Below are 144,179 nucleotides of genomic sequence, written 5' to 3' on the forward strand. Positions count from 1 at the left end.
TTAATCTCTGCAGCTGTAATGGCATTTTGTATGTGTCTTTAGAGTCCCAGTCAGTTAACCTTAAGGTACGGATATTATCTGGGTGGGCTTAGCCCAATCAGGCACCAGGTGAGTCTTTTACAAGCAGAGAGTTTCCATTAGCTGTTAGCAGAAGTCAGAGATATTTAAAGGGTGAGGTGGATTAGGTACAAGGTGGGTTCTCCATTGGTGAGATGAAGGGTTTACATACATGTATGATGTTGACAAAAAGAACATGATAGCAGCCTCTAGAATATAAAACTAGCCCCTGACTGACATCCCACAAGAAATCCAGGACCTCAGCCCTATAATCAGAAGAAACTGGGTTCTGACAACCCATGGAATGAGCAGGTCAGTGGACTTTTATGCCCTAGAGTCTATAAAAAGAGCTCAGCCTGTCCTACACCTTGATTTGACCCTGTGAGACCCTAAGCAGAGAATGTAGGCAAGCCTACACTTCTGAACTATAGACCTGGGAGCTAATAAAAAAAATACAAATTAAATTCTCCCACCACTATTTATTAAATAGGGCTTCTTATCTCCAGTGAATATTATTGTCTGCTTTGTCAAATATCAGTTGGCTGTATGTGGATGATTTTATATCTGGGTTCTCTGTTCTGTTGCATTGGTCTTCGTCTCTATTTTTGTGCCAACACCATGCTATTTTGGTTACACAGCCTTGCAGTATACTTTGACATCTGGTAGTGTGATGCTTCCAGCTATGTTCTTTTTGCTTAAGTTTGCTCTGGCTATTCGGGCTCTTTTCCAGTTCCAAACAAAGTGTATAACTATTTTTTCCAGATCTGTGAAATCTGACATTGACATTTTGATGGGGATTGCATTGAATCTGTAAATCACTTTGGGTAGTATGGACATTTCAACAATGTTGATTCTACTGATCCATGAAGATATAGTTTTCCATTTGTTTGTGTCGTCTACTATTTCTTTCCTCAATGTTTTGTAGTTCTCTCTATAGAGGTCTTTCATCTCCTTGGTTAAGTATATTCCGAGGTATTTTATTTTCTTTGTGGCTAGTATGAATAGCATTGAGTCTTTGATTTGACTCTAAGCTTGTCTGTTATTCATGTATAGGAATGCTACTGATTTGTGTGCATTGATTTTGTAAGCTGAAACTTTGCTGGAGACTTTGCTGAAAGTATTTATCAATTTCAGGAGTCTCCTGGTGGTCTTTGGGGTTTTCTAGGTATAAGATAACATCATCAGCAAAAAAATGATAGTTTGACATCCTCTTTCCCAATTTGGATACCCTTTATTTCTTTCTCTTACCTGATTGCTCTGGCTAGGACTTCCAGCTCTATGTTGAATAAAAGTGGTGACAGTGGGCACTCTTGTCTTGTTCCAGTTCTTAGTGGGAATGCTTTCAACTTTTCTCCATTAAGTATGATGTTGCTGTGGATTTGTTATAGATGACTTTTATGATCTTGAGATAAATTCCTTCTATGCCTAGTTTGTTTAGGGTTTTTATCATGAAAGGGTACTGAATTTTGTTAAATGCTTTTTCTGCATCTATTGAGATGATCATATGGTCTTTGCTTTTGCTTCTGTTTATGCGGTGCATCACATTTATTGATTTCTGTATGTTGAACAATCCTTGCATCCCTGAGATGAAGCCAACTTGGTCATGGTGGGTTAGTTTTTAATGTGCTTTTGCATTCAGTTTGGTAATATTTTATGGAGGACTTTTGCATTTATATTCATAAGGGATATTGGTCTGTAGTTTTCTTTTTTTGTTTTGTCCTTTCCTGGCTTTGGTATCAAGGTGATACTGGCTTCATAGAATGAGTTGGGGAGGATTCCCTCCTTCTCCATGTTATAGAATAATCTCTGCAATTTGGGTACCAGCTCTTCTTTGTGGGTCTGGTAAAATTTGACTATGCATCCATCTTGTATGGGGCTTTTATTCATTAGAAGTATTTTTATTACTGCTTCAATCTCATTGCTCGTTATTGGTCTGTTCAGGAGTTCTGTTTCTTCCTGATTGAGTCTTAGGAGGTTCTGTGTTTCCAGGAATTTATCCATTTCCTCTAAGTTTTTTAGTTTATATGCATAGAGACTTGCATAGTATTCACAGATGACATTTTGTGTTTCTGTGGTATCCATTGTAATATCTCCTTTTTCATTTACCATTGAGGTTATTTGAGTCTTTTCTATTCTATTCTTGGTTAATCTAGCAAGAGATCTGCCAATTTTGTTTATTTTTTCAAGCAACACGCAGAAGATGGAACAAGATCCATATAACTCACCACTCAAAAAATTAATTTAAGATGGATAAAAAACTTAAATGCAAAACATGAAACCATAAGAATTCTAGAAGAAGATGTTGGAAAAATTCTTTTAGATATCAGCCTATGCAAAAAAATTATGAGAAAGACCCCAATGGCAATCACAGCAACAACAAATATAAATAAATTGGACTTGATTAAATTAAAAAGCTTCTGCACAGCTAAGGAAATAATAAACAAAACAAATAGACAATATACACAATGGGAGAAAATATTCACGAGCTATATATGTGATAAAGAGCTACAAAAACCTCAAGCATCAGCAAGAAAAAATGAATAACCCCATTAAAAAGTGGACAAAAGACATGAACAGAACTTTTCAAAAGAAGATAGGCAAATGGCCAATAAACATGAAAAAATGCTCAACATCACTAACCATCAGGGAAATGCAAATTAAAACTGCAGTGAGATATCACCTTACCCCAGTTAGAATAGCTCTTATTAAAAAGTCCAAAAACAATAGATGCTGGCATGGATGCAGAAAGAAAGGAACGTTTATACACTGCTGGTGGGACGCAAATTAGTACAACCTCTATGGAAATTCCTCAAAGAAATAAAGTAGATCTACCATTTGATCCAGCAATCCCACTTCTGAGTATTTACCCAAAGAAAATGAAGTCATTTAATCAAAAAGATACCTGCACTGGAATGTTTATTGCAATACAATTCACAGTTGCAAATATGTGGGAAACAACCCAAGTGCCCATCAAATCATGGGTAGATTAACAAAATGTAGTATATGTATACAGTGGAATATTATGCAGCCATAAAGATGGATTAATTTAGGGCTTTGCAACAATTTTGACAGAACTGGAGACCATTATCCTAAGTGAAGAATCTAAATAATGGAAAGACAAATACCATATGTACTCGCTATTAAATCTATTAAATTGTAACTAACTGATGAACACACATATATGCAGAGGGAAGCAGAACTCATTGGAAATCAAGCAGGAGGTAGGGGAAAGGAGGCAATATGTGAAAACCTACCTAACAGGGAGAGTGAACACTATCTGTGTGATGGGCACACTTATAACCCTGACTCAGGCATAAAAAATGAGATCCATGTAACCAAAAACATTTATACCACCATGATATTTTGAAATAATAATAATAAACAGGAATTAAAAACAGAAAACATTTTTTTCTAAAAAATTTAATCTAAAACCCATCAGTCCAATATATAAGCTGAAAAAAAATTCAGCTAGTCAGTGTAGGGGACAGACTGAAGAATAAATTCTCATACCTGACTAGATGGATCATTTTAATTTGTATCATCTGTATGTATTCATATTTATCTATAGCAAAATAAAATGAAGGTAACATAACCTAAGTACTCGATTTTAGTAAAATTTAAAAACAAACCAAACATCATGTGTAAAATTAGGAGTCAGGTTCAATTTCAAGTAGATGTATCTTCAAAATTATCTAGAAAATGGTTTGTTACTTGCAAAAATTCAAATTTCAGGGGAAAAACAAAAGTATTTATTTAACTTAAAAATGAATCCATCTGCACTAATTCCAAAACTCTGATTTAAAGATTATTTTCTTTGAATTATATGCAGAAAATGTATTTATGCAGCCAATAATTTTTAACCAGAATACATTTAATAGTAGCATGTGCATCAGATTCATAAACTATCCTAAACCCAATTTTTAGGTATGTCTATAATCTTTGTTCCTTTTTCTATTAAAGTATTTTGAGGTGAGTTTATTCATACATTTTAAAGTAATATATTTTAAGATAAATTTTGTAAATGTTTTCTAATTCAATCAAATCAAGCATTTCAAGGCCTTATAAAAAAAGTTTTTAAAACGCATTGTAAAATGTATCACTTTCCACTCACTTGCATACATTTTTTATTTTATTTTCAAGAGTATCTTGATTGACTATTTCCCTAATATGTCTTTATTCTAATTTCATTAGCATGAGAGCTTAAAACACTATTTATTAATGAGAAAATTTTGATGATGCATATCTTTATTCTCTTGTATTATTTTATTATCATGGTTATATTAATTTAGATACTACCCGAAATTATAATAGTTCAACATTAAGAATTGAATGTCTCTTTCTCACTTCCAATTATACATTAGGTGACTTAATTCCACATATAAAAATAAAGAAATTTCATTTTATTCAAAAAACTTCTCTACATGAACCAAATATAGTTTTATTAGATGAAAAAAATACATGAATGCTAATAACAAATTTGCTTTTATCTCTCATATAACCTATGGGAACATAAATTTATACATAGTATCTGTTGTTTGTATAAGTGTAAATGTCTCTTCTATGTGAAAATGTTTCACATAGCATAATGTTAGGAGCATGGACCTGGGATCCAGATTGAATAGATTCGATTCCTGGTATCCCACTGCCTGGCTGTGTGTCCTTCAGAAACTCACTCACCCTCTCCCACATTTAGTTACTGATCTGTAAAATGGGGAAAATACTAGCCCTACCTATTTTGGTGGTTTTGAAGATTACTGGGATTAATATGTGTAAAGTTAGTTAGAATGGTGCCTATCATATAAAAAAGTGTGATACATTGGATATCAAGATACTTATTTGACAAGTATATATTGATAGATGTCTATGTGCTAGACATCTGCACTCTCCATTGTGCAGAAAGATTTTCTTAGTTCCTACGGTTGACTTGGAATGCCATTATGAGTGGAGAACCAGTTACTTTGCTAGGAACTGAGTTTATCAAGATATTTGCTCTCTAATCTCAAGAGACTTATAGTCAAGGAAGTCACATGGATGACTGTAACACATTGTGATAAATATTACGATAGAAACATTCACAGGACCCCATTAGAAGTATAAAAGACAAATACAATGCAGATCAGTCTAGTTCTGGTAGGTCAAAACATAACCATCTCTGGAAGAGATAATATGTGTCCTGATTAACGTAGGCTAAAGGGATATTCCTTGAAAAGTGAGCAACCTTGAAGCACATACGTCAAAAGCAATTTTCCCATAAGAAATAATGAGAAAAGATTACATTGCCTCATTTCTAGGACACAAGCTACAGTTATAGGTTAATTGCTGATTCTGCTGCTGATTAAAGGAGCAGCAGAGGTCTCCTCTGCCATCCCCATAGGGCAAAAATTGCAAACGCTACAGGAGGTGCCATTTTAGGAGAGGCTAGTCAATAAAACAACATCTACTCTGCCCTGTATAATGGGACATAGCAAAGGCTTTATATAACTTATAAGGGCAAGAGAGTCCTATTGACCTGGATTATTAAACAACTCCCTTCTGATACAATTTAAGGCCAATTTGAACAGTTAACAAAAAGAAAAAAAAAAAAAGAAAAGAAATTTCCAGTGATGAAAGGTATAATATACTTTCAAAGCAAAACTACATAAGTAAAAAAAGCGAAGCAGCAATGAGTAGTTGTTTACCAATGAGTACTAGCTTAAGACGGAGCCAACACTGATGAACAGTGTTGTGCATATGTTGCAGAGTCTAGAAGATAGAATGTATGCATAGATTTCAACTAACAAATGCCATTCAGTTTCCAACACACAATTTCAATGTAGCTGATTGCCTTCTTTCTACTTGGTTTGGAATTCTGGCAGCATGAAAGTAATGAGTTCCTTAAAGAAGCCAAGAAATAAAGAAAGAGAGAGAGACAGTAGAAAGGAGGAAGGTAGGGAGGGAGGGAGGAAGGGAGAGAGAAAAGAAAGAAGGGAGGGAGGGCAGGCCTAAGAAAGGGTGCCTAAAATAAAGAAATAAAGCTAAGTTAAAAAATATTGGACATCAGAGATTTAAAACATATTTGAAGAAAAAATTAATAGAATATATTTGTCACATGACTATCTTTAATGAAACTTTGAAATTCACTTGATTTGCTTTTAAAAATATTATTTTATTTTAGAGAAAAAAACCCTGCATCTTAATACTTGAAATTAGTGAATATGAATGAGCACACAAAAATTCTCAACTGAAACATTTTAGATAATGACAGTGGGAGCAAGTGCATATTTAATTGTATGATGGTCCTTTTGTGGGATCTCTAAATGGAACAAGTTTTATTCTTTCCATAAGGCAAGAAATGTGGTTCTCAGAGTAAGGAGGTGTGAGAAACCATATATATGTCCAAAGACTGACTATAGCCTCAATTCAGCTTGTGTTAAATTAGTAACTTAAATTGATTTGTCATAATGAAATTGGTGTCAGTCTTTCTCAGAAATATCCTCAAGAAAACTCACTTATCAATAAGAAGAGTGTCTGATATCCTTTTGACAAGTAATTCCTGTATTTACTCCTCTCAAATGTCATTATCAAAGTATAGAAGGGGGAAATGAAAACCAGGAAAGAACATCTACTTTTCAAAAATTCCCAACCGGCACCATCTTAGTCCTTCTCTTACCAAACCTTGTCAAAGATAACTGTCTGTTCTTAACCATGTTGTAGATGTATGACCCTAACCACTGTTACCATAGCTAGCATCATATTTGTTATTGATAAGGCCGTTAGCAATGTCTAAAGCATTAGTGATTTCTGGCCCACCGATGCTGAGTACATTTTTCAGCTTATCAATTTCTACTATGTGGCTTCAGCAGCATTGATCTCATTGATTTCAAAGATGCTTCTATGAAGAAAGTAGAGGAAACAGAGGAAAAAGAGGAAACAGATATTGCAGGTACTAGACAAGTCTCTTATGTCCTGAGGTTATAAAGTAAAAACATATTTATTCTGACAGTGTGTTGTTTATTCAGCAAACTATTTGCTGAGCAATTTAATGAACAAACAGTCTTCTGGAGTAGAGTTTCTGCCCTCATGGAACTTATACTCAAAGAGTCTCCAATAGGAAAGCTAAAATAATATTTGTGGCAACACCAAGGCTGGCATATCTTGGCCACAACTTATATTTTATTAATTTATATTTTTATAGGAGAATTTTAAGATTCAAGCTTGGGCATGCCTAACCCCCCAAGTAGATATGAGATACCTAATGACAGACAATATGTATTTGGCTCTATCACAAAACCTGTTCTGTTGATTGGCTCTTCATAAATACGTTGTGGAGAGAATAATTTATTTGTACAAGGCATGAATTTAAAGGTTTGATGATATTTAATGTTATTGTTTCCATTATAAATTTGTTAATTATTTTATACAAAGCATATTTTTAAAATTCATTCAACAAATATATATTGAGTGCTTAGAATTTATCAGACTAGAAAACTATGAATACCATGGTGAAAATATAAACAACAAAAAAACAAGAGGCATGATCTTTTCCTTCATAGAGCTTATGTTTTAGTGGGATTTTAGAGATTGAGGAAATAATTGCACAGTAAGTGCTAAAAAAGAATGAAAAATTTCTCAGGTCATCTTTATTAAACCAGGCCCTGACTCAATCTGGGAACACTTTCCTATGGAAGTTATGATTGATTACAAAAGTGCAAAAATATGTGAGTTATAAAAGGTTAAAGTGAGGGAAAATGTCCAGGTGCAAGGAATCGTATATGAAAATATCTGTGGCTATAATGAGTAGCTGTACGCCAACAATGAAAATTTCCTCCTTCATAGCATATGATCTTCCCTGGAGGTAGCCTTGGCAGGCAGGGATTATGTCTTATAATACTATTGCATCCACAGCTGCTATGTCACTAGTTCTCACGCAAGGATTTCAAATGAGAGTGATGTGTATTGTTTCTACACTAAGGTGCTTTCTTTTCTCTCATTGAACCCCAGGATAGAAAGAGCCTGGGTACCTGAAATACCACATGAAGGAAAGTCACTAGGCTGTAAGCAGCACGCAGATCAGATTGTTAGACAGTAAATGACAAACATTTATTCTCTTGAAGCCACTGAAATTTGGGTGTTTATTTTTTCAGCAGTACTATGGTTAATGTTAACAAAAACAGCATGAGTTGGAAAATGACTAAAGGTTTTGAAGTTCCTGAAAGCTGTAAAGTGTGACTAGAGCATGGAAAGAAAAGAGAAAGTGAATTGTACTGCACGCTTATACTTCTGGCACTATTGCAAGGCAAATATTCTGAGAAATGTCCCACTACAATACAGCTAGAAATTATGAAAAAAAATTATAATAAATATTATTTTGAATGTATAGTTAAGCCCAATCTCACCTCAAATAACAAAAACACCTAAGGATCCAAAGCAAAGATAAAGGTGAAAACTTGAATAGTAAACTAAAAGCTACATCTATGCCAAAGTCAGAAATCAAATGTTTATGAAACATACCAATGTGGGCTTGGGCCCCGCAATCAGAATATAAGGTGGTGGAGAGCGATGGGATTCAGACTTCTCTACAAGTACATTTCCCAGACTAGGAGGGAGCAATACATTCTAGAAAGACTGTAAAAGAAAATAAGCTAATAAATAAACATAACAACTCTACTTAGCTGTCCTAGCCTCGGCTTGGTGGAAATAAGCTTGCAAGAATTCATAAACATAGCCTGCTCTTACATCATGGTTCAGATGTTCAGATTTAAACTATTACATTATTGAAAGGCATACAGGTAACTTAATATAAAATAATCATAAGACAGAAACACTTCTAGGGCATCTATATTTTAAAATATTATCTTTCAAAATAAAGCCCAGATATGGTCCCACATGACTCTCACAGAAATGACCATTAAACCTGAACGTATAGTCCAAGATGATAAACTGTTTAATAAAAATAACATGATAAGTGCTTTTCAGCTGAACCACTGAAGAAGAATTAAACCCCTAAGTTCTTTAGGCAGTTGAATTAATAGATATAGAATTTTAAAAATCTTCAAGATGTTTATAAAAATAAAAAATAGAAATCAATACTGCAAAATTAAAGATAATATATGACAAAGATTTGAAAAATAATCAGATAGATCATCCATAAATGTAAAAAGTATGTAATCATTGAAATATAACACTAAATAGATGGGTGAATAAAAAAATAAGCAGAACTGTGAAGAGAATTGGTAAATTAGAAAAAAAAATTTGAAAAATATTGTTCAGAATGCATCATATAAATTAAAAAGATGGAAAACTCAGGAGACTAACAGACATGGAGGATAGAGTTGAAATGTTTAATTTTCATATAATCTGACTTGTAGAAGATAATATGAGAAGCAAATAAGAGGATATATATTGCCAAATATAATGGATGCAAATTTTTCAGAATGGATGATAAACAAGAATACTTTAGTTTAGAAACTGCAAGCAGAATGAACAAAAAAATATCCACACCAAGAAATGTTATAATGATATTGAAGAATATCTGGAACAGAGAGAAAAACCTAAAAGTAGCCAAAGAGAAAAGAAAGATGACTTATAGAGTTTACAACACCATAATGCATATAAATAGCCAATAGAATAACATTTCTCACAATTCTCAGAAAAGGGGAAAAATACCTGCCAATTTAGAATTAAATTCCAAACCAAACTGTCCACTAAAGATTTTGGAAGAAATAAAGATAGAAAAACTATGACACAAAAGGAAAATCTTATATGAGATGAAAAAAAAAAGACATGTAACGAAACTGAGAAATACGTGACTAAGTCCAAACAGATGTCAACTATATGAAATAATTCAAATAATAATTTGAGGCTAAAAGCAAGGTAGACAAAAATACATAACAATTACATATGTCATGTATGTACAATATACACGACAGCAATTATATATTATATATGAGAATGGAGTGATTCTATTAAAGTATTCTAAGCCAGTGCTATTCAAACTACATTCCATGATCATTACCAGTCCACAAGCTTTTAGTGATCTGTAACAAGAAATATATACAGATGCAGAGTAAAAGTTAGAAACTTTAAAAGCATTTTGACAGAGTAATTTTATGCCTGTTAAATTTACTAATCAAAAAGATTTGCTTGTATATAATGTGTTTTTATTTCACTTTTTTAGTAATATATGCCCATTTTATTTTACAGAATTATTAGTTCATGAAAAACTAGAAAATTTCAAAAAAAAAAAAAAGTTCTTTGGGGCAGGGGCAAGAGGGCAGACTAGAGCAGCCCACTCAAGGACAGGGTGGAAAGTTGCTCATGGATGTCCACCTGCGGATAGGGCTTCTTGGAAAGAGCATGGTAAAACCCAGAGAAACTATGGGGGACATTCAGAGTGAGGGAGAGGCTGACATGCGATTCATTCTGCAAAATCTGCAGGTACCTGTGGGAGGTATCCACATGTGGGGAAAGACAGGAGGAGAGAGCCCTGGGGCTCCACACTCCCCCTGCAGGCACTAGGCCAAAACTGTGAGGAGACCCCCAACACCGCCACAGACCTCTGGTCTGATCAGGGGGCTGAGTGAAGTCTGTGCAGCAACACTACACCGGAGACCAGCGACCTGGTGGCTGCTGTTTCCAGGTTACTGAAGATCTGCAAGGGGCTCAGCTTGGCTCAGCCGCCTCCGTATCACCCACACTGGGCCCGGAAGCCCTATTCAATAAATGGTTCTGGTAAAACTGGGTAGCCACATGCAGAAGAATGAAACAGGACCCCTATCTTTCTACATATGCAAAAATTAATTCAAGATGGATTAAAGACTTAAATGTAAGGCATGTAACCATGAAAATTCTAGAAGAAAATATAGGAAAAACTCCTCTTAGACAATGACCTCAGTAAAGAATTTATGACTAAGACCCCAAAGGCCTTGGATGCTGGCAGTGGTCTGAGAATGCAGATGATGGAATGGGATTTGGGAACTGCATAGGGTAAGAAAAACCCTATCACCGGTGGTGAAGCTAACAGAGATAGCACCAGGCTATCCCAGGCCCAAGGTACCGGTGCAATTGTTAAAACACATGTGGTGACCTGGGATAGAATACTAATGGAGGGAATGGACTAGCTTTTGTAATAGTATGTCCTGGGTTTGAGAGACATGTGGCAAATGCTGACTGTAAGAACAGTTGAATTGGTTAGGTGTTGCTAAGCCTGAGTGAGGCTTTAGAAAAAGATAACTAAAAGCTGAGAGTGATTACTCAGCAACTAAAAGCTAAGTTTGAAAGCCAGAGGGCCTCTTTGTTAGCATATGAAGAGCCTCTCTCCTATCTAACAGCCAAAAGGCAGAGAAAATGAGGACCAAGCACATAATTTAATTGAAAGAGGTGAAAAGCTTCGGATAAAGTTATACATTCTCAAAATAAGCAGGTCTGCTGTATTGAAGTTACGGCTCTATTTGAGAAAGAATGGGACCCGAAGGCATAGATTGGGGGTATAAGCATAGATAGCCCAAAAATATTTAATCACCATATTATTCTGAATTTTCTGAACTGGTAGAAGTTCAGAAAACTCCTCTTTTCTAATGGTTAGAACTCGCTTCATGAAAGAAGATGCAGAAGCCACTCCCTCTACAAGACCATACGTACCCCCACTCATAATTTGCCACCACCTCCTCTACTCTGTAGTAAGATACAACAACATAACCAATGCAGGGACTTACTAAGTACAGGACCCAGCCAACAGTCAGGAAAACACTCGTAGAACTGAATTCTATGGATGTATTATGAAGGGGACAGACCATGGGCAAATATCAGCCATATTTAAGAAGTCACATTTACAAGAAAATTTAACAAATTTTTTAAAAGTTTTGGTCTTCATGAGGGGTACCTCATTATGTTACATAAATAATTACATTTTTATAAACAAATCATCACCATCTGATTACATGGTGAAGTTCAGTGAAGATTTCTTAAAAATTGAGAATAATATATTCTGAATATGCAAAACTTCTGATGAATTAACATGATTTGGGGACAAATATTATGACATAAAAGAGTGGAAAAATTGCATATGAATTGAGAAAAAACTCCATGAAGTTTGTTTCTCACAACAAAAGTTTTGGACAAAAAAAAAAGAAACAGGCTGAACAACAGAGAAGCCAAGATTGTGTTATCTCTCAGGTACCTAGAGTCAACAATTTCTGCATTATCAGATGAGGACTGATGTGTAGGCTTTGACAATTAGGTGGACTGTTATCATAGGGTTGGTAGGAACTCGAGGTAGAATAGCTACCCGAATGGAAAGCCATCCAACAGCTGCACAAGCTGGTATAGAGAATGCATGTGAGTAAGTAAAGACTTGCCTCAGACAACTGCTCTGGATCCAATTCAACACAAATGCAAATGGAAAATTAAGAACCTAAGATCTACTATCTTAGAAATGTCTAATAATTTTAGTCTAGAAATATTTAAAGCAGAAATAATGAGTTACCTATCATAACTTTAAAAAGACACTAATATAACATCTTTTATGACCAAACTGTATGGTGAACCCCATAAAAGGAAGTGAATGAATAAACTGTACTCATAAGTAATTATAATTTTTGAGCTGATATCTAAGATTATTGGGTATAAATAATTAAATATTGAATATCATTTTTCAATGAAAAATCTTAGCTTTGGACTAATTAATATAAGTCTTTTAAAGAAATTATATAGCAGAACAAGTGCCATTAAGGTGATTTCCTACATATAAGAGGCAAATTAGTCATTGGCATCCATAAGAAACCATATTATTTCAGAAAGACATACACTGAAATTAATAATGTTGTTCAACCATAAAAAGCACAGATTTTTTAAAAGATAGATCAAAATAGTTGGATTTTGCTTAATTGTTGCCTGTTGTTTTTTTTAAAAAAGCTTCAATTTTCTACCTAACTTTCATGGTAGTATATAAATATCAGCATGAAGGGAAGCCAAAAACAACACTCCATTTGAAAGGAAATTTAAGCTATCTCAAACCTTTTATTTAGAGATGACATAACTAGTATACTCGATTTACCTCTCTCTATATATATTTATATTTTTTTATTTTCATCCTGAGTATGTAGAAGCTATATTTTCAGTTTCTCTACCTTTCAAGTAACTGTAATTTGAAATACTGAAGGAGCTCAAATTTTAATGAGCATGAGAACAGAGTTAGGGTTAGAAATTGTATACACTTGATAGTTACTGTTTTATTTATATCTTGATTAAATACTAGTAATCAGTGATATTGCTGTGGAGCCATAACTGGGAAATGGTAGAAAAAAGAGAATAGTCATCCTAAGATTCCATTTGATTTTTGTCCAAGAGAAAATCCTGTGTAGCAGGCATTTTTTACTAAAACAAAACTCTAATTTGCTTTGCCATGATGAGAAGATTGAAAGGAGGGATTTTGATTAAAAAAAAAAAAAAAAGAAAAGAAAAAATATGAAATACATGGTTAGAACTGGATTATTATTGGAAATAGATTCTTATACTCAGGTCTCTATGTTACTCTGGCAATTGAATATAATGGAAAGAAAACAGACTTTGAAGTGAGAGGAACTGTGTGATCTATGCCCTTCTCCCATCATTTAGGACTGACTTAGTCTCTCATATCACAACTGTGCCCTAGTATATCCAATTATAAAATATACTCTATGATTGACAATCTAATTAGTTCCTAGATAGTGATTTCAAATTACAAAATAAGCTGAAATCATATATCCTATGTGCATGTTATTAATTGGGATTCTGTACCAGAAAATAAAATTTATATTAGAAAACTACTAAAACTGGTGTTTTAATCACCTCCTTTTCACTCTGTTGGTGAGACGGTATTCCTGCCCTAGGGCTGGGAGGATGGCCAACCAGATGACATCTGATACTGAACAGATGAGATGAGATTGACAGCAGTTTATTAGTCACATATACTCACAGCTAGGGGGAGGAGGGCACAGAAAGCCAGGAAGGGCCACATGGAGGTTGTACTAGGGAACAGAGTGAAAAAGCAGGGACAGTTGTAGGCAGGCTTTATGGGGTCAAGGGGGTTGTGTGACATCCCGCAGGAAGATGAGATGGGCCTAATTGAATAATTCAGTGGGCTGGCAGGGAACTGAAACTGGCTGTTCAGGAATAGACAGGAATTCCATCTGCTCCCCTTGGTGAGGAAGGTTATTTGGTTATGGAACTTCATCTGTGGGAGGAAACTGGGAAGGAGAACTTGAAGTTAGGCCAGCAAGGCCCTCCCAAGGTTGCTCTACGTCAAGGCAGCCCAGGATATTCAGCCTCAATTTCAAACTTTTCACCACAACTGCTCCCAAAAATAAAATTTGTAAAATGAACACAATGTAGCCTTGTAAAAGCATTTTGAAATCTGTGAAACTAAACACTTAATATGAAAGTTACATTGTAAATGGTCTTTTTAAGAAAAATTTCTACTTGGAAATAAATCACTCTTCTTTTCATAGTAAATCTTTTGTAGCAGTTAGCAGTATATTTAATATTCTAAGTGCTTTTGAGATGCATTCAGAACTGGGGTCAGCTGTTTTGAAAACTTTGAATATTGACTCAATTTATTCAAGAACTCCTTCTACAAACTTTTAATGTTAAATTCTTGACAGTTTTCATGGGAATTTCTTCTCCTTCAATGATTCTTTACTCACTATTTCATAGACATTAAAAACCTATTATGAAAAGCATCCTCCCTCATTAATGGATTTAGCTTTCCTTTTTTAAATCAAAAATCCTTAAAACTTTTTCATGAGGGAGCATTAATAATTCTTTAAATTCTGCTATGCTTCAGTCATACTCTTCAGTAAATTATACCTTACTTTTCTCTCACTAAAATATTTTCCATAGGTATTCCATCACCTGTTCAAAAAATTGCTTGGTAAAATCATATTTATGCATTATTTTCAATTATATATAGATGCTCTCTGAAGTTTTCTGCCTTATGGATCAGCTCATGTTTTCTTATTGGTGATGATTATTACATTGGCCTAAAACTAGTCAATTTGGCACAGCATTGCATTCATTATTAGATAGAAACTTTATAGCTCCTTTTGGTCATATGCATAGAGTGTTCGTCTATTATTAATATAAGGATGTTTATGATAAGACTATCTTTAAAACTTGGATTCACAAGTCAAATTCCCTCTAGTTAGAGTTCACTTCTAATCCATATGCTATTATATGCTGTTTAGAAGTTTTTTGTCTACTATAAAGCATTATACAAATAGTATTTCTCACAATAATACCCCCTAAATTTTTAGGACTCTCTTCTTTATCAAATTCACTAGCAAGTGCTCTTTCTTATAAATTCAACTTTATTACTTTTCTGTATTAACTCTATATGCTATGTCAAGGTGAACTCAACCTTCCACTTTATCCATTTCTAAACCATCTCTGAATTTAATGAATTAGTCACTAGAAGTTTAGAACTTTCTCAATGTGTAAATTCATTTTCTTTTTTGTTAACATTAGGATGATTTGATATCTCAAAAAGAATAGCATGTGTGTTTGCAATATTTATCAATATTTTTTCTGTTAAAATTATAGAAAAATAGACTTGCACAAAAGAAAGCTGTCAAATGCACTAAAATTATTGAAAACATTATTTTGGCCTTTCATGTCTATATGCAAAAGATGTAAATGCTTGTGTGATTATACTTAAGCATCACAACAACCAAAGTTTTAGTCACCACTGTTTTTACAGTTGTCTAAAATATTTAATTAAACCAGATATTTAATTGAATTGTGATACTCATAATTACAGTCATGTGCTACATAACAAAACATTGTTTCATTCAATGTCAGACTGCATATACAATGGTGGTCCTATAAGGCTATCATGAAGCTGAAACATTCCTATTGACTAATAATGTGGTAGCTATCATCATGTCATAGTGCAATGCAGTACTCACATGCTTGTTGTGATGCTGGTGTAAACAAACCTATTGTGCCACCAGTCACATAACAATATAGCACATGCATTGTGTATAGTACATGGTATTTGATAATAATAGTAAACATCTACATTACTAGTTTATGTATTTATTATACTATATTTTATTGTTATTTTAGAACATACTCCTTCTGCTTATAAAAAATAAATTAACTGTAAAACAGCCCCAGGCAGGTCCTTCAGGAGGTATCCCAGAAGAAGGCTTGTTATCATAGGAGATGACAGCTCCATGCTTGTTATGGCCCCTGAAGACCTTCCAGTGTAACAAGATGTGGATGTGGAGCAGTGATATTGATGATCCTGACCCTGTAGAGGCCTAGGCTAATGTTTGTATCTTCATTTTTAACCAAAAAGTTTAAATAGTACAAAAAATTTAAAAATTTAAAAATAGAAGAGTTTATAAAGTAAGCATATACAGAAAGAAAATATTTTGACCTGCTGTAAAATGTTTGTATTTTAAGCTAAAAGGTATTTAAAAAGAGTCCAATGTTAAAAAAAAGTGAGAAGTTTATAAAGTAAAAGAATTACAGTAAGGTAAGTTTAATATAGCATTGAAGAAAGAAATTTTTAAACATAAATTTAATGTAGCTCACTTGTACAGTGTTTATAAAGTCTACAATAGTACACAGTAATGTCCCAGGGCCTTCACATTCACTCTCTGCTCACTCACTCACCCACCCAGAGCAACGTCCATTTATAAATGCTCTATACAGGTGTATTTTTTATCTATTTTTTTAACCATATTTTTACTGTACCTTTTCCGTGTTTAGATATTTTTAGATAGACAAATACTTTCCATTGTGTTACAGTGCCTACAGTTTTCACACAGTAACATGTTGTATAGGTTTGCAGCCTAGGAGCAATAAGTTCTGCCATATAGCCTGGGTGTATAGTAGGCTATCCCATCTAGATTTGTGTAAGTATACTCTATGATATTTGTACAACAACAAAATCACCTAATTTCTTAGAATGTATCCCCTTCATTAAGGGGATACATTCTATCCCCCATGCATGACTGTATTCCTGTATACTCAGAAAGACATCATTTGATGGGGGCGGTGGGAGAATTTGTCAAATTTTACTTTTTTTTTTTTTTTTTTTTTGCCTTTCTCTAATACTCTCTGTCAGTGTTCGTGTCCTACAAGTTATGGGAAGCAAATTACATATAGTGCTAATTCTCACAAATCCATATATAACAGAGGGTATCCTAATCAATATATTAATAAACTATTGAAAATAAAACAATTCAATGAAAAATCATTAGTAGCATGATTTTACAATCTTAGATTCTGACACTTGGAAAGTACGATATAGATTATAAAGGTCTCACTGCCATCCAAGTAGAGGAAGAACCAAGATTTTATTGAGCCTGAAACTATAATTCAGAGAGCCCATGTTAAGAAAATGAATATAAAACTAGAAGTACAAAATTAACTTCAGGTCTTTTAAATAGGCTGGTGAAGTTAACATGAGTGAAGTGTAAGCTTCATTAGCTTCATGATAAATCTACCTCAGTATGTAAGAATAGAAGTCACACCCAGGACTAGATAAACTTATTTAATTAAATACTAGGTCTTATATTGACCCTAAATCTGCCTTCTTTAAAATGTTACCCATTGGCTTTTGGAAGTACTCAGAATATTTACTTCTTCCTCATATTAGTTTTTTAAATGTTTGATTTAAACCATCATCTCTAACAATGTTTTTTTTTTTTTCTTTCACAGCCCAATAATCTGATTCCCTCAGGAATTCTTTATGTCACATGCTTTCATGATCTCTATGAATTCTTCTAGCTTGACATTATTCTTCTCAATGTGAAGGGTAAAAACTATTAATATATCCAATTCAACAAATATTAATGTGGAACATTCCTACTTTCCATCTCAGTGTTATGGTGGTTCAAAGCACCTGACACCCCATCCTCAATGACAATGCAGTGAACAATAATTATCTCTCCTCAAGGTAATTCAGGTTAATGCTAAAGATAATTAACTGGAGTAGCATCACACCAGAAAGTCTGTCCTAGTGTTACATTATTTTATATTGCTTCAGTGTTAAGTTTTTTATTGTTCACATTTATTAAGTGATCATTTAAGAAAGAACCTATCTCTAGATCCCTTCCTTTAGTTGAATATAGCTACCTTTTTGAAACATTCTTCAATGCTTCTGTATAGGCACTTAAATGTCCCCTTGAAAGCAAATGACATGCTAGCCTATTTCTCTTGTTTAAAAGGATGTTTTCTCATTTTGCAATGAGCATAGCTGAAGAATACAATATGAAATTTATTAAATTCACAAGTTTAATTTAAAATTAAATATTTTTTTTGTTGTATTCGGTTTAGCCCAGGACATATTTTAGCTACCAAAGATGCTATCATCACGATTGTTCAGTTATCTGGGGAAATGAATAATGCAATTTACAATCACATCTATTCCTGTGGTAACTAAATAGAATGATAGGATATGACATTCAAGTTTCAAATGGAAGTTTATTTCAAAAATACATTTGTTCTATCTTGTCAGTTAAATTTAGAAAGATAGCTGACCATGAGTGAGAGACACAAAAAACAATTTTTTTTTTGCAGGATTTGTGATAAAACAAACTGTCTTACATTCATTTTTTTAAGCAGAAAAAAGTTTGCAGATATGCTTTAATTACACCAATCTGTTAGTTAATACCTTGAGGAAATTAGACCTTGTAAAAATTAGAAGCAAGTAGTTGTAACCTCAATAGATTCAAACTTTTTTGGAATTTATTTTTATTGAGGCAAAATATACACACATACAGGCGGTTCCCGGGTTATGGACGACCTGACTTAATGGCGTTCTGTACTTAGGAACAGGCTCCCAAGGCTCCCCATAAGGATAATTTATAAATTAAATAATTAATAATTCGGGAACTAGTCTCTTCTGCACATGTAAACAAACACTCAGGGCGCAAGCAGTTCATTGGCGCTACTCTCATTGCTTATACAGTGACACACATCATCACTTTCGTCTTAACTTTTTTATTTGATTTTGTGACTCTGCTTGCCTTTATGATCATGGCTCCAAAGTGAAAGTCCACTGCAAGTCTTCGTGAGCCGGCAATGAAGAGAAAGGTGATTACAATGGAAATGAAAGTAGAAATAATTAAACATTCGGAGAAAGGCCAGATGCCATTATTCCTTGGGAAAGCATTAGACTTCAGTTGCTCAACTAGCAGAACAATTATAAAGTGAGCATAATGGGACACGTATGTGAAAGGCAGTGAAAGTGAGCATAATGGGACACGTATGTGAAAGGCAGTGAAAGTGAGAATAATGGGACACGTATGTGAAAGGCAGTGAAAGTGAGCATAATGGGACACGTATGTGAAAGGCAGTAAAAGTGAGAATAATGGGACACGTATGTGAAAGGCAGTGAAAGTGAGAATAATGGGACACGTATGTGAAAGGCAGTGCTCCAAAGAAAGCATCAACTATTACTCAGCAGCATAGTGGATTAATTATTGAAATGGAAAGGTTATTACTGATTTGGGTAGAAGACCAAAATAACTATAACATTCCTAGTAGCTGAGCATTTAGACAACATTAGGTGAGTGTTAACCTTTAATAATCTTTTTTGAAATTTCAAATTTCTCCTATCTTCTATCTAAACTTTTTGTATGAGTTTGTTTTCATATTCTGTTTGTTTGAATTAAAAGAAAGAGCACAATAGTTTCTGTAACTTATTATTATAGTACAAGGGTATCATTATTATAGCATTATACTGTATTATTATTACATTTGAGCCACTATAGTATTGTTATTATTATTATTACTATTGTATATGTGCTGTTCATCAGGGATCCAAATTTCATACAAATCCTACCAAAGATGTTCTCAGGCACATATCTCATCTGTAACCTGGGGACCTCCTGTAACTTACCATCTTTACCATTTGTAAGTGTACAGTTCAGTGGTAATAAATACATGTATATTCTTTTGTTCCCCTTCATCCTCACTCTTCCACAACCCCATCCCCAGCCTCTGGGACCTCCAAATTACCCTCTGTCCTCAGGAGATCCACTTTTTAGCTCCCACATATGAGTAGTGAGAACATGCAATATTTGTCCTTCTGTGCTTGGCTTATTTCATAATGGATTCTAGTTCCATCCATTTTGCTGCAAATGACAGGATTTCATTCTCTTTTTTGGCTGTATAATATTCTATTGTGCATATATGCCACATTTTCTTTATCCACTTATCCACCAATGGGCACTTAGGTTGATGCCATATTTTGACTATTGTGAATAGTGTCGCAACAAACATGAGAGTTCAGATATCTCTTTGACATATTGATTTCCTTTCTTTCAGATATATACCCAGTAGTGGAATTGCTGGATCATACGGTACTTCTATTTTTAGCTTTTTGAGGAAACTCCATACTGTTCTCTTATTGTGGCTGTACTGATTTTCACTACCACCAAGTATATGAGTATTCTACTTTTTATACATCCTCACTAGAATTATTGCCTGCTTTTTTGATACAGCCCATTTAACTGGGGTGAGATGATATCACATTGAGGTTCTAATTTGCATTTCTCTTATGATTCATTTATGTTGAGCATTTTTTCACATACCTGCTGCCCATTTGTATGTCTTCTTTTGAGAAATGTCTATTCAATTTTTTTTTCCATTTTTAATTGGATTATTCATTTTTTGCTATGGAGTTATTTGAGCTCCTTATGTATTCTGGTATTAATCCATTGTCAGATGGATAGTTTGCAAGTATTTTCACTCATTCTCTGGGTTGTTTCTGTACTTGTTAATGGTTTCCTTTGTTGTATAGAAACTTTTTAGCATAATGTAATACCAATTATCTATCTTTGCTTTGGTTTCCTGTGCTTTTGAGCTGTTACACAAAAAATCTTTGCCTGAACCAATGTCCTGAAGCATTTCCCCAATGTTTTCTTCTAGTAGTATCATAGTTTTAGTTCTTACATTCAAGTCTTTAATCCACTTTGATATGAATTTTGTGTACAGTGAGAGATAGGGGTCCAATTTCATTTTTCTGCATAAAGCTATTCAGTTTTTCCAACACTATTCATTGAAAAGACTGTACTTTTCACGTTGTATGTTCTTGGCATCTTAGTTAAAAATGAGTTGGTAATGAATGTGTGGATTTGTATCTGGGTTCTCTATTCTGTTCCATTGCTCTATGTGTCTGTTTTTATTCCAGTACCATACTTTTTGGGCTGCTATAGTTTTGTAGTAAATTTTGAAGTCAGGTAGTGTGATGCCTTCAGTTTTGTTCTTTTTGCTTGGGATTGCTTTGGTTATTCTGGGTCTTTTGTGGTTCCATATACATTTTGGGATTTCTTTTTCTATTTCTGGGAAGAATGTCATTAGAATTTTGAAAGAGATTGCATTGAAGCTGTAAATTTTTTGAGTAGCATTGTCATTGTGACAACATTAAATGTTTCAATCCATAAGCATGAAATATATTGCCATTTTTGTGTATTCTTCTATTTCTTTCATAAGAATTTTATAGTTTTCCTTGTATAGATCTTTGATTTTCTTGGTTAAATTGATATCTAGGTATTTTATTAATATATTCTATGTAGCTAAAGTAAAAGAGATTTCTTTCTTGATTTCTTTTTCATATTGTTCACTGTTGCTATATATAAATGCTACTGATATTTGTATGTTGATTTTGTATTCTGTAACTTTACTGAATTTGTTTATGAGTTCTATAGTTTTTTGGTATCCTAGATTTTTCTAAGTACAAGATCATGTCATCTGCAAAAAAAGGCTAATTTGACTTCTTCCTTTCCAATTTAGATGCACTTTATTTCTTTTTCTCGCCTAATTGCTCTGGCCAGGACTTCCAGCCATACCACCCTGAATGTGCCATATCTCATCATTCATTATTTATCAAGTAGTGTAATGTGTAGCACATGATCTTAGCCTAATTAATTTGTTTCTGCTAAGAATATGCTCCAAGTAGTTTGGTTTATCGTATATTTCTGGCAGTATCTTATCTATCAAACTTTGAACTCCTTAAGGAAAGAAACTTCCTTGTCTTAGTTATTATTCTAATTGTTCCACCAGTTTGGTAATTGATGTTCAAATTAATTGAATGTATAGATTGCACAGATATTATAGACTTTGAATTCAACAAAGTTATCGGTTAAATTCTGCTTTATTTATTCTTTTGGAAATTCTGAGACCAGATACAATAATCACAACAACTTTCTAGAACCTTTTAGGTTTCTCTTGGACTTACTTTTGTAATATTCTTAAGCGCAATGTGGAAGGTCTCCTGTGTTTCAAAAGAAATACCTTTCAAAAATGCTAAAAATAAATGAATTAATTAATGAATAGGTGAATACCTTCTTAAAATCAGAATAAACTCTGGTCACATAATTTTGATTGAAGTAGTCATATAACACAAGCAATATATTATGTAGATATATTATGTAGTAAAATAACATCTTTGTTTTGCTTATGGTCCTGATTAAACTCAGTTGGAATTTTTTTGCCATATATTTTTTTAAGTTACTGGGTTTCATCCTTTCCCACTCCTACTAATTCTCAAACTTTAGATCTTTCATCATACTTCTAATGATTTAAAGATTTTAGATAAAATCTTTTAAAATTTTAGCCTTTTAGAATATTCTCATTATATTTCAAAAAAAGTAGCCATAATTTCCCAAATACATCATTCTCCCATAAGGTTAGAGAAACTCTAATGAGCTGCCATGTAAAATAAATATACAATGTATGTTCTTCTAATACTAGGAGGAAAAACTCATATTAGAACAAAAGATACCATGAATATCTTGTGAAGGGGAAAATATCCACTTGAATATTGCCAGTTTCACTGGTCAGCCATCATTTTCCCTGCTTTGTATTTGGTACGAATCCAAGTTACACTGAAGCAGATATCTTAAATAATATATCTTGTGTATGTGCTAAATCCTTGGTAAGCAATACTCTTGTAATTTCCTAAACAAAGTCTTTAATATATTGAAAGCTACTTGGTTATATTATGTGTTCTGATTATTTTTCTTTTAGCACATTCTATAACTTATCACTTATCTTTCATTAGTTGTATCTTCCTGATGAATTGGTTCTTTTCACAAAGGGAAAATGTTCTAATTTAACTGTAATGATACTTTCTGCCAGAAAGCATATTTTCAATATACTTGTGTCAGCTTCTCCCTCCCTCCCTTCTTTCCTTCCTTCCTACCTTCCTTCCTTATAGAGTGTTTATATGGACTTTTTTTCTTTCACTTTGGAACTTTCTCAATTGTTATATCAAAACAGTTTCTCTCATAAGCAGACTATAGCTTTTATTTTGAGTCATGAAAGCAGTCTTTTCAATAGATTATATAATCTGTTACATTTTGTGTCATTACTGATATATATACTCTGTTGCTATATATTTATTATCAGCCAAATATAACTCTATGTTAATATTTTTTGCATCCTTTGAGTTAATTAAGTGTTCCTTTTATCATCCAATTTCCTCACTAGCTTGATAGTTACATATATTTTTTAATGAAGCTTTTGGTAGTTAGCCTGGAGATTATCATCTACCTCATTGACTTATAAGTGTTTTAAATAAATTAGAATTCTTATAGCTTCATTTGTCTAGTGTGATGGTTAATTTTGTGAAAACTTGGCTCCGCTATGGTGCCCAGTTATTTGGTTAGTTGTTTAGCCTAGATGTTGCTGTGAAGGTATTTGTGGAGGAGATTAATAATTTTACTCAGTTGACATTAAATAAAGCAGATTGCCTTCCAAAAAGTGGTGGGCCTCATCCAAGGAGTCAAAGGTATTAAGAAAAAAAGACTGAAGTTTCCTGAGGATATAGCAATTAGGCCTCAAGACTGCAATGTAGAAACCTTGCTTCAGTTCCCCGTCTGCTGGCCTGCCCTTTAGATTACGAATTTAAAACCATGCTCTGTGGCTTATGAATTTAAGCCTACAAAATCAATCCTTAACTGAATTTTGAGCCTGACATCCTGCCTTAGAGATTGCAAACTTATCGGGTTTCTCACAGTCATGTGGCTTCATTCCTTAAAATAATCTCCCTTCCTCTCTATTTCTCCAATATGTGTGTGTGTGTGTGTGTGTGTGTATACATATATATATATATATGTGTGTGTGTGTGTGTACATGAGATATATATTATGGGTTCTGTTTCTTTGGAGAACCATGACTACTACATTTAATAGATTATTTTACCTGGCATGAACTGCAAGGGTTATGATTTCTCACAGCTACAATGGAAGCCAAGAATCAATGCAATGGAATTTTTTTTTTAATAATTTTATTTCAAAACATCAAGGGGTACAAATGTTCTTGTTACACAAATGAATTGTATAATGCTGAAGACAGGGCTTTTAGTGTGCCTGTCATTGGAATAGTGTACATTGTACCTGATAGCTAAGTTTATATCCCTCACTCCTCTCCCACCCTCCTGCCTTCTTAGTTTCCATGTCCTTTACACCACTTTTTGACCACGAGTACCCATCGTTTAGCTCCAACTTATTAGTGAGAACAGGTGGTGTCTGTTTTTCCATTCCTGAGATACTTCACTTAGGATAATGTTCTCTAGTTCTATCCAAGTTGCTACAAATGACATTATTTCATTCCTTTTTATGGCTGAGTGGTACTCTATAGGGAATGTATGTGTGTGTGTGTGTGTGTGTATCTTTATCCACTCATCAATTGATGGGCCCTGAGTCTGGTTCCATATCTTTGCAATTGTGAATTATGCTGCAATAAATATTCAGGTACAGGCATCTTTTTGACATAAAGACTTCATTTCCTTTGGGGAGATACCCAGTAGTGGGATTGCTGGATTGGATGGTAGGTATTTTAGGTAGGTTTTAGTTCTTTGAGGAATCTCCATACTGTTTTCTATACAGGTTGTACTAATTTACAGTCCCATCAACAGTGTATAAATTGTTCCTTTTTCACCATATCCATGACAACATCTATTTTTCTTTGATTTTTTAATAATGGCCATTCTGATGGAGTAAGGCGGTATCTCATTGTGATTTTAATTTGCATTTCTCCAGTGGTTGTGATGTTGACCATCTTTTTATGTCCATTGACCATTGGTATATCTTCTTTTGAAAAAAATTCTGTACATGTATTTTGCCCATATTTTAATGGGGTTATTTGTTTTTATCTTGTCGATTTGAGTTCTTTGTAGATTCTGGATATTAGCCCTTGGTTGGATTTATAGCTTGCGAATACTTTGTCTAATCTATAAATTGTCTATTTACTTTGTTGATTATTTCCCTTCCTGTGCAGAAACCTTTTGGCTTAATTAAGTCCTATGTATTTATTTTTATTGTTGCTCTATTTGCCTTTGGGATCTTAGTCCTAAATTCTTTGCCTAGACCAATGACTAGAAGAGTTTTTCCTATGATTCCTTCCAGAATTTTTATGGTTTCAGGTCTTACATTTAGGTCTTTAATCCATATTGAGTTAATTTTTGTATGTGGCAAGAGATAAGGATCCTGTTTCATTCTTCTGCATGTGGCTATCCAATTGTCTCACCATCATTTATTGAATAGGGCATCCTTTCCACAGTGTAAGTTTTTGTCTGCATTGTCAACAATAGATTTTTATAGCTATAGGTTTTATTTCTGGGTTCTCTATTCTATTCCATTGTTCTATGTCTCTACCTTTATACCAGTACCATGCTGTTTTGGTCACTTTTGCCTTGTAGTATAATATGAAGTCTGGTAATGAGATGCCTCCAGATTTGTTCTTTTTGCTTAAGATTTCTTTGGCTTTTTGGTCTCTTTTTTGGTTCCATATGAAGTTTAGGATTATTTTTTCTAGATCTCTGAAAAATGGTATTGGTATTTTGATGGAAATTGTATTGAATCTGTAAGTCACTTTGGGCAGTATGGACATTTTAACAATGTTGATTCTTCCAATCCATTAGCATAAGATGTTTTTCCATTTGTTATGTCATCTACGATTTATTTCATCAGTGTTTTGTAGTTCTCCTTATAAAGATCTTACAACTTCTCAGTCAAGTATATTCTTAGGTATTTTTTTTTTATTTTCTTTGCAGCTATTGTGAATGGTATTGTGTTCTTGATTTGACTCTCAGTTTGACTGTTATTAGTATATAGAAATGCCACTGATTTGTGTACATTGATTTTGTAACCTGAGACTTTGATGAATTTATTTATCAACTCTAGGGGTCTTTTGGTGGACTTTTTAGGGTATTCTAAATGCAAAATCATATCATCAGCAAACAGGGATAGTTTTACCTCCTCTTTCCTCATAAGGGATGAAACCCACTTGATCATAGTGAATTATCTTCTCATTGTGCTGCTGAATTCAGTTTGGTAGTATTTTGTTGAGCATTTTTGCATGTATGTTCATAAGGGATATTGGTCTGTATTTTTCCTTTTTTTGTTATGTCTTTTCCTAGGTTTGGTATCAAGATGTTACTGACCTGATAGAATGAACTAGAGACGTTTCCCTCCTCTCAATGTTATGGAAAAGTTTCAGTAGAATGGGTGCCTGTTCTTCTTTGTAGGTCTGGTAGAATTTGGCAGTGATTTTGTCTGGGACAGGGTTTTTTTTTTTTTTTTTTTCTTTTTTTACTGCTTCAATATTGTTACTTATTATTGGTCTGTTCAGGATTTCTATTTCTTCCTGATTCAGGCTGGGGAGATTTTATGTTTCTAGGAATTTATCAATTTCCTCTAGGTTTTCTGATTTGTGAGCATAGAGATTTTTGTAGTAGTCACAGATGGTATTTTGTATTTCTGTGATATCAGTTGTAATGTCTCCTTTTTCATTTCCGATTGAGGTTATTTGTGTCCTTTCTCTTCTATTTCTGATTAATCTGGTTAGTGGTCTATCATTTTTGTTTATCTTTTAAAAGAACCAACTTTTTGTTTCATTATTGCTTTGTATTTTTTGTTTGTATGTTTCCATTTTGTTTAGTTCTGCCCTGATTTTTGTTACATCTTTCTTTCTGCTGGCTTTGGTTTTGTTTATTCCTCTTTTTCTAGGTGTGACATTAGGTTGTTAATTTGTGATCTTTCAGTCTTTTTGATGTGAACATTTAAAGCTATGAACTTTCCCATTAGCACTGCTTTAGTTTCTGTATCCCATAGATTTTTGGAAGCTTGTGTCACCTTTGTTGATTATTTCAAAATTTTTTTTTATTTCCATCTTGATTTCATAAATAACCTAAGGTTTGTTCAGCAGTAGGTTGTTTAATTTCCATGTATTTATGTGGATTTGAGAGTTTCTCTTGGAATTGATTCCTAGTTTTTTTCTACTGTGGTCTGAGATGATACATTGTATGATTTTTATTTATCTAAATTTGCTGAGAATTGTCTTGTGGCCTGACATATGACCTATCTTGGAACATATCCCATGTGCTGATGACAAAACATATATTCTGTAATTTTGGGGTAGTGTGTTCTGTACATGTATGTTAGATCCATTTATTCTAGGGTCCCATTTAAGTTCCATGTATCTTCTGCCTTGATGATCTGTCTACTTCTGTCAGTGGAGTATTGAAGTCTCTGGCTAGTATGATGCTGCTGTTTCTTTCTTTCCTTAGATCTAGTAGAATTTGTTTTATGAATCTGGAAGTTCCTATGTTAGGTGCATTTATATTCAGGATTGTTATATCTTCTTGTTGAATTAATTCTTTCATCATTATTTAATGTCCATCTTTGTCTTTTTTCATTGTTGATTTAAAGTCTATTTTATCTGATATGAAAATAGCTATTTCTGCCCATCTTTGTTTTACATGGAATATTTTTTTCCACTCATTTACCTTAAGACTATGAGAACCTTTGTTAACCAGCATATGCTATAGGCACACCCTTAAGGAAGGGGAGAAAGTCTCATCCAAACAAAAGAAAAAAAAAGCCCAATAGGTGCCACCTGCTCCAGATGAGAAGGAATCAGTGTGATTGCCTGAACAGATAAAACAACAAAACCCAAATACATGCTGTCTCCATGCAATGGAACTTTCAAGGGATTCAACAATGTAAATTACAAGCAACCTAATATTAAAAACAAAGTAGATAGGTTTAACAAGATATTGGACAAAGTTGAAGAGAGCATTCATGGACTTGAAGACTGGTTAGCAGAAAACACTCACATAGAAGTACAGACCCCAGAAAATATGAGCATAAGGAAAATTCTAACCTACATATAATTAGACTTCCAGAGAGAAAAGAGAGTAAACCAAGAACCACGAATGTGCTAAACGTTTGATAATTCAATTGAATATGCCTGCATATAATTGTAGGTATAGTAGTTTCTGCAGCACAATATGTGTATAGAATTAAAATGTGTTAAATATAGGATTTAATTCAAAAATGAAGTAAATAGAAAAACAGTGTTCCAAGGTACCATTGTTGCCTGGAAAGAGATTTATAGTACTTTCTGAAGCACAATATATGTATAGAATTAAAACATATGAAATATAGGATTTAATTCAAAAATTAAGTAAATGGAGAAATGGTGTTCCAAGGTGCCATTGTTGCTTAGAAAGATATTAAAAGTATCAATGTACATTTTATTTTTATAATGCAAAGGTACATACTATTAAGATAGTAAAAAAATTATAACTTCTGAGAGGAAAATGGAATAATCAAAAATAATTATTTTCAAAGAAAGATGGAGAAGAAAAGGAACAAAGGCACAGATAAAAATTACAGAATAATTTTGAAGAATTAAACCAACATTCAGCAGTTATTATATTAAATAAAAATGGAATTAATGCTCAAATTAAAAAATATATTTCAAAATGATTAAAGACAGTTTAAATGACAAATATGCATAATGAATAAAAAAAAAGATATTTATGTAAATATCAGCCCAAGATGGTGTAGCTAAAACTTTTTAAGAGTCTAGTAACTCCTTAGATTATAAACCCTCTATGGATAAAGATTGTGTCTTACTCACATGTAAACACTTTGTGAGGCTTTGCACAATGGCATGCATATATAATATACAATGATACAATTCACTTGAATAATGCATAAGAGTTCATAAGGTGCAGTAGGACATTATCTTCTTCAGAACAGTCTGGTATAGTAGGGAAAAAGGTATTATAATTTTTATTTTCATAAATGAAAAAAAAACAAAAGTGACAACATAGCCAGAATTGGAACTCAAATTTAAATTGCTTAACATCCATCTTCTCTACTATTTTCTGAATTAACTATTTGTCAAATTGAATTGAATTGCATCATTCATACCTTTAATCATTCTCCAAATATTTTGAGACCATTCATTCAAGAATGATTGAACACATGTCTAATTGCTTCATTTACTTATATCATCTTAATGAATGTGAATTATAACTCAGTCAATTTAGTCCTAATAATTGACACTGATGATAAAATTAGATCTCCTACCTGTAGTCCCAGCTACTTGGGAGGCTAAGGTGGGAAGATTGCTTGAGGTCAGAAGTGTGAGGCTGTAGTATGCTATGATTACCTGTGAATAGCCACTGCACTTCAGCCTGGGCAATATAGCAAGATTCCGTTTCTAAAAAAAATAATAATAATTAATTAATTAATTAATAGATCTAAAGCAAAACATGTTAGTTCTTTTTCATTTGTTATGAAGAGTCACAGCCTTTGTGTGAAAGAACATATTCACCCATAGAGCAAACCAAGAAATTTGCATCTTTACAGATCCAATCAGAGACAGTAAAAAGGTTTCACATGTATTAACTCTAATCAATTGGAGTCAATCAGTTGGGTATCTGCCATATTCTTACCAGCTGGAAAACAACCATGACAGATATTCTGCTAGGTACTGGGAGATAGTTCTTATAAAACAGTAGACATCTTATAAAACAGAAGACATTGACGCTATTATAAAACACATGGTATATTGTGATAGAAGAGCAATTAAACAAATAAAAACATTTTAAAGAACAGTAAATGAAGATGACACTGTTGGTGCTTAAATAAGATCATAAAAAGTAGAAGCTATTTTCTATCTTCTATGGCTGGACCTGTGATTTATTTATTTTATCTATGATATGTATGTTGATTATATCTATGATATCTCATTTAAACCTCATACCAACCTGGTAGGAGATATATTAAATTGCACATGAAAAAAAAAAGAAAACTGATACTCTGAATTATCAGTGTCAATAATTTCTAGATTAAATATAAGATTAGCAATAATTTCTAGAACTTAATAATTAATTTATCACTTTCTAGAACTGGGATTTGTACTCTAGCATCTGTATATGATTTTGAAGTCAAAGTCTGGGTCCTTTCTGCCATATCAGAAGATTGTTCTGCATTGATTTACTGTGTTATGTTGCACTGTTTGTAGATTTTTCAAATTTCCATTTGCAATCAAAAAGTTTAAATAGCTCTTTTTTTTATTTTTTTATTTTTTATTTTTTTTTTTTTTTGAGACAGAGTCTCGCTCTGTTGCCCGGGCTAGAGTGAGTGCCGTGGCGTCAGTCTAGCTCACAGCAACCTCAAACTCCTGGGCTTAAGCGATCCTACTGCCTCAGCCTCCCGAGTAGCTGGGACTACAGGCATGCGCCACCATGCCCGGCTAATTTTTTGTATATATATATTTTAGTTGTCCATATAATTTCTTTCTATTTTTAGTAGAGACAGGGTCTCACTCTTGCTCAGGCTGGTCTCGAACTCCTGACCTCGAGCGATCCACTCGCCTCGGCCTCCCAGAGTGCTAGGATTACAGGCGTGAGCCACCTCGCCCGGCCAGCTCTTTTTTTTTAAAAGAAAAGTGATAGTAAAGATTTTTTTTAACCTATTTTCTTTTTCCCCAGTAATGTAATTGTCAGTTTTGGTGTATACAAGTAAAGCCATGAAATAAATACAAACTATATAAATAAAATTGTAATGAGAAAAAATTCTAGCATTTGAACTATGCTTTAGAAAGCAAGTAAAGGATAATAAATTGCAATCGTATTTTTCCACTATGGGTATATATTTTTTCACTTAAAATGTAATTATTTTCAAATAAATCTATATAAATAATCTTTGAACACAACAAAATGAATTATTTATGTTTATATACTGTCCATTAGATAATTTCTGATCATGTATGTGGACTGTTGAATTAAAGAGTTACTAAAATAAGACAATGAATGACAAATATTTACAATGTATCTACTCAGCACCGCAATCCTATGTAGAACTCTTGATTTTAAAACTCCTGCTGAGAAAGTCAGAGTTAAATGTTACCTGATAGGAAGTGCCATGTCAAATATCACATATGTTCAATGACATTTGTTTTTCTATAGATTTTCATAGTAACAAGAAAAACAATCAACATGTTTAAAAATAAAGGTAGTAGTATGAATTTTAAAGACAGGTCTAGGACAGTGCCTGAGAGATGGTAGAAATTCAAAAATATTTGTTAAATTAATGAATGATAAGAGTGAGAATGCAAGTACGAGTTCACATTTGCATTCTAGTGAGCCTTTTCATTTCTTACTGTTTGCTCCCAGAACAGAAATTATTTCAGACCAGGGAAGTAAGAAATCTGAAAATGTTTTTACATACAATAACGTGGTCTTTATGCTCTTTTTCCTATTTTGAAAAATATGGGTGAGGGTGGGTGAGTGGGTGGATCCTCTGAGAATCAGTAAAGATTTTTCACCCTCAACCTGTGGCACACAGACAGATTTCTTAGTGGAGCACTTGATCAAAGTGTGTGAGCTGTGAACACCTGGGTTGCCCTGCTGGGAGCAGAGCTCTCTGTCTCTTAAGGATGTACATTGCTGTCTGCAGGTTTTGTCAGCAAGAGCAAAAAAAAAAAAAAAAAAAGCAAAAAAAAAAAAAAAAAATTCAACAAAGGTAATTCACAGGGGGTGAAATGCACACATCAGTAAAGTGGAGGTGGCAGAGTTTTCTAGCATCCACCAGGAGCACTGTCAGAAAAAATGAAAGTGCTGCTTTGCATTGTAAGGAGCAGCATGGGGTAAACTCCACAAAGAGAGAAAATAACACAAATTGTCTACCTGTGATAAACCAGTCAAGTTCCTGGCATGGCAGCTTCAGAACATCCTTGCTTCTTCCTTCTGGTCAATTGAATGCTTTTCAGGTGGGGGTGATTCAGTGCAGGGGTTGTATTTCGAGTAACCAAGTGGTTGAGGGTAAAATATTTGGACATGTATAATGTTTAAGTGGTTATGGCCAGTAAACAATCACTTGTGCAAAGGAAAAGCTGAAAAAGAGAACTACATGTAAATACATATAAAGCACATTTACTTTTCTAGAACTTTAAAACATATGACAAACAATAAAACGACTTTTTCATGGTCTTATGAGATGCAGCATTTTGAAAGGTTGACATTCAACCCAAAGAGATTATAATAGACTGTAATAAAATGCAACCCCTCCCCTACTTTTTACATCCTGATATTAGGCAGTGCTTTCCAAATCAGCAAGAATTTGATATTACTCACATAATTATCCGCTTAAAAGACAAGAATAGGAGCAAAGAAGTCAAAGGTGGGGTTTCTGTCTTGTCTAATGAGTAGAAATTGGGGTTCTTTAGCCTGTGTGGCTTTGGAATAAGCCATAACAAATACAGATATACTGTTCCTTTTTATTTTTAAAAAGCAAGAGCTTCATTATTCATGGATTCATTTAACACATACTATTGTGGATTTTGGTATTCTATGTTTTGCATGCCTTTAATACAAAATCAAGTAAGAATGTCATTAAAATTTAAAAAAAGTATTATGAAACCTATCAACCACCTGACATTTAATTTAAATCAGACCTGCCATTCATTTTTAATAACATTTATGAATCTCTGAGGTGGAAGAAATCAATACACATTTTTAGAAAAACAAAATCAGCAGGAAGTAGAAGACCCTCAGCAATACTTTGATTTTCTTCTGGAAAAGCAGCAAACAATGCTGTTTTGTTGTTCCTATTATCTAAATGCTCCTGAATTCCTTTAGTCATACTGCAGTGTGTTATTAGAGAAATATTTTTACTAAAAAGCTAAAGCCTTCAAAGTGATTGTTTGCTGTGATCCTTTCACATCTCTCTCTTCTACTCTATCTTTCTCTTTGTGCCTTCGATTACCTAAAAAGACAGACAAATGAGCATGAAAAAGACTCTACTTCTTTTGTTTTTCCAAGACTAACAGGAAGCAAGGGAGTGAAATGCCATGGAGTACAGGGAGCATCTGCTAGAGAGAGGGGTAAGGAAGAGAAGCTACTGAAATACAGATGGAAATGAGTGTGACGAAGGGAAATGTTTGATGGAAAAGGTGATTTTAAAATACATTGTAAGGCCTGAGGGGTACACGGATTGGCATTCATGAGGACAGAATTTTTATCTTGATGATAAGGCTGATTTCAATAACGAAGGAAAGCAGGTTTTGAAGGAAATGTATTTTCCTGACTAGAATGGAAACATTCTAAATTAAGTTGATGGTAGATTGTTAATATATCCATCATCAAATGATAAATATCCTGGAACCTCAATGAGTTAATAAATCAGAGTTCTTTATAGTCATCATACTGTAGCATCTTTTCTAATTGCATAGTGAACTTTTTTAAAAGTTCAACCCAAATTTCTATCTGTGTAGTCCACCAGTCTCTCTACTTGCCCTTTTCTCTAGCCCAGCTTTTCTCACCTTCAGCACTACTGAAGTCTTGGATCAGACAATTCTTTGTTGTGAGGGGCTGTCATGTATCTAGGGGTGTTTAGCAACATGCCCAGTTTCTACACACTAAATACCAGTAGCAACCCCCAACGTAAAAACAAAGTCTCCAGACATTGCCAAATGTTCCCCCAGGCGTGAGAATGGGTAGGAAAATTGCTGCCCATTGAGAATCACTGCTTCAACCTCAGTGAACCACTAAATTACTTCCAAGCTAATGAATTACTTTATTTCCTGAACATACATGATGTTTGCTACTCTGTGCTCTGTGCATTCCATTTCCTATGCTTTCAAATGGTTTCCTATCTTTCTGTGCCTAATGCCCTCTTATTCTTTAAGCCCAAACCAAATGTAACTCTCTGTGAAATTTCTGACATCCCATAATAATGTCACTTTCTTTTCTATACTCTTAAAGCAGTTTATTCGTATACCTATATTATATTCTGTAATAATCACTTGTGTAAACATACATCTTCTCCACTGCAATGTCCACTATTTAGGGACTGAAACTTGTCTAGTCTATTTGTTTCTGTCCACACTGTCCACCATAATACATTATACCTAGTGACATCAACAGTAACAACCACAAAAACACCAGTAAGCACTTGTGTCTATTAAGGCACTGTTCTAAGCTGTCTTAGCCCATTTAACATTGCCATAAAGGAATGCTTGTGGGCAGGTAATTTATAAAGAGAAAAGGTTTATTTGGCTCACAGTTCTGATGGTTGGAAAATTCAAGATTGGGCATCTGCTTCTAGTGAGGGGCTCAGGCTGCTTCCACTCATGGCAGAGGGGAATTGGAGGGGAATTGGCATGTGTAGCGATCACATGTTGAAAGAGGAGGAAAGGAGGGAGGTGCCAGGATCTTTTTAACAACCTGCTCTCATGGGACTAGTAGAATGAGAACTCACTCACACTCCAGGGAGGACATTAATCTCTCTATGAGGGATCCACCCACATGACCCAAACACTGCCCATTAGGCTCCAACACTAGGGATCAAATTTCAACGTGAGATTTGATAGGGGCAAACAAACCATATCTAAACCATAGCCCAAACACATAATATTTGCTTGTTGATTTTATCCTCACAATATAACTATGAGATAAGCATTACTGCTATTACTATTTTACAGATAAAGGAACTGAGACTTAAAGAGGCTAACTATCTTGTACAAGGTTACACAGCCAGGACACAGTTGGTTTGAACCTAGGCAATGTGACTTTGGACTTATATTTTTTATCATTGTACAATAACAACTTCCCAAGTGAAGCAATTAATATTTGTAAAATTAAGATTGTTAATTTTATTTGCATAGTGGGAAGATCTTTTGGTATTATCATTTATGATAAAATTGGAGCAATGTGCAGACCACAGAGATCCATCATAATGTAACATTCCTATAGTGGACTTAATAGATGAGAAAGATACAACTCTAGAGATACAAATGAGATCCACTGTTTGGCATTTGATAGTATATAGGGTTTAGGGTTGACAAAGAACAATAAAGAAACAGACTGGTCACTAAACTTGAAGCAAATTGAGAAAGTTCGTAGAAAAGCCTCCTTTTATGTAAAACAAACAAAGCAAAGAAAATAGCTTTATTCTTTTGGTTGACATTCCCATGCAAGCATCGGTGGTCTAAGTATGAGACAAAATTATGGTTTTTCCTATCTCTATTAAACCTTTACAACATTTTATTTCTACAATAAAATATATGGGAGCCCAAATATACTTCCTAAATTACTCATTTTCTTTAGCAGAATGCCTTAAAGCTCAGCAATTATAATGAATAAAACAAATTTCAGAGTAGTTTTTTTTTTCAACAAGGAGAAATCAAATAACATTTTATAGATGCATTTATGAATTCATTAAGATTCCTATATTCTTCAAAAATCACCTCTGCAGATAATTTCAAAAAGAAGCATAAAGCTCTCAAAAGAAGCTTGCATCTGTTGAAGTATAACCTTGAAATTCTCCACAGCTCACACATATTCATAAATGGTTGGGACTATCATATCAAACTGTGTTCATCCCTTAGGTACTTTTATTTGCCAATACCATTATGTATGAGAATCAATGGAATTATGTTCCAAATGTGGAGTATATTCAGCAGTTCTTGCACATATGGGAAAACATCAAATTTAAGTTTTTCTGTGGCTGTTTGAGAGTCAGCACTGTTCCTTTTAGTATACTGAGGTTGAGCAAACTGAAGCAGGAATGTAAACATGGTTTCAATTCCATGTACATTATCAGTGGTCAGACTCTTGCTTGTGAGTAATTCAGCAATTGCTACCTTAATATTATTTTAATGCTTAATTCTTTAACCATAATATATAAATGAGTTATTTGAAAATAACTGAACAGCAGTGTATTATTAAGTGAAAATTGGCTTCTGGAATGTTTCTAAATTGGTAGTTTAACAGTACGTGTATTTTTAGCCCATGTCCTAGTCCAAGCTGCTGATCCTTGTTGGGCAGCATTGCATGTGGTCATGTAGTGACACAGACTCCTTTAATATTGTGGTCTTCCCTTCTCTTCATCATCAAATTCCTCTATACTCAGGTGATGTTTGGGAAAGGGGAGGGGGAGTTACTTGGGGGAGGTTTATAAGTTGCACACATCATGCTGTGCATATTCTATAGATCAGAACTCACTGGCACAACAACTTCAACCTGCAAGGAGGCCTGGGAGGTATAGTTTAGTTCTGAGACTGAAAGAAAAAGGAAACAGAGTTTAGAAAACACCCAGCATTCTCAGTCACAAGCATTATGAGCAACAGGATTATTAAATACTTAACGTAGATATATGTACTATATACACATATTTATTCTTGTATGTATATAAACCAAAGTACTCAAATATATCTGTTCATATCTGTTTCTCTTTTTTTCTCCTTTTTTATTTCAAAATATTACTTGTGAACAAATATTTTTGGTTACATGCCTTAATTTTATTATGCTTGAGTCAGGGTTATAAGTGTGCACACCACCCAGATAGTGTTCATTGTACCTGTTAGGTTGGTTTTTGTCTCTCTCCTTCTTCTCCCTCCCTGCTGCTTGGCTTCCACTCTGTTTTAATTCCCTCTGTGCACATGTGTATTCATCAGATAGCTCTAGATTAATAGCAGGTACACATGACATTTGTTTTTCTTTTAGATACTTCACTTAAGATAATGGTCTCCAGTCCCTTCCAAATTGTTGCAAAAGGCATTAATTCATCCTTCTTCATGACTATGTAGTATTCCATAGTATATATATACCGCATTTTGTTAATCCACTCATGAATTGATGGGTACTTGGGTTGATTCCACATCTTTATAACGGTGAATTTTGCTGCAATAAATATTTTCCATGCAGGTGTCTTTTTGATAAAGTGTCTTCTTTTCCTTTGGGGAAATACCCAGTAGTGGGATTCCTAAATCAAATGGTGGTGTACTTTCAGTTCTTTGATGAATCTCCATATTTTTTTACATAAAGGTTTTGCAATTTTCAGTCCCACCAACAATGTATAAACATTCCTTTCTCTCTGCATCCATGCCAGCATCCATCGTTTTTAGACTTTTTAATAAAAACCATTCTAACAGGTTAAGGCGATATGTCATTGTGATTTTATTTTGCATTTACCTGATAATTAGTGACACTGAGCATTTTTTTCATGTTTATTGGCCATTTCTCTATTTTCTTTTGAAAAGCTTCTGTTCATGTCTTTTGCCCACTTTTTAATGCAGTTGTTTATTTTTCCTTGCTGATTTGCTTGAGTTCTTTGTTGATTCGGTTTGTTAGCCCTTCATCAGAAGTATAGCTTGTAAAAATTTTCTCCCATTCTATAGATTGTCTATTTGCTCTGTTCATTATTTCTTTAGCTGTGCAAAAGCCTTTTAATTTAATCAAGTCCCATTTAATTATTTTTGTTGTTGCTGTGATTGCTAATGGGGTCTTCTTCATAAATTCTTTGCCTCGACTGATATCTATGAGAGTTTTTCCAACATGTTCTTCTAGAATTCTCATGGTTTCATGCTTTACAGTTAAGTCTTTTATCCATCTTGAATTAACTTTTGTGAGTGGTGAGAGATGTGGATCCTGTTTCATTCTTCTGCATGTGGCTATCTAATTTTCCCAGCACCATTTATTGAATAGGAATTCTTTTCCTCAGTGAATATTATTGTCTGCTTTGTCAAAGATCAGTTGGCTGTATGTAGATGGTTTTATATCTGGGTTCTCTGTTTTGTTCCATTGGTCTATGTCTCTATTTTTGTGCCAATATCATGCTGTTTTGGTTACTATAATCTTGTAGTATAGTTTGAATCTTGTAATATGATGCCTCCATCTATGTTCTTTGTGCTTAAGATTGCTTTAACTCTTTTCTGGTTCTGAACAAACCACAGGATTATTTTTTCTAGATCTTTGAAATATGATGTTGGTATAGTTTTTTTGTTTTTTGTTTTTTTGAGACAGAGTCTCACTCTGTTGCTGGGACTAGATTGCCCTGGCATCACCCTAGCTCACAGCAACCTCAAACTCCTGGGCTCAAGAAATTCTACTGCCTTAGCCTCCTGACTAGCTGGGACTACAGGCATGTGCCACCATGCCTGGCTAATTTTATATATATTTTTTAGTTGTCCAGCTAATTTCTATTTTTTTTTTGTTTGTTTGTTTAGTAGAGATGGGGTCTTGCTCTTGCTCAAGCTGGTCTCAGACTCCTGAGCTCAAATAATCTGCCCACCTCAGCCTCCCAGAGTGCTAGGATTACAGGCATGAGCCACTGCACCAGGCCAACGTTGGTATTTTGATGGGGATTGCATTGAATCTGTATATCACTTTAGGTAGCATGGACATTTTAACAACATTAATTCTATTGATTCATGAGTATTATATATGTTTTCATTTGTTTGTCTCATCTGTGGTTTCTTTCTTCAGTGTTTCATAGAAATCTTTGTAGAGATCTTTCACCTTGTTGGTTAAACATATTCCTAGGTATTTTATTTTCTTTGTAGCTATTTTGAATGGTATTGATTTTTGATTTAACTTTCAGCCGACTTGTTATTGGTGTATAGGGATGCTACTGATTTGTGTACATTAATTTTGTAACCTGAGACATTGGGGAATTTATTTATAAATTCTAGGAGTCTCTTCATGGAGTCTTTGGGGTTTTCTAGATATAAGATCATATCATCAGCAAAAAGTGATAGCTTGACCTCTTCTTTCCTTAGTTGGATAACCTTCATTTCTTTCTCTTGCCTGATTGCTCTGGCTAGGACTTCTAGTACCATGTTGAATAGAAGTGGTGACAGTGGGAATCCTTGTCTTGTTCCAGTTCTTAGGGTTAATGCTTTCATCTGTTCCCCATTCAGTATGATGTTGACCGTGTGTTTTTCATATATGGCTTTTATAATCTTGATATATGTTCCTTCTATGCCTAGTTTATTGAAGGTTTTTATAATGAAAGGGTGCTGAATTTTGTCAAATGTTTTTCTGCATCCATTGAGATGATCATATGTATTTCTTATTTTGGCCACCAAACTGTTTCATCCAAATATCAATGACATTAATATTATTCTAGTCATGTTTCTTCTTGCTTTTGTGTATCTTACTCTGTGCTGATCTTTGCTCCTATTTTCTTATGCCTTACATCTTTCCTTTTCCAACTATCCTTGGTAGTGGTACTTCCCATAACAACTGCATTAGTCAAGTAACAGTACCTCATCTCATTTTAGATTTAAAAGGAAATTTGTTGGATTTCATTATCCAAGGAAGGTTAGACACTGAAAACCCTGGAAAGAATAGAGATATGACTGGGGCTCAGAAACAAATGAGCTTAGGACTCCATATACACCAGGGGTCTGTCTCTATCTCTAAATCTTTTCTTCTCTCTGAGTGTCATACTCATTCTGTCTCTACCAAACAGCTGCCCAAATATGTCGACAAACATTGTTTTTACATCTTAGGAAATCTACCACTGGAGAGTAACCCTTTCTCAGTTTCAATTAAAAAATTCCACTTGGCTTAGTCATATATCCATTCTGGATCAATCGTGGGTATCTGGGGGAAGGTCAAATAGGATAATGGCAGCCTCTTTGGGAATGAGATACTTGTACAAGTATGTGGAACAGTTCCCAGAAGTGGTGGGGTGGGAGGAAAAGGTGAAGTTGGGGAGGTGGAAGTAATCTTTTCAGAAAAAAAGAACTGGTGCTAGCAGGCAAAATAATACACCTACTTTTGCAGAAACTCACAGATTTTCTCAGCAAATTCTTCATCCAGTTACTATAATACTGTAAAGATTTGCAAACCTCACTAAATAGAAGTCTTCTCTTTGTTACTATATTACTTTATTTTCTCTTTTCTTCTTTCCTTCCTCTTTTTTAAATCATGATTTATTTCTAATTTTCTTTTCATTTTTATAAGTTATCCTTTTAATCTCTCTGATGCTCCATGCAGTATACAATATTTTACTGCCTTTAAACACCATCTGTCCTCTTATATTATTTGGCATTATTATCAGAAGCCACATTCTCTCTTTGGCCATATATCCCCTAAATATACACTCTTATGGATAGGCCTGCATACTTTTTTTGACTGTGACCAAATAAAAAGTATTTTATACACCATTAGGTAGTACAGACTCACATATATACACACATATATTTATGTAATGCAGACAAAAGGATTTTTAAAAAATTTTTATCTTTATTATATGTGATATACTCTCGTATTTATTATATTTCATTTACAAATGCCAGCCACAAATAACAATTTATTTCACAACCCCCTGCTCACTCTGGCCATCTAACCTCTTAGCATTAAAACTTATAGGATACACTGGCCAATGTCACCTACTGGCCCCACTGGCTACCTGCTAAACATACAGATCTGAGATTATCTAACCCACTCCTCTTGAATGTCAGAGCAACTATGGCATCATCAACTATAGGACAAATCAGAGCATTCCCTCTTCAAGAAGTAGAATGTCATATTCCTGGGTTATGGTCTATCCAGAAGAGACTAGTGCTTATAGCCAAAATTTTCACAGTTCTGGAATGAAGAGTCAGTTTGCTTATTTATAAAATAAAAGCAAAAATGATGCTGAGTCCTTTTCCAACAGAAGACAAACATCTAAAAATCCCCAATAGTATGTTCTAAACAGCATGGCAACAATATGAACAAAGTACCACAAAGTCGCAGGTGTATGTCCCACAATCTCCAAAAAAGTGTGGTTATTATTTCTCTACTGTTTCCACGTAAACCTTCAGTGTAAGTTATTTTAGTCAGGACTTGATGAAATAATAAGATGTTACCAAGGAGAGGAGTCAAAGGGCAGGGAGATCGGTCTGAATGAATATCACAGCACTTGATAGGTCATTTTATCCTGTTTTCCTTTTATACACATATCATTTGAGAAAACATCATGTTAGATAATAATAGTATAATAATAATGATAGCAATCATTTACTATAAAATGACAGGATGTCAGCCACTGTACCTGCTTTATTTAATTCTCAGGACAACCTTATGGGTATGGATATTATTATCCCTATCTCACAATTTAGTTAGGGCATGTTAATTTGCCTAAGGTCCCATTACTAGAAGTTTTGGAATCAGAATTTAAGTCCTGGTCTGTTTCATTTCTTAGTTAGGTCTTTTAATCACAGGCTGTACTGCTCCCTGTTCTCTGCCCTCCCAACTCCCAACAGCCAAGTTATGATCCATCACTTCCAAAGTCGTTACTGCCATAATCACTGATACATGTGCTTCAATTGTGACACAGAAATTTTTGCAGAGAAGCTCTTTTGGTTGTCGATCATATTTTTCTTCTAAAGCTGCACTGTCCAATATGGTAGTGCATGGCTATTTAAATTTGAAGTAATTGAAATGAAATAAAATTAAAAATTCAGTTACATTCCTATACTAGCTACATTTCAAATGTCTGATAGCCATATGTGGCTTATGGCTACCATATTGGACAGCAACTACATATATGTGGGTGTGTGCACACATTTTCACAATTGCACAAAGTTTCTAGGGGGCTGCACTGAAGAGCAGTTTGAGTTACAGGCATTCTGACCATTACCTAAACTCTTTGAATCAATTTAACATGATATGATTCTATTTTATTTCCTCTCAGGTTCCTTACTTAATACTCATGAAAATTAATTTCCTGAATCCTGAGAAAATGTCAACTATTCTTATCAATCTATATTTATATGTCTAGTATGTATTCCATTACAGAAGATATATTTTATTTTTAAAAAAATAAAGAAAAATACTTTCTAAAATTGATTAAATATTTAATTCCCATTGGCGCATAACAGCCCAGTTCTAGTAAGTCACCAGACATGTGGTTAATGCAAATGAAAGTCTTCGTTGTGTCCACACAACCTTGGTATGTTGGAGTCACTCATTCATTCTTTATCTTTCAGCAAGCATTACACTGAATGACAGACAGTGTGACTGGCACAGGGAATACATAGCAACATGGTCAAGTTATCCTGGATCATATAGGTGCTACTACAATGTGCCCTCCCTGAGTCAAGATTGTCATTGGCTTTGTACCTGGCTGTATCCCCAGCACCATTTGGCATGTAATAAGTTCCTCCAAGATATATTTTTGAATAAATGAATGAACAATTTTTTTTCCAATTTGTATCCATTTGTACATATCTAAGCTCACCTAAACCTATTCTGTTTTCCCCATAGAGGTAGTTTTAAAGTAATTTAATTTTAAGTAAAATTTTCTCACATAAAAACTTCAAATAAATCTTAAATGTGTTACTTAGATCCTACTTTTCCTAATAGGTTTAAAATGTAAGCTAAATTATAAATTGAAACAGCAGGCCTCAAATTGGATATGAATTCCTTTGTGGGACTGGCCATCACACTTCATATACCTGATTCCATAGAAGCGAAGTATTATTGGAATTATACCGGGGTGAAGCCCAGATGTTCAAGCAATGCTCACTTTTCTAGGCAAAATTAAAATAGAAACTCTTCATTCTGGCAGCTAAAATGCTTACAGTTGGCATGAGGTCTCTCAGAGACTAATGAGAAAGACGAGAGTGATAACACTACATTGAGATTCTATTTCATTATTCATCCCCTACTCTCTATGGAGGCTTTACAAACATTAACTAATACTCAAAAATATCCCTGGGAGGTAGTTTATCATTGATGTCTTTGTCTTGTACCTTGGAAACCAAAGCATAGGGAAAGATGAAATTATTTGAGGAAGTTCCTCTAAAAAATACTAACTTCAAAAGATTAAAAACCAAATTTTTCAAAATTCTAAACTCTTGACACAATTCTTATTAAAGTATTAGGTATATACAGAACAAAATCTTATAGAAGCCACATCATTTTCAAATTGAAAAAATCACCAGTGTTATTTTAAAGATCCTTATAATTTGATACATTCAACTATGCTGAAGGGAAGAAAAAGACATATTTGTTAATTCCTCTTCCTTTTTAGTACAGTGATACAACCTGGAAATTCTACTTCTGGTGTAATATCCTAGTGAATTGTTGGCATTGTATAAAGAGTCCCAAAATTATTTATAAGACCTTGGTCTGCTCTCCAACTCATTGTGCAGTTCACCAGTTATTGAATCGTATTAAAACATAATTTAACAACATAATATTCCACAACATGGCTATACTATGATCTAGACAGTATTCTTTTGTTGGATATCTAACTTTAATCCTATTTACTAATTTAAATAATGTTTCAATGACTATCCTCACATATAATCTGCAATTGTTTTATATATATAACTATATATATATATATACACACACACACACACACACACACACCTGGAATAGAATTCAAAAGGCATGGTCAAAGGGCAGGGGAATTATTAACACTCTTGCAACATTTCTAATTATCTCTCCTAAAAGGTAGCATCAATTTTCTCTCCCATTAGCAGGATGATAGGGCCTACTTTGAGGCACTTTCCCCAAACCTGAGTATAAATATTTTTCAAATAAATATTTCACAATTTTAAAGATAAACATTTGTATATCATTGAATGTTTGGCTGAGAGTGAATATTTAACAGGTGTTAAATACTACCTTTTATTCTACCTTTAGGAAATCACTTAAAACCAAGCCTAAAGCAAATATTGGAGTGATTATGTATTTTTATCAAATGAAAGGGATTATCATCAAACCACTATGCTGGTTAAGGTTATGTGGATAATTATAATAATGAACTTATAAGATTTTATATTTTCATTTGCTAAACTTTTGTGCTATTTATTGACATCTACGTGGTATCTTCAAACATGGAAATAATATTGCTGGACCTCTTTAGGGATGCGTCATGGTGATAGAAGGAATGCTCAGGAGGTTAATATACCTGTCTGTGAATTCTGGGTTTGTGATTTGATGTGCTATCAGATATTAATTGATAGTTTAAACTATTTTTACCTCCAAGTGGAAGTACTGGATGAGTATTTTAATATCTACCTCCTAAGTCTGCTGTCAAAAACAAATGGGCAACATGTGAAGAAGTATTCAGCATATGTGGCACATAGAGGATTCTCCATAAAATATAAGATTTTTTTTTTTATCTTTTCCTGGATTTACTTAACTTCAATAAGGTTTTAAACTTTTTTCCCAGTGGAAGCAATAAACTTTTCATTGTCCCATCAAGTGTCTCTAATCAGTTTATCTTCTTAACATAATAAACAAAGTATTTCTAAGACAAGCTGCTAAAGCCTAGAATTTTGTCTAGATCCATGGAACCCTACCAAAGGTAGTCCTTTGAATTAAGAATTACATATCTACCTTATCTTCAAGAACATCAAGAGTTTAACCAACTAAAATATCCAATTATAATCATTCCAGTGGATTTAAATTATAATTCTGCCTTTAGTGATTTTCTGACTTAGACTTCTATCTTCATCACTCTAGGACCCTAGCTCTCTTTTGAGAAAGTTATTCAGTGAGAATAAACCAACCAGTTTTATGATTTAATTTATTATTAATATTTTGTGTCATTTACCATATGACATTTAGTGCTATACTAAAACATCTCCATCGGTAATTTCTTTCCTCTTGTAGATATTCTGTGGCTCTTTACATCTTAAGATATGGCTGTATATTTTAACAGTTAGTAAGTGCCTGTTAAAAAAGACTCTACAGAACTGTTATTTGTACTACAATGACTATTCTTCAGAGTAAAAGAATTTTTAGATGGGCACATGGTGTTCAGAATAAAGAGTATATTTTATTTAAGATATTCTAACTTGGGGTTATCTGCAACTCACAACAGAATCTGATCCTAGTCAATCAGTCATCTGATGAATATAATTGTCAAATATACTTGCAATTCATCCTACATATAACAGCTTTTTACAATGAAATAAAATATGTTAATTGGATTTTTTAACCATTTGTTGATTGTTAGAAATTCCATGGCTTGTCTCTGAGGAACATCAGCTCTGATAAACGGGCCATGCAATACCTTTTTTAATTCTGTAATTATATTTTGTTCACCAAAAATTGTCCCAAAGTCTTATTATCATTTACTCTTCACACACTTTTCTAATATGGATAGAATTCTTATCTCTATAACCCAATGGAAGATACTAAATGGAAGAATTTGGCTCATTACTTATAGTATATTCTATAGTTTTCAGAGAGCTTTGTCATCTTTGTCTACTTAATAAATAAAATATAAAGTAGGTAAGTTACTCCACAATTGAGTGAAATGAGAGGTTCAGTGCCTTGCCTGAGACCACGTAGTAAGCAGGTAACAAATTAGAGATCAGGATTTAAAAGTTTCTGACCTTCCATGTTTTGCCATTTTTCTCCTGTTCTCTAAAAAGGAAATATCTTCTATTAAGGACAAAGTTTAATTTCTGTAGATGTTGAAATTATTCCTGAATATGAATTTCTAAATATATTTTAGGCCTTTGGGTTATCAGTGTGGCTCTTCTATTTAGGGAACCCATATTACATTCATATGTAGTTTAAACCTTCTAATATTAACTGACACACATAATCCAAAATGAATAATTTTTCATTTAATAAAAGTATTATAGATAATATCATAAAATAGCTGGTGCTAAGGCTAAAGAGAGTCAATAAGCCAAGGTCTCTATCATCAATAATTTCTTTATCATTAGTACTTTGTTGTTAAGAAGCATAAATACTAATAAAATACATATATCTCATGTATATGTTTAATATCCCAAAAATAATGACTTCATAGATCCATAGAAAATCCATATAATCTTTAAAATCTATCCAACTCAATGTGCTATGTTTATTCTCCTTTATCTATAAAGAAGTTTTCAAGTCTTAGTTCACTGTAGTTAATAAACCAATTTCAATTTGAAAAGATTATTTGGTTTATCCATAGTTACACAAGTTATATTGAGAAAAAAATATTAAAATATTCTTCTACCAAATATAGACTTTAGTTCCAGGCATGCCACTCTGAGGGTTAAGTTTTGATTTAAGCAAGAGATTATTTAAACACAGCAAGTATCTTTAACGCAAAGAGTGTTTTATGTGACTATATATAAACACTAAACTTGTGTTCCTTGAAATTTGATATTTTCTTTATGTGGGAAGAATTAATTCACTTTGGCTCTAAGCTATAAAGGAGTGAATGTCACAGGAGGAAAGGCTTGAATTCTTATAATCCCTAAGAGAAGTTATTGTAGAAGATATTGGATAAGATACATTTCTATTCTAAAGGACCAATACCATTTAATGAGAGAGTGGTATAGCCTAATGAATTTTGAGGCCCCTTATGCAATTAATGGCTCAAAGTGTTGTCTTTCTTATTGTTTATATTGACTTTGTTAGAATTATTTATTTATTTGCATTTAAGTAGATTTTCAACCACCAGAGCTTCCACTCTTCAATACATGCACAAAATCTTCCAAAATTAGAGAATCATTCAAGAACGATAGCAGTAATTTTTCTTGTATGGGATGAAAATCTCACGAATACCAGGGACTGTCTAACAGGATGGGAGTCAAGTTGCATTCTTAAGTCTTTGTGTTGAAAACCAAGAAACTCTGAAAGAAAATGTTTTAGTTCTTTAGCCCACAAATACATGCCTTGTCTTTTATTATAACTACAATAGATCCTTTCTGAAAAAATGATGAATATACCTAATCTATTCCTGTAGTATTCAAAAAAAAGGGTAGGCAAATTTCCCAGACATTTTAAATGTGTATTTCTTACATTAAAATGCTTGTTATTTTACCCCTCTGAGGTCAGTAAGTACTACAGTCTTATTCTGGTATTACTGATAAGAAGATGGAGGCAGCAGGGCTCAGATGACATATTCATTACAGCAGAGGAAATTAATGACAGCTCTGGGATCAAGCTCAGAAGCTCCTGGCTCGCTTACTGATACTTTGCATATTTGTTTAAAATAAAAATATCTCCCAGAGATCTGACTGTAAAACTCTTATCATGGTACCTGAATTCTCTCTTTTAACTTAAAAACTAAAAGAACAATAACATCAGAAAACTTCTATTTCTTATTTTTCACAAAGTTCCTAAAAATGAGAACCAGTCTGGTGTACTTGTGTATAAATCCTAAGTGGAAATGTCTCCAAGCCGTAAGTGCCTCAAAGAGCTAACTCAAATGTTACATGACATATTGCTGTGAAAGCTTCAAGGGAGCTTGGGACTTGGATCGAACTGGGGAATATTCTCCAACAGTCCATCTGGTTATAGACATTTTATGTGGCGTTTTCTTTATGTTTTCTTCCATGGTTATGTGTGTACTTTGTTGAAAAAAGAAATCAGGGATTTTATTTTTAAATAGAAGGGTAACTATGCACTTTTAGGGGGAAAAAAACTAAATGCCTAGCATGAGTTAAACTATCTAAAGGTAATCATTTATTCCTTTTTATGGACATAGTCAATTATATTCACCTTAGTTAAACATACTGTCTCTTTTATAAAGCAGTAAAATGTAGAGGTTACTACCTGAAATGCTCCAATGTTCGAAAATTTCAGTTCCTGAAACTAAATTTGCCTGTAGCTGAACTGAATAAAGAGAGAAATAATTCTAGCCAATCAGAGAAAATTGCAGATGAGGTTACAGGGATAATTTCAACCCAATAATTGGGGGGGAATTTATCCCCATTTCCACATACAAAAAAAGATTTTATATTGGGGGTTCTTCTCTTTCTTTAAATTACAGCCTACTGTAGAAGGAAAGACTTTATTTATAATTTGTCTTCAAAATTGGGACAATTTAAATCAAGTCATATGTACAAAAGAATAGAAATACGAGCAGGACAAGATTGGTATGGTGAAGCATGCGGCAAGCCAGGAAGGGAAGTAACAGAAATGACAATAATATTCTTCAGTCCTGATTATGCCCTCACTCATAATTTTGGCTTTTAAAGATAAAAAGATGAGAGTGGAAAAGAGCATAAAAAAAAAAAAAAGGTTAAAAGAGAAGGTGGGTGAAATGGACATCGAGCGAAATGCTTCAGCTTGATTTGCAAATTTTCAAGGGTAGATTTTCCCATGTCAACTCTCACCGATTGCTGCTCAGCTACATTAAGTACTCTAAGTACACTGGAGAGTTCTTACACGGTATTTACTATAGAGCCGAATTCATCATGTGAACCATAGTCAAAGAATTTTAGTTTGCAAAAGTACATTCAATATTACTCACCCAGTATGAGTCCCTAGAACATAGTTTTAGCAAAGCTTCTGTTATACATGTACTCCTGGTATGTATGATGTACAAGTGTGTATGTGTGTGATATTTTGTTCCCTAAATTGCTAATTTACTCCAGAGTTAGGAAAATATCTAGTATATACAAGTGTGGACTGTGTACTTTAGACTCTATTACCACCATAAATTTCACCCCTCTCTCCATATTGGTATTAAAATATTTATTTCTGCAATTTTCAAAGAATGTTGCTCGCAGCAGCATCCTTACTGTCTATCACTGGGTCAGTATCCCACCCCGACGTAATGGTAGCTTTCTCTAGAGAGTTTTTACAGCAATGAACATGGAAGAAAAACACTAAAGAAGTATTATTTATCAGATATCCATTCTATGCACAGTGCTAGACTCGTTATATAAAATATTCATGTTATTTTATATATTCTGAATAAAAATAAGCAGGTCCAACTTAAAGTGTACATTTTGAGATTATGAACCTCATATAAACCCAATCTCTTCAAGTTGAAAAATTAGAGGAAATCATACTATAATATTTATTCTAGAATATCAAATACCAAGCCAATTGTTATTTATTTTGTGGTCCAAAAACCAAAATATGCATATATCTTTTATTTTAAAACTTGTTTTACATTACCGTTTTTATTGATCTTTTTATTTTTCATATCAGGCAATTAAATGCGTGTTCTGTCTTCTGGCAAGGTGAATAAAAATTAAATATTCATTTAAATAATCTCCATGCTTATGTTCAACAATCCACATCTAAAATATTATTAATGTGTTAAATTATTAAACATAAATCACAGGACAAAACTTTCAGCTTGTAAAAGTCACCAAGGTAAGTCATGAAAATCTCAGTGTCATTTGGTTTTCTCTTATATAAATGGAATTTTTAAAAAGGTATGTAGAGTTCATTCACATAAAAATAGCTACGCATGAGTAGGTAATTATTTCATTATGCAAACACGAAACAACAAACTATTAATTTATCACAATAAAAATCGAGTTTCTAAGAATAACATTAAATCTTTAGCTTCAGTTTTATCTTAATAAGTTATCTTCCTTGGAATTTAAATACTTGAACATGAGACTTTTTTTTGTTGTAAAAATAGCTTGTGCAAACATGTGTACTTATTTACAAAGAGCAATACAAATGTGTCAAACATAATAAGAATAAAGGAAGTTACAATAAGAATCCCAACATGAATATCCATTCAAAATAATTCAAACAATGTGCTGATAGAATTAATTTAGACTTTCTAACCACTGATTTTCACTATATTATAAGCCCTGGAGATATTCATCAAAAGTGTATTTCTAATAATTATAATATTTAAAAAGAATTAAAAGATTCATTGAATAATAAAAATGTGCCCTAAGATCCATTTGTTAATCTGTTCACTCATAGCCAAAGCCTGCACCCTGGCAAACAAGCGTGATCTTTTCTGCAATGTCTAATACAAACTATGGCACTTTAATAAATGATCACATTTGAAAATGTAAATGCACTTCTCTCAAGGAAAGATCAAACAGAACTCTTGTTTAATTCATGTTATGAATATACTTTTCAGTTCAAATACTCTTTCAAGATGTTTTCCTGGTAAAATTCATATATCACATATACATAAACATATAGGGAGTGAGTGTGAAAAACTATGATGGAGAAGTTTTACATTTTGCAAGTCCTTTAATGAGAGTCAGAGAACACCATCAGGAAGACTCATAAGCCTGTGTGAAGTGAGACTCATTTTAATGAAAACCCCTCTCACACACCTCATTTGTAGAATTATACAGAGCAGCTTAAATTCCTCATCTGTCACTTAGGGTTTAGGCTTATTGAAATGCATCCTGCACCACAAAATGCCCTTTTTCCTTCTCTCATATTCACTACTGCTGAGTTTTTGTTCTGAAGGCCATTGATTGGTTCTGACAAGAAAGTTAAGCCTTACAAACAGTCTGTTTTGTGAAGAACCAATTGTCAGTATCGTCAAAAGTCTTGGTGTACTCCTATCTGAATGGATTTGTGAAATGATGGATGTTCTGAGGCAGAATTTCTTCAGGCATATAACATTATTTCAAAGTTTAAAAATTTACCTTTTGACTTAGATGACCAATAGCCCCTCTCTGACTTGAATATTGTTGATTAATTGGTCTGGAAAAACCAGTAGTGAAGAGTAAGTATTTTTTAAAAGTAAATTCACCAGCACAAACTACTCTAAGTCAGTATAAAATACAATAAGCCATAAAGTGTGCTCTGGCTGAGAAAAAGAACAACAAAACTCTTGTAGATCAAAATGTGAAAAATACAATTATTTATTTATAGCTTGTCAGGTGTAGTCCCATAACTCGTTTTGTTTCTGTTTTCCACAACTCCAAGAACATTTTGAAACACTACCACCAAACCAATGGTTTGTTCACATCTCAGTTGTGCTCAAAACTTGAAGCAATTTTTGTTTATAAGTATCAAGAATCTCCACAGAAATTTCAGAAAGATTAAATATTGGTTTTGGATGCTCAGTTAAATCTTTTCTGAAGTATTTGAAGATAATGTAATTCATTATTTTTATAAACTACATTTATTGTGCTATTTTCTCTTAAAGTGGCTGAACTTCTCATTGCCAAATATGGTATCTTGGTTTGTAATGAGTAAATTAATACTAATAATGTCTTGTGATGACCCTTGCTGTAATTATTTATCTATTGATGACTTGGTATAAAGTATACTTTACATTAATTATTTCCACAAATTTGCCAGCTACTAAAGGCTATTCCTTGATTTCTTTCTACTTCATTTTCCCCCTCATTCAATGCCTAATGCAGACCATTCTGGACGTTTGAACTTTCAAACTTTTCTTGGGTATACTAATGCCTTCCTTGATTTTCTTTCTATAACATATCTCTAAATATAATTTCTGAATTATCTAACATTAGCATATCTAATCATTGGCAAATCCCCCCCCCCTTTTTTTAAACAAGGGAAAACTGTGGGAAAATGAGAGGGTCTTAAATAAAAATGTAAAATATCCATCATGTTTGACATTGTAGACATATCTTAGAACTACACCTTAACAAATATGAGAGGTGATTTGATTCTACATAGGACTTCTTGTTATACATGGCAAACGCTTTTCTGAATTAAATAAATTTGTAATTAATAAAAGAAATTTCCTTCAGCTATAGTGGGAATTGTAAGTTGTGGTAAAAACAACTTCTTGACTAAAGCTAAATGCTAAAATAATTAAAAGCTTGCTTTAGTGAATATAAAGCTCTTTTAGACCAGATAAAAAAGACTCTTCTTTCTTTTAATAACTATGATTCTCTTCTATTACCCATAATAATTCATTATTTTGCTATTTTATAGAGCCTAAAACTCAAGGTCCCATCAGAGATAGTCTTTTTAAGGTTATATATCCTTCTTCCAGCTTCTAGCTATTTGACACAAAGTGTGAAGTTCAATAAAAACAATTCAGAAAAAAAATCTGTGCTTTTTCTGTCAAGTTTCAACATTATATCTCAATAACCTACTGTCAGGAAAATGTCAAACAATAAATAGACATCTTTTTCAGAGGTGAAAACTGTCAAGAGTCCTTTTATTCTCCCCCCCCCCCTTTTAATGTAATAGGTCTTGCATAGATTTCTCTCTGCTTGTAACAGAAGAGAATTTGTACTTTCTCCAGGAAGTTTCAGAGAATGATTATTTCCCCATGAAATGAGTCAATAAAGGGCACATAACTACACTTAACTACAAAAGTGTCAGCATTAGATTGAATATGATGAAATATTTTATCAAGTTTTTCTGAAGATTATGTGTAAGCCATAGGGAAAGAACATTAACACTGCTAAGTATGCTGTATAGATGAGAAAAACTTAGCACTTGCAAGTAAAACAGAGTGCCTTGATTTTATTAAATTTACTGCACTTAAATTTCCTGAAAATATCTCATCTTAAATCCTCACTGAAAATTCTGTATGGTCAATATTAAATGTTCACACATTCAAATCAATTCTACCATCATTTTCTCTCATTATGATTATACCCTTTTTCTAAAAGAAATGATATAAACTCATGTTTCTCAATAAAAATTAGTGTAGTGGGAATGTGACTGTGGTAAGTAATATCCTGTATACCCTAAATTGCCTGTGATGCCACATTTTCCAGATTCCCTGGAAATTAAAAATAAGTACATTTTCCTACATATGTAGTGATTTGGGGCCCAAGTAACAATCACTTAGTTCATTTATATTTCTTTCATATCCTGTGCCCTTGATTTCAGCATGGATCTCTCAATTGCAGGCTGTCACCCTATACTTCAAATTGAAAGGATGCATATTTAGATTATAATCAAGAATAGAAGTTAAACAACATTTCCTACTTGGAGAAGGTAAAATAAGAACAAGAGATTCTGGGTTAGAGATATTTTTTTTTCTCCTTCTCTCCCTTCCCTCATCCCTTCCTTCCTTCCTTTTTCTTTCTTTCTTTTTATTTACATGGAAACATCCTAAGGGTAAAGCCCCATGAATCATCATAAAATGACCAAACTACTCAGAAAACTATCAGCAAGGTCAAGAAATACAACATAACCTGTATCCCAGAAGACCCCATTTTGACCCTTCCCAATCACTGCTCTAGTCCCCTTTACAAAAGGTAACTGATGTTCTTAATTGTAATGATATGGGATACTCATCAACTTTACATAAAATTGAATTGTATGGTATATGTTTGCTATGGTTTGAATGTTCCTGCCAATTTTATGTGTTAGAAATGCAAAATCATGTTACTTTGAGGTGGGGCCTTTAGGGAGTAATTAGGATTAGATAAGGGTATCAGAGTGATACCCTCGAAATGAGGGACTGGTGGCTTCATAAGAAGATAAAGAGATATCTGAGCTAACACTCATGCTCTTTTCCTCTCACCATGTGATGCCCTTCACCTCTGCCATGGTATTACATAGCGGGAATGCCCTCACCAGAAGCCAAGCAGATGCTAGCACTATGCCCTTGGACTTCCCAGCCTCCAGAACTGTAAGAAATAACTTTCTTTTTTCTATAAATTACCCAGTTTGTGGTATTCTGTTATAGCCACAGAAAATAAACTAAAACAATGTTCTTTTGAATATGGCTTATTTCACTAAGGATTGTATTTTTGGGATCAATTCATGGTATGGCATAAAGCTGAAGTTGTTAATATTTATTATTGTTTAGTATTCCATTTCATGCATTTGCCTTAATTTATACATTCTATTGTTGATGGTCATTTAGGTAATTTCCAATTAGGGGCTATTTTGAATACTTCCATGATCTGTTTTATGCAAGTCTTTTGATGTACATGTACACAATATTTTTATTGGATAAATACTAAAGAATGAGATTCTTAGACTACATGCTCACCTTCAGTAAATACCATTAAGCAGTATTCCAAAGTGGTTGCACTCATTTATATGATCACCTGCAGTTTGTGAGAATTTCAGTTCCACATCCTTTCTAATCAATAGATTCAGTTTTCATAACATTAGACATTCAGGTGGTATGCAGTGATGTCTTCTGGTTTCAATTTTCATTTCCCTGTTGACTAATACTGATGATCACATTTTTATATGGCTAACAAAGGCTGTATAAAATAAATAATAGCTAATTAGATAAAATTTCTATTTGGTTTCTTTTTGTTGATTTGTAAAAGTTTTTTTTTATGTATTCTAGATATAAATCCTTGCATTGCAAGTATCTTCATTCACCTGCTTATGTTTCCATGCTATGGTGTCCTGTTTTAAACAAATGCTTTTGATTTTAATGTAGTTCAACATATTCTAATTTTCCTTTATGATAAATATTTTATGTTCTGTTTAAGGAATAATTCAGTACTTCAAGATCATGGAGTTTTTCCTCCTATGTTTTCTTTTAAAATATTTATATCATTTTATCTTTCATATTACATCTATAATACACTCATAATTGATTTTTCTGTATAGTATAAGGTAATGGGTCAATTCATGTTTTTCTATAGTGGCTAACCAATTGATCTGGCAAGTTTGTTGAAAATTTTAGATGGTAAATGAATATTTAATTATAATGAAATATTCCTCTTTACATCTACAATGCCCTTTGCATAAAAGTCTGCTTTGATGTATATTAATACAGTTGTTGTTTATTTTTATAGCATATATTTACAATCTTTTTTGCTCATAATACACAATTTTATTGATATATTTATATGATAAATGAATTCAAGTATTTCTAATCATTTGTTCCTTATTCTTTTAAATTTTTCCTTTTTTTCTGTTTATTAAATAACAGTTTCTTAGTCTGTCTTAGAGTCTCTTCTCTTTTTTTTCACTCTGTAGGCTATCCTATTTATGCCCATTATTTATGAAATTATATAGTATATTGAAAATGGTGGAGTTTAGTTTTCCTCCCCTTGAATCTGAGCTGACACTGTGACTATTTCACTAGGCAGAAATGGAGCTGTGCTAGTTCTCGTACTACTTTCAAAGGATTGACAATATTTACATCCTTTCTTTCTTGGAATACTTGGTCTTAGAATGCTTCTTCTTAGAAGCCCATCATCATATTCTGAGAAATCCAAGCCACATATAGACGCCATATATGTGTCTTTTGGTCAAAAGACCTATCCGAGCTCACAAGCAGAAGCCAGCTCCAACTATCACCTGTGTGACACTTCAACCTAGTTGAGCTCCCAGATTAATGAAGTTGGGCAGAAGATGGGAAGCAGAAGAACCACTCATCTGAAAATGGTCAACCCACAGAATCAAATAATAAAATTTTGAGTTTTTAAACTAGTAAACAATATGTAGCCTAAACTCTATATTTCAATGAAATCCAAATTTTTATCTCTACCCTAAACCCCTTTTCTGGCTTTCAAGCCAGTATTTAGCTCCCTTCTTGATGCTTCTTATTTACATTTGTCAAAGATTCCTTAAACTCAGCATGCTCAATGTTTTCCAATGATTTTCACCTTCCTAAATCTTATACTTCTTCTCTGATAGCTATTTCAGCAGATGACACCAGAATACATGCAATTGTGTGAAAGAGAAATCTAGGTGGTATCATAAATTAAAACAGCTAACACTTTATACCACTCTTTTTCTCATCTCCAAAATTCAATCTATCACCAAAACTATCAGTGTTTCTTCTCCTTAATAACTCAATTTGTTCTTCTTCTTAATAACTCAATCTGTCTATTTTTCTCCATCTCATCTGCCAATATCCCTATTCCAGGCTAAAATTATTTATTTTCTGACCTACTAAAATAGCTAACTGGAATACTTAAATCTACACTTAAATATAACAATCCATCCTGCATGTAGTAGCTACAGCCATTTCTGTTACATATGAAATTTTAATCCTGTTATCACCCTCCTTGAAATGTTTCAATGGCTTATCATTGCTCCAAAGATAAAGTCCAAAATCCTTGTGATGGCCTGCAAAGACACATGATCTGACTTTTTCCAAGCACTCCCTGTTTAAGTTCTTTATACAAAATATACTTATTCATATATAACATAAAACTAAACAGGAAGTCTTTATCATCTTGGATTATTCATCCACATAACAACACTGAATGCCCACTGAATATTCTAGGTATTTTCACATACATTTTCTGATTTAATCTCTACAAAAACTATTGAAAATAAATGCTATTTTTTAATTTTTACATATAGGAAAAGTGAAACTCAGAGAAACTAAGTAACTTTCTCAAACAACTTTGAAATGATGGAGGCAGAAATGAAATTTGCAAATTGTCCTGAAAAATCCATTCTTTCTTTCTTCTACAGATCTCTGTAGATGTAGTTTATGTGACAAACGAGGATGTGAACAGATTGAAAAGGATCAAGATTTTTCATTGTGCTGGACTTCCCCATAGGATTATCTTTTCTACACACAAAAAATGATACCTTTCTTAAGTATTTCAAGCAGAGATTGTACAACTAGCAAATCCACACTTTCTATTAAAACTTTGCCATGTTATACCTATACACCTGACAATGATTCTCTCTCTATAGGCACTCAGAATTTGTATATAATATTGTTGTCACTGTGCAATTGTGCACATTTGCTAAAGCACTGGTCCACGTTCTTAGGTAATCAATCAGAGCACACTTTCTCTACTTCTAGTGCGCCTTTTTATGTCACACTATTGCATGATAAAAGAATTTCAGCTAGCTATGTAACCACCCAATTGGAAATATATTTTCCAGCCTCCTTTGTAACTCGTTTGGCCACTTCACTAAATTCTCACTCATGGTCTGTGAGCAGAAGTAATATGTGTAACTTTCATATTACTTGCCCTGGATTTATTTTCCCTTATTCTCATGAATCAGCATATACATACCACAATCTAGACTTAACCACATAGACAAAATCAACAACCTACAAGATAAAAAAAGAAATAGAATTAGCCTAGGCCACAAAATGACAGTGTTTAGCAGCACTTCTTTGAAAGCCTGAATAGACTGAACAATATTTGAAAGAGAGAAACTTCTATCTCATTTACTTTGTTAAAGCAGCTTAGCCTTTATTTTAGGATTTCCAAAAAAACTAATTCTGGTCTATCTCACTATGTCTCAAGGAATCACTATCATATTTAATGCATTAGTTTCCAAATTGTTTTGTTTCAATCTTACTTCCCCAACCATACATTTTTAAAACATATTCTTCATGATGTAGTGGTATTCAATATATATATACATATATATATATATATATAAATTCTGATTTATTTGTTTTCAGACTTATAAAATTAGTCTAGAAGGGAGTTTAACTATCACCTAGTCAAATTCTCTAAGGAGTCAGGGTCTGAATAAATTGTTGAACTTTAAACTACTAGTTAGCAATGTGATACTTTACCTGGCCTTTCTCTCTTTCTCTCTGATTTCTGGTTGTTTCATTTTTAAAAAAATTCTTTGATTTATGGTGATTAATGCATCATTTAAAAGTACATGCCTAAGTAGCAAAATTTAGTGACGGGTTTCAGATTTGCAATTCCAATAAAATTCATAGTATGTAGAACTTCTCTTGTTTTGTAGATTCAATGGTAGTCTCAATTCTCTTATGTTATTTGTGACTAAAAGAATTATGCTGACTTTTCAAAGCAATTCTTAATAAACTGAATACTGGATATACATATCAAAACATAATCATTTATATCAGCACTAGTCCAATAGAAATATAACAAGAGTCACCTATGTGATTTAAGTGTTCCAGCAGCTACATTAAAAAGAAAAAGGCAAAAAAAATTTTAATAATATATTTTAGCTCACCTGATATTACAAAAAAATTGTCATGTAAGCACATACTCAATATAAAAAATTATTAAGTAGACATTTTGGGTCATTTTTTTCTACAAAGTCTTTAAAATACGGTGCATATTTTATACTTACAGTAAATTTCTCGATTTGGAAATTTGGACACTAAATTTTTTTAGTGTCCAGTATTTAATAAATATTTAGATTTCATAAAATTTACACATGAAAAATAAGATTCACAAACTCAAATGGTTGAAATCATACTTAACAACATTTCAGTTAAAAAATTAAAGTTTAAATTAATTAAAATTAAATAAGTTTAAAAATCCACTTCCATAGTTACACTAGCCTTATTACAATTGCTTATAGCAACACATGGCTAGAGAGTATGATGTTAGATAATATAATAACTTTCTCTTGATCATCTCTATAAATTTGATAATGTTCACTACTTACTAATTAAGAAATTACCCGAATTTTTAAAAATGTATTCTGCCCTTCTGTAGATTGTCTATTTGCTTTGTTGATTATTTCCTTTGCTGTTCAGCTTTTCTAATTTAATCAAGTCCCGTTTATTTATTTTTGTTGTTGCTATAATTGTCTTTGGAGTCTTAGTCCTGAATTCTTTGCCTAGGCTATGTCTAGAAGAGTTTTCCTACATTTTCTTCTAGAATTTTCATGGTTTTGTGCCTTACATTTAAGTCTTTTATCCATCTTGAATTAATTTTTGTTAGTGAGAGATAGAGGTCCTGTTTCATTCTTCTGCATATGGCTATCCAGTTTTCCCAGCACCACTTATTGAATAGGGCTTCTTTTCTACAGTGTATGTTGTTGTCTGCTTTGTCAATGATCTGTTGGTTGTAGGTAGACGGTTTTATATCTGGGTTCTCTGTTCTGTTCCATTGGTCTATCTTTCTATTTTTGTACAAATACCATGCTGTTTTGGTTAGTATAGCCTTGTAGTATAGTCTGGTAATGTGGTCTGGTAAAGTGATGCCTCTAGATTAGTTCTTTTTGCTTAAGATTGCTTTGGCTATTCACGCTCTTTCTTGGTTCCAAATAAAGCATAGAATTATTTTTTCTAGACCTATGAAATATGATTTTGGAATTTTGATGGGGATTGCACTGAATCTATAAATCCCTTTGGAAAGTATGGACATTTTAATAATGTTGATTCCATTGATTCATCAGCATGATAAATTTTTCCATTTGTTTGTGTCATCTGTGATTTCTTTCATCAGTGTTTGGAGTTCTCCTTGCAGAGATCTTTCACTTGCTTGACTAAGAATATTCCTAAGTATTTTATTTTCTTTGTAGCTATTGTGAATGGTATTGATTCTTTGATTTGACTCTCACCTTGACTGTTATTGGTAGACATCCCATAAAGGGCTAATATCCGGAATCTACAAAGAATTCAAACAAATCAGCAAGGAAAAAAAACCACTAAAAAGTAGGCAAAAGACATGAAGAGAAGATTTCAAAAGAAGATAGACAAATGGCCAATAAACATATGAGAAAATGATCAACATCACTAATCATCAGGGAAATGCAAATTAAAACCACAATGAGATATCACCTTAACCCTGTCAGAATGGTTATTACTAAGAAGTCAAAAAACAATAGCTGCTGGCATGGATGCAGAGAGAAAAGAACATTTATACACTGTTGGTGGGGCCACAAATTTATACAACCTCTATGGAAAACAGTATAGAGATTCCTCAAAGAAATAAATGTAGACCTACCATTAGATCCAGCAATCCTACTACTGGGTATCTGCCCAAAGAAAAATAAGTCATTTTATCAAAAAGACACCTGCACTTGAATGTTTATCACAGCACAATTCACAATTGCAAAGATATGGAATCAACCTAAGTGCCCATCAATTCATGAGTGGACAAAGAAAATGTGTTTTTATATATATATATATATACACACACACACACACATATATATACATATATATATATATATATACACCCCATGGAGTACTACTCAGCCATAAAACTAAATGAATTAATGTATTTTGCAGCAATTTGGATGGAACTGAAGGTCATTATCCTAACTGAAGCATCTAAAGAATGGAAAAACAAACACTTCATGTACTCTGTAATAATTTGGAACTAATTGATGGGCATGCATGGGTACAGAGAGAAGTAAAAGTCATTGGAAATTAAGAAAGTGGGAGGGAGGGAGGAGTAAAAACCTACCTAACAGATACAATGAATACTATTCAGATGATTGGCACATTAATAGCCCTGACTTAGGCATTATAAAAGCTACCCATGTAACAAAACATTTGCAGCCCCTTAATATTTTGAAATAAAAAAAGTGTATTCTGATATCTGAGTTCATGTATCTTGTTGTGAAAGCATTACAACATAGAAAGAATTTTTAAAAGGAAACAAGAACTATTTTTCATTTCTACTTAAGTTATTATTTAGACTTTACTTAAGACTTTGGTCAGTAAAATCCAACCACTAAGCCAGATATAATACCTTGAAGTTGCTTATGAATTTCTAGAAATTCTAAGCTTTCTCTTTGAATGTCAAAGTCTGATTATTGAAATAGATTGTGTCTTGGTTCAATGTCTATGAATATAATGTTTTCTCTGAATTTTTCTTTTATTTAATGTAATATAGTGGAGTGTCTTAAATACAAGAAGTTCCTAGAAGAATGGTAAGGTGAGATTTTTATTAAATAAAACTTCTGCTTCCAGCCAAGATGGAGTAACAGGGATAAGATTTACCCTACCCTCCTGACTTAACCAACTAAAAAACTAAACAAAATATATTAACAACAATTTCTAAAGATATTTGATATCAGGCAACAAAGGACTGTGATTCATGAGAGAACAAAGCAAATGAGGTGAGCCTTTAAATGCTCCAACTTATTGCCTGGGGAGAGTTTCTTGTCTGTGGGTCAGGGAGAAGTGCCCAGGAAACACAGAATTCTCTCTGACATAAGGAGAACTAGTGCTCAGGAAAGGCAAATCAGCTAGAGTTTGTAGGAAAAAGTAACAGAGAGCAGGGAACTAGTCTAAGAAAGAATTCTAGAGACTACAGAAAGCCACCTTGTGTCTTTAGCTTTGTATACTAACCAGCATTCAAGTGTGAAGAAAATACCCCAAAGCTAGGAGAAAACCAACAGAAAGAATTGGAGGGAACAATCTTCTGAATTCATACAGGACTGGAGATGGCTGCTCATACCAGCCAGAGTAGGAAACCTCCTAATGCACAAAGCATCATGTAGAATACTCAGGATGGTTTTGCTTCAAGAATGGGTCAAATTATACCTAGACTAAATGCTGCTCTTTTTCTCTAACAAAAATTAAAAGCAAGCTTCTTATTTATTTACTTATTTACTTATTTATTTATTAAGATGATGTCTGCTCTTACTCTGTTGCATTAGGCTAGAGTACGGTGTGATCATAGCTCACTACAGCCTTGAGCTGCTAGGCTTAAGTGATCCTCCTGCCTTGGCCACTACAAACTGGTGGGGTTTAAGTTGTGAGTCTTAATAGCAAGCCTCTGAAAGATTAAAATGATTCCAGATAATTTAACTACATCACAAAACAAAGCTAAAGAATATTTGTAGGGACTCAGAAACATTTAGTACTCAACAAGGTGAAATTCAATCTGACAACAAATCAAAAATTACCAGGTATGCAAAGAAGCAGGAAAATACAGCCCATACTAAATAGAAAAATCAATGAAAGGCCGGGCGCGGTGGCTCACACCTGTAATCCTAGCACTCTGGGAGGCTGAGGTGGGCGGATTGTTTGAGCTCAGGAGTTCGAGACCAGCCTGAGCAAGAGCGAGACCCCATCTCTACTAAAAATAGAAAGAAATTATATGGACAGCTAAAAAATATATATAGAAAAAATTAGCCGGGCATGGTGGTGCATGCCTGTAGTCCCAGCTACTCGGGAGGCTGAGACAGGAGGATCCCTTGAGCTCAGGAGTTTGAGGTTGCTGTGAGCTAGGCTGATGCCACGGCACTCACTCTAGCCTGGGCAACAGAGTGAGACTCTGTCTCAAAAAAAAAAAAAAATCAATGAATTAAAACCTAGAATTGACATAAGTGTTAGATTTAGCACAAAATGATACTAAAACAGTTATTACTCCTGTATTCCATATGTTTAAAAAGTTAAGTAGACACACAGAAGATATGAAACAAACCCAAAGTGAACTTTAAGAGGTGAAAACTATAATGTCTGAGATAGAAATAAGAATATTAACTAACAGTTACATGGCATTTTTTCTGTGACAAATACTCTACATAACAGCAGAAAAAAAATGATACCGAACTTGAAGACATAGCAAAAGAAACTGTTTGTAAAGAAACTCAAGAGAAAGGGGAATTTAAAAAATGAAGAAGGTATCAGTGGGTTGTGAGACAACTTGAAGTTGTCTTAATATATGTATAATTATGATTCACAAAAGAGTGGGCATAGGGTCAGAAAATTATTTGAAATAATACTGCCTGAATTTTTCCAAATTTGATGAAAATTATAGGTCACAGAGCCAAGAAGCTCAACAAACCCAAGTACAACAAACATGTACTATATCGCCAATGGCAAAGAGAAAATCATAAAAGCAGCCGGAAGTAAAGGCCTATTTTGTAGGAGAAGGTATAAAAATGCAATTCAGAAGACAATTTTAAGCATCTTTAAAGTACTGAAAAGAAATTACTGTCAGTCCGGAATTCAATAATATCTTTCGAAAACAAAGCAGAATAAAGACCTTTTAGATATACAAAGGCTGAAATAAATCACTTGCACTGTAAGAAATGCTAAATAAAGTCCATTAAGTAGAAGAAAAATGATACCACAGGGAAGTCGGGATTGACAAAGCACTAGAATGGTAACTATGAAGGTAAATATAAAACATTTTTTTCTTAATATTTATAATCCTTTTAAAGAAACTGTTGACTGTTTAAAACAGAAATAATTAAATGTAGTGTGTATTTTTTAAACATATGCAAAATTAAAATTCAAGACAATGATAACATGAAGACTGGGAGGGGAGAAGTGGAAATACAGTCAGCCCTCCATACTGCATCCATGGATTCAACTAACCACACATGGAAATATTCAAAACAAAAATAACTATACAACAATAAAAAATATACAAATAAAAACAATACAGCATAACAACTATTTACATAGAATTTGCATTATATTAGGTATTAGAAGTAATCTAGAGATTATTTAAAGTATACAGGAGGCTGTGCATAAGTCGTAGGCAAATACTACAACATTTTGTATGAGGGACTTGAGCATCTTCAGATTTTGTTATCCACAGAAGATCCTGGAACCGATGCCCCATGAATATTAAGTGACAACTGTACACCATGACAAGGTTCATATTCAGTACATTATATTTAATAATATCATTTGAAAGTGGACTATAATAAAATGTATACCATAAACCCTAAGGAAACAATTAAAATATCACAACAAATTTTACAGCTTATAAGCCAATATAGGAGATAAACTGAAATCGGGAAAATACTCAATTCATCCCAAAGAAGGTAGAATAAGAGGAAAAAAGCAACAAATATTAGTGAGGCAATTAGAAAACAAGGAGAAATATGGTATATTTAAATTCAACCATATCCACAATTATATTAGAAATAAGTGGTTTAAACAGCCCTATTAAAAGGTAGAATTTTTAAGCTGGATTAAAAAGAGCAAGACTTTTCTTTTTAAAAAAAAAAAAAACTCACTTTAAATAAAATAAACTGTACTTCCTAGGAAATCACTTTGGCTTCTCTTTATGATAAAAAATAATATTACTTAACACTTTCATAGCATTTGTCCTATGCTAACAACTGTACATATACTAACTTATTAACGTTTGCAGTCACCTTATAAGATAGACACTATTATTATGCACTTTCCCCCCACATACACACGTCCGTTTATTTTCACCGATGAGGAGACTGAGACACAGAGAGACATAAAGCTGGATTAGAAGCCATAAGATTACTAAATTCTTAGGCTATACAAGATCTACAAGATCGGCCCAGTATGGTCAGCAGGTGGGGCCATTTCAGGGAGAGAGGTAGTGCAGGGTGATGTAACAATCATATACAAAGGAAGTGCAGTGTGGATAGATAGAAGAAGCTATTTTAGCTGTTGCTGTAAGCTGAGATAATTGAAGAGTGGGTCAGAATTCTGAAGAGAAAATTTAGGAAACTTTCTATGTGAAATTCTGAGTGATTCTCCCCCTTCTCCCAGTAACATGCAGGTATCTATAATATATCAAGTTAGAGCTCTAGCATCAAAGCCCTGTTCCTTTGAAGGTGCATCAGACATTGACACAGCCATGCGAGACACCTGTTAATTTGTGTTACACAGATACTCTATGAAAAATACATTAAATTGATCATAGTGTTGTCAAAAACAGTGCTATGTAAAATGTGGTCCATAGACTAGTATCAGCCCTCAAATTCTTTTTTTTTTTCCTAAGGAATTTACAATGATATATTTAAACATTTGAAAGTTATTTATTTTTACAGTGCTTTGCAAAGCATCAATCTTGCATCAGATTGGAAAAACAAAGTAAACTAAAATAAAAACCAAAATCTTAATTCTTCCCAACAAAGAGTTTGAGAAGCCCTGCCCTGAAACCCTACTTTATTAGATTTTCCATTTCAAGCTTTTCTTTTGTGGCAGTGCAGCAGTTTTGCTCTCAAACATTAAAGAGGTATTTCTATATAGACATTGTAGTCAAATATCTAGACGCTTTTCTAGTTACTGGTTAAGAATAAGAATTTTGGAATCAGGCAATCCTGAATTTGAATCCCATTTTCCACTATCTAACAGATATGTGAACTTAAACATGTTATTGGATAATGATGTGCCTTGGTTCAAATAAAATCTACCATAAAACTGTGAAGTTTATTTATATTAATTAAATTAAAATATATGTAAAAGGGTACTGAAAACTCTAAAAATTTAAGATCTGTATTGATGTACAAATGCAGTCTGCATGGTCATGTTGTTCCAGTGTATCTCCAGTGCTTCCTAGGGAAGCCTTGTCATCTTTTCTTCTCTTTAAGATTATTTTCTCTCTCTGTTAACACAATCTCTATATGATACTTTAAAACTTCACATCTTCCTAAGGGTTTAACTTTATTTTAGAGGTTTCTCAAAGTGGAAGACCTGGGACTCATAGTTACAATATTTAGTTTTATCATGTAGCCATCTCTTTCCTATAGCATATAGAATTGAGGGAGGTAAAGGGAAAAGAAAAAGGAAATAAGTAAGACAGGTTCAAGTAAAGATTCACATTATGTCTACAAGGACTTTTCTCTTACTACACAAGAGCATGCTTTTGCTTCTGAATCTTGATCTCACTGCCATACTCCATTTTTATTTATGAGGACCTTTTTGAAGATAGAGGACATGAAGTTAGGGTTTGAGGGACAAGATGAGATTTTGGTGAACTGGATGTATTTGTTTCCTATTGTTGATGTATCAAACTGTCACAAGCCTAATGGCTTAAAACCACATAAATTTATTAAAGCTCTGGAGGTCAGAGTCTGAAATGTATCTTATGGGCCAACATTAAGGTGTTGAGAGAGCTGAGGTCCTTCTAGATGCTTTAGAAGAGAATCTTTTTCCACCTTCTAGATGTCATCTTCATTTTGGACTCATGGCCCCTTCCTCCATCTTGAAAGCATTCCAACTACTGCTTCCATTGCTGTATCTCCTTTCTCTCTCTCTGACTTACCCAATGTCCTTTCACAACTCTGTGCCTTACATTGAGCCTACCATGATAATCCAGGATAATCTTCCACCACAATACCTTTAACTTAGTCACATCTGAAAAATCCCCCTTTTTTGCCATGAAAAGTAATGTATTCACAGTTTCTGGGAGTAGGACGTGATGTCTTTGGTGGGACATTATTCTGTCTACCACACTATGGTTTCCTAACTGCCATCAAGTGATCTATGGACACAATTAGGACTACAGTTTAGCTGGACATCGGAAAATTGGAGTTTTCCAGGTCAGAGTAAGAAGAGGATACTGCATGTTTAAGTGTTCTGAGCCCTAAGGGAGCAAAGAGCTTGGGACATTCCAGAAACTCAACAAAGACCAATATGATGAAAGCATGTGTAAGAAACTGAATTCAAATTACTACTCACTTTAAACCTTGAATAAGATATTTAACTTCTCTAAGTAAGATTCTTCATTCCTGTATCTGTAACATTAATATTTCATAGAGCCTTTGGAAGGATGAAAAATATATCTAAAGTGAAAGGCTAGCAGTCATCACTGGATAAGTACTTGTGATTATAAGGTCAGTAGAGAATAACTTTAGTTGCAACCTCAGGGTCTTTTTGCATTTGTTAGTGACTCTGTGCTAGAACCTAAAATATTCAGTTAGCAAGAGAAATTCCCTGCTACTGATACTCCCAGAACCATGTGATTCATCTTCTCTTCCTCATGTTCAACACTTTTGTCAATCAAGGAATTTAAATCTCTTATTTAAGCCCTTTGAGGTAGTACAATCAAGCACAGACTGTGTGCTCTGAATATATATCATATTTTATGTACCTAGTTATGTTAGTTGCTGTAACTAGGTATATATTATATATTTAAATAATAGAATGAATTATTTTATATGGGCACTTTTTATCTCCATTTATCAAGTACAAGTGGCAAATTAAAGCAACAACTTTTATTAGTTTCTCAAAGGTGTGAGATAAAGGATATTTATATGTGTATGTGTGGTACCAAATTGTATTCATATATCTCTAAAATCTACCTTCATTTATTTTCTGCTGATAAAAAATGCCTTAGCTGATAGCTTTGCCAACACATTAATTAGCTCTCAGTTGCAGAATTTTCAGTAAGATTCCACTGACAACCTCCATGTTTTATTGGCAGGTAGCCTGACGAGGATATATAATTTTTAAATGCTGAACAGATTAACAACAGCAAAGAATTTTTTTTTCTTTTTTTCATTTCACATCATTTGGGATGGCTGAGCATAATCAATTTTATTTGTTTTGTTTTGTTTTGTTTTGTTGTTGTTTGTTTTTTATCAGATGTTTCATTGGAGTTTTCGCCTCTTAGTTTCTACCTGAATGGTATGATGACTGATGTCTCTACTGACTTACAACTTGACGGTGATGAGTTGTCTAGTAAATGCCCAACACATATTAGGAGCTCAAACAATGTTTATAGTTTATATACTAATAGTTAATTAACTAGTTAATTTTTCTCAAACTTATATCAAATAATATAAACATCTTTTATGTAGCACATATTTCATCGTGCACTTTTTGAAAGGTGGAGAGGATTTAACATTGTATCTTTTACATTTAATAATTCATCGGAAAAACTGGAAGAGAGGAGAAGGAATCTAAACAATACCCAAAATTCTGCTCTGCCCTCTTCTTTGTTTTATCAACCTATTATTTCAGTTCTCCTCCCTCAAACCCACCACAAAATCTCAAATACTAATACAAAATTCTCACAGTAAACTCTAAAATAAAATCCCTTAAGAACTTTGGGAAAGAATAGCATAAATACTTGGAATGAGCCCAGGAAAGTTATTTCTATCTAAAACAGAAATTAAAATAAAACTCTACTATTAGAAATAGGACAGCTGGAATGGTTAAACAAACTAATACAAACAAATCATGGAATTTCCTATTTTAGCAAAAAAGAAAAAAAAAAAAAGAACAAAGTATTGAACTATTGATATAGGTAACAACTTGGATGAAGGTATAGGGAATTATGCCAAATGAAAAAAGCCAATTTCAAAAGAAAACATACTATGTGTTCCATTTGTATATCATTTTGAAAATGACAACATTTTGGAAATGGAGGATTGACAGAGGTTAGTGGAGGTGGGAAAGAGAGGGTATGATTTTAAAAGGGCAACAGAGCAGATATTTGTGGTAACTGTTCGGTATCTTGACTGTAATGGTAGATACTCAAATGTATGTGATAAAATTGTATAGAACTAAAGAGAGACACACACATGCAAACTAATACAAATAAAACTGGGAAATCTGAATAAGATTAGTGAATTATATCTATGTCAACATCCTGGTTGTGATATTTTACTATAGTTTCAAGATGATACCATTGGGAGAAACCGCATAAGGTTTATATGAGATCTCTCTGTATTATTTTTAATAATGTAAAATTATTTTAATTTAAAAATTATTTTAAAAAAATATTAACCTAAAATTATCTCAATAAAAATTTCAATAAAAAAGACAGTTCTAATGAACTGTGTTACAAGTGTTATTTGAACTAGATTTGCTATTCAGATACCATATTCAACTTAATTGTCTATGGCCACCATCTCTTTAATAATTATTAGATTGAAAGATTCTTAAAGTATTTTATTTTCTGTGGATTGAATTGTGTTGTGTACTCCAAAAAAATATGTTGATGTCCTAACTCTTGCTTCCTGTGAATGTGACCTTATTTGGAAATGGGGTCTTTGTAGATGTAATGAAGTTAAAATGAGGTTATAGCAGATTAGTGCTGGGCCCTAATTCAGTGATTGGTGTCCTTATAAGAAGAGGAAAATTGGGACACAGTGACACAGACAGACACACACAGGAGGAAATTCGTGTGATGATGGAGCAGAAATGGAATGATATGCATATAAGCCAAGAACACCAAGGATTGCTGGCAACCACCAAAAGTGAGGAAGAGGAGAGGAAAGATCCTCCTCTAGAACCTTCAGAAAGAGCGTGGACCCAATAATACCTTGATTTTTGAACCTCTAATCTCTAGAATTATCAGCAAATAAAATTTTGTTCTTTAAAGGCACCAAGTTTGTGGTGCTTTTGGTATGGCGGCCCTAGGAAATGAATAAAATGGTGTTCTCTTGAATGCAATGTGCACCAGATCTTTTAAGCCAGTGTAGGAAAGCAAATTAAACCACAATAAGTAATTCATCTTTGAATTACTCAGTTGTTTTCTATTTATAATATGAAGATTTTGTTGATTCTCAATTACAATCGAGAAATACGTTCTTAGCAATACCAAACACTGTTTGATAGAGAGGGCAGAAAAAAATACTTTTTCTCTTCTCTTCTTTCTTTAAACAGTGTATGTATTTTTGGTTTTCTTATCCTTATGTGTACATATTGTTGAGCCTTCTAAGTATAAAACACTAATTTGTGTCAACTATTACTTGCAGATCATATTTTCATCCAGATTTATAGAGATAGAGATAGAGAGGTAGATATATTTAATTCAAAGTTTAAAAATGCTTTATTCATATTTTCTTTGAAAGCATGTGTACTGTGAACTGTAAATTCAAGTAAATCATGCTGTGGAAATATTTTATTTTATACTGAATTCAGCCTAGGAAGTTGTTGACATCATTCAATGTTAAAACATTTCTAAAATGCTCCATGACCAAAACCTCCTGACTACTAAAATATTATTAGGAATCAGCTTCAAGTATAAAGGAAAATATCTTTGAAAGGCCATCAACATGAAGGGAAAGACTCACACAAATTAACAAAAGAAATGTAAATGCATTTTCAGTAAAAAGAATTTATCAGAAATTCTCCCTGGTGATATATTTTATCACACTTCCCTTCAGCCATTTCTGCCCACACCACTACCACCACCAACACATCATCATGAGAAGTCTGCTTTACAGAATGTCCTAAATTGTAGTATTCCATCTTTCTAGTCAGTATTACACATATTTTAATAGCTTCAGTATAATTATGGCTTTTATCAAACTATCCTCAAACATTTCACTCTTATAATAACTATGCAATCATTGGAAACTTTGCTGTAAAGTGCTGGATAGATACTTTTTTTTTGTACACTCAATACATCTTAGCATAACAATGTGGGAAAAACTCTTATCCAGGACTAATATAATAATCTGCCTTTTAGACTAGATTTCCCAAATATTTCTCTCTCTCTCTTCCCTCTCTCTCTCTCTCTCTCTTCTCATACGCATGTGCTCACACACACATACACACACCCCTCACAGAGACCTGGGAGTTCTACTGACAAGGATTCTAGTTTTGTCTCTATCATTTATTAACTAAGTTTTGACAGTTTATTTAATACCTCTGTGTCTCAGTTCTCTTGTATATGAAATGGTATAATAATGAAATCTAAATTCCAGGTTTTCTGTTAGAATTAAATAAAGTAACCCACAGGTAAAGAATTTATCATAGTGCCTGAAAAACAAACAAATAGGTATTCCATAAATGATAGCAAGAGGAAATTTGGAGATTTCTGCCCTAGCTTCTGTGGAGCCATTATTCTTAACCCACAATTCACACATAATCCATTGCTTCCCACAAACACTTATGCTAAGGATAATCTTTACATAGAGGCAGCCTTTGAGCTTTTAAACTGAATTTGTAAATCCATAGCAGAGATAATAGCTCAGAAATACAGGGTTTCTATCTTAAAAGCCAGATTTCTTGGTGACAGAAAAAGTGCTTTGTTTTGACGAAAGGGCTGAGAGGCAGAAATGAGGCAGAAATGCTGGAAGCAGGGGTGCACAGAGATAAGATACAAAACTCTGCCTCTGCTGGTGGGAGAGTCTTGAAGAAAGAGGAGGAGCTAAAACATGGCTGTTGACTTAGTTGCTGTTCTCATTTTTGTTTTAGGATGAGTCTCAGGGATAATAAAAACTTCAAAGTTCAGGGAAATCTCAAAATAAAGGGTATTACTGCCCCACTTCCTGGGGCATAAGCACCACAGACAGGCTTCCTGTCCAGAATGCTGTTGAATACTAAGGTATTCATACAGGCAAGAATGGCCTAGAAGAGAGGTTGGCAAACTCTTTCTATAAAGGGGCAGTTAGTAAATACTTTAGGCCTTAGGACATACAGTCTCTGTCACAACTTTTCAATGGGCTCTTGAAGTGAGAAAACAACCACAGGCAATAAATAAAGGAATAAAGAAAAATTTTTCATGGATATTGAAATTTGAATTTTATATAATTTTGACATCATGAAATATTATTGTTCTCTTGATAATTTTCGACCATTTAAAAATATAAAAACAATTTGCAGCTCAGGGACCATACAAAACCATGACAAGAGTCATATGTGGCCCATAGACTGTAGTTTGCTGTGCTCTGGTTTAGGAACAGAGAGGATCCAACACTGTCTCTAGGGGTTTCTAAGAGAAGCATAGAAGAGCATAAAATTCTCTTTCCTTGTGATGAGGCAGAAAGTAGATGAGAATGAACAAGAATAGACCACTAGGTGGATAAGTGAAGATATAGAATATGTGGACTGCCAAAAATAGGGTGAGGTGGGACCACATTTGTCAGCAGCATAAGCACTGTTGAGAGGCCAATGCACAAATTAAGGAAGGTCAAACTAGGTCTCATCTTAAGTCTAAAAGAGACTGAAGATGACTATGGAACAGACATAAATCTCTTTACTACCCTTGCTCCCTGAGGCCATATTGTTATCTACAATTCTCTTGAAACCAGATTCTAATCAAGGGGAAAGATTTGGGAGTTTGGGTATCATTAGACAGCATAGGGTGGGATTAAGAAGCCAAAAGAAAGCTCAAAGAGTTCCAGGAAGGGTCACAGAACCTGACTCAGTACCCAGGTTTTCTATTCCTTTCCATCTAGTAAGAAGCACCAATCTCTAAATGCCAACTTGTAATCCATTGGTGCTCCAATGTGCAATAAAGCTCATCCATGTCTAGAGTTTTCCTCTAGCTGCTTGATTGAACCAGTTCTTCTACCAACTGAACCCCACAAATTGAAGGCAGAGAGTTGGGTACTTGGCTGGAGTATGAAACAAATTCTCATTGTTTCTACAATGAAACCAGACAGGAGGAGTTTGAGTTCTCCTGCTAAACCATAACAGAGATGACTCATGCTCCTCTATTATAATCTCTATTTAACCTTTCACTAGAGACCTCAATGGGGCCAACAAATTTTCCAACATGTCTTTTGGCAAGATATTTTAGCTAAGAACTTTAGGTTAAAAAGTCATCACTAAAAACAATTTAAAAACTTTGCCACTGCTCTCCTTTAGTTCTCTAGACCACTATTCCATCTGATGTTTCCATGATGACTTGGGATTCATCCCAGATTCCTAAATCTCACTCATCTTCTACATTCAAGTTGACCACCTAATCCTACCAATTCTACTCCTGTAATATTTCCCAATTCTATTAACATTCCCTCATTTCAGCCCCATCTCCACAGCAACCTGTTGGATCTTTACTTTTCTCTTCTTTTTGGAGGGGATTTTTAACTGGTCTCTGACTTCAGTTTTATCAGTTTCAACTTTTGCTCCCCCAATTACATTCTGAATACTGTTGCCAGGGACATTTCTAAAGTGTAAATCTGATCATATCAGATGCTTGTTAAAAATCCTTCAACAATTCCTCATAGACTGATGGCTTCATAACCCATTGATAATATATAAATTCCTTAGCAATGATATTCAAGATCCCATATTCTACTAACTCCTCTAGGGTCTTCTCCCACAATGCTTGATATAATCATTCTAATTATAATTCAGACATCTATACTCACGCAGTTTGCCAATAATGACATTTTTCTCTCTTTAGGATTCTTTTTCCCAAAGTGTGCTCTGGACAACACGTATATCCAGATATAGTATTAATTATTTTTATTTCTTAAATAAAAATTTCCATGCTCAAGCAATATGAAATATGACACATAAAGTTAAATATATTTCATTACTGTAAAATTGCTCAGGATCTAAAATACACAGCATATTGTTAGTCTCTAGGAAAACTGCAACAATATTTAACATAGAGACTTTTTGATCAGGGAACCTGAAAAATTATTGACCTTATCTGACTTCATTCATTTTACCTACCTTTTTAAATTCCAAATCCCAATAACCCATTTTCTATTTTTTTTCTCAAAATACTGTGATAAAGTGTTTTTATCTCCAATACTTATGTCATATACTCCTGACTTGGCTGTCTGCATGTGGAAAAATCTACCTGTAAAAGTATAGCAAAATTGTCTTGGGTTAAGGTCAAGATATTCTTTCTGAGTCACCAAGGTTTGTTTATACTGTCACTTTTCATGGTGCATTTTTAATATAACTTTACTAGAATTAAAGTGGTTCAAAGTTCTGATTTTAATATTTCTTATCCAGTAATTTCTGGGGCATTAAATTCTTCTAGGGAGAAAAAGTCATTATGTATGCTTTGAAATAAAATGCTCCCTAAAATCATAAAAATTAAAATTTCTTCATTTTTTTCTTTTCTGAAGAAATCCAGGTTACAAAGAGAAATGTCTAGTTATGGAGAAATACAATCTCTCTCTCTCTCTCTCTCTCTCTCTATATATATACATATATATATATATTTTTTTGGTGTCACTTCACATTGTTATAAAAGATTTAAGTAAGTCAGGGGAATAATTAGCTGAATGGAAAGACTTGAATAATTTTCCCACTTCAATCATTGTGTTAATTTTGAGTAAGTATGGGTTCGGTTTAAAAATATTGAATGTTCATGGGAAAATACCCGGCAGTCTTTGCGAAATATTGAATACAAATAATTCACTTTGAGAGACCAGGTGGGTCATCAGATTACAATTATTTGACCCATACCCATGTGGCTTATTTATTTTAGTTTTCAGCCATCCATATTTTTATATGCCTTGGGCAAGGCTTTATTGAATTGACTAGAAGAATTTAAGGATTTTTCATGTAGTTTGCTGCGTTGTTAATATTAGCTTGTCAATGACTTGTGATTACCTTTTCTTTCTCTTTAAAAATGGTTAGCAAGAAAAATAAAAGGAATGGTTGTTTTGTTTAGGAATATCTAATGCTTTTTATTTTTTAGCAATTTTATTCTTTAAGATACATATCATGTTGCCAAGCTATAGCTCTAGACAAATGAGAAAATTATTGTCCTGACTTTTGTTCATTTAAATACTCAATCGTGACATTCTGTTAATGTTATTTTCAAATAGAATGTCCTTGCTTTCCACATGAAAAATAGGAGAAGGGAATGATGTGATTGTTCAAAACTTTGAATTGATGCATAGTCATTAGAATGGATGATATGGAACTCAAATGCCCTGACTGCACTTATTTAAATATTCTCTCATGATTTCCATGAGTTATCATTAAAGTAAATGCAGAAATATGCTGTTGTGCCAGGACTTCTTTTGCATATATACCCATCTCAAAGTCTTACGTTACCTGTAACCTGTAGCAATTGTTAAGTCAGAATTTAAGTAACAGTTTTGGAAAATGCAAGACATTGTGACATGGAAACTTTAAAAAAGTCTATGAGCTTGACATTGCTTAATATATATGTACAACACATTTCCAAAAAAGTAATTCATGGATGCATAATTACTTTCAGAATTGTTCATCATATACTAATATTTACACGGAAAACAATGATTATAAATTGCAGAGAAAGCAAAAGGACAGAACATTAAATTAGGAACAGGAAGCCTTAAATTCTATTTTTTTTTTAAACAACAGTGCCAATTTACAATTTATGGGGAGAAATTCAGACTCATTTCATTTGAAATATTTGTATTTGGGAAGCTTAAAATCTACTAATTGGAGAGAAGACTAGTCAGAACAACTATAACAAATGCTTACCACTTTAAAAAGAAAGTGGAAAATTATTGATTATTATAATATTCCAATCTAGTATATTTGTGTTCTAAACACAATAATCATGTCATGTATTCATAAATTTGTAAGTTTGAACATCTGCACATTAAACTATCATATTTATGAATCAAGTCCTTAAGTCTCATAGATTTTTCCTGGGCTAAACTAAAATAACAAACATTAGAAGATCCAAAGTTTGATTCAGAGAAGTAGCAAGGATGCAATGAAAGCGATGAGAATGTTTTTGTTTCTTTGTTTTGTTTTGTTCTGTTTGTAAATAAAACTCTGAGTGTAGGACTTCAGAGAAGGTTAATCTTCAATTTTGGCTCCCATAGGGATTTTAGGAAGTATATATGAACCAGAAAAAAACAGAGGCCTCCTGTTTACAAGTTCCAAATTCCAAGTACAGAGACTTATGTGTTATATTTAACCTTCAAGATGTTGAGAGATTCATATTTCATATTAAAATCACATGTTTTCCTTTACAATGAGGCATTTTACCTAACTTTTTAAGTAAGAAAGACATCATGATACTTCTGCTGGTAGTATTTCAAATATCTTTGCATCTCAGGGTAGTTGCTAAACATATTGTTCCTTTTATTACAGGTTAAGCATCCCTAATCCAACAATCTGAAATCTGAAATGCTACAAAATCTGTAACTTCTGAATGTCGAAATGACACCACAGGTGCAAGATGAAGATGATTCTGTTAATACTGCAGTAAAAGTGCCTACAGACGACATCATGAACATGTGCGGTGAACTTACTGAAGGACTACAGCAGCGTGCATTCATAAAAGACCAAGAAATCATGTCAGTTTATAAAATCAAAGAGAGACTTCTAACACACAAAAAAAATGTTGTAAATGAGGCAGATGACTCTGGAGAAAACATTTTTTAAAAAGCCATCCAGTAGAATGCCTTCTCATCCCTAGAGCACCCACTTCCTGGACCCTCTACTGCTTCTGATGTTTCTCCTCACCTAAAAAAAAAATAAAATAAAATACAATGTACAGTAATCTTTAATCAAAACACAGCACTGTAGGTGGAAACTGAAAACCTCCCATTGTTCGTTGTTGTTGTTGTTAACAGCTAATCTAGAGATGTTACTGTTCTGCTTAGTTACCCTGAACACATTATGTTTTTCACTGTATTTAATATTTTTTACTGTTAAATACTTATATGTGAATAAATGTAAGAAAATGATTGCTTATAGTTAGCATGTAGATTCAGAGTCACAGATGATACATGCTACACTCTAAGAAATGAAATATTTGAGATAGAAAATAGTCTTATAAAATAGTCCTTAAAGTTTCTCATAAGAATGATATCAAACACACTGACATAGTGACACTTTTGCTTTCTGATGGTTCAACATACACAAGCTTTGTTTCATGTACAAAATTATGAAAAATACTATATAAAATTACCTTCAGGCTATTTATATGAGGTGTACATGAAACATAAAGTAATTTTGTGTTTAGATTGGGTCACATCCCCAAGAAATCTTGTTATGCATATACGAATATTCTAAAACCCGAAAACAAATCCCAAATCCAAAACACTTCTGGTCCCAAGCATTTTGGGTAAGAAATACTCAATGTTTAGATATATATAAAGGCCTTCTGTGTAAACAAAAGCACTTAAGCCCATGCACAACATTGCCATTTCAGCATGCTGGAGTCTCTCTCCAAAGAAGCTGAGTAAAAAAGGGAAGAGACCATTTGGAGTGGTGTTGGACCCATGCAGATTGGGAAAACCATAACCAGTTTGCCCTATTTTGTATGAATTACTCCCGTAGCAGATTTTAGACTTGCTACTTATAGCCGTTTTAGAAGGTATATTAGGAATCACTTAGGTTTATTGCTTTAGCCAACTAATCTTTACTTTTTATCTGACTTTATGACAAATATAAAACCAAAATATTTCTATTAATAATAAATCAGGTATGAACATCAGTGTCAGTAGCTACCCTACCATAATAAATCAATGAAAATATAAAATAGTATAAAAATGAGTGTTCATTAAAAATAATTTCATGTAAACAAATAAGACAAAATGCAAATACAAAATTATTGTTTGCTTTCGTATCTTATTTGAATTTTGATTCAATAAAATGTAATATTTTTCTAGTTTCTAGATTTTTATTATATAAAAATAATGATATTAGACTTTTTAAACAGGAAAATGTTTTATAAAAGTAATAATAAATAATTATTCATTAAATTAAACTCTGGACATAATATTTGAAAGTCAAATCATTTTTTAAAAATTTAGTAAATAGGTTACTTATAAAAGTTTATATTTATCATGCTATACTCTAAGAAATAAAATATTTGAGATAGAAAGTAGTATTATAAAATAGACTTTAAAATTTCTTCCTAAGAATGATATCAAACACACTGAGTAGAAGAGAAATAAAATTTTTAAAAAATTGTGTTAATGCCTAGGAATTTAAGTTAGAAGCAAAACTGAGTTATATAAAGACATATATATGTGTACATGCATTATTATTTATCATTTTACATATTCATTCAGTAGTCATTTATACATACTACATAATATACAATATATTACATATTCATATATCATAAATATAAATAATCAATTGTATATAAAAACTAAGTATATTGGGCATTGAGTAGAATGAATATTACAGGTGTCTCTTAAGATGAGTGAACACAAAGACGTTAGTTCCTAAAAAGAGAAATACATACTAAATCACTTTAGTTGGGTTTTTTTAATTTAAATTCATTTATTTTCAATTTTAAAACACAAGGCATTTCTTCTCTGCATTTAAGGCAAAATATTAAACTGTAGTGGGGTTTGAATAGTCTATAGGCTAAGAAACACAGCCTGCAGTAAGTAGCTGCACACCAACTGTAGCTTATCAACTCTACTCTTTCTATAAAACTAACATGGTTTGGGCGAAAGCTGGTAATCAAAAAGAAATATGCTTTTTGTTAAAGTTTCTTTTTTTCTGCTCAGAACTTAGTTCTGAATAGCGTGAGTACCAAAAAGTAAAAAATAAATAAATAAAAAATGCTGTTTGTTTCTGAACTCCCCTTTTTCACTGATGCCCGCCACAGTCTGAGCCACATCAATTTCAAAGTGTCAGTTACAGCAATGGAGCAGCTTTGGTTTAATGGGCTGTTATGCAGCTCTCTATAGTGGGTTTTTCTTGTCCATTTTGAAAATACGAACGGATAGAAACTATTGGGAAGAGATTGAAAATAGTACTTTGGAGTAGCAATTGGAATATCAGGTACCTACTTTACTTATACATCTAAAATACACTTCTCAAAATATTTTACAGGCATTTCGATTTGACTGTATTCATATATGCAGCCACTCTTCAACTTGTCTGCAGGATTATTTCATTCTTAAAGATAATTCATAATATGAGACATAATAGGGTCAACTGACTACAAAAATTATCTGGTTATTTCACTTACCAGCAATTGTGAAATTGTTCAAAAGAAAGAGCTTTATTTATATTATGTTTAGAAGATCAGATATAACAAAGAAGTTTATAGAGAAGAATATGTTGTTTGCATTATTTGAATAATTTCTTCATTCAATTGTTTTTCATTAAAACTTCACAAACTATTAACAAATTTATGTCAGCAGCTGAATAATTTCAAGTTTTACAGTATGACTCCATTGTGACATTGGTTCTCCAATGAACAGGATGCTATAATTTTATTGGTGTTTAAAAATTATATGATTTCATAAAATTAAGATAGGCAATACAAAAATGATGAAAAAATGTTATCTGTAGTTCTAAAAATAATTAAGCTATAGAATACCTGACTTTGTAGTCAGAAAAAAAGATTCTTCATTTGAGTAGCACACAATTAAATGTGTGGTGACTTTGAAAATAGCTTGGTAAAATACATATTTTCTATGGATTTAAAAGGGCTTCTAAATAATTATACAGCTGATTCCAGAATATAACAGCTGTAAAAATTAATGTGTCATATTTAATTTTAAAAAATGTGAAATAAAGGCCAAAGAATAACTTTATACTAAAAGTCATTGGAAATAAAAGCAAGTTTAATTGTTTAGCACTAAAGTACTTTTGATTACTTCTCAAGTTTAATCTAGAGATTAAGTAAATTAAGTTTTGAAGTTATTTTCCCACTTATATATAACAATCATTTTCATAGCTAAGTAAACTAAATGAAAACAAAATAAAATTAAATAAAAAGGTTCTTAACATGAAAGTCACTATCATTTAGATATAAATACATTTGCATACAAAGGGCTTGTAAATTATGTTTCCAATGTTGTCTTTTATTGTAAAATATTTATTCGGGATTGTTTTAAAACAAATGACTGCACATGTACAGAAAAACACGTTGAAAGATGTCAATTCCTTGAAAAAATCAACTTTCAGTGAAAAAAGGTAGAGGACATCATTATGCTGAAAATAAATATAATAGATTTACTCTCAGAATTCACAGTATCATTCACATAGACATTAATGGCTTGATTTTATTAATAGAAAGGGTAAATAATAGTCTATCTCATTTATGGTGTGAGAAAACAGAGGATGGGAGGGACACAAAATTTGCACCCATCACTATCACTTAGAGAACCAGCATTACCGACTCATCACTTTAAAAGTAATTGTATTATTAATGCTATTTTTTTCCCTTTACTGGGATATAATAATCCTCACACATGCAATTTGTGAGTAAGTGTACCTTTTTCCTTGCTTGTGGAAGGCGGCAGTCATATGCAAAACCCCAGAGTGACAGAACTGCTTCCCTGGAGCAGTTCTCTATGAAAGCTTTTCACATGAGCAGAATGCTATGCATGTTGAAATGTCTGCTGCCCACTTTTGCAGCCAAAATTCCTATATTTGTGATTTGAATGCAGAAATACCCATAGTCACTCTCAAAAGGATTTATTTAATCCGTGTCCTGATATCATTAACACTGACAGGGTTTAGGGTAACACTCAGGGAGATAAACAGTTCTGATATATTTCTTCAAAGAATGTGTTCTGTCAGTGAACCTGTCCAAACGTGCATGTTTATATGCATCAGAGCATATAAACATGCCTCAAGTGGGTTTACTTATCAAGCAGAAAATGACTGGGCCAAGAGAGTACCAGGGTTTTGATGGCTTGTGGTTTGAAATTGAGCATGACCCTTTGTGCTCTTAAACAGAATTTGTCTATTTTTATCTATCTTGGTTCAAAAAGGAAGCAGCCAATGCTAAGTATGGCAAAGTGAGGGCAATTATGATTATAATTATAAAAATCAATTTAAAATAAAGATTCCAGCACTGCATAAACACCTTGAAATAAGGCTGGAATAAATCGGCTTTTCTCTCGTAATTTTTAAACCACTGCTATAGGAAAAGTCTGAAGATCAATCAAGAGACAAGAAGTTTGAAACCAGCTTACTAATTTATTTTCTGAGCCATATTCCTTGACTAAGTGAATACGTATTTCATTCCTTCCATGAGCATGCTAATCATAAAACTACCTATTATCATTCATCTAAAGGGTCACTGGCTTTAGGTTTTGTAAATAAAGTGTTACAATGTTTAAAAACACTCTGCTATAAGGAAGAATCATCTTTTATGGCATATTAAATCGTGACTAAATCCATTCTTGAGGAATTGTTCTATAGGATCGGATGTAAACATTTTGTTGTAAAACTCCCACAATATGATATGAGATAGCTTTTATATATTAAAGAATTATTATCTTTAAGAAAACTAAAGCTTTTTCCAGCTCAGAATTTTCCCTTTCTGTTGCAATATAGTGCATTTGATTAGGTGAGTTCACATTGACAAGCTAAGATAATTAATACAAATAAGTCACTTGTACAATAATAAATGTTCTTTGGAAAAAAGACTATTATTGAAGCAGAAACAATTACTGAAGTATAATCCTCATAAAATTAAGCAAATATCACAAGTAATGACTGAAGTTCTCAAAAAAGTCTCTCCATGTGTGCAAACAACATAGCTTAGCTGATCATTGTTTTATTCTTTTATAATTTGATTCCATGCTATAGATTGGATTTTAAACCAACAGGCAACCTAAATTCACAGTAGCTCTTCAATTAAGACTAAATAAATAAATGTAGGTCATCAGGAGAACAAAATGCTAATCCTTATCCTACTGCTTGGAAGCTTATAATTATGAGTCCATAGGCAGAGAGCCTAACCTTTTTGAGTTTTTATATCCACTAAATTTGCTAAGACAAATTTCACTTGCAAGTGTATAGTTCAGAGTCCTAGCTCATAATGGATTTCATACCTATTTACCGTTATACACATGTACATTTATCTCACAAATGAAAAATCAAACCTGCATCTTTGAAATCATTTTAATTGTTTGATTTATTAATGGTGATTAAAATTTTTTATCTCACTCAATATGTCCTAATTGTTTTTGAAAAGAATATCTTCTTAAGTAATCTGTTTTTCTTTGTCACTATATATTAGATAATGACTTTAATTCCCCATCCATTTTGAGCAAAGCTCTCTTCTTCCAGTCAATGAAAAGAAGAAAAGAGAGAAGAGAGGCATGTCACCAAATCTTTCAATTGCTTTCATTACAGTATGTAAGTTACCCTAAAGATTCCATTCCTTACCAAACACTGAAAAGCAGCTATTTCCCACATGTAGTTTAAAGACAAAACCACAAATACTCACACATACAAATACACACTTAACATGATCTGACCCTAAATACTTATATGGAATCAGGATCTGGGTTCTACTTATAATTTTGACCTTATGATATGCTATTAATTTTTTATGATAATGGTACTATATCAGATGATTCCTGGGATTAACTATAGGATATTCTCTGAGAATGACTGAGGTTCCCGAATCACCTTTTGAGCATTTTTTTAATGTTATGTTTCATTTAGTACACTATATAAGCAGAAAATTGAGAAAGAAAAAGTCAATATTTTACAATATTTTGAAATTTCCATAAAAAAAGAATGAATCATCTACTGTTTCCTTTATTTTATCTTCACTATAATTTGGATAGCATGGATTTGATAATGATATTACTTCTAGTCAATTATCCCTAATCATGAAGATGGTCATTTATGGAAGAAAATGACATTTTAAATACTAGCAATATATAAATACATTAGAAAAAATATCCAAAATTCTCCAATGTAAAGTCAATTCAATTGTTCAAAGCCTATGTGTATGACCCTGAAGATACACATAGGAACTCACAAAACATATGTCAAATATGTTAAACTAACATAAAATGTTTATTATTCCCCCTTTTTTTGAAGTATAATTTTAAAGAAAACCTACCAATCTTTTCTTACTTTATTTTATATCATCAAGGAAGAGGATCAAGGCTTTAATTTCATTTTGAAACAGAGACACCTTGTGATGAGGGGTAAAAGAGAAAACGTCATTTTTTCTAAGGCAAGGTACAAAAGTTTAAGGGCTATCAAATTATTTGGAATGGGTGGAGGTTTCTTTAAGAATTTGACAGCCAGCATCCTTGACATTTATCTTTTTCCCTTGCTACTGGCCCTGCCCCCAAAGGAAGATGAAAATGTTCTTAAGAAATGTAAGTGATCTGCATTGACCTGCGACTTTTGTATAACCATGGCCTCTGGCATGTGACTGCAGTATGCATTTCTTGTCCAAACAGGTGAGGGAATTGAGCACTAGCCTGAAGGAATGTGTGTGTGTGTGTTCAGAATTGAAAGATAAGGAATTTGAAGAAAAAGTAGAGGAGAACCTGGGGAAGTTAGGAAAGGAAAAGGTAACGTGCATTTTTGCCTTTTGAGAGAAATCAGTCTTATTATTTTATAGTTTATTCATCTCATTCTCAACCCATGCTCACTCTTCCTTAATTTTCCTCAGATACTCCATTAATTTTCTCTCAAAATAATTTTCTTTCAAAGAAATATGGTCATCATATTGGGAATAAATTGAAAAATAGCTTCCAATCTCTAAAGACTTTCTCACATGTGATAGAACACATTGGCTTGGGGAGAGAGAGGTCTTCAATTTGTTATGAAAATGAATGAAATTTTATCTCAGATCTTGCAAAAACACCCCAGGAGAGCACAGGATACATTTGAGGAAGGGAAGTAGGATCCTTTTCCCTTACATGAGCCATAATCTTTTTGAAAAATAGATCACTTAAAATACAGTCATTAAAACTTTCTATAAATTACACATTTTACTCAGAAAGGGAAACAGGGTATTGGTAGATGTATTTTAATGATAGATTCATTTCCCTGTAGAAAACTACTTAAACGTAGTAATAAAAACTGGAAAATTATTTCATCCATATTTCCTTTAACCTTTCAGGGCATCTGCTCAGGTTTGTTCAGAGAGAGTCATTTTACACATACATAAGCAGACACTGTCAAATTTAAAATAAAAGATGAAAGGGAAAATCAGCTCTAACATCATCAATACTCCCTGCTGTAAAATCCTACTCAATCTATGTTTTTTTTTCCTTAGTTCACAGAAATGTTTCATATAAAATATGAAAAAGACAACCTTGCCCTGTGCTTCCACCTGATGGTTGCTCTTTCACATCGATCTCACCTGCTTGTTTCATCCCAGGAGCTGTGGGACCAGACCCCAGCACACAGTGTCAGCAGCAACTGCCTCTCAGCCAGATATGCCTAAGGGGAAAGGATGGGGTGTTTGTGAGCCCAGAGGGGGCTAGTTTGCTCTGGTTCAAAAATCAAACCCCAGACAGAAGCTGACACCAGCTCTCTATAAAATACCCTACCTGGCAGCCATCTTGAAAGTGAAAAAGTTTTCCTAAGGAATCAACTTTCTGAAAAAATAAGACCTAAATTGAACATATAAAAAAAAGGTAACATACTGAAGTTGGTTCACGTTTGATATTTGGTCTTTAGGCTACACTTCTATGGTTGCTTTCTGAAAAATAAGGTGTGGTCTTAGAATTGGAATAGAAAGAGAATGACTAAAGGTCATTGGATTCTAAAGGATATTACTTACTTGGATGGATGTGTATAATTGATAGAATAACAAACACTCCACGTTTGCCAAAAGCAACTCTACTCACCTGCTTAAGGCAAGTAAAGTTTGTGCTAGGTGAGAAGTTCTGAACATTGATTTTAATATTTGTAGTTCTTAGTTCTTAACCTGTAGTTCAAGGTTAGTGCACGTAGAAATAGAAGGCAAAGGCATTTGGTAAGTGGCACACTTAATAGCAAGGCAATATTGTTTTCATGTATTTTTAGTTAATGGCAAGCGTGGACTGAGGAAGAAGATGAGAGGCACAGATAATATATTCAAATGTTTTCTTTATAAAGTTAAAAGTCATTCTCTTCAGCCTGCTGTTTCAGCATGCAAAATGTGGATAGTTATCTACAGTGTATTCTTCGTTTTTGGAAAGATCATCTCACCATCCTGTGCACCAAATACTGCATATGGTAAGTGCTCAATAATTTCTTAATATACATGATTCATGAAGTAAATCTCAAACCAAGGGCTAAGTATAGTCATGAATCCACAGACTGATGGAAAAAAATCTGATTATGACTAAATTCATTGGGATTATGTTACTTTGGAAGAAATAAATGCCTCCATTCAAAAAAAAAATTAAAAAAGGTATTCTCCTAAATGAGATAGAAATGTATTTCTCTCCTTCTTAAACATCTACACCTTCATAGTCTAGGACTAGTACAGTGGCTCTATTCTTGCAAGTCCTCATGAACTTAGTTTCTTCAAACTCATGCATTCATCGTCTCTAGAGTCTGTCCTTCCTTTTCATGATACAAGCTGTATCCATACGGACTGCACATGGAAAGAGGAAGAAATTTTTTAAAAAGAGACCAAAGTGCATAATCTGGCTGACACTTGAGGAAGCTTTCTGGAAGCTGCCCCAGAATACCTTCTCTTAAAATATTCCATTTAAGAAATTAATCACTTGATCATATCTAGCTGCAAACTGCCAAAGATTAAAACAACAACAACAACAAAATTATAATGGAAGGAGGAGGAACAGATACTGGAGGACAAGAGTTATTGGAGGATCACCTGAGTGTTTCCATCTAATTGATAAAGTAAAATGCAATGTTCCGCTTGAAATGATTTCTTTCACTACAAAACATTCTTCATGTGTTGTCTCATCTCTGAGAACAGACTGCAAGAAGATGACACAGTGGGCATGCTAGCAGAGTTTGCAAATAGGAATTTAAAATCAGAGGAGCTACTGTTAACACTCTGAAATTCTCTGAAAACAAGATAGGGCTTGGAGCTGGGAAAGTGGAGGAAAACATTATGGCCGGGCAGTAAATGGCATTTCAGTCAATCATGTGTCCTCATTTTGCACTATGTTCACTGTGATACATGGGAAGAGTCCCTGTTTATAGACTAGAATCTTTTTTTTTTTAAAGCAATATCTTGACATTGGAAGTGTTTGGATTTATTTTAGAAATATTTCTGAATTTTATATCAAATTTATAACCCCTTGAATATCCTGTCCACAGTTAGATAATTAATATTAATTTAATAATTACATTATGTTGCTTTTGTGAAAAAAAGATCTGTGCTCAATTGTGAAGGAGGTGTTGGAATCTGCCTTATTATTTCTCTACTCAGACCTCCAAATGACAGTGGCCTCTATTTGATGTTTCTAGTTTATTCCAATATTGTCAAATTGTTCCAGTTTTAAGTCTTATTTTTTATTTCATTTTAGAAAAAGTGGAGTAGGCCTATACTTCAAAAAGTTAAACAGTATTTTCAGGAATGTACTACCTCACATACGTTGGTCTAGACTTTAGAAAGCACATGGTTAGTATCAGGGAAAAAGTCAAAATATGGCTTCGCATTCCACAAAAGCTGTAAACTGAATCACTTTGATCTTCTTCATTTTTTCACTTTGATTCTCACAGAGTATTTATAATCTCTTATGTTTATATGACCTCATGAACCCATGAGAGTTTCAATAGACAGTTAAAACACACAATATGTTTTTAAAAACCAAACATACTTTAATAAGACGGCTAAAAGCTGATAGCATTTTCCCAGACTATACCAAGCATTAATTATCCTTCCTCTTTCTTGAGTCAAAGATTACAAGAAAAGGAAAAGGAATAACCTTAGGCCATCTCTATAGCAAAAATTGCAACAACAATAAAACATATCAAAATGTGTTTTGTTAAAATGTTGAGATTAACATTTGAAGACTTCCCCTGATACCTCACTTGGCTACACATTTGTTTATACTGGTCATAAACAAATTCAATTTAGATACTGGTATTTGACTGGCTTGGTATATACTTAAAAGAGTAAAGTTTGAGATAGAAGTAGACATTGAAAGTAAACACAGAAAAGTTCTTATATGCAAACTTTTAATTGCAAATTCACCAGTTTGACTTGCTATTGTCTGGTAACTTCTAATCAAAACCAAAAAAAAAAAAAATAAGTATAATGTGAATCGAAAACTATTTAAATTCTGTTACAAATCCCATACTTTGCTGGGGGGTAAAAGAGAGTATAAGCATAACCTAAGGATTAAGTAGCCATGTAGCACCAACGTAATATTGGTAAAATGCCAGAAACTAAAACAATGAGATCTTTCAAAATGATACAATGAAAATGCAGCTAGGTATGTATGTATGTATGTATGTATCTAGCTATCTATCATCGTCATCTATCTTCTATCAATCAATCTATCTACTCCAAATTAGCAACAACTTAAACTGGTACCAGCAGAAACCAGACCAGGCTCCAGAACTCCTCATAAGGTGTGCCTCCCAGTCCATCTAAGGGGTCCCCTTGTGGTTCATTGGCAGTGGATCTGGTGCAGATTTCACCCTCACCATCAGTAGCTTGGAAGCTGAAGATGTGGCAACTTATTACTGCCAGCAGAATAATAATTATCCCCACAGCATGCTACAACCCAGAACAAAAACTAGCTTAGCCTAGCTGAACAGAGACAGTGCATTATACCACGTACTTCTGATTCTTGCAGATGCAGTTGGGGCAATGATCTGACCAATACCATGACATCTAGCCCACTCCTAGCAGTGCTGAAACCCAAGAGTCACTGCCTTATATCTGTTTCATCTCCACCTGCAGTCATTTTTCAAACTATGTGAACAGTTTAGTTAAAGATGACCTCTCCTTTTCCTGTTTATAGACTTACATAAACAGTCCTTTACGAGTTTTACAATTTTACAAGTAAACACTTTGGATTTATTCTTTGGAACTACAGTTGCTCATTTATAACAAAAGTGTATACAGGGGAATAATTATGAAACAACCAGGTAATGGCTTGGAATTGAAGTAACAGTAATGTCCATGGATTCAAATTTTTTGAGGGGTGGGGTGTTTGAAGGAGTGAAAAATTGAGCCCACTGCCAAAGCACCTTCTTGACACCTGGAAATTTGTTAATTCAGATTAACATTAAGTTTCATTCTTGTCAGTGGAGTGTTTGACTGAAAATTCAGGAAGTGTTGGACATTTAATTCTTCACACAAGAAAACTGGTTCATCAGCAATCAGAATATAGACATCCAGTGAAAGCTTGAGAATAAGAGACTCTCCCAAAAAGAATATTTAATGGGAATGAGGGAAGGAATCAGAGTCTCGGGAGCAATATATGGCTCCAGGCCTAAGGAAGTTGAAATCATGAATCTTCAATTCCTCAGTAACCGTCATTTCCAAAAGCTGAGTGTACCAAGGCACTAATGAGTAAAAGAAGGTAGCTTGGGGCGCTCAAGTAAAGAGAAAAAATTCATTGGACATTTCATTGCATATCTTAGTTGACAGATGAAATGCAGGATCACCCACCATCCTAAGAATAAATATGTTTTACTACACAAAAGAAAAGACTTAAAGGTTACAAATGGTTAGGCAGTGGTTGTAGAGTTTCTTCAAAAAGTGAGAAAGAAAGAAGAAAAGAAGAGTGGTCTTTGTAGTAGTATTATGAAGTAAATCGTCCACAGAAAGGAACACATAGGTTTAGCATTATGTCAAAACAAGATTAAAACTTGCTTTCAGTTAAAATACATGTAACACATATAACAAATTTTAAAAATTGATAATATTCTTAATAAAGACTATCAAAAAAATCAAGGTAATAATAATCAGATTTATTGAGCTCAATTCTGCTATGTTTTACCAAAATGATCTTGAATAGTAATGAGTTTTCAATGAATCCTGTGCTTGGTATCTGTTGTTATGCAACAAACCAGTCCAAAACTTGGTGATTTGTAACAACTATTTTTTATCTGTTACTGTTCTTATGTCGACTGGACTCAGGTTGGTGATTCTTCTACTTCATGTCATATTAGATAAGACTGAAGTCATCTGGGGGCTCAATTAGTCTGGAATATCAAGATAGTTCACTCACATGACTGGGAGTTGATGTTGGCTGTTGGCTGGGAACTCAACTGGGACTTTGCCAAGTACCTACACATCTCCTGTTAGTGTGGCTTGGGCCTCTCACACAATGATTGTTGGGTTCCAACAAAAGTTCCAACAGTGAATATTCCAAAGGATCCAGTCAAATGCTGCCATTCTCTAAGGGCTTATGTTTGGAATTTGCAGAATGTCATTTGTGTCCCATTCTGTTGGTCAAGCAAGTCAGTAAGTCACCCAGATTCTAAGACAGAAGATTAGACTCCACCTGTTAATGGAGTAACAAGATCTCACTGAAGAAGTACATGTGGGATAGAAGTTATCACTGAAGACATTGTTGAACGTATAATCTGCCATAGTTCTCAAAGAATGATCCAGAAAATTTAAGGTATTGCACGTAACATGTATGCCAGTGAACAAAAGGAACACTCATTGAGGGTACTGGGAGGGCAAAAATATTGCAAAATATGTTCTATCATAGACCCTTCTCTCCCTCAAAATTAACTACTTCCCTGCCCTTATGATAATAATGTTATCATTTCATTATGCTTTTATCACCCAGTATACATTCCTAGATACTATGGTTTAATCTTGCCTATTTTTTCACATGTGGTAAGTTGGTTAAGTCTATTTAAACTGAAGGCTCCCTTTCCATCCCCTTTTTATCTGTTGAAGAAACAGGGTCCTTTGCTGATTGCCTAATCATGCTTTTTTGAAAATTAAGATAAATTTATATTCAATATCCATACTCAATAGACTTTCAAAATGTTGATATTTTAATTCTATTAATACAATGTCTTGTTCATTTATTAACTGGAATGATTTTATTAAAAAAATACTTTATCTCATCTCTAGTTTACTCAGTAATACAATTCATATAAGAAAAACTTGATTCTTTCCCCAAAGGTTTGATGTCTTTACCTAGCGTTTCAGATAATGAATTGATTTATCTATTCAAGGAAGGCAGCGTTTAAGATAGCCCTAATGATTCCTTCTTGTTTAATCCTCTCCCATTGAGTGTGTGCTGGACTTAATGATTCACTTTTAACAAATGTGAATATGACCAAATATGCATGTCATATTCAAGATTAGGTTATAAAAAGATTGTGTATTCTGTCTTTCTACACTATCTTGCTTTTTCCCTCACCAGCTGTGGCAGAAGTCAGCTACAAGTTGCTACCTGCCCTATGGAAAAACTCATGTGGCAAAAACACTGATGTGTTTGGCCAACAACCAGTGAGGACCCAGGGCTTGTCAGAAGCCACATGAGTGAAATTCAGAGCAGGTTCTGCCCCAATAGAGCCTTGAAACTGTGAGATAAAACGATGCTGTTAGTATAAGCTGCTAAATTTGGGGGTAATTTGTTACTTAGTAATAAATAACAAATATAATAACCAAATCTGAACTCATAGATCAAAACTAGTTGACATTTCAATCTATTAAAATGCTTTATTGAAGCTCAGATTGGCTGATTTGGGGAAAAAGGGGACCTTTGTACATGATTCTACTAGTCTTTGACGGCCTTGCTAATCACAATGACAAAATTTGTTCTGTGTTTATCTTGTATACTTTCTAACCCGGAACTGGATTCAAGCATTCTCTAAGAGGCTCTGATTTCCTTCTTTCAATGTAAAAATGGTATTTCAAAAGTGCAATTGAGATTTTAAGTACAGTTGGCCCTTGAACAAGGCAGGTTTGAACTGGGCAGGTCCCCTTAATATACGCAGGTTTTCAATAAATACAGTGGACACTGCATCTGCAGGTTCAGCATGGGCAAACAAACACAGATCAAACATACACAGTTCTGGATGCCAAGCCCTTGGACGTGGAGGGACAGCTTTTTTGCACACGTGGGTTCTGCAGGGTCGACTACGGTGGGACTTGCACATGCAAGGATTTTGGTATATGCTGGGGTCCTAGAGCAAATTCTCTGCGTATACGGAGGGACAACTGTACTTAGTTGGTCACTGTTTCTAGGCCTTTTAGGTTACATACATGAAGATATTAATAAAATACTTCCTAAATTCGTACTGACAGCGAATTAAAATTCTGGAGTACGGATTTTACTTAACCTCTTTCGTATTACGTGTGTTTCCTTTCTTCTATACTGAGAATCTGGTTCTCAACTACACAGAGTACAATATAACTTGATTATCCCATAAATACTCAATTTCTTTATCATTTATTTAATGTCCACATATGATAAACACACAAATGCAATCTTCAGAATCTCTGAAGTCAAATGCTTGGGTGGGAACCCTGGGAACTATTCCATTGTCTGATCCTCAAGTAGTAGTGTACTTAATTAAAATATTTTCAACCAAGGGCGATCAATTATTTTTAAAAAACAACCTAAGGTGAACATTTAAAACACATTCTAATATGACTATTTAAAATTTGTTAAAAGTTTAACAACATTTTTGTCTTTTTTCTAGAGTGAGTTACAAATGCTCTGGTTTAAACTTCTTTGCCTGCACTTTTATGAACTCAGAAAACAAGAAATTTCTTGTGTTTAGTAATCAATAGCCTGAATATAATAATTGGATAGTTTTTTAAACAGTATCCTATATCCTTTTCTTCTCTAGGAAATGATTCTCGTCTCCCCTTATTATTACTGGTATAGATATCTTTCCAGTTGGATCTCAGCTTTGTATTTCAAAGCAAATTATCCTGTCTGATTACGATTTTGACTATCTGGTAGGAATCTGGTTACTACTGATCAATCAACATACCTAGCCAATTTTAGTAGTGATAGTAATAGCAAAAAAAAAATAAATAAATACTATCCACCTATTGAGCGCATACCATTCCTATCTTAAGCATGATACATGTGTTATCACATTTAATCCTCACAACAATGTTGAGAATGGTTCAGCTATTCTCGCTTAAATTCTGAAGAAAAAGCCAGAGGAAATAACCTCCTGGGAACGTGGGGGCAAATTTGTTTTTCCTCTCTGTAGTATTCTCAATGCTTTCTATAAATATATGGTGAATTAGTGTGTTAAATTAAAGAAGTAGGAGGCCATTGGCCTAAGGCTGTCTTCAAACTTTGAGTTTCTACATAAATTGCAATGTAACTTGGTACATAAACAGACTAAAACCTAATTTAGGAGTGTACTTTTGTAACAAACAGCCAGGTTTCAGATAATTGCAAATAGCCAAGCTTGCCGATCATAGGCAGCCAACTGATCCCAGCAAGCACGAATGAGGCAAATAGCTGTATCCAATTGGGTGATTTCTCTACTTTGCTTCTGTGTTCAGCTTATAAAAGCTTAGTGCTTATGCTGCTGGGTGGAGCTCTGTGAACCTCTGTGGGTTCCAAGTGCCACCTGATTCATGAATCATCGTTTGTTCGAATAAACTCTGTTAAATTTAATTTGTCTAAATTAAGAAAAAGAGAAATGAATCCATTATAGATAGGGTGAACTATATCAAGTTATAATCTGAAATAATTCTAGTTTTGGTCTAGGTTCTCCAGCGAACAGAGTTTGTATCTATGGTTGTATGAGGAAGGGCAATCCCAGCAATAAGCAAGAGTGAGGAAAAAGGAAAATAAGCATAGAGGAAAGAAAATAAATACAAAGTGGTTGTTACTGAGCCTGCTATAGCACCATAAGAAAACATAATTGACCTTTAGTCCTGCAGAGCATCTTCAAAAACGGCTTTGCACAAGTACTGTGTCTGGCATCAATTCTTTGGAAATTCAGGAAGGAAGGGGAGGAATGTACTCACCTGCCCTCTTCTGTCTACTGGCTGTTATTGGTAGAGTTCAGTTTGACTCCCTGAACCTTGCTGGCTGTGACTTCCACGTGACAGCATCCAGATCATCTCCCACTGGCACATTTGAATTTGAAAGTTGGTGAAAAGGAGAGTAGAACTTCTGGAGGTCACATCAGACTTACTTCACTAATGTAGTTGCAAAGGAGGCCATCCGTCTCCGTGGGGAATGTTAAAGTGTTGGGAGAATTGACAGCAGCATGGCCCGTGTTTCTTCCCTGAGCAAGAAGCTAGGTCAGGAGAGCAGACAAATTCTAGGGAGATTCATAAACTGATTAAGTGTGACCTTAAGTAGGCAAAATCTTTTTCTTAATGTCTACCAGAGCCCATGGGTAAAGACTTTAGATAAGAGTTGAATGAGTTAATAAACTATGAGTGCAGAAATAGATATCTCATCTAGCACCAAATCCCCAGCCAAGTGTGGTATCAGCATGTAGTAGGTATTCAAAAAATATTAATTAAACTAATAAATAAATAAACACAATTATCAGTGTTTTTTCAGGATTCTCCAGAGAAACAGAATACACGTGTGTGCATGTACATACCTACAAACACATATGTAAAGAGAGACATTTATTACGAGGAATTGGCTCATGTGATTATGGAGGCTAATAATTTCCAGAATCTGTAATCAGCAAGCTGCAGACCCAAGACAGCCTATGGTGTGGTTCCAGTCTGAAGGTAGGAAAAAAACCACGTCCCAGTTCAAAGGAAGTCAGGAAGGAGGAATTCCCTCTTATTTCTGGGAGAGTCAGCCTTTTTGTTGTATTCAGGTTCTCAACTGATTGAATGAGGCTAGGCGAGGGCAATCTGTGTTACTCAGTCTACCAATTTAAATGTTAATCTCATCCAGAAACACTCTCACAGACACACTCAAAATATGTTTGACCAAATGTCCAGGTACCCCACCCCCCAGTCAAGTGGACACATAAAATTAACCATTACATTTATAGGGCCGTTTTGATAAACATGTATCATTTATAGTTATATCCACAGTCAGTTCTTGTTATTCACGGTAGTTATGTTCTACAAAGTCCTTGTGAACATTAAATTAAAAAATACTGAATCATTGCTCCCAGGTAAAATACGGGGTTAGGTTCCTAGGAGCTTCTTTGATCATGACATTTTTGTCAACCAATCAATATATAACCACCTTAATGTGTGTTTCTGTTTAAAGACACCTCACTTAATATACACCGTTGACTCATTAACACTGATCTCATGGCCCACAGTGCTATAACTCATGCCCGAACGAAGTTGATCTAACGCATGTATTTTCTCCGTAAGGCACATCACTGCCCTCTTGTGCTTGGGAACACTAGACAGCCCTTCAGCAATATACTCGGGAGCCATTTTAAGCAGCAAAATCATCAACAAAAAAGCACAAAAATGAGAAAAACATGGCACTAAATACATGGTGAAAAAGACACTTATTTGTAATATGAGAGCTGAAACAGAAAGGCAGAATGTCACCTTGTTTGATCTAAGCTGGGATTAGATCTAAGCTCTTAAAGACTTAAATTTTGAAGACTCAAATTTTTGCCCCCGCTCTGCACAAGTTCATGAATAATTGCAAAATCATCATGAGTATTGATTTTGTGATTACAAATAAATTTTAGCAAATAGGTAAATTTGCAAACATGTACTCTGTCAATAATGGTGATCATTTCAGTGTGTGTAGAGGTGTATGCCTGAGTACATGCACACATATATTCCAATACAAATATTTTCAGTTAGAAATTTGTTTTACTTTTATGTATAAACTGTATTTGGGAGGAAGATTGAGTAACAATCTTTTAATTATTTTGTCACAGTTCTACTTTTTCCTTCTTAATTCCAAGTTCTATTACTCTTTATTCAACTTTATTGAATAACTCAATTTTTATTCATGACCATTCCTTCAATTTAAAAAATCAATGAGTTTTAACCTTATCTTTGTGAGAAACTATGGTCTAGACTACGGGTCAATTAAATTACAATTTCTTGGAATGGGTCCAGGCATCAGTATTTTAAAATACTGATTAAGAAACTCTTCAGATGATTCTAACAAGCATCCAGGGTTAGAAGTAGGTTTAAATAGCAGCACTGATATTGTGTTACCTAGGGTAAGTTCCATAATAACTTTGATAAAGTCATTGTTTTCATATATAAAATGGACATTATATCCTCTGCCTCATGAAATGTTGTAAGGATTAAATAAGATACCATATATTAATTGCTGGATCCAGAGTAAAACATTCAATAAGTAAATGTACTTTTTTTCAAATAGAAAACCTGACATACCTTCCTTCTTCCTCAGAACATGCATTCAAGTAGCTCTTCTTAATGTGAAAGAATACCAAGTTTACTCCCTATCTTTACAAAACACATTTTCCCTTAGAGTGATATTCAGAATTCACAGCTTATTTTTGCAACCTTACCTCCCACTATAATTCTTCATGCACTCTATCCACTACACAAATTGAACTTACTATAGTTTCTCCATAAATGTCCTACATATTCCCATCTCTGTGCATTTAGTCAAGATTCTTCTGCTGAAATGATCGTAATCCTATAACTATCCTTATAAAATCCCACATGTATTTTAAGCACAATTCAAAACCACCTCATCCTGAAGCCTATTTCCTGTGTCCACCTCCTCACCATTCTACAGCCCACAGACCAAACTAACTCAGTCTCTTCTGCACTTCAGCAGCGTTTTATGTGTTTGTTATGGCACTACTAGTTCCTCTATTATATATTAATTGCTTGTGCGTGTATAACAAGTTCAGGACTAGAATATACACTTATTGAGAGTGAGTACATTTTTTATTATGTTTAGCTTTTGCTTCCATCTTGTGTTTCTGCATATGTTGCAAGAGAGAAAAAGACTGATTTTGTTTTTCTGTTCTTGGCTAGTTGTTAAGAAAGGTTTATCCTCTGTTGTGTTCGAAATCAATATGAGAGGCCGGGCGCAGTGGCTCACGCCTGTAATCCTAGCACTCTGGGAGGCCGAGGTGGGCGGATCGTTTGAGCTTAGGAGTTCGAGACCAGCCTGAGCAAGAGCGAGACCCCATCTCTACTAAAAATAGAAAGAAATTATATGGACAGCTAAAAATATATATAGAAAAAATTAGCCGGGCATGGTGGTGCATGCCTGTAGTCCCAGCTACTCGGGAGGCTGAGACAGGAGGATCACTTGAGCTCAGGAGTTTGAGGTTGCTGTGAGCTAGGCTGACGCCACGGCACTCACTCTAGCCTGGGCAACAGAGTGAGACTCTGTCTCAAAAAAAAAAAAAAAAAAAACACGAAAAAAAATCAATATGAGAGAACATCAAGGCCAGTGAATGGCTCAGGGTTAAATTCATGTCTATTCCCTCTAAGCTTGATATTGTCTCTCTGAAACAATTCTGTACTCATATCTTGAAGGGCTCCCTTATTAATAAGGAAGGCTGCTCCCTTACACAAGTATTCAAGAAATATTTGCAAAAGGAATTTATGTGTGAATTATGCCCCTTTAAAGTAAGTATAATATGTTATTAATAGTTCATATAATGCATAATGCACACCATTTAAGGTGATCACTCCTTAATGTTTACATTGTCAAACCTGTATTTCTCTATTTAGTAGTAAGGAAATTAAGTTATAAAAGACAAAAATCAAAGTCAGGATGGATTATGTCTATTATTCCTCTTTTAATTTACTAAATCTGATGGGTCTTTTATGCAGTATAAAATTAATTTGGTCAGACAGTGCTTGATCTTCATGAAGACAAGTAGTATTTTCCAAGCTCTTGTTATTTTTTCAAGAATATTATGTTTTTAAAATATATGCATGCCATGTTATAATTTCTGAAATATTGTGTGTATTAAAATGTAAATGCTGAATGGTAATGTTATTCATATACATAGTAAGTTTTCCTAGAAATATTGACAAAAGTTTTTTAAGGTCTCTTTGTTCAGCCCTGAGTGCAAAGGATATCATACATTTTTATGTCAATACTTGAGAATCTGGACAATTCAATGAATTATAAGGAATATTTGGAAAATATTTGAGAATGGACCTCCAAAATAATACCCTAGGCAATAAATTAGGAAAAGAATAAAACATGAAGAAAATAATTACAGGAACATTTTGATAACATACTCATGAAATTATTTTGCACATTTAATATATATACAAATATTTTTATCTAATATTTTGCATAGTTTTTAAACTTATAATTTAGGACATGTTATTGGTATAATTAATCTATGAGTGTTATTAGAAGACAGAACGATTTTCTTCTTGTAGCAGACAAGGACATTAGTCCTGCTTGCCATATAAAAGTTATATTTCTATAAAAGTAACCACTTTAGTGTATTTTAAGCATTGTTTATAATGGTATGAACTTAATAAATTTGATTTTAAATGTCAATTATTAAATATTTCCATCTCCATCATATCTAAATACAAATTGTTGGAGTTCAGAAAAGTGTGGGTATATAACTTGTTTATCATATTGCCCTTTCATCCTTCAGCTGTTGAATCTCTTGCCTTCAACCCGTCATGGGATGGATTGAGGATTAAATGAGAAAATTCATGTAAACTGCTCCATAGTACCAAATTATTATATATTGCTATTAAATATTTTTAGATACTACACATTTATAAAATTTAAATTACGATAAATAATATTGTTCCTACTAAAAACATTTAATGGCCCAAGAATCAAACATAGAATCAAACACATGTCTGTGTATATGCTTTCAACTTACACTGTTCCCTATAAACACCAGTTCTCAAAATAGAGGAGGTATTTCAGAGAATGAATCAAGGAAAATTGTTCCATCTCTATTTTTTATTTTATTTTATTTTTTATTTCGAAATATAATGAGAGGCCAGGCACGGTGGCTCACGCCTATAATCCTAGCACTCTGGGAGGCCGAGGTGGGAGGATCGCTAAAGGTCAGGAGTTCGAGACCAGCCTGAGCAAGAGCAAGACCCCATCTCTACTAAAAATAGAAAGAAATTATAGGGACAGATAAAAATATATATAGAAAAAATTAGCCAGGCATGATGGTGCATGCCTGTAGTCCCAACTACTCAGGAGGGTGAGGCAGGAGGATTGCTTGAGCCCAGGAGTTGGAGGTTGCTGTGAGCTAGGTTGACGCCATGGCACTCTAGCCAGGGCAACAGAGTGAGACTTTGTCTCAAAAAAAAAAAAAAAAATATATATATATATATATATATATATATAATGGGGGTATAAAATTTTTGGTTACGTGTATCAATTTTGTTGTACTTGAGTCAAGGTTATAAGTGTGCCCATTACTCATATAGCATTCATTGTATCAATTAGGTAGGTTCTCACCCATCCCCTCCTTTCTCTCCCCCACTGCTTGATTTTCACTGGGTTTTACATCCTTCTGTGCACATGTGTGCTTATCAGTTAGTTACAATTTAATAGCAAGTATATGTGGTATTTGTTTTTCATTCTTTAGATACTTCACTTAGGATAATGGTCTCCAGTTCCACCTGAATTGTTGCAAAAGGCCTTAATTCATCCTTCTTCATGGCTGCATAGTGTTCCTGTGTGTGTGTGTGTGTGTGTGTGTGTGTGTGGATTGTTAATCCACTCATGAATTGACTGGCACTTGGATTGATTCCACATCTTTTCTATTTGTTTCATCTTATTAATATATTGGGACAATCAATAGTATATTTATTTTTTGTTTTATATTTCTACCAGATATCCTGAATTTCAATCTCAAGCAGTTAGTGTGAATGGGTATTTGAGTGTGTGCATGTCCATTTATGCTGTGCTCTTCCATGTTGCCTGGGATAAATGAATCAGTTTTCATGTTGTTTACATTTGATGGTGAAGACATGGAGTAGACATTTTTAAAATATAAGAGAAAAATAATGAGGTAGATAGTGACTGACATTTGCTTAGCTACTAGTGGCATGATCCAGAATGTCTCAGTTAATAGGCAGTATCTGAGCTAAGTTAATACAATTAAAAAGAAGGAAGCCATAAATTTATCTAGACAAAAACTAAATACGGTGGATACAAGGGCATGTGCAAATATCCTGAGGCTAAAATAAGTTTATTTTAAAATTTAATATAATTATTTTTCACTTATTTTTCCTATGCCATGTCATGGTCTTTCATTTATTACTTGTTTTTCTTTGGTGTTTTCTGTCTTTTTTCATTTAATTTTTTTTCTAATATTTCATTAGTATTTCCTTTAAGGGTTCTCATAATTTTTAAACTTAGTTCAGACAATTTTATATTTCTTAGAATTCTAAACCTTTAAATAAGTGAATATCTGTTCAAAATGCCTAAGAATCACTGACTTAATAAATAAATGTGCAGAGGAGATTACAATTCTTGTTGTATGTACTAGGTTAAAATAGGTAGCCCATGTTTAATATTATATAAGATGGGTTGATTTCATAAAGATTAAGAAAAAAAATTTTCAGAAAAACAGAGAATTCCTAAAATTAACACTTGCCTGCCCATCTGTTATCTGTAAATATAAACATCCTATACATTAATGGATGACATTTTTATGCAATTATAGGATCTTGCACATTCATTGACTGATGTTACCATATGAAAGTAAAGTCCAACTGTGCTTTAAGAAAATATATCTGAGAGTTTCACATATTTCAAGTAGATTTCCCTCCCTATCACTAAGTACTAACCATCACTCTTTAATTTTGAAATTATAGAAATGTATATAACCCAGAGAGTTTATATAACTTACTGAACAAAAAAAAAAAAAAAACAACCACAAAAATAAAAAAAAAAAATTATCAAATAATATTAAAACATACGGTGGCCAGGAATGGCTCAATATATGATTGATCTTGGTAGCTAAGTAGGAGGAATGCTTCAATAGGAAGTAGATGAAATGAAAATCTTCGCCTTTGGCCATCATTCTCTAAAGACCAATGGTCATATCAAGTCATTCTGCTCTGAAAATTAATTCATTAAATGTTCCTGGGAGACAATTCTAAAATCAAAAACAGATGGCCAGTTATAGTATTAATTTTTTTCCTAAAAAAGAAATGTGGCTAACTACTAACTTCAGGAAAAACCATAACAACCATAATGGTTACTTTCATTGAGCAGTCTCTAAGTTCTGGGCCCAGTGCTATGCACTGGAGAAAGGGTAACAATTATCTTATTTCATCTTTATAAAATCTTTATGACATAAAATGTTAACATTTCAATTTTACAGGCATGGAAATTTAGAAACAGAGAGATTAAAAATTTTTTCAGGTAGCAAAGACAGAAAATATCTGCACCCAGATTACTTTACCCTAGAACCTTGCCACCTACTCATCTAGTTCCAAGACAGATGTATCCATTTTCAATCATGAGATAACTAATCCATGGAATAACTAACTTTTACAAGAATTTTGGCCACATTGTACATGTTTTAATGTACCTGTAAGCAGTCTAAAATGTTTTCTTGGCAGATAAATTGAAAAAGAATGATTAAGAGAGGCAATACAATTGGTTTTGAAAAAGAGGTGGAGGGAAAGAAAGAAAAAGTAGGGGAAGGGAAAAAAATAAGGAGGAGAGGAGAGGGAAGGGGAAAGGATGTGAGGGAAAGGAAAAAATGAATTGCCTGTGGATCAAAAAATATAGAGCATTGACTTTGACATTGAGTTATCAAACAGTATGGTACACTATGGTCTTTCAAAATATGGTTCTTCTATTAAAATCTCAGATTACAAAGTCTCACTAAGATGTACTGAATCAGAATTTTTGGGGGTTAGGATCAGGATTATACGTTCTTATAAAGCACCCCGGTTAATTCCTTACATCCTAAATTCAGGTTTCCCTCAAGTCTCCAAAATTAATTCTATTCATTATGAAAAGAACACTTATCCTTTTATGTAACACTAGGCCCTAGAAAAATATTGGTAATCACTAAAATTTAATTCATGTCTAACTTGGTAATTTTAAAAAATCTGCTATAATATAAAAAAATCAATTGAGGTAATGTGACATAGTAGAAATTGAGCCAGAAATCTTGTGTTTAAGACATATAGCTCTGCTTCCTATTAGGTGTAAGACATTAAGAAAGTTAATATATGTCTCTGAAATTCAATTTTCTTATATTTAAAGTAACAATAAAATATTATCCTTAACACATTGTTATTATGAGTATCATAAGAAACAATGCATGTTAATATGTGTGGTTAACCTTAAAATGCATTTAAATATTAGCTACTATTGAGTGGATTGGTTTTGAGTGATAAGTTTGCCTTGACATGCACATAATTTTGTTACTATGGCAATGATGGGATGACAATATAGTAGGGTTCAATTCCTTTAGTCAGTTGTCTAACAAGACTGAAGTTTTACTTTGTTTTGCTCCCAAATGATTTCTTTCCAAAATAAAACCTCTCTTACTTCAAATGAACAGAATATATTCAAAAAGAAAGATGGAAAGGTGATAAAAGGGGACAAATTGATAAGAAAAAAAAAAAACTATACCAATGTTTAACTTCAAGGGAATATTTTTCAGTTGAGGTATAGAGAAAAATAAAAATTGCCTCTAGTTTTTATGCCACATGAAAAAAGAATGGCAGAAAGGGAAGTGCCATTTCTCTTTATCTCCCAATAGCAGATCTTGCATTGTCCACAATTTCTGTGTCCTCTGAAATTACTAGGAGTTCTGCATAAGGAGTCCTTAGAGGGGAAGGCAGAGACAAGTATCTGACATTTTGTTCTTCCCATCCTGAATTTTGTGTACAATATAATGAAAGTCCATTATAAAGTGGGGGACAAGTGACATAATTTACATCCAAATTATACTTGCCTGCATTGTCATAAAAAGATGTAGCGATTCAGCTATATTCTGTTGCAATGACTGACAATAATTTTTCTTTATCACAATACCTTGGATGCTCATTAGAAATAATAATAGATGGTCACAATAACTTTCCTTTTCATTGTTTCATTACTTTGGTAAGGATGTCTGAGTCCTTGCATATTTTGTGATAACACACTTTTCCATCCTCTGATCCATCTCTGTCCCTTCTTTTAGAATGCATGGGTATAATTTCTTCATCATTCATTTTGCTGAATATGATTTCAATTATCATGTCAATAGTAATATATGAATTCCTTCATCCTTAAAAGAAATGCTTGTTTCAGCAACATATTTTTTCCCCGGAAGTTTAATATTAATGAGAGAACTTGAGTTTTTTCCACACCAAGCTGACAGTTTGTGTCATAGATTTCTGTGTCAAATTTTCAAGAAATATAGCACTGGAAGACAGCAGTACATAGCTCAGGGCCATAATAAGTCATAAATGGGCAGCAGCAATGTTGGTCCAAAGAGTAGATCAGTGCTGTGCTTTGGAAAAACATGACCTTCATTTTTTACGGATCTTGTTAACAATCTCTGAAAAAAGAAAGCAAATGTTGACCAGTGATAAAGCAGAAATAGCTAATCCCCTCTTTATCCATGCCTAACTTTGGAAAATCAATAAAATAATGATAGAAAATGATCCACAATTCTAATTACCTCTTTAGTTGAGAGTGTCTTATTTATCTTATATGCATGGAATCCAATTTGGTTTTATAAATATATCATTATAGAGTGGTCGAGCAGAAAATTGCTAGTCTTATCCATTCAGGTGCAAACTATTAAGTAATATTTTTGTTAATTTTCAACCAATTTATTTTTCCACATTTAAATTCATTATTACATGAATAAACATTCACTTGATGAAGACTATATCACTGTCACTTCTTTGCACATTTCTGAATATGAATACTTAACCAATAGTATAAAATTTGTTTTACTCTTGGAGTTTATTGAACTCAGAGCTTTAATTTCATTATCAAATTTCAGTTTGGGCTGGGTGACGTGACTCACATCTGTAATTCCAGCACTTCGAATGGCCGAGGAGGGAGAATTACTTGAGGCCAGGATTTAAGATCAGCCTGGGCAACATAATGAGACCTTGTCTCAACAAAAATTAAAATTAAAACATAAAAATAATTAGCAGGATGTAGTGATGCCCTGTAGTCCTAGCTACTTAGGAGACTGGGCAGGAGGATTGCTTGAGCCCAGGAGTGTGAGGTTACAGTGAGCTATGATAACTATGATAATGCCACTACACTCCAGCCTAGATAACAGAGTGAGACCCTATCTCTAAAAAAAACAAACAACAACAACAACAAAAAATTAGGCTGGGCACGGTGGCTCACGCCTGTAATCCTAGCACTCTGGGAGGCCAAGGAGGGAGGATCGCTCAAGGTCAGGAGTTTGAGATCAACCTGAGCAAGAGTGAGACCCCCTCTCTACTAAAAATAGAAAGAAATTATCTGGACAACTAAAAATATATATAGAAAAAATTAGAGGGGCATGGTGGCACATGGCTGTAGTCCCAGCTACTTGTAAGGCTGAGGCAGGAGGATTGCTTGAGCCCAAGAGTTTGAGGTTGCTGTGAGTTAGACTGACACCACAGCACTCTAGCCTGGGCAACAGAGCGAGACTGTGTCTCCAAAAAAAAAAAAAAAAATTAAAGTTCAAAAAAAATTTTAAAAAGTTGAGTTTGTTATCAAATCTGCTTTTTTTACTAAATACCATGAATCACATATTCATTTTGCTTCTAAAAGATTGTGTAAATGTGTAAAAGTACTTTAGACAAGTCTGCTCTGTTTTCCTTTCTCAAGCACTCTTTTATCATTTACCTGAATCAACAATGACCTAACTTTCATAATCTACTCTCCAAATATCACTCTGATGTTGATTCATTACCATTCTCTCTGTGAATATGATTTTATTTTTTCTACTCATTGCACTAATCATTTTAATCCTTAAAAGGACCACTTGTTTGAGGGGAATGCTAAGTTTCATTTGTCAAATACATACCACACAGAAGCAAGGCTTCTCCCAGGGGTATGATCTGGCATCCAGAGACATCATGAGACTCACAAGGTTCCCAGGCCTCAAAGTTGTAGATATACCATTCCAGGGGCCATATTCATCCATTACCTTTCTGGAGATGTTACAATGGCATTTAACTACTTAATAGGTTGCTTTTCTGTTGAACTTTCATGAACTACACCTGAGAAGCTGTCGCCTGGACAGTGTAACAAGAGGCTTGGGTCATGCAAACTCCACACCAAAATAAGACTGAGTTTTAGTTAATACAATTATTACCCATTAGTCACAGCTATGTTTGTTTTGCAATGAATGAATGCAAGTGTTTACTTAGTAGAGGAGGTGAAATTACCCTTAAAGTTGGGAAAATTTCCTGCCATAGCTCTAGAATGCAGGATATTCTGTCCTATGTAAACAAGCTGATTTTAATGCTAAATAGAACTAGAATCGAGATACATAGATATAGACAATAGATCAATAGACTTATAGATCTTAGACTATAATAGACCATAAATCTTAGACCCTAACAGACTGTAGATCTATCTATGTATCTTCATTCTTAGTGCACTTAGGCAAAAACTAGTTCATGAAAGTAAGGCCAATTAAGATAAGGTTTAGTTTTAATTTCCCAGAATGTGAAATTCTTTCATATAAATTACCCTTTTAGGGAAATATAAAATGTATCAAAATAGAGTTTCTTCAATTTCTGTAGCATGTGCATATTAGTTACTAATGGATTTACCAAAAAAAAATTAAACTCTATATGCAAAATTAATCCTTATGCTATTGAATTGGAGAGAAAAAAGATAAAATTTATTTACTAAACAGGGTACACTTCATGTTTTTACATTCAGAATTATTACTACTAGAGCTACAAACTCAGATCTCCCAACTCTATTCATACTTTTTTCATCATTTTCCTTTTGGTAATTTTAGAATAAATTACATTCAAGAAACCGATATGTCCAAATACAAAAGCAGATAGGTCCCCAAAGAATGTTTACCACAATTAGAAAGAAGATTCACCAGGTAATATTTTTTTCTTTAGAAATAGCTACCAAAATTGGTGATCTATCTGCGTTCTTAGTACCCTTACTGTCAATTAGTGGGCTCTTCATAATGTTCATGAGTTAAGAGCTAACTCTGATAACCTTATTAATTATTAATACCAAAGATCAAAACCCACTCAGTATACAATATTTGTGCCTGAAGGAGAGCTGGCAAAAAATAGCTGGCAATGAAATCTAGAATAAATAAAATGTCTCCTCATTTATAAAACTTGGCTAGTAAAAGGTACAAAATACCTCACATGCCTAAAATTAATAGACATAATAATAACATTGAGATCTTTGGGTTGAGGAAGACAAGAAAGACAATTTTTTTAAAGAAGCAGATTGCTAAACGCCTCAGGATAAGCATTGTATACAGACCACCACAACAAAAAAAGAACAAGTCATTTTCTATCGTCTTTTTAAATATTCAGGAAGACACTTATTGTTTGTAATTATTTTGATGGTAACTTATTTTGCATTTTCTTATGTTACGTTACATTTTTACTATTGAACATAGCACTACATGAAAAGCACATTGTTTGGAGTTTATAGTGAGCCCAGTATTTTCTAGGTTAGATCAATGCTGAATCCAAATATAGCAAAAATCAACTAAACCTGATCATTGATTTGACATCAACCTTAGCTTTTGATATTTCTTTCTGTGATCTGCCTGCTTCTAAAAATTCTGTGCTTTAATCACTGTAAGAGAACATGGGTTAGAAAGGCTCATTCAGATTTAAGGAACTTTGGCTTTTAGCAGTTATATTGGCAAAATAAGTACCAAGATTGCCTGTTAATGATTATGTCTATATGTGAATACTATCATCAGTTTTTCCCACTTGAGAAATAATAAAATTCCAAGTGAAGAATTGAAGATTTTTAAAATATATTCCTTTACTTCAAAGCTCAAATAACACAAATAAAAGAGATCATTATTAAAACAACATTTTGATTGGAATAATAAACATTCTTTCATGTTGAAAAAATAGTTTAGCATTGAGTCCATTGTGACTCAACATTTATAACTTTCATTGAGTGAATGATATTTCAATAATAAATCTTGACACTTAAAAGGTTCATAATAATTCAAATCTTTTTTTAAATAATAAATAATTTTCCTTTTATCATATATACATGGTATTTTAAAAAAAATTTCCCACTAGATCAACAAAGAAACTATAACATTAATAGTAGCAGAATGATGAGTAGAATTTATTTATATATCTATGTATATAATATATATACACACACACACACACATACACACACATGTTTTTTGACCCCTATAGCAGTGGTCCCCAACCTTTTTGGAACTGGAGGACCAGTTTCATGGAAGACAATATTTCCATGGACTGGGGGGAGGGGATGGTTTCAGGGTGATTCAAGCGCATTACAGTTAATGTGCAGTCAAACCTCTCTGCTAATGACAATCTGTATTTGCAGCTGCTCCCCTGCACTAGCATCACCACCTCAGCTCCACCTCAGATCATCAGGCATTAGATTCTTATAAGGAGCACACAACCTAGATCCCTCACATGCACAGGTTATAGTAGGATTCCCCATTCTGTGAGAATCTAATGCTGCTGCTGATCTGACAGGAGGTGGAGCTTATGCGATGATGAGAGTGATAGGGAGCAGCTGTAAATAGAAATGAAGCTTCCCTCGCTGGCCGCTGCTCACCTCCTGCTGTGGGGCCCTGTTCCTAACAGGCCACGGAGTGGTACTAGTCCATGGCCCGGGGTTTGGGGACTGCAGCCTTATATCACAAATAAAACAATAGCTATTGTACTTCAATACATGGACTGCTTAAAAAAAAAAATTAGGGAAAGGGGACAATGTTATCATCCTTAATTGGTGATATCTCAGTAGTTTTTACCTGGGCCTAGTAGAAACTTTTATGATATGCTTCTGACCATGGAAAATTATCATTTTCTTTATAATGATAAACAATATCAATATTGTGATCAAATAATAATCTTTATAATAAAATAAATATTTATTATACTCATGTATTTACTTGCTTACTACATTGAAACTTGAACACTTTTGAGTCTTACTGAAGTTTCATTTATTGACTGCATTAAAACATTTATAATGAGCAAAACCAGATACAAATATTTTCTAGAAAGCTAAATATTTTCATAACTTCTACTCTTGTTGAAATTTAAACAGACTAAATTAGAAGAGCTTTTGGATAAATACAATCTGTATCTATTTTATTATATAAATCTTGACCTTTGATAAAGCTCATTTGAAATGTATGACTCTTCAGTCCATTCAAGAAATTTTCAGGTAAGTAAAATGAGTCAACTGACTAATGTTGAGTCCTGCTGGACTCATTATTGATGGCAGAAAAGGTAAGTTAATGATATAATTATGTGAGAGATCTATCAACAAAGCACTTTCTTTATCACCAGTGGAATGCCCTTGACCAAGAGGACAAATTAGAAGACATTTCTGTTGTCCCTATTCTTATTCCCTAGGTTTCTTGACTGTTGGTTTGTACTGAGGAAATTCTATTGATATAGATCAATATATGATATAGATCAATGTCTGAGGGGTCCAGGCCTTGCTGGAGCAGTATCCATCACCCTGTTTCATGTCAATTCTAGAGCTGTGCAATGTGTAGGGACCTAGGGATATTTTTACTTTTTTAAATTTTATTTTATTATTTTTTAACCTAATACTACTTAGTAAGAGCAGTGCTATGGCCTCTGTATTTTGCCTAGAAAGTCTCATGATCATATTACAAGGATGATTTTCAAAATATTTCACAACTGGTTCAGCACTGACACCAACCAATTAGAACACACATGAGACTTTTCACCACACTGGTGCTTTCCCAGAAGATTATTAGGTGAATATCATAGTCATGCAGATTCCACCTTGTACTAGAAACTGGTAATTGTAGGTGAGAAATATATAAAAGAAACATGGAAAGGTGTGAGTGCTACTCTTTCAAACAAATTGGCAAGAAATAAAAACAAACAACCCCACTAAAAAAATGGGCAAAAGACATGAACAGAAGCTTTTCAAAAGAAGATAGACACATGGCCAATAAACATATGAACAAAATGCTCCAACATCACTAATCATCAGGAAAGGAAAATTAAAACCAGAATGAGATATTACCTTATCTCTGTTAGAATGGCTTTTATTAAAAAGTCTAAAAGCAGTAGATGCTGACATGCAGAGAGATGCAGAGAGAAAGGAATGCTTATACGCTGTTGGTGGGACTGTAAATTAGTAAAACCTCCATAGAAAATAATATGGAGATTCCTCAAAGAACTAAAACTATCATTTGATCCAGCCATCCCACTTATTTACCCAAAGGAAAAGAAGTTGTTTTATCAAAAGACACCAGCACTCAAATGTTTATTGCAGCACAATTCACAATTGCAAAAATGTGGAATCAACTCAAGTGTCCAACAATTCACGAGTGGATTATCAAAATGCAGATATATACACACACATATATATAGGTGTATATATATACACACACATACATACCATGGATTACTACTCAGCCATAAAAAGAAATGAATTAATGTATTTTGCAGCAATTTGGATGGAACTGGAGACCATTTTCATAAGTGAAGTATCTAAAGAATGGAAAAACAAGTACCACATGTACTCTCTGATAATTTGGAACTTATCAATGGGCACACATGGGCACAGAGAAAAGTAAAAATTGTTGGAAATCAAGAAGGGGGGCAGAAAAGAAGGGAAGGGATGAAGACCTACCTAATGGGTACAATGAACACTATTTGGATGATGGGCAAACTTATAGCTCTGACTAAAGCATTATAAAAGTCATCCATGTAACATTTGTACTCCCTTAATATAAAAAAATAAAAAATAAGAAAAGGAGACATGGATCCATTGATTATTAAAATCAGAAGTCCAAAATAAAGTTTCACGATAAAAAAAAAAGAGAAAGCACCAACAGGAAGTGATATATTTTCCAAAAAAAAAAAAAAAACCCAAATTATTGCCTTATCTCATGATTGACCTTACAATCATGGAATCCATAAAGGTAATGCAGTGCATAAATTTTCATAGCCATCACAAGTATGAAGTCTAACACTACCTTTTTCCCCTTGCAAAATAATAGATTTGCTGCTGGGGCTAGATTCTTTGACCTGGTTACCTGACGTTTTTAAAGTAGCAAGAATCTTGTTTTCCATTACACTGAAGGCATCATTTGTCTGTAACATAAGCTAAAATGACTTAAATGAGCAATTTGGAGTTGCAATTTCAAGTATAAATGGCAGAATTTGGCAGGGGGGTGTCAATTTACAATTAATATATCTTAGGCCCTTTCCAAAGCACTCAGCATTGCTCTTGCAATGTTATAAATTCAAAATAAAGAATTAAATAGCAATTCTGAAAGTTAGTAAGATCTCAGGTAGAACAACTACTGATAGAACATGGGGCTGACAATGCAATATCAGCTGTGGTGTGTTTTGTAAGGTTTAAGTGGTTTTACTGAAACATTATTGAAAGTTCTAAGAATAACATTAAAAATTAGTAACCATGCCCTAAATCTGCTTGGTTTTTATTTAAAGAGCAATATTTCAATTATATTGTAAATTAAACATTAATGGATGAATCACATGCCTTGATGTATAAGAACTTTCTTTATGTATTAATTCAAAACATTTTCTGAAGTTTTAGAGTTACACTAGCCAGAATATGCAGCCCTCGGTGACTAAAGGTAATGGTAACATATAAATTTTAATCTCCCCAGATTGCTGGATAAATGTAAACAAGGTTCCCACTCATCTATTTTCTGTCTAAGACATGCTGAAGTCCCTGAAACTTGCTTTATATTGTTCATAAGTCTACACTTGAAATGGCTGATGTTTACGACCCTCTGTAAAGGTGAAGGATTCATTCAGAATGCAGGTGCTCATTTGTTTGGACCATGCCTACTTCTGTATCTCTATGATACTTGCCACATCTATTATCAGTGATTTTATGACTGCTCATATTAATATGAAACAACACTATCCTATGATCAGCATCCTTCATCACTTCACTCTTGAAAGGACTAAGACATATTGTAAAGAGAGAGGAAACTTGCCAATCTACTATTAATATGCTTTCTATGATTTTAAAAGAATACTCCAGATGCCTAGACTGTTGATCTTGCACTTTTCACAATCACTGCATTAACTTAATAAAAAATAACAATTGCATTACTGTTATTTTTTTCATTATTTCCATTTATCAGTCTGAATATGATGTTATGGTCATCAAAATAACTGTAAAGGGTTGCCCTTGATATCTTGAATCTCAACTGAAAGTGATTTAACCCTGATGTTTTGGACAGACCTGAGTGATACAGTCTGAATATCTGGTCATGCCTCAAACAGCTACAACTCCATAACCTGAAAAAATATCTTTGGAAGCAGAGAATTGTTAATGTGCTATAATTGACTTAGAAGGTTAAATCACCTCTTAGAAGAATATGAACTTGTGAATTGAGGAGTTCTTGTACTCCCACAGGGCAGTTTATTCACAATAAGAAGTAACTGTTAATGAGCTCCCTAGCTAGCAAAAACTAGATGCAAAGTTATGTAAAACTTAGAATGCCTACTGCTTCATACAGCAAGACAAAAGGTATGTGCTGAGTTCACCAAGAAGATCTTAATGGATCAAAAAAGAACTAGGCAACCGTGTGTTACAAGCTGAATAGGCAACAAAATTATTTTTTGTTTTTATGTGCATAAAAATTATTGTGAATAGCTCAATAATTTTTTAAAGTGATATGCCATTTAATTTTTCACACAGAAAATTTTGAACCTAAAAAGGAGTTCATTATTTCTTCCTTACCAGATTTTCACTTGGAATTTGGAGATACTCAAATCTCATGTTAGAATATTAACATGTTAGAATACATGTTAGAATACAAGTTGACTTTCAAGGAAGGAGTTGGGTTTGATTCAGCAAACAGAGACTTAGTACCTACAATGGGTTAAATTCTGTGCTATGCACTAGGGATACAAGAATAAAGAAATTGTAGGTTTTTTTTTTTTTTTTTTTTAATCAAAGAGCTTCCTGTCAAGTGGAAGATTCAATAACTCAATAGTGTCAATGCTGAGAAGTAAATGCTACGATGTGTTTATGCTAAAGGAATTATGGGAGCCAGGTCCACTTTTTTCCCCTATGCAGATTGAATTAGCACAGAGTGACGTCACTTTTGTTTGCTTTTGTTGTAATTTGGACGTTTGGACACAGTAATGGTATCATAAGGGACCAAATTAGAATTTTCACTACTCAAGTACAGAATATACAATTGGCCATGGGTTGAAATGTCACTTCTGCCTGAAGTTCCCAGTAACATAATTTACAAAGATGAAAATAAGAGAAAGCTTGGTAAATTTAAGAAAGGAGCGTGGTTGGCTGTGTCAAGGGTTTAGCAAGAGCAATCACTATGAATAGGACACTGAATAAAAAGATTAAATAACCATTTGCTAAAATAATAATTAAAACATATTTGTTTCATGCATAATGTGTATTAATAACAAAATGAGATAGATACTGTGTTCAAATCTAGAACTGAGGAAATGAATAAAAGAATTTGTGAGGCTGGGTGCTGTGGCTCATGCCTGTAATCCTAGCACTCTGGGAGGCCGAGGCGGGTGGATCACTCAAGGTCAGGAGTTCGAGACCAGTCTGAGCAAGAGTGAGACCCCCGTCTCTCCTAAAAATAGAAAGAAATTAGCCGGACAGCTAAAATACATATAGAAAAAATTAGCAGGGCATGGTGGCGCATGCCTGTAGTCCCAGCTACTCGGGAGGCTGAGGCAGTAGGATCACTTGAGCCCAGGAGTTGGAGGTTGCTGTGAGCTAGGCTGACGCCACGGCACTCAATCTAGCCAGGGCAACAAAGCGACACTCTGTCTCAAAAAAAAAAAAAAAAAAAAAAGAGTTGGTGGCAGAGTTGCTAGTTGCTCCTTTTATTTTCTTGTAATGTTCTGTATTTCCCGTCAGAACGGCCATTCAAGAGTATCACACTGCTTGACCGGCATCCTCTAGCACTGGATGATTGATCTACTGAGGCTGAGGCACCAAGTGGCAGAGAATCAGAAGCATGATATGACTCCTCTTTTGACATCTGATTTCTGACTTTACAACCATTCTAATATACTTCATATATTTCTACTATACTTTTATATAGTTCAGTGCTATTTAAAATGTGATCTTGCAGCATCACCTGAGAACTTGTCGGGCATGCAAATTATCAAGTCCCACCCTAGACTGAAACAGAATCTTGCTACATAGACCTTGTCACTTGTGGTTTCACAAGTTCTCAAGGTGATTCTCATGCCTAAATTTGAGAAGCATGGCTATCAAAGGCTATATGGTCCTGAGAATTTATGCCACCATTTAGGAAAGCCTTGCTTTCTACAATTTATCAACATTCCTCTATTCCCTGATTTTTTTTTTTTTTTTTTTTTTTTACTTTTTCTTGGATAAGTTATTCCAACTCTATTACTCATCTGGCTATCCCACCATGTCAAAAGACTACATATATATTTTTTACATATGAATAATATATATGGAGGGAGAGAGAAAATATATAATATATATGAAGTATATATTATATATATATTTGTGCTTATATTTTTCTATATTTGCAGTAGACTACTGCTAACTTTTTAATAAGTTTTCTATAATTATATCCTATGTTTTCTATAATAATATCCTCAGCAAATTAGGTCAGACTTGGGTAAAAGCACCATTAAGGTGCTCCAAAACCATTTCTTACAACTCCTATTTCCTTCACCAAAAAATACATGTACATGTACATGTACCAGCATGATAGAGGTTGTATAATGACAGATACAGGCTCTGAAGGACCTGGGTTTGAAACGTTGCTCTATCATTTATTAGCTTTTTAACCTTGGACAAACAACATCTCTAAGCTTCAGAGTCTATAATAAAACAGACCCCAGCATAAGGGTTATTGTGAAGATTAAAAGCAATGAGTTGTGTTAAGTTGCTGAGTTATTGTCCAGCACATAGTGAGCACTCAATGCTGATTATTTTCTTATCATTATGAATATAGGTATATTAAATTCATTTTTTAAAATGTAAGGTATTATGAGAATATATAATCAGGGAACCTTATTAAGATTAGAGGTTTAAAGAAGGCTTCCCATATAAATAATGCAACCAGGTATTAAACTAAAACTGCCCAGGTTTTTGTATACTTATGCTTTCTGTAAACCTTATGGAGTTTAGATTTCAAGAGACTCTGTATGAGAATGCCAGTGTAGATTTTTTTTATTCTGACACTAGTTATGCAGCATTGATCAAGTCATCCTAGGTTCGAAACAGAATAATAAGTGAAAGGACTGCCTAACGTACATTTCCAGTATATCCCCTTGTTTTGTTGGCCGAAAATGTTATTTTCATACAACCATTTTTATGTTTAGTTGAGCAGCACTGAAACTATCCAGATTCCTTGCTGTTTGGCAAATGTTCTAATTGGTTATGTTTTGCTACCCTGGGCACACTATTAGACAAAATTGCAACAAAAGACATCAATAAAAAGCAGAAAGCTTCAGATTGTTAAAATCACGAATGTTATTAATACTATTAAAATGCTAATTACTGTTTAGAGGAGATTCAGTTGCAGTTCTAAAGGAGGAAATGCTTAGGCTGCAGGATCTGAGGCATGGATTGTTTGTTCCCTAAAGGGGAGAAAATTCATTTTTGTTTAATTTATATGAACAAGAAGGCATTCCAAGGAGGTACACTGAAGTGACTGCAGACCTCCTAGGGTCAGAGCCACCTTCAGTTTCACCCCCACTCTAGGTGGTCCTTAATTGCCGCTACAGACTGCCTGGCCGTAACTTATTGTTTGCACTGCACATGACCTTGGATGAAAACTAGAGCACTATGAATTAATCCCTGTAATATTTTGTGTTTAACATCTGTGTTGTCACCAGCCATTATTCAGAGGACAAAAAACAAATAGCCATATCTATCTCCTACTACATTTTTAAAGTCCATTCTATTGTTTTCCACAGACTCTTTAAATGGATTGCCTGTAAAAGAGTGAATCCATTCATTTTCACTCTTTTCTGGAACAAAAATCTACAGAATTTAGGGGATGATACCAAAATAAAATAAGACTATTTTTTAAACAATAGGAATTGCCCAAATATCTCAATTTTCTCTACCTATATTACTATCATCTTTCTTTTCTTTCCCAGTGTCTGTTTTAAAATAAGAAAGGATCCCAAAGCACATATATCAAAATTAAATGATTTCATTTATCTGTTATGGCTTTGTTCATTGATGAAATGTAGTCACCGCAGGGAGAAATGTAGCAACAACTTAGCATCTAGAAATAATACAGAACAGTGTACTGCATTAAATGGAAAATACCTGCAAGAGGAAGTGAGTTAATAAAAATTCAATTACTCAAACGGGAATTTTTCCAAGACCCTAGGGTTAACACCTAGATTAAACCCTGGCTCTGGCTCTCATTCTCTCTCTCTCTCTCTCTCTCTCTCACACACACACACACACCCTTGGCTTTATTAACAGTCACAAGTCTTTAAAATATTTTTTACATGAGTGCAAGAAATAAATATAAAATAGTTTTTATATCATCAAGTTGAGAACTAGTTTCACATAAACACAGGACACTAACAATAATAACAATAATTACAAACGTTATAAAGAAAATGATAAAATGTGCTAGACACTGGACAGAACACTTGAAGGCAGATCCCAACACTAGGCTGTAAATTGAATAACAAATAGCCACTGTAGAGGGAAGAGTGACTCAGTGGTCTTTGAGTTCTTCCTTAGAGCTTCTCTTAGAGGTTATAGAAATAAATAATCATCTTGTGAGGCTATTAAGGAATTTGAACATAAAAGAAAATAAAATTTTAGATGGATGTTGATAGACCATTTTATTCTACTTCAAGAATGTGAAAAACACAGTAATTAGAATGAAAGAAAAATATTAATAAGTAAATACGAGCCTAGGATACATTGTGTACAGAACTTGAAATATTTCTACAGTTCTACTAAAGAGTACTGAGCTTGTGTAGAGAGAATAATTTCAGAATGATATCATGCTTAGTTGGGGACTATACAGACTGGGCTCTGCTACATGTTAAGTGATTATGGGAAGCAAGAAGTGAGCAATGTGGAAAAGAAACGGTAAAAATCTAGTTGAAGGAGGAAGACATCTGGAGGTTTGGCCCCAATTAAAAATTTATAGGCAAATCCTGCTGGAAAAGGAGTTAGCAGTTTAATAAATAAATTATTATCTAAACACCAGCAGGTTAAAGGTTAACAGGAAAGACTTCAACAATAATGCCTTAAGTGCTTCTACACTTGACACATGAAATTTAGTTTTTTGTCAGCTTTTTTCTGAGGGTGAGTTGTAAATAGACTACTGACCAGCTGCAGATTTTTTACATATTGACATTATTTTCCAGATGATTTTGAGGTTTACTAATATAATATTTTCCTCATGAGGTAGGGTGGAGAAGAAGGAATAAAGAAAAATTTCTCTGCTCCGAAATAAATATGGTGTTTACTGGCAGCATTGGTCTCTATAATGTGACGTATATACTTGTCAATTTCTACTGTGCTGGTTTCTAAGACTGCTATTCTTTGAGTCTCATAAGTAGATCCATCTTTTCTCTATCACTTATTCATTAGGACCACACGTGGCACTTTCTTGTATGGAATGGTAGGAGGGGGGAGTGAAGAGAACACAGATTTTCTAGTAATGACATATAGTAATCCTAATAAATTTGGAGTTTATGGAAAAATATTGGGATAAACCATTATTGTGATATTCCTAATACTATATTACAATTTTCATTATTCAATTTTTTTTATCTTTTCAAAATGTCTTCTTTCCCTGTTTTTGTCAAAGGCAGACTCAATAACAGTTTTCCAACTCAATGTTTATGTACTTAAGTCCTTTAGTCTTATTAATCAATCTTTGCATTCCCTTAATATTGAATATTTAGCATTGATTTTAAAGGGCATATATTTTTAGTATAACATTTCTATTATAGGTCTATAAAACTTTAATTAAGAGAATATAACTTCATTATTCTTTTTCTGGCATATTCCATATCCTATTTCCTTTTCCCAGAACACGTTCTTGGTTTCCATTAGTTTCTTCCACAGCACCATTTCTTTTCCTACCATAATTTTCATCATAATTCATTACCTTTTAACCACTTTTTCAAATTATATACCTTGGACTCCATGGGATTAAGAAAAGAACAGTAACTAAGGCTTCTAGCTTTTAATGAGTGCTTCCTTAGCTTTACAAATACTGGACCAAATCTCTGAAATTACTGCTTGGAAAAAGATTCTTAAAGCACTTTTATACACACTTGACTCCCTTGCAGCATTTGTTTTTTCCACTTCAACTCGCCTAGTTCAACTCGCCTTGTATTTCCAGTCAGACTGCCCTGAAGAGAGTAAGACTGTGTCTATCCTGCTCATTGTTGTAATCTCAGCATTTAGCACAAGAGTTTCAGATAATGTAGATACACAACATATACTTTAAGTTAATTCTGACTGTACATAGTATGGAAGTAGAACCAATCCCCAGAGTGTTAGACTTTGCTCAGTTATAAAGTGATAATTCAGAGTAGCAATAATAATGAGGAAGATATTAATAGTTGACATTTATCAAATCCTCCCTAAGTGCCTCAGACTACTCTCACTATTTGATATAGATTAACTCATCTAAGCATCACAAATCCAAGAGGTAGATGCTATTTTAATCTCCACATTATAGAGGAGAAAACTGAGCACTGCAAGTGTGAATACATGGCGTTAAGTCAAACACCTAGTAGGAGGTAGTGGTGATACTACTTGACACTGTGTTGACCCTTTAAAGCTCTTGTCATTTTATTTTGAAAGGAACTGCTTAATATGTCTAAATTACTATACCGTCCCTTGCATTCTTTATACTACCATTTATGCCATAACTATATCTATAAGATCTTCATTATGCCTTAATATTCCATAGTTCTCTTCTTAATTTTCCTTCAGAGAGGTAAACTTTATACAAATGTACTATCTTAATCATTTTCAAGCTATCAGAAAGTGTATGCTTCTACTCATTCATTAGAAAACTATTTTCTGTTGATGATCTCCTTTTCCCAAGATAAATTGATAAAAGCACATATTATATATGTTTCCTGATTTCCTCCTGCTAAGATTAATCCATGATAATTTTTAAAATCTTCAGACTTGTCCTTGCAAACTTAAGCTGCCTGTTCCTAATTAGTTCCTTCTCCAGATCTTCCTTTCTACTGGTGACTTTCAGTTATCTCCAGTTACTAAGTACCTCCTCACAAAGTCATTTGATCTTTGAATCCTCCATTTTTGTAATCTGTTATGCTTTAATTAGCAAGATTACCCTAGACCAGGAGTGGGGAAACTTTTCATGTTGGAAGGCCATATTAATTTAGCTGCAATCAAATGAGGCCACATTCCAGAAACTTCAATTAGATATACTTACAAATGCATACTATTTTGTAAAAATCTAACTACTATGTACTTAATAATTTCCAAAAATAAAAGCCATTTGTTAATTTTAAAGTTAACTAACCTTTTAATGACTTTGTTGTGTCTGCTTTTTGTTGGAAAGCATTTGAATGTTTGGTTGCAGCACAGAGGTCTGCAGTTTCAGTTTATTCTCTAGATGGTATCAGTCATTTATGACCTTAAGGGTGACTTGATTTGGATTAGGTAGGAGAATGCCGATTCACAACAATAAGTGGTTAAAAAAGCAAGAAAGAATTTTTCAGGCGTGTTGCCAAAGGTGTGGGTATTCTACTGTATTTTTTCCATATTTCAATTGGATCTTTCTTAGCTTCAAACAATGGCTTTAAAATGTCATATACCAAGAGCTCAATCAATTACATCTGTAGTTCTTTAGATGTCTTGGTGACATCAACTAGGTGAGGCTGAAATGCTAATTTGAGTGTGATGTCATGATTTCTCAAAGTCAGTGAACCTTTCATTGTATTCTCCAATTAGTACATCTATAACAGCTGCATATTCTTCAAATGATTTGCATATATCATGCTGCTCATCAATGACCTTTGCTAAATGTGGAAAATGTTCATATGAAATTTCCTTCTGGAGAAGTATTTTGAAAAGAAAAGATAGTTTCTTTCGAAATTCTTGGATTTTTTTGTCACATATCATATTAGACTTAGTTTTACCTTGCAAAGAAATATTCACATCATTTTGATTTGACACATCACACAGAAATGCTGCATTCCTATACAAATCTTGTTTCAATAATTCACATTACTGATTCTGTTCTTCATAAATTTTTAACTACCTGTTCTTGCAGAGATAAAATTTTGGCTAGCACCTGTCCCTGCAGGAGATAACAATGCACTTTAGAATGATACAGCAAATCCTCACTGAATACCTCATCATTCAACTTTATCATGTTATGAAACTGAGGATGCTGTGTTGCATTTGCATAAATATCATTAACAATACTTATAACTTGTTGCAAAGTGTCCCTTAAAATAGTAGCCTTCCCACAAAGATTTTGCTAATGCAACACACAACGAAAAGAAATGAGAGCATCTGAATCTGTTAATACTTTTTTTTAATCTGTGCAAAAAACCCTTCATGTTTTCCTGTCATGGAAGGTGCACCATCTGTACATACACTCACTAAATTTGCTAAATTCAGTCCAACTTCGTGACATTTATCTTGAAAGTTGTTGGAGATATCTATTGCCCATGTTCTGTTCACAAGAGTGCCCAAAGTGAGTAACTCTTCATAGCAAAGAAAATCTTTTATTAGGAACCGGATGAAGCATAAAACCTGTGCCGAATCAGTAGTATCAGTTGATTCATCCAAAGTGATTAAATAATATATATTGTCCTTTTGAAGTATTGTATAAGTTGTTCTGTTAAGCTGAAGGCTAATTCATGTTGCCGATCAGTTCTTGAAAGAGGTAGTTGTTTGTATTAATACTTCGAAACATTATCAGGGTCTAAGCATCCCATAACTTTGACAATGTATTCTTTCACAATCTCTACATCACTGAATGGCTTCCCTTTTTTCCTGGGTATATAAGCTATTTTATAAGTTGTTTCAGTGGCATTATTTCCAGGTCTTATTGCTGCTTGAAAGAATTATCTTTGCTTTTGCTTTTCACCTTTTAATTTCTACAGTACAATCTTTCATACATCTCCCTCTAATTTAAAATATTTGTGGTGTTAATGACCATGAGTATTATAATGCTGATGAGCATTGAATTTCTTTAATGTTGATATTGCAGTATCATAAAGCAAAGAAATCATCCTATCTTTAGCAGAAACAAGATAATATTGCAATTCCCAATCCTCATTAAAAAATTTGTTTTCTTCCTTCAGTGTTCTCTTGGTCTTCTTCAATGATACTACTATTTAGAGATACGTGTGCATGTGTGTGTGTGTGTATATGTATATATATACATATATATATTTATATGTTTTGTGTTTTTTTAACATTTTTCCTCCTCCATGAATCACAAAGTTTTTATCAATCATTCTCAACATTTCATAGAAGTCATTTGCAAAATTAAGTGCAAACTGTTAGCTGTCAGCCATCAATACAATAGGTTCAATCAGTCAGAGGTACTCAGTTTTGCAGTGTTATTTAGAAATTAAGAATCCTTGGAAAGTTTTCTCTAATGCCAACAAGAGTTTTGGAAATCTATATACACATTCTTGGTATTAATGCATACTGCATTGCCAATAATGAAGTCTTCCATTTGAGACAAAGAAAATTTATCTTTTTCTTTAAAATGGTATGGATTGCTTAATTCAGCCAAAATATTTCAAAAGTTGGAAACTATATGTCCTCTGTACCTGACCAACAATATATTTGTAATTTTGAGTGAAATTTTGTTTCTTACATATGAATTTACAGTGCATCTTCTGATCAATGAAACATGCTAAATAGTGTTAACTAAATGCTAACATGTTAAATCTATTTTTCTAATTTTCAAAAAAAAGAACTTAAAATGTCTACTACTTTTAATTCTAAATATGTAAAATGCTGTCAAAAAAGATGTATACTTCAATACTTATCACTACCTATAAAACCCACCATGATTGAAACCAGCCTGATCCTTCCCACTGTCATCTCGCTTCCCCTGATTACTAGCCCGCTAACTAGTTGCTTTATTTAACCCTTGATTCATTCCCTGCAATCTGGTCTCAATATAGAATCATGTGAGTTCATTGCTTCTTTGATCAAAACTCTAAGTGCTTCCTATTTTAGTCGGAGTAAAAGGCAAATTCCTTTCAATGACGAAGTATTGTTTAATCTATTCCTCTTTTACTTCTCTGACTTTAACTTCTTCTAATTTCCTAGTTGGGGAAATTGTGAACATTTAATACTCTAGAATTAAGTTATTATGGACATTTTTAAAATACACAGAATTATTTTCAGCACCAGTCAACATGGAAATTTGAAGATAAATGTTTGATGTGATGTAAAATGTTGACCATCCTGCTTAATATCCACATCGATACCCCTCTAACATGTTTTATTGTTTCGTAGAGACTGAAAACATTTTTTAATGCAATACAATGCTCAGTTTCCCTTATAAGTAGGGTTTGGGGTGTAAGACTTCAATTTGGAACTTATGGAATGAGAGGCAGGGGAGAAACGTTCCATTTTCCTGTTGGAGATTGTGTCAGAGGTGTGAAATTGGGAATGTCAGATATAGTTGCAGTTTCCCAATTCTATAGTTAGCCTTTTTATCCACATCTTGCAAATCACAGTTGGCTGAGGTAGCAGTTTCTTTGGTGGTCAAGTTCTAAAGTGTGGCTTTGTGAGTAATTGCCTGTGGTAAGTCCCGTTCTCTTTAAAATAGAGCAGATTTTGTCCGTGTAACACTGCTGACTGAAGCAGTGTGATTTTTAAAAAGTTTTTTTCTCAAAGTGCAGAAGATTGCATTGTTTAGCTGTCAAAATATGGCTTAATCTTTATGTTCTGAACATGATACAGGACTTTGGGAACATGCCAGCACAAAAAACATCATTGGAAGAGGTTAAGGTAAAAAATTAAGGCTGACAAGACATGGCAAATAAGGTAAGTCTCATGGCTGTTTGTCATGAGAAAAGTAAGCACAACGTCTTCTAGAAAGAAGGAAGTATGTTGAATACATTCAGTTAACTACACCATGTTAAGATACTACGTGTCTATCAACTGATGAGTGGATAAAGAAAACGTGTTGTGTATATATATATACAACGCAGTACTACTCAACCGTAAAAAGGAATGAAATAATGTCTTTTTCAGCAACTTAGATGGAACTGGAGAACTTTATCTTAAGTGAAGTATTTCAAGAATGAAAAAAACAAACACCATATGTTCTCACTTATAAGTGGGAGCTAAATAATGGGTATATACAGTCATAAAATGGTGTCATGGACATTGGAAACTAAGGAGGAAGAAGGGTGGGAGGGGGAAGGGATAACAAATTACCTATCAGTACAGTGTACACTATTCTGGTGACTATACTGAAAGCCCTGACCTCATCATTATATAATTCATCCATGTAACAAAAAACACGTATAACCCCTAAATCTAGTGAAATAAAAAATAAAATAAAATAATTTTTTAAGAAAGCAATTTTCCTTCAAAAAAATATTATGATGTGCTAGAAATACAAAACATCAAAACATTAAGGGTTTCACAATATGATAGAATCTTTCAGTCCCTGGTAGTGACTCAAATAAGCATATGCTCCTTGCCATTTACAGAATGAAAAATTAAAGAATTTCATGTTTATATAATTCTTATAGTGTGGGTATGTATTATTATTATTAGATAGGGCATATATTATTAGTTATTGGTATTATGAGTGTGTCAAATGTGTCTTCATATATATGTAAATAAGATCTCGAGTAGGGCATCATTTGACCTAAAATTCTATTTATTTTGACAATGGATATGCAAAGATAGTTAAACACATATATACATATAAACAAAAAATGCATATAAACAAAAAATAGTTATGAACAAATCATCACCATCACATCTTCTTTAGAAGTTTAATGAGCACATATTTGCTTTGAAGTTCATTGTGTAATGAAATTAAGATGAGAAAGTAAATAGGCTTCTCATTTTATATAGCTTGAAGTATGTTTGAGATAAGAAAAAAAAGAAAAAATATATATATTTTACTTTGCAGGTTTACTCTCTGTCTACATCAGAAGTAACAGGATGTAATTTAGCATCCTGGAAATTATATCTGAAAGAGATATGACAGTAGTCAATGATGGGCATATATGATTTAGCAGTAGTCTATGTGACTAAGACATGGGATTTAATATAAAGTAAGTTCACCTTGATAGGACAATGAAAAATGTAATGGGGTTTTTGATTGCAATGTCAGAGTTATACTACTTAAAATAAAAGATAATATATTTAGGCAAGAATAATCAATATGACTAAGGTACCTGAAAGCCTGAAAGCTTGCATTGCCAGGAAAAAGGAAGACAATGATAGAGAAGATCGAGAACCAGTTGCTAGACAGGAAAGTAATTTGACATATTTATTCTCAATTCTAATAACTTTCTCTTAGAGATGTCAAGAAGTAAAATATATTTAATAAAAAGACACTGAGCTGTCTGTCAGAAGAAATGTTCAAGCAAAATTTATTTGACAAGTGGGTTGAAATGATTCAAAGGGAAATACAACCTCTGAAATCTGGTGGACCAAATGAACTTTAATTTCCCTTTCAACATCAAAATACTATGCCTTTGAAATGCACATTCCAATAACTATACAAGTCAATAAATGCCAGTCACTAAATAACTCGTAAGTGCTAAGGGAGATTAGAAGTGGGAGAAATAAATAACTTCTTCTGTGGTGGAAAAAAGCCTCAAAGAAGTAATGGGATTTTAATTGAATCTTTAGGGGAGGAAAAGAAGAAAACATGTTGAAAACATTCCAGTAAAGGGAAGATAATGATCAAAGAAAAGACAAAAAAAAAAAAAAAAAATCTATATTCATGGAGCATTCAGGAAAAAATAATGATAAAACATTCCATTTATATAGTTTATATCAGTTTTCAATTTCATAACAAATGATATCAAATTCTACTCTCACGATGCCACTATTCGATAATATTATTCCCTATTATACAAAGAGAAACTACAGTTCAGGCTGGTCCCAGTGAAACTGCAGCTGGAACCTGTGTTTTCTAACTTGCATACAAGTATTCATTCTATTCGATCTCCAATGACATTCCATGGAACAGGGAATAATTTTTTTAATAGTATATACATAGTAGATTTTATATATATATATATATACATATATATATATATATATATATATGTATATGAGTCATACAGTTTGGAACTTGCAAGTTCTAAATTTTTAACATTGAGTAATACATATTTATTGTTCCACAATTGAATATGTGTTTGCATGGGAAATAAATTTCTTTGAATATTCTTTCAATCCAGTTATTTCAAAGATGAATAAATTGTATGCCATTATGGCTTCCTTCATGTGCATGTACAGCTATTATATTATAAAATCTTCTTGTGTTGAGGTTATGGCAATTCATATAGTAGTAGTTATTGTTATACTGTAAATACACAATGCTTCTTCTTGATATGTGGAGGGGGAAAGTCTTGATAACCTTCCATTTGTGTGCCATCTCCATGGAATACCCATTCCCTTATTCTTCTTGCCTGAATGACTATTAGTCATCAAATCTCAGTTTAAATGTTACTGTCTGAGTTCTCCTCACAGCTCTCGCAAGTTTCTCTTTTGTATGCTTTTACAGCATCCTCTATTTCGTATTCCTAACACATATCACAATTGTGAGTAAATATTTTGCAGGGTCATGATTTGTTTAATATTGAATGGCTTGATAGTCTGAGTTCTAAGAGAGCAAGGACCCCTTTCCTCACATTTGTAGACACTTAATAAATCTCTTTTAAGTAAACGGACAAGTGAATGGCTGCTAAAATAGAGTGAACCATTGAAAAATAAATGTGCCATTCACCTTTTGGTTAGTAATTACAGGTAAGCGATATATTTCATTACAGAATAATTTCTATTTTTTTTTCCTCATAGAAGCTATTTGTGTTGACATTTGGTAAAATTTTCTTTTCAAAAGAAAAACTAACAAAAGTATATTCCTCTCAGCATATTCTTTATAAGGTGTCTCTAGAAATTGAGATATCTTATAAAACATCAGATACTATAAAGTTCGAATTACTCAGCAATCACAGGATATAATTTGTGACATATTTCTAGATAATATAAGAAAAAGAAATTGAGCCCATGCTTGTGACCCAGGAATAGATATTTAATGAAATGAATGTAGTTTCTACGTTGCATGAGGTCTTAGCTACGTTGCCTGATAATAGAGGCATTGGCTGATACAAAAGTGGAAATAACTATGTTTACTTGCATTATTATAGTCTCTCCTACATAGGACTTTGACATAAGCTACCTCTTTATAGGAGGAAGTTCAATGAAATCATCTTTAAATGAAATCACAGCACTTTACTCATTTACATATAATAAATGATAAAACATACACATATATGCGGTTGCATCTCTAACAACCTTTTTACAAAATGCCACTTTTTAAATATCCCAGTGACAAATGCTTTGATTTTATTCCTACATATCCTTGCCTGAAATTTTATCAAATTTACCAAGAATATTCCACAAATAATGAAGAAGTATACTACCTGTGTTCATAAATGTACAGTTAGCCTAGGTAGAAGGATCATATAAGAGCAATCTAGAATTTTACTTAACACATGTGATTTAGAGACTTCTAATAGACTTAATATATATTAAAGTAGGAAAAAGTAAACCAAAAAAAACATGCTTTTTTAAAAGATCCAAGTAGTTTTTGATATTGTTTGGTATTGGATTAATAATAATCTCACCAGAGCTGCTATTTTATATACAAAAAATATTGAGCTACATGTTGAATAATATTTAAGGCATGTTCAGGGATGACAGTTTAAAAAATCTTCCAGTGAGATACATCTCACCCACAAGTACATTTATAAACTGAAATCAGAATTTAAATGCCATTTGAAATTAGCTTCATGTATTCTATCTAGTATTACCATTTTATTTCAATACACAGATGTCCACAGAGGTATATAACTAGGTCAGAATACTATTTCTACCTTATTACTAATTAACTTTGTGCAAATGGAATTAGCATCGATGGCAACAATCTGCCAATCCAACAATACTTGAACCATAGAGGGTTATATCAGTAAGTGTTATGTCTGTCAGTTCTCAAATTATAAAAGATGAAGTCACAGACACTATCACCATATTACTGCATCATATCTGTGAAAACTTAAAAGCCATTCTTGGTGTTTAAATTGTGATTTATTAATGTGCTAGTCATTGGTAATCATTAACCATATAGGAAGTCAACAGTGTCAGTCAATTAATCCCTATTAGAAGCCTAACCATGGAAAAAACCTTGGATGTCACAATCACTTACATAATAAGTTTTTATGACCACATTTACTTACCTAAAATACACTCTACAAGTATGTAACTAGAATATTATTGAAATATAATGGTGCTATAAGAGATATGGATGGCAGACTAATTCATTGAGACATCAAAGATATTACAATGGCAAAGCTTTTTATGTGTTGTATGATTATTGTTATGTATCAGTTTAACTTGATTATTAAATAAATAACAGTCTAGGAAAATGGTGACATTTTCCTAATAAAATCTCTCTGCTCCCCACAGATAGTGATAAAGAGTGTGCAATTGAATTTATTTGTAACATCATAATTGGGCTATATTGAGAAGATAATATGAAACAAAAGTACTGCTGAGCTCAATAATACACTATTTATAATGAAACCACACAGGAATTCTTTTGAGTTCAGGCAGTTTTTATTTTGGTAATACTCATCCCAACTTATTACAATAGTGCTCTAAAAATAGTTGTTAATGTATAAATATATGCTTCAATATTTATCAAAACAAAGGCCTGTTCACAAAGCATATCTCATATCATCTGTGAATAATTGGTACTGTGTTATGAAACTATTGAAAATTATTTATTTATCTCAATGAAAGAGAATTGTAAATATATTTCTTAATACATTTTTAATGGAATTTAAGTGAAGTAGCACAAAGTACCAGGAGCTCATATTTGTTCAGTTTGTCCCCTGGAATAGCTAATAGGAAGTCCTTGAAAAACATTATTTTTAAAATTACTGAAATCTAAAGTAAGGACTTCTGTGAAATTAAAAAAAAATACAAATTAAATGACATTTTTTCAGGGAAGACAAAAATGTAGTTTCAAATATTTGAAAAATAAATGCCAAACACATTACTGGCTGTAATGTAAAATGTGATCTCAACATCCTGTGGAACCTGAGCAGGTGATTGGCTGTTTTAGAGTTTCTAAACTACAATAGGCTCTGTGTCTCTTGTAAGCAAATGCCACATATTCTGAAGTTGAGATTTTCTAAGCACAGTACAATGCCACATGATTAACTGCAATATACTGTGAATAGCTTAATAAAACAATATAAATCTAAGATTTACAAAGGATTTGACATAAAATGTAAGAGTATTTCCCATATAATTTATACTTTAAATGTAAAACTAATAAAACAAAACAAATAAAATGACAAAATAAACGGATAAGTCATTTTTAAATTTTAAAAGTTTGAAAAACTAGGTATTCAATTTTTTCTCACTTTCTTTGCTCATGTTTACTTATAAACTGTTAGATTATGAAAGCATTATTAACCACTATACATTAGTGTAAAAAACATGGTTTGGGCTTAAAAGTACATTCTTGAATTATATCTGAAGCAATTGAATAGGGTAAAGATCGTGTGGGAAGAGGTAGGGGCTGAAGGAATGGGGCTAGGTTTTGCTGGACTCTTGCCTTAAGTTATAATTAGATAAGCTTCTAAACCTTATTACTAGCACCAAATTTACCTCTATTGTAAGGAATAAAGAATTTATTTAAAATTTTACTCAACATTTTACTTATCAAAAGCATCCAATTTACTCTTGTCAGAGTAGATACAACTTTCCATCTACACCTAGAAATGGGCGTTGGCATGGGACCTGTTTTAAATGTAACACAATGGGCATTTTTAATGTAATTATTAATTCAAGAAATGGCTACAACTTAGGTGCAGCAGAGTAGAATAAGACATATTGAATCAAATATAACTGAGTTCAAATTCTCACTTTATCATTAATATGTGGAGTGGCTTTGAAAGTTCTGTAATATGCAATATATTTTTCATCAGCATGACTGCTTTATTCATTGCTGCTGATGCCTACAACATAGCTTCCTGTGTGACACATATTGGGTCCTCACTGGAAACTTATTCCTGGTACACAGTAACATAAAATTTTATCCCATAAGTCATATGTCTGCTCTTTTCATGTTAATATAAAGCAAAAATGATAGAAATCTTTGGTAAATAACATTCTGTAATTCTGTACTTCTTAATATATGGACCCTTAATAGGCTTGAGGGAATCTCTAACATCTTGCATATTTCTATGCAAATTTTCTGAAGTTTTATTCATTAAGATACCCTGGGTCTCAAAACTCTTCCATTAAGTTGCTTAATTTCATTGTGCCTCAATTACATAAACTTGAAAATTATGGAATTGATAAAAAATTAATAATGTAATATATGTAAAGTGTTCAAACCATGACACACATAGTAAGTGTACAATTAATGCTTATCATCACCATCATCATCGTCATAATATCATTATTTGGCAGTACTTGACTTACAGGTATAAGGAAATGTAATGCTTGGCATATCAAGAGTATAGAATCTATTACGTTTTCAAAACTGTTGGTGAATCAACAAAGGTTAGTAATCACTGTTGAGAGTAATGAGAATGGGAATTCTAGAACAAAGATCTCGAAGATGTCCCAAAATCCTCTTCTACATAAAAATAATAAGAACACTGGAAAAAAATAAAATTTTCAAAACTCTGTAAAATAATCTAAGAAGTGCAACAGTTCGAAGAGCATTTAATCAAGAAAAGCAGTTTAACCTTGTTTAAAATAGTGAGTTTTGTGGCACTTTAACTTGCCTTATTTTTATCCCCCTGTTTCCAACTCCATGGTACTCTTGAAAATCAACAGCTCACAATTATGCTGAAAATGAGCAGCCTAGCAGCCTAGCAGCCACTAGAGGCAACTGAAGATGTTTGTAGCTTCCCCAAAGCACCATCCTTAAAGAAATGTCATTTTTGACCTCTCTGAAAATTCCCTGGGAAATCCAAATCTCAGAACTTGCCTTTATTTAGTCTGTCTCAGAGCTCTCCTAGTACAGCCTTTTCCCCAGGGGCAATTGTCAAAAACAATCAGTAGAAATTGTTTAACATCACACATGCCTGGGACAGTAATAACAGCTGAGACTAACAAGAAGCTGAACGAAAACTTAAAAGGAAAAATTGAGAATGAGATACCCATAGAGGGATTAGAAAAACTCTGACGTATTCCTGGGAATCTTGAACACATTCATTCTTATGGCTGTACACATGCCAAAGAAGACCTGAGAAGTCCCTAAGCTTTCACCACTAGCTGAACATGGGGCTTTGTGAAAGCAGATGACAAAGGTTAACACAGAGTTTAAACTATTTACCTGAGCATTGAAGGCAAGTCCTAAAACATATGGAGCCCAATGACAAAGGCTAGGACATCTGTTGGCTTTCAGACATTTAAAAAAATCTCTGTCTAATTATTAAACCACTAAGATAATCAAACAGAAACTTTAGTGGACAAATACTACAAACAATACAAACCTTAAAGATTAGTTCAGGAAAGTCACTAAACAAATAGCAACAACAGCAAGCTCTGAGTCAAAGAAAGATTCTGATTTGCAGAGATGTCACATTATGTTATTTAAGATGTCTAGTTTTCAAAAAAAATAAAATTGCAGGACACACAAATAAACAAGTATTGCCCACACACAGAACACATAAAAGTAGTCAGTAGAAACTGTCCCTGAGAAAGCCAAGGCATTAAACATAAACAAAGATTTAAAATGAACTATTTTAAATATGTCCAAATAATTAAAGGAAACCATGTTAAAAGAATTAAAGAAAAATATAAAACAATATCTTACCACATAAAGAATACCAGTAAAGGGATTTTTTAAAGAATCTAGTAAAAATTCTAGAGTTGAGAAGTACAATAATTGAATTAAAAAATTACTAGAAGGGTTCAACAGAAGATTTGAGCCTGCAGAATTAATAATCACAAACTTGAAGATAGGTCAATAATGATTATCCAATCATTGGAACAGAAAGAAAAAGAATGAAGAAAAATGAGCAGAGATGCAGAGATCTGTGAGACATCTAGCATACCAGCATATGCATGATAGGAGTTTCAGAAATTGAGGAAAAAGAAAAAAAGCAGAAAATATAATTGAATAAATAATGGTCAAATTTTCCTAAATTTGATGAAACACATTAATCTGCAAATCCACAAAGCTCAGGAAACTAGGATAAATTCAAAGAGATCCATACCTAGGCATATCACAATCAAACTGTCAAAAGCAAAAGACAAAAGTTGAATCTTGAAAGCAGCAAGAAAGAAGCAACTCATCATATATGTACAAGGTCACATGGATGTGATATCTGATTTATAATCAGAAGAAAAAAGGAATCTAGAAGGCAGTGGATGACATATTTGAAGCACTGAAAGAAGACTAGCAACTAAGCATTCTATATCTAGTAAAGTTATCCATCAAAAATGAAGGAGGGATTGAGATATTCTATATAAATAAAAACTGAGAATTCGTCAATAGTGGACCTGCCCTACAAATCTTTCAGACTGAAATAAGAGGACACTAGACAGCAACTTTAATTCACATGAAGAAATAGAGAGCACAAGTAAAGGTAACTACATGGATAAATATAAAAGACAGTTTAAATGTATTTTTATTTGTTTGCATCTTATTGAAAAGACAACTTATAAAACAATAATTATAAACCTGGATTGATTGACATATTACATGCAAAGATGTAAATTATGAAAAATAATTCCATACAGGAGCGGAAGAGGAATGCAGCTATATTTAAAAACACTCAACAGACTAGAAATAGAAGAAAACTTCCTCAACCTATAAGATCATATATAAAAAACCCACGATTGAAACTTTCCCTCTAAGATAGGGAACAAGCCAAGGCTATAAACTCTTGCCACTTTTATGCAGTGTTATGCTGGAGATTTTAACCAGGGGAATTAGGCAATAGAAATAAACCAAAGGCATCAGATTGAAAAGGAAGGAGTATAGCTATCTATAGATGATACAATCTTATAAATTTTAAAATGTTAAGAAATCCACAAAAACACTATTAGAGCTAATCAGTTCAAAAATGTTATAGGGTAGAAGACAAATATACAAAAATCAATTGTATTTCTAATATATTAGAAATGAACAATCCAAAAACAAAATTAAGAAAATAATTCCATTTATAATGGAATTACAATAAAATACTTAGAAATAAATTGAAAAAATAAGTTCAAATATTGTGCACTGAAAACCACAAAACATTATTGAAAGGAATTAAAATAAAAACTCTAAGTGAAAGGAAAAACATCTTGAGTTCATGGATTGAAAGACCTACTATTACTAAGATGGCAATACTCCCCAAATTGATCTACAGATTCAATGTAATCTCTATACAAATTCCAGCTGCCATTTTGCAGGAATTGACAAGCTGATTCCAACATTTGTGTGAAATTCAAGGAATGCATAAAAGCCAAAACATCTTGAAGAAAAACAAACGTAGAAGATTCACACTTCCCGATTTCAAAAGTTATTACAAATCTACAGTAATGAGAACATTATGGTATTGGCATAAAAATAGCATATATATCAATAGATTAGGATTGAGAATGAAGAAATATATCTTTACACTTATGGTAAATTGATTTTCAACAAGAGTGCCAAGGTAATTCAATGGAAAAAGAATAATCTTTGCAATAAATGGTTCTGGAAAACTGGATATCCATAGGCAAAAGAAATAAAATGGGAGGCTTACCTCACATTATATATAAAAATTAACTCAAAATACACTAAAGACCTAAATGCAGAAGATAAAATCTGTAAAACTCTTAGTAGAAAACATAGTTGTAAATCTCAGTGACTTTAGCTTAACCAGTGGTTTCTTAGATATGACATAAAAAGCACATGTGACAAAAATAAAAAGAGATGAATTTGACCAAAATTAAAAAAAATGTTTTTCAGAGGATACTATCAAAAATAAAGGATAAAAAGAGGGCTCATAGAATGAAACAAAACATTTATAAATCATGTATCTTACAAGATTCTACTCTTGAGTCTGTATATAAAGAACTGTTACGACTCAGTAATATAAGGACAATTACTTCAATTAAAAAAATGGGCAAAGGATTTGAACACATATTTCTCCAAAGAAAAAATACAAATGGCCAAAAGGACCCAGAAAGATGCTCAATATAAACAATCTTTAGGGAAATGAAAATGAGATACCACTTCATACTTACTAGGGTTACTACAGTCAAAAAGATGAAGATGTTGCCAAGGATGGGGAGCATTGGAACACTCTAATGGAAATTTAAAATGGTATAGTTACTTTGGAACATAGTTTGTCCAAATATTAAAGAGCTGAGTAACCCAGAAACTCCACTGCTAGACATACATCCAAGACAAATAAAAACGTGTCCACATAAAAAAGTTGTATATACTTGTTTATGACAATGCTATTTATAATTACCAAAATCTGTAAACAATGTAAATTGTTTAATTGATGAAAGAATAAATTTTTTTACTATAGTATATCTATACAGTAAAATATTTTTGAGGCACAAAAAGGAAGGAAGTACAGACGCATGCTACAACATGGATGAACATTGAAAACATTATGTATGCTATGTGAAAAAAGCTAAACGGAAAATTCATTAGTATATTATTTTGTTTATCTAAAATGTCCAGAATAGGCAGATTCATAGGGACAGAAACTAGATTATTGTTTTCTAGGGGCTAGCAGGAAGGTGCAATGGGAGGTGACTGCTAGTGAGTGTTTCTTTTGAAGGTATCAAATTCTGGGAATTAGATAGATGACGGTTGTAGAATTTTGTGACTGTAACAAAAATCACCAATTGTATACTTTAAAAGGGTGCATTTTAACCCAATTAAAAAAATGAACCACTGCTATAAGAAGTGCTAATTTTTTTGTAGCTTCGTTGAGCAACAACAGATATTGAATGAATGCTTAGTAAGTGCCAGGAATGAGGCATGTGCTGAGAAAATTGTTGGATGAAAATACACATTTTTTTTAACCCTCAAACAATTTGTAGTGTACTGTAAAGGCCACACATATAAGAGATAATTATATTTAAAATGCATCAATATAAGTGTCAGTATTATGAAGAAAAAGTGCAAAGAACTGTGGGAGCTAATGCTAACGATGGCTACAAAGGGCATTAACAGTCTCAAAGAACTTAAGAAAGTAAGCCTCCAGAGCACAAGTCTTGAGAGCACAAGTAAATCTTGAGAATGATGCAGTAAGTGAAGTGAGATGAATCTGGAGAAGTATGAAAGTCTTGAAGGGCCTTGTTGAGATTTTCATATTTATCTGGTGAGCAAAAGGAAAGCCATTCTAGAATTTTAAATGGAGACAAGAGATAAAGTACCATGATCATATCTGCATGAATATAAGAAAGGTGTAAGAAATGTATGAAAGAAAAGCAAAGAAAGAAGGAAAGATGAGCAGGAAAACATTTCAGTACTCCAGAAAAGGAATGGTGGAGATTGTGACGTTGCCATTAGAGGAAAGTAGATCAACCCAAGAACAATTTAGATTGCAAAAGGGACACGACTTAGTGGTGGATTGAGTATGATGTTTAGGTAATGATAAACAAGGTTCCTGGAAAGGTGTCTTGATTTCACAACTGGTTATGTAAGTCCCAATAGATAGAGGACTGAGTTTGTGGGAAAAGATTTTGAGTTCACTTTTTGGACATGTTGCATGTTATCATAAAAATGTCATGTAATAGATAATCAAAGTATTTATTAAAGACTATTATTGAATGAATGTCAAAAAGCCAATTGGTTGTAGCAGCCTGTGTCTAGGCCTTGATGTAATAATTTTGGCTATAACCAAAGATCTTGTTTTGGTGCTTGATAATAGAAACAAGAATATTAAGAAAGTAGAAATCCTAATACATAATGAAAATTCTTTATAAATAAATTAAGTAAAGAAAAGATTTTTAAAAAGCTAAATTGTTGTAACATTAATTTCCAAATCCTTCTTACCAACTAATGGATGGATCTCACATAATTTTGGGAAATGCCTCTATTTTTATCTTATTTAGGATTTCTTACTGACCTTGTCTATGTCTCATGAATGTATTATAATAAAAACTTTTTCATATATAGTTTTCAGTACTAATTGCAGAGAACATTTAATATTTGTCTAGAAATTTTCAAAGATCACATATTAAAGGAATTTTATTTTCAAATAAGCAGTTTGCTTTTATTGTGCCATGCATAATGCTGGCTGATGTGGGTTTTATTCAATAAATGGTACTTATGTTCAGGACTATGACCCTCAGTTTTATATCACTATACAAATACTCAAATGCATCTAATGCTGCATTAGGTGAGTGGGTCATATTTTTGTAAGCTTTAGTTTTCCTCTCCTTCATATTAAAAAGTAGTTTCTTTTTAAAATTTTTTTCTTATTTGAATACACTAACAAAGTGGAAGAAAAAACGTAAATAATCCTGCAAGAGATAATCATATTTAAGATTTTGGTGTATGTGCTTCCAAACAGTGTAGTTAGTATATTATAAATATTTTAGCATAACATGTACCACTTATTATGCCAAAAATATATATTTTCCCTTTCCTCAGCTATCTATCAAAATCTGAATTGAAATGACTGATGTCAAATTATGTAATGTTGCATATTATTAATGCATTATTTTTAGACATCGAGTGTATTTCTATATTTTGCTATTATAAAACAAACTGTAATAAATATGTGTGCATCAATTGTAGCACATTTATCTCATTATTTAATTATTATAAATTCCTGAAAGATTATGTACCAATTCAAAAGATATGTGCACTTTAAGTGTTTTGATAGATACATATTACAAAATTAGTTTTCATAATAATGTATAAATTTACCCTCTCCCCAGTAATACACCTTTTTGACTATTTTCTTTTATAACTAAATACTATACTGAATATTTTTATTAATTATAAATATTTTAAAATTAATTTTCTTGGTTTCCAAGTAAAGTCCTAAAGAAAAATATTTTATATCTTATATTTAATTTCCTTTTTATAGGTAGTGAAGAATGTCAAATAAAATTGATAACATTGGGCATCATCAACGTATATGATCAGTTATTTATAGTAACAGTCTAGTATTTCAATACTAAGAATCATGATGGTTACTGGTTTGTGATCTTTTCTTGACAAACTTGCTCATAAAACTGCCTGAGACCATCTACTTGGGGGTTAACTTCTGAAAAATTTGTAAATTTGGGGGCAAATTTTTCAATTATTTTACGTCTTGGTAAATTATTAATAACATTGAATAGTAAAATAATTATTTTCAGACTAGAATTTTTTATACTATTATATATTTTAATTATCATATATTTAATAACAATTTTTATACTATTATCTTTAGCATTTGTCATATTCTGTATTTATTTTCTCTTTTGGTATCATCTTGATTTTGTATTTGTTTCTTCAGATACATAAATTTTGCATTATTATCGAATGAAATTTTTACTTTTTTTTTTTATTTCAGCTTATTATGGGGGTACAAAAGTTCAGAAATAAAGATAAAATAAAAAATGATAAATTACATACGTTGCCCATGTACCACCTATCCTCCCGAGTCAGAGCTCCAGGCGTGTCCATTCCCCAGACAGTGCGCATTGCACTCATCATGTAGGTATACACCCATCCCCTCCTCGCATCCCCCCCTCCCTGAGTCAGCACCTTCAAGTGTGACCCCTAAGGCAACCACAGCAACAACGAAAATAAATGAATGGGACCTGATTAAATTAAAAAGCATCACCTAAATTTTTACTCTTTGTAATTTATCATTTTTTATTTTATCTTTATTTCTTTTCTTTTCCAAGGTATATTTTAGCAAAGTGGGTTTAATTATGTTTATTTTCTTTCATTTTTCCCCAAATATTTTATGATATTAGTTTTCTCTAATGTATGTTTGATATCATTCAATTTTTAAATGATATTTTGATATGTGTACTTGTTATTTAAGCGTAGCAAAAAGTTCTGATTTTTCTTTGAATCAAGAATAACTAGGAGAATACTTTTTGTTTCCAAGGGGTTTGATTTTCATTTTGCTCTTTTTTTGGGGGGACAGAATCCAGCTCTGTCATCCCAGCTATATTGCAATGGTGTCATCATAGCTCACAGCAACCTCAAACTCCTGGGTTCAAGCAATCCTCTGCCTCAGCCACCAGAGTATCAGGGACTAGGTATGCACCACTACACCTGCCTAATTTTTCTGGTTTTTGTAGAGATGGGGTCTCACTTGTCTCGAACTCCTGGTCTCAAGGGATCCTCCCACCTCAGCCTCCCCAAGTGCTAGGATTCCAGGCGTGAGCCACTGTGCCTAGACATTATTTTCCTCTTTTGATTGATATTGTTTTCTCATTTGTTATTCATTTTGTCGGGTCACAGTCTGAAATGTCGGTTCTTGGTGTGTTCTTGGAAAAAAAATGACTAGACTCACCAAAGTAAGGCAAGCACAAAAATGAGGTTTATTGAGGAGAGAAAGATAGGATTATAGAGCAAGAGCTAGATACAGGTTTACAGAGCAAGGTACATATTCCACAGATGACAATGAGCCCATGTTACAGCAAGAGAGAGAGAGGCAGAGCAGGAAAAAAAAAAAAAAAAAAAAAAGCTTGGTCATGTTCTGGGTCTTTTTTTATAGTGCTGGGGATTGGGACTTCCCCATGGTCCAACGTCACCGTGGAACCACATTGATTGGACAGATGGGAGTTGTCTGACCTGAGTTTTACTACGCATGTGGATCTCCCATAAGCCTCTCTGAAAGCCCATTTTGGGGTGGGGGGTAAAACACAACAGACTCACTTTCTTCTCTAGGAGACCCAGAATCCCTCACTATTTACCTAACAATTTGAACTTCTAATTCAAGAAATATGTGCTGTACCTACATTTCTCTTGTTATGATACAGATATGTTGAGTAAAGAAAAGAACGCTTTTCTCCCAACTCCTTTAGTTAATTACTTAATTGGAAATTCATGCTCAAATATTATGTATTTTTTATAAATTTTATTTACAAAGGTTTAAGTTTACAATATACAGTGCAAAGAAAAGGAAGGCATTTTACAAAAGACTTTGCATGATACTGAAGTGACATTATTTCAATTGGTGTCAAATGCTTGAAATTAAAAGAAACATTAATTTTAAAAAAATCATTCATTTATTTTTGAATCTGTCTCAGTTCAGTAGTAGCTTCAAATCAGTTTGTGATGTAGGTGAGGCATAAATGACAAATTAATAAACCCTCAAACTGATATTGAATAATTTATAAAATTTTATGCATACTAAAAATAATGTCTTAAAATTTGTATTTATATGCCATGAAATCTCTGCTCATCAGAGTTCACCAAAAGCAAGACATTTGGAATTTCATATTAGGTTTAGCTTATCCATGGTTTTTTGATATGAGGAAAGAACAAGTGAAATAAATATTTTGTTAAAGTTATTGTAATTCATTCTATTCACACAACAAATACATTTCGTGATTAAATTATCTCCTTTTAATCTGCCAATTTTCTAAATCATCTTAGAAGTTTCAATTAAAATGTTGCCAAAAAATATATTGCCATTTTCTGGGCTTTTATTAGAGAGTATGTCACTTTTAATAATACTATAATGAGATGGTGAAACTTATTTTAGGAATATTTTTTAGGACATTTTATACATTTTACTGGTGGTAAATTTTAAATTTCACTATAAACATGGATCTTGATTTGAAATATATTCACAAACTCTCCTGTTAAAGGTAATTAAGTCTTTATTTAAATTTTCTGACATTGTGATCATCCACCACTTTGAAGAGTCAATGATAAAATGGAATTATGTACAGCATGAGCAGATCTGAGCAACTTAAGACACTTCTTTTGCATAATATCACATCCTGGTCACTAATCCATCTGCAGCAGTTTCATAATGGAAAATTCCAATGGATCATTGCCAATGTCTTAGATCAGGCAATCAAGAACACACCTCAGAAAGTACCAGTAGGCAAGAAAAAGTGTGGGAAAGTTAATATCCGTCAGGGCAATCCTGAACCTATGGAACCCAGGAATTGTGGATGAAAACCCCAGCCTTCAGATAGACTGGTAGGAAAATTCAGAACATTCTACACATTTACTTAGAAGGGGCTCAGCGGGGTTGAGCCCCAGTTGCCCTTGGCAGTAAACAGTTCATTAATACACTCTTTCCTGGTTTTACTCCTTTCCCTGTCTCATTTTCCTCAATGCCTCACTTCTATATCCTAGCATAGGTCACCTTCCCCAAAATCCACTGGCCATGAAGATTTTTACTTCAGGATCTGTTTTCAGGTAAAAACCAAACTTTTATTTTACACAAATATTTTAGTGTCTCTGAACTTTAATCGATGATTTGGAAGAAACAAAACTACCCTTCTTGTATTAGAAAAATGTTTAAATTTGTATGCTAATAGCTGTGAGAGAAAAGATTATAAACAATTCTGCTGATGGATTCATAGAGTAGTCAACTGCAAATGAGTGCTTTTGAAGAAGTGCGATACTTCCAAATTCTATTTCCTAAACAGCAGGATATAAATTATAGTCTAGCTAAAGGTTTTTCAGTTTTGTTGATCTTTTCAGACAACCGTTTCTTGGTTTCATTGATTTCCTCTATTTTTCTATTCTCTATTTCATTTATCCCTGTCTACTCTTTATTATTTCCTTCCTTCTGCTAGTTTTGGGTTTAGTTTATTGTTCTTTTTCTTGTTCTTTCAGATATAAAGTTAGGTTATTTATTGATTTGAGATTTTTTTCTCCTTTTATAATGTAATTAGTTTAAACTATAAATTTCCCTTTTGGTTTCACTGTATCTCATAAATTTTGGTAGGTTGTGTTTTCATTTTCATTTGTCTCAAGGTTTTTTTCCAATTTCCCTTTTTTTTTTTTTTTTGACCCATTGCTGTCTAAGAGTATGTTGCTTAATTTCCACATACTTTGGGTTTCCCAGTTTTCCTTCTGTTATTTATTTTTAGTTGCATTCCATTGTGATCTGAAAAGATTGTGGTCTAACGTGTTCTATCCTCAAGAATGTTTCCTGGACATTTGAGAAAAATGTATATTCTGGCTGGGTGTGGTGGCTCACACCAGTAATCCCAGCATTTTGGGAGGCCAAGGTGGGAGGACTGCTTGAGGCCAGGAATTTGAGATCAGCCTGACCAACATAGCGAGACCACATCGCTACAAAAAAAAAAAAAAAATAGAAAAATCAGTTGGGTGTGGTGACAGGTACCTGTAAGTCCCACCTACTGGGGGAGATGAGGTAGAAGGATCGATCACTTTAGCCAAGCCCAGGAGTTTGAGGCTGCAGGGAGCCATGATGACACTACTGCACTCTAGCCAGGAAACACAGCAAGACCCTGTCTCTAAAAAAAAAAAAAAAAAAAAAAAAAAAAAAAAGTATATTCTGCTGTTATTGGATGAAGTATTCTGAATATTTATGATATGTTTATATGTTTACTTGGTTTATAGTGTTGCTCAAAAGTCCTCTATTTAGTTCTTGATATTCCATCTGGTTGTTCTATACCTTATTGAAAGTTATATATTAAAGTTTCCTACTATTATTGTGTATCTGTCTGTTTCTTCTGTCAATTCTATCTGTGTTTGCTTCATATATTTGAGAGCTCTGATATTTGGTCCACATATATTTGTAACTGCTATATCTTCCTGATGAATTGACTCTTTTGTCATTTCATATTGTCCTTCTTTGTCTATTGTAATAGTTTTTGACTTAAAATTTAATTTGTCTCATTATAGCCACCACTGCCCTCTTTTGATTAATTTTTATATGGGTTATATTTTTGAATTCTTTAATTTTCATTTTGTATGTGTGGTTAGGTCTAAAGTAAGTCTCTTATAGAAAGCATATAGTTCAATATGCTTGCTTTCAGTGGTTTCCACCAGAACAATCAATTCTTTGCAGAAACAACTGCAACATCATCTCAGCCTCAACAGCTAGCTTGGCTGAAAATTGGGAATTTGACCTAGAGTTATCAACACTGCTGTTTCTATAGTTTTAGATTTACTGTTCTACAACTACCACAGAGATCTATGTAGTTCTATAAAGTAGCTTATTTTTCTTTAGTAGATATCCTGAGTAATTCCTGCTTCAAGTGGCAATATATTTAGGAAAATTCCTTAGGGAATGGATTCTCTCTACGTATGCTATGACTGGGGTTTTTGTTTGTTTGTTTTGTTTTGTTCGTTTTATCTCATAAAATTCACTTGAGTTATAAAATGGCTTTATTTATCCACACTAAATTTTTATGAAACAGGAGCATTTGTTAGATTTAGCATACTCTGTAAATGTTCTCTTCCACCCTACCTCAACTTGGATATGTTTTGATTCCATAACATCTCTTGTTTAACACTATAAATCATCTCAACTGGATATAAGATACAACTCCCTCTAGGATCTGGTTCTAATCCCCTGGGACTTGGTAATTTATTTATTTCTAGCTGCTATAGGCTGCACAATCATGTGTACATCTTAGAAAATTTCTAAAATATAAAATATACCACGAGGGTTTTTTAGAAAACACAAATCTGACATCATTCCATATCATAAATAAATGAAAAGCTTTAAGAAATGTTGAATACTGGCTCCACCAACACAAATTGTTTTTAACATAAGCCTGAATTTATTCCTTACCACATTAAGGGAGAAAACACCACCTCTTTTGAGCTGTGGCAGTGTCCTATAAGAGGAAAGGTAAGTTCAGAATTCATTAAGAATTGGAAGTTTGGTTTAAAATGTGTCTTTCAATGCAAGGGATTAATTAGGAATTTGTGAGGATCACTTACCAATTGGCAAGGATTGGTGGACAGAGGAAAGTAAGGATTTTGAAGTGAGAGATTCAAAGAATCCTAGGGCACACCTCACCTGTCTTATAATGCTTTCCACTAAAGATTGATGGATCTTTCAGAAACTTCCTATAATGAAAAAGCAAACCTTTTGCCTAGGCAAGAAACTCTTGGAAAAGTAAAGTAATATTAAAAAAAAAAAAAAAAAAACAATGGAATAGCAAAGTCATATTAATGTAGAGAGTAGGTACCATTTCCATTCTTAGTGCCCAAACTGAATGAGGGAGTAGTTTCAGCCCTTGTAAAGAATGAAATGTGCCTACCAAACTCATTTTGGTTTTTTTTCTGCACACCGGAAACACAGCCAAACTATAATTCCCAGCCTCCTCTCCTATTGGGTAGGTCTGAGTAATTGAGTTCTGGTCAATGGTATGAGACAGAAATGTACAATGGCCTATAAAATATCCTTCAAAAATCCCCATGTGTTCCTTTGTCCCTCATCTCATGGCTGGCTCTTGATGCCTACTGCCACATTTGGAGACATGAGTGTGATGCAGCAGAGCCCTGAAACAAAAGGGGCTTGGGTCCTTGAATGATTGCATATGAAACAGAGGTTCCACTTCCACTGCCACCTCAACACAATGCCCCAACACCTGCCAACAACATATAGCATTATGATACCCAACAGATCATAATTAATTGTTATACCACTGAATTATAGAGATTTATCTTACCTGACTTTCCCTAATTTACCATGATCTTTGTATCAAATTAAAATTCTTAAGTTGGCCTAAATTGCTCTCTCATCTGGCTTTCTCTCTCATTTCTCAGTATCCTGTTGGTTATTATTCCTAACTATTCTCAGCATGTTTTTTATTTATTTTTTCATACCATTCCTCCTTTTTTTTTTTTTTTTTTTTTTTAACCTCAGTAGCTTTGTCTGAGTCCTTTGTCTAAAAGTATCTCTTTCTTCTTCTTTTGGCTATCTGAGTTCAAATTATCTAACAGATCACAGTATAAACCTCACTTCTTCAGAAAAGAGTTTCCTGATCAAATTCCTCTGAAGCCCAAGAGGTCAGGTTCCTATAAAACCTATTGTCATGCTGGACTTGTCTGTAAAAGTAGTTTTAAAAATAAGTAAATTTCAATTGTGTAATTTTTATTAAACACATGCCTTCCAAACCAAAATATGAATTCCACAAAGACAGGGACTAACTTTATATTCATTAAATCCCCAATAGATTGCATAATAAATAACTTTGTACAAAAGGACAGAAAGAAAGAAGAAAACTGAAAGGAAGTTGTAGCTATTAGCCAGCTTGCCATTTAAACTATAATAGTGTAGATACTATTTCTTCCTTTCTTAATTGTATACCCATATTCTTGGCTCCAAGATTTGTCAGTAAACTCCATTAAGATGACCAAAAAAAAAGTGGCTGGGTGCAATGGCTCATGCCTGTAATGCAGTGTTTTGGGAAGCCAAGGCAGGAGGATTTCTTTAAGCCAGGAGTGTAAAACCAGCCTTGGCAACATAGCAAGACCCCAGCTCTACAGAAAAAATAAGAAAAAAATTTGTCTGTTATGGTAGCGATCACCTGTAGTCCTAGCCACTCAGGAGGATGAAGTGGGAGGAACTAAAAAAAAGAAAAGTATCCACTAGATCTCAGGATCTCTAAACATGAGCATAGAGAAATACATACATTTGCACATTCCAGTTTAATTTGGGAGTCTTATTACATATGTCTCATTTTGCCTGAAAGAGTCCTGTATGTCCTGTTATAGGCATTAATAGTACTCCTTTCACTTTCAAAGATTTAGATAAATTATATAGTCACCCTACTGATGTCTGATCTATCCTCACGTACGTATTTTAAGGAAATGATTCTCTCCTATGGGTTTTCTGTACAAACTATGGATTTGGAACCTGCAATGAATCAAAAAATATTAGTGAATATATTATTAGCTCATGTAGTTAAGCCTTTGGGAAATATAAAAATCTTTAAACCACATTGTTATCAATCAGTTTCTTAAAACAATAATTACATGAAGTATGTACTTTAAGGATTTGATGAAACTTCCCAAAGGACTAATTTATTCCTCAGGTGTTTTATATATATACTGAGAGGATCTGGAACAATAATTATGATAACAATCAATGAAAGAGGGAATTGAGCACTATTTCTAAAATTACTTCTTTGCTTATATAAGAATTATCTCAGGACTATGTCATTTACAAACTCAAATGTAACACGAAATACACCACCACCTCTACTTTAAATATCCCATTGTATTTCCTATATGTAAGAGATACTAACAATGAATGCAGAAAGGATTTAGCATAACTATATTTAAAAGGTTTTAGAATATCACAAAATTGGCATCTCATATCTAATAGCAAATAAAGCATATAATTGAGACTTGAATAATGCAGTCATATTTTTAAGGGTTTTGGAAACTGACCTTAATTCATAGGGATCCCAAGGAAATAATTGTGTCTGAATATGTTAAAGTTTGATTTTTTTAGATTTGTTTATTTTCTTATTTTACTTTTAATCATTCATCTATTTCACTAATTGAGAATAAGTAAGTATATTTTGTGCCCAATATATGTGACACTGGAAGATATAAAGAAGAATAGAATCCTATATTCAAGTTATTGCCATTAAACGTGGTAGAAGAGAAAAGGAAAAAACAAACTCTAAAATGTATTTAGGAAATACTGAGGAGGAGCAAGACTTAGATGACATAAAACCTAATTATAGATTATAGATCAATAGAATAGCTTAGATAGGAGTTAAAAGATTTTGCATAGAAACAGGGTAGGAAGGAACCACAGACCACATGGTTTTATATTCAGAGAGAACTGATATCCAACTATTCATAGGGTATAAAGGATTGTTGGCAAAGGCTCTCTGCCATTTGACTTTGCAGTTACTTCCGTCAAGAAGTGGTGTCTATTTTTCCAACCTAATTCTATTATTAGACATATGACGTTTTTTGCCCATTATGAAAGAGCAAACTTGACACAAGATTCCAGAAATGCTTTTAGAACACTGCTAGCAACATGAAAACAAGCCCAAGCTAGCTTACTGGAGGATAATGAATGATAAGGAGCAAGGCTGAGTAGTCCTAGTTGAGACCACAATAAGCAGGTTGGCCCCCAGCTGAACTGGCACCTGCTTGCAGCCACATGTGTGAGATCATAGAAGATCAGTCAAGCCTGGCCCAGAGCAACAGAACCATTCGGATGACCCACTGGCTCTTGAGAAATAATAAATGGATGTTTTATGCCACTGAGGATTTTTGTGTATTTTTTCACAGCAGTATTTTATCAATAGATAACTGATACACTGAATAAAAGAGAGGGAGGAGTCAAAGATAAATGAAAAGTTTTTACATTTTAATTTTACTATTATTGCACCCGTAAGTATTTTCTACCATGCAAGGAAATACACTCTCCACTATCTCTAGAATGTAAATATAATAGGAAAGTTACGTTTCTGAATATTCAAACCCTGAATTTTGCTCATTTTATTTAACTGTGTCACCTACTTTCCTATAAACATGCTTTTTTGAGAATCACTTTTCTGTTGGATGACTTATTGCCTACTTGTGGGGATAAAAAAAGAATGGAAAAGAAAATGCAATTTGTTTTCATTTCTGAAAATAACTTATTTGCTAACTGGAATGTCATGAAATGAATTATGCAGCTAAAATCTTAATCAAACAGACTATTCTACCAATGCTGTCAATTCCAAATCAAAACATTAATTACTGACTGTTAAGTTTTGTAGTATCACTGTTCTCTCAGGCAATTATTTTTAAAGTCATCAATAAAGAGAAGAATTTTTTTATTAAATATGTTTTAATTACTGTATTATAATTAAATGGAATTCTAATAGTATAAAAATCCATAGTATTTAAATGATCATTTATGGAATATAAGTATTTGGTGGCTATTTTTTACTTTATTTTTCTCTGTTCTATTTAGCAGTGGCATATTTTATTTAAAAAATTCCATATTTTCCAAAATAGCTACATTACTACATACAGCATACATACCTCCATAGTTTAACAATTATTGTAGGGCCCCATTTGGCCAATAAGTTATTTTCTGCATAATTTCCCCAATTGAATTCATAAAGTATTAAAGTGTCATTCTCTTGCTGTAACAATAGCAAGGAAAAAGTTGAATATTCAGATGATTGACAAATACGAAGTATACTATAACTCCTGGCAATCAACTTGGATTGGTTTAATGGTAGAAATGTTATCAATCTCTAATCCTGGTATCTTCTTTTACATTATAATATTAGTACTGGACCTAAAAAACCTGTTGGAAAACAATTCAGAACATTTTAAAATAAAGATTAATAATCATAATTTCCCTTAAAGTCTTATTTACCTATGGTAAAGAACAAGATTCATAATATTTCTAATTTTGATTACTTCCCTAAATATGGGACAATTTTTATGTACTAGTTCATGATATTACAGAACAGTGATTGTTTTTGTTTTGTATTTCATTCTTCAGCCCTGGAAAGTTGAACAAATAAAAATAAAGGTTCTCTTCCACTATAAAGTGTGTCTTTTTTTCCAAACCTATTTCATTTGTTTATCTTTGTTTTAAATTTAGGCTTTCAAGTTTAATAGGGTTTGAAAGCCATTGGCTTAAAAAGTAGTGGATAGTGTTAGTAGATAAATTTTCTTCCCTTTGTTCTTAGGATAATTATTATTAAGACTATGAAAGACTATAAGTATTAATAATCTACTATGTCATCTATGAATGAATAGAAAAATCTATTCTAGATATTAGAATAGAGTTAGCATTAAAATGCCATTGAAAATTTGAGGAAATGTTGTAATATCCTACTCTTCATTTGAGATTTTTAAAATAATATGGCTACTGGCCGGGCGCGGTGGCTCACGCCTGTAATCCTAGCACTCTGGGAGGCCGAGGTGGGCGGATTGTTTGAGCTCAGGAGTTCGAGACCAGCCTGAGCAAGAGCGAGACCCCACCTCTACTAAAAATAGAAAGAAATTATATGGACAGCTAAAAATATATATAGAAAAAATTAGCCGGGCATGGTGGCGCATGCCTGTAGTCCCAGCTACTCGGGAGGCTGAGACAGTAGGATCGCTTGAGCTCAGGAGTTTGAGGTTGCTGTGAGCTAGGCTGACGCCACGGCACTCACTCTAGCCTGGGCAACAGAGTGAGACTCTGTCTCAATAAAAAAAAAAAAAAAAAAAAAAAAAAATAATATGGCTAGGAACCTGGTTGAAATTAAGATCATTACTAGCATAAACTAATACATAATTTATGAAAAAGTAACTTTATTTCCTTGCGAAGATTACTGGACTAAGAGTTATAAAGCAGGATCACAACTATAAAAATTATATTGTGGCCTCAAAATTTTGTGCTTAGGTCTCTAAAACTTCTGAGAAAACTGTCAAGAGAGATAAATTACAGATTGAGAAAAAGACTGTTTGGGTATTGTTATTATTAGAAATAATACTAAACAAAATGAAGGGAATTCGTTTGATGTATTGAGCAAGCAAACAGAACACATAAAAGTCAAAATACCTTCCAGGCTAATTGACAGATTTGTTAATGTTCTCTCACCACATTCAACACATTCCAGCTCCTTGTAAAAAGCCAATTCTCTTCCCCAGTGTAATTTGTGGTTCATTAACTTT

This window comes from Eulemur rufifrons, chromosome 8 (genome assembly GCF_041146395.1).
Source record: "Eulemur rufifrons isolate Redbay chromosome 8, OSU_ERuf_1, whole genome shotgun sequence".
Lineage (NCBI taxonomy): Eukaryota > Metazoa > Chordata > Mammalia > Primates > Lemuridae > Eulemur > Eulemur rufifrons.